Source organism: Arvicola amphibius, chromosome 5 (genome assembly GCF_903992535.2).
Source record: "Arvicola amphibius chromosome 5, mArvAmp1.2, whole genome shotgun sequence".
Lineage (NCBI taxonomy): Eukaryota > Metazoa > Chordata > Mammalia > Rodentia > Cricetidae > Arvicola > Arvicola amphibius.
Window position 1 is genome coordinate 135,983,410 of NC_052051.1, and position 135,324 is coordinate 136,118,733.

The 135,324-nt window shown below is 44.1% G+C and overlaps 2 protein-coding genes across 10 annotated transcripts; one reads left to right on the forward strand and one right to left on the reverse strand.

Annotated features, from left to right (window-relative positions):
• Window positions 1-1,003: 1,003 nt before the first annotated feature.
• Window positions 1,004-41,133, reverse strand: Arhgef37 (Rho guanine nucleotide exchange factor 37). Of its 4 annotated transcripts, none has more exons than XM_038330781.1 (14): window positions 40,995-41,133; window positions 34,973-35,084; window positions 29,254-29,450; window positions 28,197-28,320; window positions 24,652-24,799; window positions 16,760-16,959; window positions 15,237-15,367; window positions 14,678-14,782; window positions 13,559-13,669; window positions 11,722-12,051; window positions 9,648-9,776; window positions 7,203-7,398; window positions 5,577-5,737; window positions 1,004-3,996 (listed from the first exon to the last, which is right to left on the reverse strand). In XM_038330781.1, the coding sequence occupies exons 3-14, from the start codon at window positions 29,437-29,439 to the stop codon at window positions 3,787-3,789; spliced, it is 2,031 nt and encodes a 676-aa protein (XP_038186709.1). In that variant the 5' UTR covers window positions 29,440-29,450; window positions 34,973-35,084; window positions 40,995-41,133; the 3' UTR covers window positions 1,004-3,786. The 4 variants fall into 4 exon arrangements, with proteins under 4 accessions (XP_038186709.1, XP_038186708.1, XP_038186710.1 ...); XM_038330780.1 differs by lacking the exon at window positions 40,995-41,133 and adding an exon at window positions 40,783-40,916; XM_038330782.1 differs by lacking the exon at window positions 34,973-35,084 and having other exon boundaries at window positions 40,995-41,130.
• A 15,475-nt stretch (window positions 41,134-56,608) lies between these two features.
• Csnk1a1 (casein kinase 1 alpha 1) lies at window positions 56,609-91,090 on the forward strand. Of its 6 annotated transcripts, XR_005285383.1 has the most exons (12): window positions 56,609-57,184; window positions 57,814-57,920; window positions 68,535-68,661; window positions 69,528-69,626; window positions 72,023-72,106; window positions 75,600-75,739; window positions 77,327-77,405; window positions 78,071-78,145; window positions 79,608-79,714; window positions 81,479-81,627; window positions 85,037-85,330; window positions 86,048-86,467. XR_005285383.1 is itself a non-coding variant. In XM_038329831.1 (11 exons), exons 1-11 carry the CDS (start codon window positions 57,062-57,064, stop codon window positions 85,069-85,071), a joined length of 1,125 nt encoding a protein of 374 aa, XP_038185759.1. In that variant the 5' UTR covers window positions 56,609-57,061; the 3' UTR covers window positions 85,072-85,331. The 6 variants fall into 6 exon arrangements, 4 of the variants coding, with proteins under 4 accessions (XP_038185759.1, XP_038185760.1, XP_038185762.1 ...); XM_038329831.1 differs by lacking the exon at window positions 86,048-86,467 and having other exon boundaries at window positions 85,037-85,331; XM_038329832.1 differs by lacking the exons at window positions 85,037-85,330; window positions 86,048-86,467 and adding an exon at window positions 88,566-91,090 and having other exon boundaries at window positions 56,610-57,184.
• Window positions 91,091-135,324: the final 44,234 nt, after the last annotated feature.

Genomic DNA, 135,324 nt, shown 5'->3' on the forward strand with positions numbered 1-135,324 from the left:
ACTGAACTCTGCAGGGCCAGAAGGTTGTGTGACCCTAGTATGCCTCCAATTAGGAGGGGATTTCCTAAAGATGGGGTTTCAGTGTTCCTGCACCTTCTGTGATGTTTATCTATGCGATATGTATTGGAAACCTCTATCTTGGGGCTCATGACAGAGGCTTGCAAGGTTCTGAAACGAAGTAGCACACTCTGTCCTTGTAAAATGCCGTCATCTATAGGCACATCAGGCACCTAGCCAGAGCCAGGTGATTTCCCAAAAACTGCAGCCCTGAGCATAATTTCACTCCTCTCCTTTAACTGCTTCAGTGGCTCCCATAGACAATCTGAAACTCGCTACCTTGCTGGCTTGACTAACCTCCTGCCCCCTCTTATTTATTATGTAGACAGTGTTCTGTCTGGATGTTTGTCTGCACGCCAGAAGAGGGCGCCAAACTTCATTATAGATGGTTGTGCACTACCATGTGGTTGCTGGGAATTGAACTCAGGACCTCTAGAAGAGCGGTCAGTGCTCTTAACCTCTGAGGCCATCTCTCCAGGCCCCAACTAACGTGTCTCTTACTGCCTCTGCCGCATCCCTCCATCCCTGTATTCTGGCTCCACAGTATTTCAGTTTTGCTGCCACCTCTAGTTGTTGTATATGCCCTCCTGACCACCTAAGCTCAGGTGCTCATTGGGTCTGAGGTCATATATCACTTCCTTTAGGAAGCTTTCCTCAGTCACCAAGTCCAGGTCAGAGCTCAGCACCTCCCTTGGGCTCCAGCTTCTGCCCAATCCCTATCCTGACACATATACTCAGAACTGAGGGCCGACTTGTCTACTTCCCTGCCCAGACTGTGGGTTCAGAAATGACACAGTTCATCTATCTGATGTCTTGCTGTATACCCAGCAACAATGCCCAAATCTTGGAGGCACCAAGGGTGTGCAGCCAACACTCAAACACAGGAATGAACAAGACACCATTTTCATATCTAGCAAGACCAGTGAATGAACGGTATACTAGCCCATGGCAGGAGTCACAGAAAGCCCTTTATTGCCAGTAGTTCACATCATGCGCGTCACGCTAACCAAGAATTCATTCATCTCCCCTTGCATAACACAGTCTCCTTGTATCCTAAACTAAGTTGGATCTCAACGGGTTAACGGATTCTGTCTTCACTTTGAGGAACAAGGGTACCATGTGAACTCCTGGGAGTTCTGTTCCATTCTTAGGCAAGTATCTTCGTGAGTGTGCACGTGACAGCCCAAGAGTGAAATAAATAAGACACAGTGCGATGGCTCTAGGCATTGGGGGCAAAAGGCACATTACACAGAGTCCCCTGGAGAAAATCCAGGCCACGCTCCATCTTCTCAGCATGCCTTCTCTCACTCTCCAGTGACTTTTAATCTCACTGCTGCTCTGAGAAACCATAACCCACACGTACTGAATACATTTTTATTTCCCCTTCATGAGATAGCCTTGGTTCTAAGTGTATTTCATTTTTCTCCCTTATGCCTACAAGAACATCCAATTTTGTTCGGGTCCCCTTTAATGGCACTTAATAAATACATATTCTGGGACCTGACAGAACAGGCTGTCCTATTTCAAACTGCCTCTAAAGCTTCCTGCTTAGACAGCTAGCGTAAAGCCCAGCTGGGGCATAACCTAACTTACCTTTTCCTGCCTCTGTCCCCAGGTCTAGCTGTTGACCTCTGCGTGTCTAGGGCAGAGGTCCTGAAGGCAGCTGCCTGTGAGATTCACCTGGTTACCTTCCTGAAGCCCAAGGCCATGGCCATACCCAACCCGAAGACATCAGCTGTCTCTGGGTGGGCTCCTGGTTTGCTGCAGCGTAGAGCTACCCAGGTCATTGCAGCAAGCAGCCATGCTAAGAACCCCAGCTAGAGTCTCAACATACAGTGAGCTGTCAGCCAAAATGAGTGGAAGCTCCAGGTACAGGTTCTGCTTTGCCACCTGCCTGTCCACGCTTCCTCTTTTTACCAGGAGGCTGAGAAGGAAACAGAAAGAAAAAGTGAGCTGAGAACATCTTGGAGTGAACCTGAGATTGGGAAACGGACTGGGGAGTCTTGCTCTTGCGTCAGACAGGCTTCGTGCTTTAACAAGCCCAGGGGAGGCGCGTTGCAGATGGTCTGACACAGGCAAGGATGTCTTTCTCAAGAGCCCTTCAGGAGCCAGAGCTAACAAACAGGCCCTTGAGCTGTAAAACAGATGTCGTCTTGAAATCACTGAAATAGCTACCTGTTTTACACTCTGGCTCAAGAGGGTTGATCCCTAATTTGTCAGTTGTACAAAGGTCACAGTGGGTCACCGTTTTCAATCTCGGGATCTTCCAATGACTCTTGACCTAAAGAAACAGCCGAGGGACATTGTCCAGTAGTAACTATACCCGACGCTGCCCCAGTAGGTCTGTCATCCTGGAACAGGATCTATTTTTAAGGAGCTTCTGCTTCCAGATTTGAGAAATGCCTTGCTTACCAAGTACTAGGCACTGGGACTTTGGCCAGTAAGACCGTACTCCGGTCGTATGTCATGCAACCATCAGCTACGGACAATTACTGTGTGTTCATCATGGTCCCATGAGATTATATCACCTAGTGATTTCCTAACCTTGTTAGTTTGCACACTCCTTGAGGTTTATAGAAAACAACATCCCCTAACAGGGCATGTCTCAAAATGTTAATCTATGTAGACTGGACCTCAAAGCAGAGCATGGGTTTAAGAAAGGGCACTGCTGGCACAGACAAGAGAGGTGGTAACAGGACCTGCTTCACTCTGCTAACCCAGGCCAGCCAAGGACTGGGCCAGCCTGACGCCACTGACCGTATTTGCACAGGTGTCACACTTCCTGGTTGACAAGGGGGCCTCTGCATCCTCAGTCTCTTGTCCTTACTGTACCCTGTGACTTAGTTCCTTCTTGGTGGAACACTGCGGTTGTACCCATGCCTAAGACCTAACATCAGTTCTCTGCTGCTTCCAGACCCTTTGAGGCAAACCTAGACCACCTGGGTTTCCCTGGTTCTTCAATCCAGAACTGGGAATCCAAGCTATTCCTCTCCTACCGAAGCCTCCAAGCCAGCAGTCACCTATCTCTCAGAGTTTCCCCTGTGATTGACTGCCAAGTCCCTTTGTGGCCTAGTCCAAAGAAAACAGCAATAGGAAAACATTGTTGCCATCAGCCCCACACACCCTGCTAATCCACCCTCAAATCCCCATCTTCCCTGGAACTACCTCTGGGTTTGTACGCACATTCCAGAACTGTGCGTAGGTCATACCCATTCCCAGAGCCAGTGGAGAACCGCCTGGGCCCAGGGCTTTCCCTTGGGCAGGGTTCTCCACAGTTCACTGTCCGCTGTCCGCAGTAGCTCGACTCGAGGCAACAAGAAAGGAAAGGTGACTGGTGAGCAATAGTGGCTTCTGGCAGTGCTGTGGGAAGTGGACCGCTGAGCCAGGCAGCTCTTCCTCAGTGATGCCCCCACCTGCGGCTACCCGGTACTCAGGCAACATTCATCCCAGCCATGAAAGAGGCAAGAGGCACAGGTGGGACCAGCTTCAAGCTGTGGCAAGTCCTAGCTAAGTCCTAGCATGGAGGTGGCTTCTTCGTGCAGATGACTGACAATGCCGGGGCCGCCCACGTGGCCACCCACACCAGGCATGGTATTCTGTAAGGCCTCGGCACCACTTCCTCCTGCCTTCTGAATGCCCTTCGCTCCTCTCCCACCCCATTTGCTTCGCATCAAGCCTGCTAGGTCACACAGCCTTGAAGCCTCTCTCTTTCCTTAGAAATGGGGGCTCCTAAGAGGGCAGGCTCCAGCCCCAGGGAGCTGGGCCCGGGGTCCTGGCCAGGAAGTTGGAAGGCACGTATCCCCTCTGTCCATTCGCTTCCACCAGGCTCCATTCTGGGTTCCCTTTCTTGTCCTGGGTTTCTAGGATGGTTACAGGCTGGCCTGCCTGGAGACTCAGTTCGTGGGGGCTCCTGGCCACAAAAGGGTACGCTGCCACCACCTGAAACACACGGGAACAACACGGAAATGGTCAGGATGCCAGACAGCTGAACTCAGTCCACCAAGGGTGTCGTCCTCGCACACACACTAATCTCTACTGCTGGCCAGGCGTCACTTCCCATGTGTTCTCAGCCCTGAAGACGCTATGCCCGCTAGCGCTGTGGCTAGTAATTACTGTGTGACCACCATTATTCTAGTACTTTTTTAGGCTTTGGTTTTTAACAATGCCATCCCTGTAGTTACCTCATTTTTCCCCCAGAAATTGAGACTTAGAAAAGTCAGGAACTCACAATTATGACAATGACATAGCTAAACAGTCAGGTCTGCCTGATTTCAGAACAGGGGCTTTTTTGTTTTGTTTTGTTTTGTTTGTCTTGTTTTGTTTTTTGGGGTTTTTTGTTTTTGTTTTTTTGAGATAGGATTTCTGTGTGTAACAGCCCTGGCTGTCCTGGAACTCACTTTGTAAACCAGGCTGGCCTGAACTCTCAGAGATCTGCCGGCTTCTACCTCCCGAGTGCTCAGATTAAAAGTATGTACCACCACCACCTGGCAGGACAGGTGTACTTGAACCCCCTACAGCCACATTTGTGGGTAGCCTCAGCAGCCTCTCCCTTCCCAGATCTAGGGAGTTGGTTTATCTGTCCAGCCCAGTTTTTAACCTGGAATAGTGAGGCTTGGGAGGCATGGCTCCTTTTTAGGGGAAAAGAAATTGAACCTGAGAAAACAATAAGAAGGGAGAGCAATGGTGGCACACACCTTTAATCCCAACACTCAGGGAGGCAGAGGCAGGTGGATCTTTGTGAGTTCAAGGCCAGCCTGGTCTACAGGGTGAGTTCCAGGTCAGCCAGAGAAACACTGTCTCGAAGGAAGAAAGGGACGGAGCAGTAATCAAACTACTGTCTAACTTCCCTGTGCCTCATTACGATCATCACGATCATCTACAAGTGTCAATAACAACATCCTACCCTTTAGGATGTGGGATTCCCCTCTGTATGCTATGAATACCATTGGTTAATAAAGAAGCTGTTTTGAGCTTGTGATAGGGTAGAGCAGAGCTAGGTGAGGGGAGGGGGTAAACTAAACTGAATGCTGGGAGAAAGAAGGCAGCGTCAAAAGAAGCCATGTAGTCCCATCAGAGACAGATGCCAAAACTTTACCCGGTAAGCCACAGCCTCATGGAGATACACAGATAATGGAGATAGCGTATTTTTTACCAACTCCTTATTCCTGGAACTCTGGACCTTGGCACAGCAGGGAATCTTGCATCTACTCACACACTCACACTGATAACCTAATCACCATTTCCCCCAGGTTGTAAGCTTGTCCGGCACCTTCAGTCTCATTTAGTACCACACCTGGCAAATGCTGAGTGAATGGAGGCCTCCTGTTTGCCCTGGCGTATTCCTGGTATTCTCATGGGAAGTCCCTCTCTCTGGGTCCCACCCCTGGCCAGGATAAGAACTCATCACTAGTTACAGCCTGACCTTGCAAGGAGCAGGCCCTTTAATCATAGAGGAAAGATCCAAGCCCTAGTGTAAGCAGATGAGGGGTGGCAAGCCCTCAGCCCTCTCCCAGACTCACCTGGGTCACGGTTGGGACAGTGGGGACAGAGGGTTGGGTGGGCTCTGGAGTTGGAAGCCAGTAGTCTTCATGTGTGCCTGTCTGGCCTCTGAGCTCCTTCTCACTGGGAATGATATGGTGGTACAGCTGGAGCTTTCCAGCTGGCGCATATCCCCGGTGTCCTAGGAAACATGTAGAAGGTTCAATGGCGGCCAGTCAGCTTCCTAGCCTTTCAGTGGAGGGGAAAGCCAGTAAATATGAGTGCCTGGCTTCCCAGCATTAAAGGGACGGTACAAGATCATTCAGGAACCCTGAGAGCTCCCTCCACCGCCCCCACTCCATATTCACTGCTCCTAGCTGCTGCTGGCTCACCCCTCCAGGGACAGAGGCTCTCTACTGAGACATCTGGCAGACGAAGTTCATCCTTGGGCTTCCACTACTGCTCGTGTCCCTCTAGTGGCCACCCAGAGCAAGGCTGCTTCCCCAGCTCTCCTCAGCACCAGGACTGCCTTCTTCTACTGGCGATGCTGTCCTTCTGGGCTCCTTCTGGCCAGCACCTACCCTTGCGCTGCCCAGCTGCTGTCATCGTGAACATCCATCACTTCCTGCTTCCCAGGTAAAGTTACAGTCTTCACACCAATCTGAGGTCAGTCTGTGTCGCTGTCACTACCTCTGCTTATGCAACTGAGCTCAGCCTCCCTGAGATCACCCAAGCAGGAAAACCCCGGAACCTTCCTCTAATGCTCCTTATATTATTTCCCCACAGATGTGTTTTTCAAATGTACCACTTTCTATTTTATTTCTTAAATTTATTATCATTATTTTAGACAAGATCTCACTGTGTGGTCCCTAGATCTCTCTAGACAGTCAGTCTGGCCTTGAACTTGCAGTCATTCTCCTGCTTCTGCCTCCCAAATGCTGGGATTACAGGTATGCACCACCATACATTGCTCCACTCAATTTTTTAAAACTGGCTTGCTTTCTAAAGCTTGGCCTTATGCCATGGAGTAATATCAATACAATCATGAGCTTGTGGACAAGCTGCATTTTTTATAATACACATAAAAGTGCTTAAGTAGCTATTATATCACTGTGGAACAGTGAAACAACTGCCCGTGGGTCTCCAACAAGAATCCTATGCAACCCTGATGTTCACAAGACGCTGCCGGGCTATTTTGTTAGCCTGGGCTCACACTGGAGCTTCCCTTCATCCCAGTTACGCATGAACCCCAGACCTGAGCAGCACATCCAAGGCCACCGCCGGTAGAGATCTTACTGTCCCGGACCTAAGTCAGATTCTGAGAGTGCGGCTGGAATCCCATCATCCCTTCTCATCACTCATCTGTATTTTTCACGGTACTATTCAAGTTCCTTCCACACATCGTATCACCCAACAGCTTGTAAGTTCTCGAAGGCCAGTCTTGCTTGCACAGCACCCAGGAACTGGATGGGAGAGCTTATCCTGAATCTTACCAATATTTCAAGTACCACGGAGTCACTGTAAGCTGACTGAGCCACTGCATCTGTCTCTGGCTATCTCCTGAATTTGCACAGCCAGATTGGCACACAAGAGCACCCATGCCTCCCTATCAGCTCTTGGCAGCTGGCTCTCCCAAAAGGGGATGAAGAGCTTAGAGGTCCACATACCCCCTGTGTCCACCAGCCAGCGACTGCTGTTGCCTTTGGTATCCTTGTTTTGTAGAAGGGCCACAATTTGGCCCCGTGGCAGGGTCAAGTCCAGAGTCCCAGTTCCATTGATGTCGCTTGTCACCTGGTATAACTTCCCGGGGCCGTATCGGGTCAGGAGAGCCTGAAGCTGGTATTCAGAGCCTGGGAGGAGTGGCTGAGAGAGCAGAGAACAGACATAGGAGCTTGTGTTAAATGTCAAGGCTTGTGCCAACATGAGCTGAAAGCTGAGAATCTTGTTTGTTCCTACCTGTCACTGAAGGGTCCATTCTGATGGGGACAACCATACCCTCTACTACATGGCTGGCTCTCAGCTTCCAATGGCATTTTAGGAGAAACTTTCAATTAATTCAAGTGTGGACATCTGTCAGTTATAGAACTGGTAGGACTGGGCCCCAAATTCTGTGCATAACCCCCAGCTAGTCATTCCACAGGAAATGCCTTATCCAAGTCTTTGAACCATACCAGGTTGTGGGCTTCATGGTACATCAGGCCTTAGTCATCTGGCTTCTTCAGAGGCCAATACAGGACCACACTAGCCCCTGGCACACCATGGATGAAGGACAGCTAGCTGTGACCCAGAGTGTTCCCACTCCACAAGTATCGGGCACCTACTGTGTGGAGGGTACCAGAGCACGGTTTGTACAGCAAGAACACGATGTACTGGTGCAGCAAGAATATGCAACAGGGGCTAGAGAGATGGCTCAATGGTTAAGAGCACTGCCTGCTCTTCCAGAGGTCCTGAGTTCAATTCCCAACAACCACATGGTGACTCACAACCATCTACAGTGAGATCTGGTGCCCTCTTCTGGCCTGCCAGTATACATGCAGGCAGAGCACTGTATACATAATAAATAAGTACAAACCTTTAAAAAAAAACATATAGCAGAGTTTTGCTCAGACAGAAGTTACCATCTTGCTGGAGAGAGAGAGATTTAGGATCTCAGTTCCTTCCCAAACTGCCTGGCATTTCCGTTGTTTTTCCATTCACTATTTTCAGCAAAAGTTTTATCAAGATGGAGTTCAAATATGATTATATCCCCTTTTGTAAAACCAAGGGGAAGCCAAATGTGCAAATATATTACCATATTCTCTGCTTACACCGTGTGTACTCTCGGCACTATGCGTGGTTATTTTGGACTAGGGAGGTGTTGGGTAAAGAGCAGGTAGACATTCATGTCCGTCAGGGATGTCTGGACACAGACCCAGGGCCCTGGTGTTGATACCAAGTCAGCATTGAAAACCAGAACGCATACCTTTGATCCTAGCACCTGGGCTGCAGAGGCAGGCGGCTCTGAGTTCAGGGCCAGCCTCAGCTACACAGTGAGCTCTGTCTCAAAAGTCAGAAAAAAAAAAAAAGTCACTACAAATCACAAAACCAGGGACGCAAGGCCCTGTGCCTTCTTTCTCAAATCCATCCAGTCTCAACCAGTTCAGAGGAGAGCAGCACCTGGGAGTCCTCAGAGAAGGTACACATAGACCGCCAGGACTGCCCCTGTCCAGAGCCACCCTACTTCTGTTGGCTTTTATGTCTGCTGCCAGAACAGGGAAGAACTCAGAGGTCTGTGCTGCGGGGAGGAAGGATGGGAGGGGGTGTCCCTCCCCACAAACTGCAACGCAGAGGATCACCTATTTCTTTTTGCTTCGTTTTCACGTGACTTACAGCTGTCTTCTATGGTAAGAATAGATTGCTTCTCCAACAAGAAAGATTTTAAGGAGAAAGAGAAAGGAGGTTCCCAATGTGCACTTTCTGTCCCCTCCCATTCCCCCTAGCTGCAGGGTCCATCGCCTCCTTGTGAGAACTTGCTGAAGCCTGAGGGTGGAACAGAGGGCCGCAGGAGGTAGCCTCCCCCAGGTGGCTGCCCTCTGCCCTCTGCCCTCTGCCCTCTGCTCTCTGACAGTCATGGAGACCACCTTTACCTGCCCCACTTGCTTCTCTGCATCCCCGGAACCTCTGGTCCCTTCAGAGAAGTCATGTGCTGCTGGAGATTTCACATCTCATATGTGACTCAAGGCACTTTCAGTTTTCTGAAGTCCAGATGTCGCCGGATTCCTGGAGCCCTCTCTTTGCACAGCTGCCCTGGACTAAGCCCTAGCTATGTAGCAAGTTCAAGGCCAGCTTGAGGTATGTGAAAATCTATCTAAACAAACAAATAAAATCAACAGAAAGTAAAATAAAATACAATAACACAGGCTGCCTAGGTATGCTGTTCAAGTGGATTAGGAGATAGCCTCTGTGTGTGTGTGTGTGTTGGGATATGGGTTTGGTTTGGTTCCCCCCCCCCCCCACCCGCCGAAAGAGAGACAACAAGAAGAAATGTTTCCATGAGTACCTGGAAATAAGAGAAAGGAGCAAACGAAGCTCACCCCACTGCAGGAGAACAGCTGACTTCAGGAGGCACTTACCTGAGTGGTGGGGGGTGGCAGCACTTTCTCAAAGCTCTCTTTAACTAAGCGCAGCTGGCTGCTGTTCTGGCCTAGTGTGTCCTCCAGCAGCTTCCGGAAGTCTGGCTCCGAAACGTGGTAATGAGGCAGCTGGGTGGGAAGATGCTGTCAGCAGAGCCTCTGCAGAAGGGGCCCAGGGTTGCCTGTGCACCCACCCTCTAGTCCCAGATAACTGGTTGCTCTTTTTGTCTGCCCACCTATCTGTCCCCTAAGCCTCTGTGCTTCGATCAAGGGAGAGCAAGGGACTTAGGCCCGGCCCTTCTGACAGATGCGGTATGCTTAGAACACGACTATTCCCCTTCCCTTGGATTCCAAGGAGTAAGGGTACAGGCTTGGGTCTTCTCTGCCCGCCACCACACAGAAACAAAGCCTGCCTGAAAACCAGCCCATCCAGGAAGGCAAACATGCAGGAGATGGAGAGAAAGGCAGCGTCCAAACAGTGCAGGTCTATAAGTGGCTGTGCTCAAGCCCTGACCCCTCCCCGGGTCAGGTCATTCTGTTCTCTGTGCCCCACCTACTTTAGCATGGCTTATATTGCTTATAATCCAGGGTGTTCTGAGCTCTCCTGCCAACCCTGTTAAGGCTAAGGCTCTCCTGCCTTCTCATCAGACAGCTCTAGAGTGTGTGAGACCCCACAGCCAAGAGATGTGTCCAGCCCTCTGGGTTATTTCCAGACTCCCCACTTTTACTTGTGATGAACACAGGGCCTTTCTCCTGGGCTGCAGAGAGAAGACGGTTTTTGCCATGCACTACAGGAGTGAGGCCAGGTGAATGACCCACTGGATACAATTAAGGGAGGATTGGCAGCAATCCTAGGCAAGCCCTGGCCATCCACAGCACAGAACAATCAGAAGACATCCCGACTGCTTACCCCCTTCCCTACCCCTGTAATACACACACTTCCTATGGCTATAAACCTCCCTAGACTGGCATTCCTAGCCCTGCCCACCCAAACTGCAGACTGGTAGAAAAGGGAGGGAGTAGAAGACAGTCAAAGAATTAGCCAATCAAATTCACTCTTCTTTTTGCACTGGGCCTGAGGCAGAGCCCTGTACAAATACTGATGAGGGCTAGAAGAGGGACCACTCATATCCTTGCCCTCCAGCCCCCAACTGAGGGAAACGTGGATTCCCACTGCTCCAGCAGAAGGCAGGCTCTGGTAAGCGCTGAGCAGCAACGTGACTTAAATTCTGCTGGTGAGGGTAAGGAGGGGAAAGCTCCCACTCCTCCGGAGCAGCAAGCATTCTGAATGCTTCCTGAAAAGACTGGTTCATCTGTCACTGAATGGCAGACACAGAGAGGCCTGGGGGAGAGTTGAGGAGTTATTTCCAGTTGAAGAGCTTGTAGAAAGAGACACGGTAGCACTCAGGCAGTGTATTGGAGGGAGGGACACAGGGCCCTGGATTGAAGACTTGGCCTGAGTAGGGAGGTCAGGAGACAGGAAGCAGAGACCAGGGAGAGTCAGGGGTGGGGAGTCAGCTGACAGGGAAACACAGAAGGAAAGGCATGGAAATGGCTCCCAAGGCTTGATTCATGAGCCATTCAGCTCTGACACAGACATTCCAGAGCAAGATGCACGAAACCGCCGCCAATTCCCTCCTGGTACAGGATTGCCCTGAGGACTGAGGGAGACACTGCCTGGAAAGGGGGCCAAGCAGGCAGACAACAAGAGCTCACCAAGAGATGACTGCTAGCAGTACCAGGAGGAGACCCAGCTAGACACATCTACTCCTGACCAGATAGAAGAGACTCCTATCTCTGCCACCATCTCGTCATCTCCTTCAGGGATGGGTCTGCTACTGTTTTCCCAGAAAAACCTCCCTTGCTCCCGAGTCCCAAGATGACCTAAGGTGGCCTAGCATTCACCCTGGCCTGTCTCCACTAACTGAAGGAGGGAGAAAAGGCAGGAGAGACATCTCGAGGATCCCCGCCAGGTCCTAGGTCCCAGTGGCCTATTTATCCCATTTCTGCCCTGACAACAGCTAGGGCCTTGCCTGACTGTGCTCTACAGCAGCCTCAGCCCCAGCAGCCTTACCAGGGCCATGCTGCTCTCCGCCCTTCGCAGGACCTGGTCGGCAAGCTCCTTCTGCAGGACCACGAATGTGCACAGGATCTGGCCCAGCCATTGTGTGACTAGTTGGTTAAACTGTGGGAGCTCCGCCACTAGCATGGAGTTGAGTGCCTGATACGTGTGTCGGGCCGCCTCCTCCTCATAGGTCACACTGCCCACATCCAACAGTTTCTCTTCCACTCGCTCGAAGTCCAAGAGTTTGTCCAGACGCTTCTTGATCAAGTTCCGAGGGCCAACCAGGGCTCTGGCCAGGCTACACAGTGGGTCCCATACTAGGCCTTTCAGTCGCTGCTTCTGCAGGGAGAGGAGAACTTGAGAGATGGGTTAGGAGGTAGCAAAGGGTAGGGGCTTAGAGGGATGCTGGGGGCAGGGAGCTGGGCTTCCAGGCCCCCTCCACTGACAACTTATATCTTGTAACATATCCTAATCTCCACCTGCCTAAACTGTGGATCCCAATCCATGTGGAGTTGGGAATGAACATGGATGTTGAAAAAGATTTGGCAACAATAAAAGTTTGGTGTGGAACAATGGTCTGTATTCTGTCAATTATATTTTAAATAAACGCTGACCGGCAGGTAGCCAGGCAGGAAGTATAGGCAGGACAACCAGACAGGAAGTAGAGGCGGGTCATAGAGAACAGGAGAACTCTGGGAAGAGGAAAGCTTGGCCCACAGTCCTATCCCAGCACAGAAGAAGCAAGATGTGACTGCCCCGCTGAATAAGGTACTGTGCCACGTGGCCAACATAGACAAGAATAATGGGCTAATATAGGTTATAAGAGTTAATAAGAAGTCTGAGCTACTAGGTCAATTAGTTTATAACTAATGTAGATCTCTGTGTGATTTCTTTGGGACTTAAAAATTGCAGGAACCGGACAGGATAGAAGCCCCAACAATAGAAGTTTTCTGAATGTATGATAACCCAAAATCCTGAAATGTGTTTTATGTGAAGTGATGGTCTCAGCATTGATGATTATAAAATCAAAATTTTCATCAACTCTGAGACTCTTTAAAGATGTTCTGTGTTTTAAGATCTTATCCCCATATCAAGTATTAGGCCAAGATATAACCCCTTATTTAAAAATAAACAGCATATCATCTCATTAGTGCACAGATTTTACTTTTAATAAATAGTCAAATTATATGCATACCAAAGAATTGTTTTAAAATAAACTTCCTTACGATTTATTATCAGTAAATTATAATGGGTATCCGTTATATATACCTATATATCCAGGTCACATAAAAGTTCCTCAGGTAATGAGGTTGATGTGGAAAAGCTTCAGAAGCCTTGCTCTAACCTTGCCGAGTCTTGGCTTATGGTTTGATAATGCGGATGGTATGTAGTGTACACAGAGTGCAGCCCAGGGAAGGTTCTCAATTCCTGGCACATAATAACCAGTGTTGTTATTATGTAAAGCGCTTGAAACAGGTTTTGCACAGAATGCTACTTTGTAACTCAGACCTCATCTGTGTAAATGACCCAGAAGATGGCGCTCTCTGGGCCCTGAGCTCCCATTAGCAGAATGGGGCTATTAATAGTGTCTCACCCCAAAGCACATGTCGAGGGGTAAATGAGGTCAAGAATGGAAAAGGTGGGCACGGAGCCTGGTACAGGGTGCGGTTCGCTGCACATCGGTTGGGCTATTTTTATCAGTAAGTGCAGGAATAGCACTCCCTTCCCTAATGGATATGACAATTGTGTAAGTGCCTGACTTCTAAATATCACTCTTGTAGGAGCCACCACCTGCCTATCAAAGGAGCGGGGCGGGGACGAGGGGAGGGGTAGAAATCCCACTCACAAACTGCAGGAAGGCCTCCAGCTGAAGGTCCCTCGCTAGACCGCAGTACTGTTCAGCAGGACCTCCGGGAATGTCCAGACTCCATTCGTGTGGCCGGAAGCAGAGGAAAGCCTGGGACCAACGAAGACAGGTGGTTAGGTCCCACCATGGCCATCTTACTCCTGACCCCAATTCAGCAGACCTCCCAGGCAGTTTTTCGGGCCCTCTCCATAACAACCAAGCACATACACCACTCTGTTCCTGCCCACCCTAGAGGATTAGAAGGGCCACACCTATCTGTGTGCCCCCTGGGTGATTCTTTGCCAGGTCCATGTTCTACAGATTCTATTAGTGTTTTTCTGTAAGACAATGAACTGCTCCTATTCAAATCAAGGCATTAAAAAAGAAAAGGCCGGGTTGGAGAGATGGCTCAGTGGTTAAGAGCACTGGCTGTTCTTCCAGAGGTCCTGAGTTCAAGCCCCAACAACCACATGGTGATTCACAACCATCTGTAATGAGATCTCACACCCTCTTCTGGCCTGCAGGTGTACATGCAGACAGAACACTGTATGCATAATAACTAATTAAATCTTTTTAAAAGAGAGAGGGAGGGAAAAAGAGAAAGACAGAAGAAAGAAAGGAAGGAAAGAAGGAAGGGAGGGAGGGAGGGAGGGAGGGATGGAGGGAGGGAGGGAGGGACGGACGGAGGGACGGAGGGACGGAGGGAGGGAGGGAAGGAGAGAGGGAGGGAAGCAAGCAAGCAAGCAAGCAAGAAAGAAAGAAAGAAAGAAAGAAAGAAAGAAAGAAAGAAAGAAAGAAAGAAAGAAAGAAAGAAATGCCAGGGGCTGAAAAGACGGTTCAGTGATTAAGAGCACCTGCTGCCCTTGCAGAGGACCTAGGTTCGCTTCCCAGCACCCACGTGGTGGCTCACAACCATCTGTAATTCCAGTTGCAGGAGATCTTTGACCCTTACCCATGAGAACTCCAGTGGGATGAGAAGCTGTCTTTAGCCCCCAGTTTTGTGACTACGGGTCACAGTGTGCTCGCCAGCCCTCCTGGCTGACACCTCACACCAGAGTCCCTGCACTTGGTACCTCTACAGCTTGTGGGTCTGACCTTCGAACTCCGCAGGGTTCTCACCTCCAGATTATCCATGTAAGCAGTCACATTGCTCTTCAGCTCCATCACACACAGAGACACCCACTGGAATCTCTCCTCCAAGTCATCGAATTCCTTGTCCTCTGTCTGTAAGTAAAGCCATCCATGTGAGGGTCAGAAGATCCACACGGGGGCAGTGTGCAGCTGTTTCCCCGGCCTCAGGAACTCACTAGGGACAACCTCTGCACAGAGCTCACTTGCTTCCTAGCTGTGCGGCTGTGGGCAGACGTTGCATCCTCTGGGAGCCTCTGCTTCTTTGTGTGAAAATGAGATAAGGATGCCTACTTAGCCCTGTGGCTCCAACGCTACCACTGTGGAAAAAGTATGCACTCAGCCTGAGCAGCTACGAGGAACCGTTCAGACTGGTGCTCTGCCCAAGCCCAGAGCCTAGCTCTCCTATAAGCAAAGAGGTCCCCAATACTGGTGAATCAAGTGGTGTGCCTCTTTGTGGTCCCTCTCTCTCAGCTTCAGCCACCTCACTGTCCAAAGGTACCTCACCCTGCTTTCGTCCCTGTATCTTCTCCCACCAGCACGCACTCACCCTGGGTACCAGCCCCGCCTCCTGCTTCAGCAGCTGGCTCAGTCTGGTGGTCTTCTTGGAAAGAGTATGCGTGTTGATGCGGGCCAGCCGCTCCCGAAGGCTCAGTTGCTCCACCTTGGTATACTTTAAAGCTGTGACACCAAAGAAAAGGGCATTGTGGGTGACTGAGGCTGACCCAGGAAGCAAATAGCACCCCATCCTCCTGACTTGGAACTCTGCTCCACCAAGTTACATCCAGCAGAACGGTAAGTGCTGGGAAACCCAGTACTCGGGTCCTCTTTGTCCCAGAAATGAGTCCTGGGTGAAGAGTGTTCTGCCTGCTGTACTTTAACAGGTCACCTCTCCTTGGGGTCCCAGTTTCCTTTCCTGTAAGATGAGGACTCCCATCTTGCAGGGTTACTGAGAGGATCACCTAAGACAGCGGGTGTAAAGGGACTCTTTTCTGGGGTTCCCCAGACAGTTTTATTAAGGTCAACCAAACCCTCTCCTCACGGGGCACCTCTGCCCTCTCCAGCATGAGAGGAAACCTGAAGACCCCCAGGTCTTTTTGAAACCTAGTTTGAAACCTAACTCTGTTTCCTACAGTCCAGTGGCGACAAGCAAACTGTACACACTGTTTACCCCGCAAGTGGAACTAACTGGACTGACCTCAGTATATATATTTATGTATACATACATACATACACACACACACACACACACACACACACACACAGCCGGGTGGTGGTAGCACACGTCTTTAATCCCAACATTCAGGAGGCAGAGACAGTCGGATCTCTGAGTTCGAGACCAACCTGGTCCACAGAGCAAATTCCAGGACAGGCTTCAAAGCTACAGAGAAACGGTCTCAAAAATACAAAAAACAAACAAACAAACAAAAACAAAACAACAAACAAACAACCCAAACGAAACAAAGAAACAAAATCTATACTGACCACCATTCCACCTGATCATTGTACACTGTAATGTGCACGGAAGTATCACGCTCTACCCCACAGATATTTGTGAATTTGCGGTAATTATTTTAACAGTAAACCTGAGGGTTGGAGAGAAAGAGAGAAAAGAGCACTGGCTGTTCTTCCAGAGTACCTAGGTTTGGTGCCTGGCACATGCATGGTGGCTCACAACTACCTGTAACTCTACCTTCAGAGGACCCAACAGCTGCCTCAGGCCTCCAAGGCAAGTCTGTGGTGCATGGATACACATGTAGCCAAAACACCCACACACACACAAAATAAAAATTCTTTTTAAAAAGTAAACATGAGTCAAATTTCCAGTACCGTGCTCTCAGTGGGCAGCTGAGTTTCTGGATGCATGGATGCTGCTTCATTTTGCAAACCTATCTACTGCAGCAACAGAAGCGGCAGATGCACCCCACACATTTGCACACCACCTTACCTCCCAGTGGTGATGGGACTTAAACCCAGGGCCTTACACTCATTAGACAAACATGAAGGATTCTCAGGATGAGTTTTGGAACTAAAAATGCTGCCCTTGATGTACCCCAAAATGCATGTCCTTACCCACTTCCTTGCGCATCTTGTACTCATTGATATTGCTGTTCACATCCTGGAGGGCAGAGGCAGCTCTCTGAAGGACGGGGTGGGCATGGGCATCCGGGGGGGTATTCTCCAGGATTTTCTGCAGCAGGAGGGGGTACTTGGTAATCCTCTGCAGAGGAATTACAAGTAAGAAACTGAGACCCGAAGGTCCAGCTTGAGGCCTGAGGGAGAAGGTTGCTATTAGGCAGGTAAAGACCATCCTTTAGGGGACTAGGGGGCTTGCGGTAGTGGCCCAGCTCTGTCACTTAGCTCAATGTGATAACAGGAAGTCCACTCTCTCCCTGTGGGCCTTTCTGTATCTCATGGTGTCTAGATATCAGGCAGGCAGAAACCTTCCTGGGCTTTGATTCCCGGTCTGTTCAAAACCCAGTGCTCTGTCAGCTCCGAGCACCCTCTCAGCAGCAAATGTGCTGACCACATCCTCTTCCTCAGAAGGTGTTACTCAGCAGGACACAGAGAGCCTGCATCCAGTGTCTTCTCATTCCATGTGCTACTCTTTCAGCCAGATGCTAGAGCATTCTGGAGACCCCTTTCCTCCATATGCTCCCTTGGTGACCTCCGATAGCTTTTAATGTACCCCAAGCCCCCATTTCCATCTCTCTCTTCTCCCCAGGGCTCCGAACTCACATGTTCCACTGCCCTCAACTGTGACTTCATATCTCTACTCAGATAATGTCCCAAGATCAACTCTCAGAGGTCATCAAGTTCATATTTTACTTAGCAAAATAGGTCGTTGCTTTTAAGACATTGGAGAACCAGTGGGATGGCTCAGCAGGTACAGGGATTTACCACCAAGCCAGAGGACCTGAGTAAACCTCCAAAACTCACATGATGGAAGAGAGAATTGACTCCCACAAGTTGTCTTCTGACCTACACACACACACACACACACACACACACACACACAGAGAGAGAGAGAGAGAGAGAGAGAGAGAGAGAGAGAGAGAGAGAGAGAGAGAGGAGATGCTCTCACACTAAACAAATAAATGTGAAATTTGTAATCTAAAAAAATGTTTTGAAAAACCATGGGAGGGCTGGAGAGATGGCTCAGAGGTTAAGAGCACTGATTGTTCTTCCAGAGGTCCTGAGTTCAATTCCCAGCAACCACATAGGTGGCTCACAGCCATCTGTAATGAGATCTGGTGCCCTCTTCTGGCCTGCAGGCATACATGCAGACAGAACACTGTAAACAAAATAAATAAATAAATCTTAAAAAAAATATTAAAAAAAAAAAAAAGAAAAAGAAAAACCATGGGAACATAGTTTTTGGACTATATGGGGAACACTCACAGCTTCCTTTAAATAGTTTAACATAAAAGTAGATAGGATATTTGTATGTCGGCTCTTTCTCATTTAAGGCGGTAGCTATGAGAATATCCATCATGTCGTCCTCATTTTCTGCAGTTTGGAATTTTTATTTTAAAAAAAAATGGTTTTTAATAAGCACTGTGAGGAATGGTTTTGATGCCCAGGCGACCATCAGACTCCTAAGGCTGGATGTCTGGGGTTTCATCAGGATGGCCTAGGTCAAGGGCAACTTGGGAGTGGCTCCAACAGGCGTATAGGAATTCCAGCCCCTAATTGTCTCAGTGTGCCTCCTACAAAACTCAGATGTCAGGGACCAGCTATCAGCACTTTATAATGGAGCCCTCAACCCCTTCCTAAGGGAAAACCTCCAGACCAAATGTTCTGCAAAGAAACCGCTCAGAGGCTAAGAATAGACATGGCAGGTGGGAGCTCAGGATGGCAGCGGGTGGACTGTGCCTGCTCTCCCCAGGGGTGTCCTGAGCTCAGATAACTGTGGGCACGCGTTCTGGAAACTCCATTCTAGATTGACATTCCACGGGAAAAAGCCAGCTGCCTCCCAGGGACAACTGTCACCACAGTACAAACCAGAGGCCAAGGGGCTCTTAAAGAGATAACTGCATTCTTTTTTTTAAAAAAAGTCATTAAGGAGCCAGGGCAAAATGATGAAAGTTGCTGATCTCTCTCTCTCTCTCTCTCTCTCTCTCTCTCTCTCTCTCTCTCTCTCTCTCTCGTTTTGTTTTTCGAAACAAGGTTTCTCTGTATATGTCTGGCTGTCCTGGAACTCACTCTGTATACCATGCTGGCCTCGAACTCACAGAGATCCATCTGCCTCTGCCTCCCTGAGTCCTGGGTTTAAATACGTGCACCACCACTGTCCAACTCTGTATCCTTCTTAAAGTAACTTGGAGGAAAACTGCACACGCCTCTCACATAGACGATAAGAGCAGAATGATAGCCTAGAAGACTTGGGGGAGGGTGACCGAAGAGGGCTTCTTACATGCTCATAGGAGTGTCACTGGCTGAGCTCTTGGGCAGTTAGGCAATTTCAAAACACGCAAATCCTTTGCTCCACTAACCCCAGCCTAGACAACGTCTACCTATAGAAATCTTGGCTCAGGCAAACAAGGATAGAAGGAAGTTGTTCAGCAACACCATGGTTGAAAAGAAAAACCCATCAATAAAAGAATGGGTGAGTATAGTCTGTGAGACAATATTCACAGCTACAATTAAACGAAAGTTCTAGAATAACATAGGAGTCTCTTTAAGAACAACAACACCCCGTACCTGCTTCTCTACCCATCTGTCTGTAACTATACAGAAGAAAACTGAACAGAGGATGGTAATTCCTCAGCCAACGAAGAATGGACTTCATGTATTTGAATATGATTTAAATATTACTTTTACATTCAAAATAAATACGACTAGCTGATACAGGAAACCAGAGGTTGTTTTCCTTCTGCAAACACTGCCATGCCAGGCAGCCTTCTAAAACTTTGACTTCCAGGGCTGCTCCACCTCTGCTCAGCCTCCTTTCCCTCACCACCCACAAAAGGTACCCCCCCCCCCAGTACAGAGCTCCCCGCCTGGTCTGTGTTTCTGTCTTAAGGGCAGGCTACCCCGACTGCTAACCCACACAAAGGTGAAGTCGTCAGAACACATTCAGGAATCACAGGGACTCTCGAGGCACTGTCTTACTTTTCTACTTCTGTGATTAAACACCGCAACCAAGGCACCTTACTGAACAACAAATTAATTGAGGGCTCACAAGTACAGCGTGTTCAAATCCATGATGGTGGAACAATGGCACAGCAGCAGGAACAGCCCAAGAGCTCACGTCTTGATCCACAAGTTGGAGGCAAAGAAAGAACTAATTGGGAACAGCAAGGCCCTGCACACAGACCTGTGCTACAGAGAGTAGCTGGGGTCTCACCCGTCCCTCTGGACACTCAGAGCCTAAACGGGGCCTCAAAATGTACTGTGTGTTCAAGAACCAAAATGCTTGTGTGACTCTCAGACTCTGTCCAGTCACATGACACAATACTAGATTTTTTTTTTTATACACTATCTTTTAGAGATAAGATGCAGGCTATTTGCAAGGATATTACCTGTTCTCATTTGCCTACCTCCCAGGCCGTGAGCCACTATATTCTCTTTGGTGCCTCACACACGAGGAAGTCAGGACTACCAGCCCTGTGGGTTGCTGCCCTTGGGTATGCGCACCCTCTTCTCCCTCGCTTTCTTGTACTTCAGAAGCAGAACAGCCTCGGGACTTTCTTTTCTGACCTCCAAACTAACTTACTACCCAGAGAGGCGAGCTAATTTTAGAGTGCTTCCTCACAGCTTTCCGGGACTGTTGTGCCTGAGTGCACACTGAAACCCACATTACTAGAAAACGCCTTCCTTTTCTTCCTCCTTCACATCGTTGTTATACTGTTATATTGACTTTTCCCAGTTAATATATAAAGGTAGGGTCTATTTCCAGGATTTATTGCAGGATGATAAATATATTTAATATTTGTTATAAAAGGAGGCCTTGGGACTGACAAGACTGAAAGCTGCAGCGTGACACAGTTTCTGCCCGGCTGACTAGAATAGCTGGGACATATTTAGTGTCCCTTGTGCCGTGTGTCTACGCTCCACCAAGTGCCGTTAGGACTCCCATCAGACCCATAAGGAAATTGGGTTTGAGATGTGAAATCGCTCTCACAAGAAGCCAGATCCGCCACCGTGCAAGCTGGCTCCAGACCTGCAGACGCAGGACAAACGGCAGCCTCATGGTCAACTAGTTATTGCTTCTAGCATGGGTGGAGAGAACAGGACACATGGGAGGTGTCCCACCGAAGTTCCTGCTGCTTTGGAAAAATAAGCGGCTCTGGTTAGAGGGGACTCCCGTTTCTATATGCGACATATGCAGACGGTTTGCACAGGAAAATGGCTTCTGTTGCATTTCTTGTGACTTTGAAAGCCTCTTCAACCGATGCCATCCATCTCCCTAGTCCTTTCTGGACTGGCTCTAAAACTGATCCAAATGGCCGAGAAATCCGATGGTTTGCCCTTCCCCTTGCACTAGGGCCCGATCAAGTGAACAACACAGCTGTAAGAAGCACACGGCCACGTGACCGTGACACTGAGCTGGCTCTGTGTCTCCGATACTTGGAGGAGCCCAGGCAGATCAGCAAAGCTGACCTGCAGTTGACAGGGCAGACACGGGAAAATGATCAGCCAGGAGCAGAAGGCTGCACCTACCTCAACTGATAATATGCAGACGTGTATGCTAAGTAAAAGTCTTATATTTAGTATTTTGCATTTGTTTGTGAGTGTATATTTGGGCACAGGTGATCCACAGCACATGTGTGTGGTCAGAGGACGACTGGCGGGACTATTGTCTCCTTCTACTATAGTCTAGAAAGTGAATGCAGGCAGTCAGGTTTGGCAGCAGGCGAGTGCCTTATCTTAGTTAGGATTTCTATTGCTGTGGAGAGACACCCTGACCACGGCAACTCTTATAAAGGGAAAAACATTCAATTGGGGTGTCTTGCATGCATGCAGACATGGTACTGGGGTAATAGCTGAGAGTCCTACATCTTGCAGGCAACTGGAAATGGTTGTCTGAGATACTGAGCAGTATCTTGAGCATATATGAGACCTCAAAGCCTGTCTCTACAGTGACACACTCCCTGCAATAAGACCGCACCTACTCTAATAAAGCCACACCTCCTAATAAGGGCTATTTTCTTTCCAACCACAGCCTGTCTTTACTCACTGAGACACCTTAACAGCCTGGTAAATGTTGTTTTAAGGTATTGTTTGGGGTGGTTATTAACAGCTACTGACAGCAACAATCTCTTAAGGCCGTGTCATGCTTGATACAGGGTCTGTCACTTCCCTTTTCCCACAGTCTCCACTTCTCCCTTTCGTCCCACACTGGGTTCTAGCTTCCCTGACTTCTGTAATCTGCCTCTGTCCTGTAGAAACACATCTAATGGTCCTGCAAAAGCCTACATTTTTCCAGACCTATGAGAAGAAAATATTTTTCCCCTTTTTTGGGGGGATCTAGGACCTAGGACCTGGTACTTGAAAAAGAGACTTTGAAGGAGGGAGGTTGAAAAGTGAGAGAAAGACAAGGCAGGTGAGACAGGCTGGCAGGCTGCACCGGAAATGACGTCACTGCGCACACCTCCTCAGCACTCTTTCTCTTGGGCATAAGGAGCATCTGAGTTTGGCAAAGATGACTCCTCTGTTCTCCTTCTACCACTCTGGTTTCTAAAAACCGACTGTCAATTTTCACTTGGCAAACTTTTAAAATTTTGTTTGGGGGTTTGTGGTTGATTCTGGGGTTTCACTGTTGCTACCTTTTTTAGTATTTTGTTTTGTTTATAAAAAGGGTCTTGGAGCTGGAGAGATGGCTCAGCAGTCAAGAGCACTGGCTACTCTTCCAGAGGCCCTAAGTTCAATTCCTAGCAACCCACATGGTGCTTCACAACCATTTGTAATGAGATCTCGTGCCCTCTTTTGGTCTGCAGGCAGACATACAAGCAGAACACTGTATACATTATAAATAAATAAATCTTTAAATAATTTTTTAAAGGGTCTTACTACATAACCATGGCTGGCCTGAAACTCCCTGTGTAGACCAGGCTGGCCTCAAACTCATAGAGATCCTCCTGCCTCTGCATCTTGAGTGCTGGGATTAAAACATGCCCAGCCAAGTTTTGGATTTATGAGATATAGTCTTGCTATGTAGCCCAGGAGGGCCTTGAACTTGTAGCAACCCTTCTGCCTTGGCTTCTTTAACAACAACAACAAAAAAAAAAAAAGCACCGACCTCTATATGAGGAGCTAGAATTACCTAATGGCTGCCAAGAGAGGGAAAATCAAAGTTCTCCAGGTATGGGCCACCCGATAGGTTATCCAATCCCAAGATGTCAGCCCTTGTTTATACATATGATTTCAGCTCATATACATATGAGCAACACTAAATATATTCAGTATGGTATACATATGTGCATATATGCTATTGTTACACGTGTGTAGCGTATATGTAATATGTATGTGCATATGTGTGTGTAACAATAATAATTAAAGAAGAGGTCATGAGTTTGAGAGGGAGTTGAATGAGACCCAGAAGGCAGGGACAGATGGGGTGAAATGATGCAAAAACAACATTCATGCATGAATTCTCAAAAAAAGTAAAATTTTTAAAAAATGACTAGTAAATTTGTGATAGAAGGAAAAAGTAAGATGAGAACCAATAATATATCAAATAAGCAATTAGAAATCTGTTTTGCTTGGGGTTTTGTTGTTATTAAGACAAAGTAGCTCTGGGTAGCCCTGTCTGTCTTGGAACTTATCCTGTAGACCATGTTGGCCTCCAACTCGGAGATTTACCTGCCTCTGCCTCCAGAGCACCGGGATTAAAGGCCTGAGAAATCTATTTTTCACACACACACACAAATTCTTACTATAGAAAATGAAACAGAAAGATTCACAAGAAAATATCCATAAAGGACTCTTAAATGTCCAAAGAAATGGCCAACTTGCCATAAGATAAAAGGAAAAGAAAAGCCAAAGACCTCATCCTGACCTAACCCAACACAAGCATCCTAAAGTTTGGTGGCACGCTGCTCTGGAAAGGCTGTGGGAGACAGGCACCTGCTACTGACAGGAATCTAAATGGACCTGCCTTTGTAGGGGAGGTTTTAACTAACGAAATTCTCCATACATATCTCCTCTGATCTATCCATTCCACTTCTGAAAAGTGTACTTTGTGGCACAGTAAGATGACTGCAGATCCTGCAAAGAATTCTATAGCCCTACTTATAATATTGAGAGAATGAATGGAAACAAACCAATGTCTACCCTCAAACACGGGTCAAACAAATTGGCACAACCACCTGGTGGAAGAGTATGCTGAGAGTCAATCTCCAGGAAAGGGATAGATGTTCTGGCTTCTGTTTAGAAGTTTAACCAGTCATGGTGATGTGCATCTTTAATCCCAGCACTTGGGAGGCAGAGGCAGGAGAATCTCTGAGTTTGGGGCCAACCTGGTCTACGGAGCAAGTTCCAGCACAGTCAGAGCTACACAGAGAAAGAAATTCTGTCTTGAAAGACCCCCCCCCCCAAAAAAAGGAGAAGAAAGGACAGAAAATAAGATTATATATTGGTAACTACTTGTACATTTAAAACAGTACTATCCAGCCGGGCGGCGGTGGCGCACGCCTTTAATCCCAGCACTTGGGAGGCAGAGGCAGGCAGATCTCTGAGTTCAAGGCCACCCTGGTCTACAATAGCTAGATCAAGGACAGGCTCTAGAAACTACAGGGAAACCCTGTCTCGAAAAAACCAAAAAAAAAAAAAAAAAACAGTACTATCCAAACTGACAGGAAATGCACAGGGACACGGGAGACATGGAACCGTGTTTGAGACTGTGTGAACACTGCTTGGCAGTAAGGCCTTCCTGACTGATAGAGGCCTGGCTGCTGGCACAGGCCCGAAGCAGCCCGAGCAGAATCAAGACTTGAACCGTCCCTGGACATGTTACTCACACTGCTGCTTCGATGATGCCCTGGATGGCCTTCTGCAGCTCCGGCTCCTTCCGGTACGCCTTGACCAGCTGCAGGGCTTGGTCATAGTTGGCACAGTAGACTTTATAGATGTGTTCAAACTCCTCTTGGAATTCTAGGAATAAGTTACCTGATGGCGAACAAGCAGCAAGAGTTACCAGGGGCAAGAGCGCAAGTCCCTGGCTTGGAGTGGGGAGGCGGGGCCTGCTCGGTGGGGAGGCTACCAGCCTGTCACTAGTACAAGCTACCTAGCCTTCCTGTGGCTATTTTTCATGCTTCATAAAGTTGCTGCGTGGATGAGTAACAGTCCAGAGTCTTCTTTTGTTTTTGATTTTAGAGACAGGGTTTTTCTGTGGAACAGCTCTGACTATCCAGGAACTCACTCTGTAGACCAGGCTGGCCTCAAACTCAGAGATCCTTCTACCTCTGCTTTAGTGTTGGGATTGCAGGTGTGGGCCACCAGCACCTCCAGGCTGAGTCCAGGTTCTTAAACAGTAGATTACGACCCCAGATGGGGCTGCCTGCAGACCCGAAAGTGGGGTCTGGAAATGTTTGGGAAGAGTGAAAAGTTTCCCGACACAGGGCGACCTGAGATTAATTCTAAAGCAGAACCGTACTGAATCTGAGGTGTTTCTGGACACACGCACCTGTGTTGCATCATGAACCATCACCGCAGCCTTGGTTTTGAACACACAACATTTCTATGTGGCCCTGCTGGAATCAGCGTGCCACACAACTCCAGTGAACACTGCCTGCCACACTTGGGCTCAGATTAGAGACAATTGTGCCACTGGCGCTGTGTGTGGGTCTCCTCACCGTTTGAACAAAGCCTTCTGCTCTTAGACAGAATTTCGTTCTGGAAAACAAATACTTGTGCTATTTTTCTACTGTCCCTCCCATGTGTACCAAATTAGTGTGCCTTTGGATTGCAGTGGGTTAGAGTGCCTGACTTTTCTGCTTGAGAGGGCTAGAGAAATGGCTTAGTAATTTATAGCGCTTGTCATTCTTTTGGAGGGCCTGAGCTAGGATCCCAGCACCCATACTGGGTGGCTCACAACCACCTGCAACCCCAGCACCAGAGACTCTCCAGTCCCTCTCCTGGACTCTGGGGGTACCTGAGCACATGTGACATACACACAGAGAGACACACATACACACACATAGATAAAAACAAAATAAGTGAATAGAATTAGCTGCTTGACTTGAGTTTCATTTTTAAAAACTGGGTTTCATTTAAAATTTTGGCTTTGAATTAGGACAGAACTTCCAACAATTTTTTAAATGACCCTGAATACTTCTGCCAACCTTAGATGCGTTTTGCCTGTGCCTCCTGAATGTTGAGGCATCTTAACAATTGCTTTGGCCTGTTGTAGTTTCAACATTCATTTCCTGATGACTGGCAGGTTGAACAGCCTCACAAATTAATAAAACATTTCCATGCCCTTTCTAGTTAAAAAGCTATTTTCATCATTAAAAAAAAAAATTCTTCTGTCCTACAGGTAAATTGCATCAAACATTTCTTTAAAGAAAAAGACTGTCTGTATTGAACACGTGAGGACTTTTTTTCTTGACGTCATCATTCCCTGAATAATACGATATAACAACCTTCTGTATGTCACCTACACGGTGCTAAATGTCGTGACTGGTCTAGAGATGATTTCAAGTATATAGAGCTTCAGAAGGCTTACGTTAATACTATGTCATTTTATACTAGGGACTTACTTGAGGGGGCAGGGGTGTCATGGAAAACCATCTCTTACAGAAACCACAAGATGATTATATATTCCAGGGGTCAAAGTAAAAGCGAATAAACATCAAAGAGTGGGTGGTGGTGGTGGAGGAGGGTGTCTATCTGAAGAAGGCTTGCACAGATAATGTGACCATCTGCCAGAGAGCAGAAGTAGCCAGCCCCAGACACCAGCGGAGGGGCAGCTCCCAAGCTTGTGGATGGCAATGGCAAGGGTGACCCTGGCCCGAGGACAGCCATGGACCCTGGTATGTCTGGAGCAGAGTGGGCCAGGCACAAAGGGAGGGAAACAGACGGACACTAAAGCCAAGCTGCATGGGGCATCACAGTAAGTGGGGTGGCAGGCACTCAGTTTTGTATTCCAGTGGTGGTAGGAAGCCATGGGAGAGGTTAGAGCTGGGGTTTCACCTAAGTCTCATTCAGTAGCGGCTACAATAAAGCTGGACTGGCACAGAGAAGATGAAATAGACCCAGGGTCATAGCCTAAAGTGTTTTGTGTCTTTAAATATGAAACCAGTTACGTATAGGGAGCAGGTGGAATGGGTGGGAAGAATAAAGGAATAGGAGTGGTACTCTAAGGATAAGAGACTGAGAAGATGACTTTATCAAAATTAAGGTTAGGGGGGCTGGAGAGTTGGCTCAGTGGTTAAGAACAATGGTTGCTTTTCCAGAGGACCCAAGTTCAATTCCCAGCATCCACATGGCAGCTCACACCTGTTTGTAACTCCAGTTTCAGGGACCCAACACTTTCACAAAGACATACATGCAGGCAAAACACAGATTTACATAAAATAAAAATAAATTATAATATACTTATATAAGTAATAACGTTTGGGATAATTCTGATTCTTGGCACCGTGGTTGTTTTTTCTATAAGCTTAACAGTGTTCTAAAAAATAAAATCTATTGGTTGCTGGGGAGATGGCTCAGTGGTTAAGAGCACCTGGCTGTTCTTCCAGTAGAACCCAGGTTCAATACGCAGCACCCACATGGCAGCTCACAACTGTCTGTAACTCCAGTTCCAGGGGATCTGACACCCCCATATAGACACATGCACATGAAATAAAAATAAATATTTAAAAAATAAAAATAAAATCTATTAATTAAGAAAAATTAGGGATTAAAGAGATGGTTCAGCAATCAAGAGTACTCACTACTTCTAGAGAACTGGGTTAAATTCTCGGCACCCACATGGGGGCTCACAACCCTCTGTAACTTCAGTTCCAGGAGTTTCGATGCCTTCTGGCTCCCTGCAGGCACCAGGCACATAAGTGGTGCACAGACATGCATGCAGGCAAAATATTCATCCTTATAAAAAAAAGTAAGTTGGGTGGTGGGTGGTGCATGCCTTTAATCCCAGTACTCAGGAAGCAGAAGCAGGTGGATCTCTGTGAGTTCAAAACCAGCCTGGTGGTCTACATACCACATTCCAGAATAGCCAGGACTGTTTCACAGAGAAGCCCTGTCTCAAAAAACCATAAATAAATAAATAAATAAATAAATAAATAAATAAATAAATCAGTACCATGTTGAGACTAAACTAGGAGGCACTGTGGTTTCAACACATCTTCCCAAATTCATGTGTTAAAAGCTTAATCTTGAGGAAGAGGAAAGTAGGCTTTGAGGATCAGACACCCTACAGGGCCCTGCTGCCTCTGATTTGCCCCGACTCCCCCTTCACTGCTTTTCCCTGAGGCTTTGGAGCCAGTTCTGGTGGAAGCACAAGCTAAGAGCAGAGCCCAGGGAAAGCAAGGCAGTGAGCACCAGGTCTTTTGCTTACCAATCAGGTTAGCCTGTTCCTCTTCCCTGCAGGCTGTCTCCTGCAGCCCGTGAAGGAATCTGCTGCTCACTTGGATGATGTCATCAATGTTCGAGAACAGGACATCCAGATCTCCAGGTGGCAGCTGGAAGCAACAAAATCGCTGTGGGCAAAGACTGGGTGGGGAACAGTCCTGAGCACTCGCGTAATCTGGGGTCTTACTGTTCTTGGGAAGACTGACTTGCCCAAGGCAATGTTTGGAAAGATTTGGGAATCTTATAAGTCAGGCCTCCTCGTTTGTCTATAATGAAAGGAGACATCAAGTCCAGCTCAGGAGGAAAGCTGGTGGTGCTGGGAATGGAGTGAGGGGAGGGAGGATTGTAGGGAGGCAGAGGTTAGTGTTGTGATTTGAATGTGGAATGTTCCCGGCTCATGAGTTTAAACACTTCCTCCCCAGCTGGGAGCATTATTTGAAAAGTCTATATTACCTTTAGGAGGTTTACCTTACCGGAAGAAATAGGTTATTGGAGGTGGACTTGAAGGTTTTATGGCCTGGCTCCTGCTCCTTTTTTGCCTAGCTGATAGCTCATTTAATTCTGCATTTTCTGTTCTTGAAGAGGACCCAGGTTCCTAGCACCCACATGGTGGCTCCCAACTGTCTGTAACTCTGGCTCCTGGGGATCCCACATCCTTTCTGGCTTCCTTGGGCACCAGGCACACACAGGGAATACACGAACATAGCAAACACTCTTACGCATAAAAATAAATCCTATAAAATTTAATTACAAAAGAATACAATGATATTTTTATACTGTTTTAAGTAATTTTACTATTTTATGTTGGCTAGGTTCACAGCTATCCTCAAATAGCCAATAGGCTACAAGTTGGACACATCTGAGTCATTCAAGGTCTTGCTGAAGGTTGCGTGCCAGTAAAGCCCTGGGGCTTATATCCAGACTTGTCAGGCTCCTATCCACCAAGGGTCCTTTCCAACAAGCCAGCCCAGGAGTAAGGAGCAATCTTAGAGGCAGCCCGCACCTGCTCCTAGAAAGATAAGTGGTCGGGTCTGCATCAGTACCTGGTGCAGACGGTTCCTGATGTCAGAGGCACAGAGTCGGAGCATGTGCAAGTAGGAGACCTCTGTGTCAATGAGCTCTCTGATGGCCAGCCTCTGATGGAGCAGTGACCGGTCCTCAGAGCTCCTGCCCTCCGGCTCAGGACTCCCTGACCTGGAGGAGAGCTCATCTGCCCCGATATCAGCCATGTCCACAGGTTCTGGGAAAAACAAAGCAAAACATCCACTTGTAAGGTAGGTCTCCTCATGACGTCGCCTGGAAAACGCTGTCCCTAGCTTGAAGATTACTCATCCAGTCATCTGGAACATCATTAGCTGCAAACAGAGCCAACTGTTTATTAAACAGTCAATAAACTGGTGGCATTTGTGGTCAGTGTCTCTAAATATGAGAGGACAAACAGCCCGGGTCACCACTGATATTTGAAATTCATTGGCCTCAGACAACGTGCTTTCCTGACATTTCCTTTATTCCCCCGACCCAGTTTGACCCAGAATAATTTATTCATTCATTCATCTTGAAAATATATTATGGGCAGGGCAATGGTGGTGCAGCCTTTAATCCCAGCACTCGGGAGGCAGATACTACATGTATTATGCTGGGATCACAAGACCATCCCCATGTAGATCGATACGTGTATTCTGAGCCCAGTTCCTCCTCATTCAACCCTTCCCTTTCATGTCCTCCCTTTTGTACCTATATGGAACTGAGACCCACAGAACATGATAGCCCCAGGTGCATCTGTTTTCTTACAGGTGACACAATTCCATTCTTCTTTAGGGCTAAAAGAAAGCCTCCTGTATCTAAGCCCTGCCATCCCTTGGTTGGTGGACATGTAGCTTGTTTCCAACTTAGCTACCGTGAAAAGCACTGGAGTAAACACGCGCATATCTGTGGGCGGTGTGGACTAGGAGTATTATGGTGAATGCCCAGGGGTGGCGTAGCTGTTGATGTAGATTTTTTTTTTTTTTTTTGATCAGCTAAGTCCTCTCCCCTTATCTCCTCATAGTTCCTGGCTCCCACCTCGATTACAACACAGAGCTTATGGCCAGGTGATTTTCTTTCTTTTTCTGGTTTTTCAAGACAGGGTCTCTCTGTGTAGTTCTGGTTGTCCTAGAACACACTATGAATATCAGGACGGCCTCAAACTCAAGAGATCCGCCTGCCTCTGCCCCCCAAATGTTAGGATAAAAGGCGTGTGCCACCATGCCCAGCTTTGCTAGGTGATTTCCAAAAGTTCTAGGACCATCTTTCTGAACAAAGACCTCTCTCCAGTGCTGCCACCCGTTCACATTTGTCCAGGATGTGCTTCCGGGTTAAACTTCCTGAAGCAAGCTGTGATCCTGGCTCATTCCCTGACACCCACGCATTCATAGCTCCCTCCGGCTCAACCTCATTCTCCCCTCCAGCTAGACTGGGGGGGGGGGGATTGTCTCTACACCCCTGTGCTCTGCACCTGCTGTGCCCCTCCCAGCCTCCAGCCGTCAGGATTCCTCCTTTCTAAGCACATTCCCGATCCTCTCTGGTTAGTCTCTGAAACTCCTAGATTTTTAAAACTATATAGATAGGGAAGTCATATGAACAAAAAGACCTAAAAAAATCTTTCTACTACCAAACACTTAGAGGTGCCAAAACGGATGTGACTTTAACTGCAGGGTTGGGCTTACAAAAGCATGAGCAAAATCTCCAGGGAACGGAATCAGAGTGGGGTGAGAGGGAGCTGGTGCCATTGTGGCCCACAGTGGAGAGGGACAAGGAAATGATCAGAAGCCAATCTCAGCCAGCCGGGAACTTACCAGAAAACAAGGTCCTTCTGTGAAATGATGAGTCAGGGGGGAAACATTCACCCACCAAAGAAATAAGTCAAGAATGAGAAAGATGAAGAATATTGATAGACATGCTGGAGAGGAGTCAGAGGAATCCTCAGGGAAGGGGAGGGGATACTAGAATTGACAGCTGGCTCCAGGCAAATGGAAGAGAGTCAGGGCTAGAGAAGGTTCAAAAATATCTTGAGAACAGAGTTACTAAAGTAGTATAGAATATGGTCTTTAATTGGGGGCATTTACACAGACAATTCATAGAAAACTAAGAAACCAATAAAACCAAAAAATTTTTATATCAATTTTTGTGCAGAAAAGACAAAAGAATCTTGTCCCATCTCTGGAGGAAGAAATATTGTGCACAAAGTGCCAGTCCCCGAACAGGCCTCCTGGGGCCTCCCTTCGGTATGTTCTCACTGGCTCACGCCTCGTTCTTTCCAGTCATATCTCGACATGTGGATCAAAGTCAGATAGCTTCCCAGTCTGGAGCCTCCATATCGAACTAAAACTATGACCAAATACACCTGTGGTGATCTTCTCCTGTTGATCTATTGGCAGTTTATTTCAGAGGACTCAAATAGCAAACCTTCAGAGGGAAAGCGTGGAAGTTGTGAGGTCTGGGGACAAAAATGCCTTTTACCCACTGAGCCAACTTGTCAGCCCAAGTTACATTTTTTATAAGCTTGCTGCAAACCGAAAATTAACTGGAATGAGATTTTCTTCAATTTTTCTGTAAATTAATAATGACAACTTATGAGCTGGATATGTAGCTCAAATTCATACATAGCAATAAGAAGCAGAGGCCAGTGAGGTGCTCAGTGGTAAAGGCTTTTGTTGCCAAGTCTGAAGATGAAAGTTCTAGTCCCAGGATACACATCACGAAAGAAGGGAACCAGCTCTTACAAGACATCCTCTGACCTCCACATGCACACAATAAATAAACGTAATTTTTAAATTATAAAAAGAAACACAAAGAGAAGTTACATGGGCCCTTTATGCAATGTCTCACATGATCAGTTGCAAAACTATATACAGTACAACTACTGATCTGCTGACATTGATAGAGCCAAGATCTAGAACATTCCACGACAATTACCCTTAATCTGCCTTTTCCTCATGGCTCCAACTCCTCCTGCGTACAATACCCTAAAAAATAACGTTTCAGTTTCTTTTAAGATGAGACATCAACGGGAACTGGAGAGATGGCTCAGAGGTTAAAAGCATTGCCTGTTCTTCCAAAGGTCCTGAGTTCAATTCCCAGCAACCACATGGTGGCTTACAACCATCCATAATGGGGTCTGTTGTATACATAATAAATAAATAAATAAATAAATAAATAAATAAATAAATAAAAGATGAGACATCAAATCATGCGGTGGTGGTGCACACCTTTAATCCCAGCACTCAGGAGGCAGAGGCAGGCAGATCTCTGAGTTTGAAGTCAGCCTGGACTACAGAGAGTTCCAGGACAGCCAAGGCTGTTACACAGAGGAACACTGTCTTGAAAAACCAAAAACCAAAACAAAACGACATTGATTTATCACTACCGTGAAATACTTTCGTACTTATGAGAGACTGGGAAGAAAGGGGGAGGAGTCACCAGGAGACACGGGAGCTGCCAGCCAGATGCAGAGGGAGCAGGACTTAGAGAAAATAAGGTAACAAGGCTTCATATACATGTATTACGAAAATGCCCATTTCCTGACTTGAGTATTTCACAGTGTTCAAACAAGATATAGCCATTAGACAAGCAGAGGGAGGGAGGGCAAGGTACTTGCCATTAAGCCTAATGACCTGAGTTCAGTTTCCAAGAAAAAAGAAAAAGCATGAGACCTACAGTCTGAGATTTGGGGATGGTTCATGGAAGGTTGTCCAAGGTGAAGGTCAGGAGCCATGACAGTAAAAGACCCTGTTGAGGAATAAGGGGAGAGGGCACTGTGGAGACGACAGTGGCCGGGTTGGGGGGACCCTGGCTAACGGGCCTGGTTGATGAGATCCCTACAGCATCAGGAGATACAGCCCTATACACAGAGCTTCCAGCTCTCAAACTCAGAAGAGTCTGAGACTGGAAAAACTATACTAATCACCTCCTAAACTCTGTCCCTATTATGACTACTAAGTGTATCCATGTGGGTATGTGTCTGTCTGTCTGTGTTTGCATACAGGCACACTCAGGTAGAGAGGTCAGAGGACAGCCCTGGCTGTCAGTCCTTGCTGTCCACCTCATTTCAGACAGGGTCTTTGTTGTTTGATGCTAGGCCTCGTACACCAGGCTAGCTGACCTTTGACTTTCCAGAGAGTCCCGTCTCCACCCTTCCATCTACCACAGAAGTGCCGGCATTCCCAATGAGTGCTGTTCCAGCTTCTGAGTGGGTTCCGGGGATCAAACTGAGGCCACCGGGCTTGCGAAGCCAGGGCCTTTACCTGCCATTTCTCAAACCCCACTGCTAAGTGGAATCTTAAGACTCATGCTCTGTGCCCAGCAGTAGACTGCTAACAGAGAAACCCAACAGCATCTTCAGAGGTTCCTTGTCTCAGAATGCCAAGGCTTTTTTCTTTTTTAAAATTTTATTTATTTTTTTATTTTAGTTCTATTTTATTTACAAATTATTTTCTTCTCTCTTCTACAGGTCCTTTGTGTATATATTATGGCTTCCAGTTTAATGTTTTTATGGGACTCCTGAGTGTGTGAAGAGCTCTCTTCCTTCTGCTTTCTTGTTTTATCCTATTCCAATGTATTGGTAGAGTTTTTTTTCTTATTATTATATTTTATTTTATTGTAGTATATTTTATTATTATTCCTTAGAAGCTTGTTTGTTTTATAAAGAGAGACAGGAAGGGGGTGGATCCTAATGGGAGGGGAGGTGGAGAGGAACTAGGAGGAGTAGAGGGAGGGGAAATTGTAATCAAGATACATTATGTGAGAGAAAATAAAATCTATTTTCAATAAAAGGGGAAAATATTGATATTCCCAAACAGGCATATGACTTCTTGCTCCTGCTCTGTCTTCTTGGTCCTAAAAGTGACTGTGTGAGAGGGGACTGTGACGGCTCAGAGTCCAGGCCTGGAGCCAAGAAAACCTAACTTCAAATTGTTTTTTGTTTTCTGCTTTGTTTTTAGACTTTTTGAGTCAGGGTCTCATGTGGCCCAAACTGACTTGAGTTCTCACATAGCCACTCTTGGCCTTGACTTCTTGATCCTTCTGTTTCCACCTCCCAAGCATCAGGGTTACAGGCAATGTTCCACCAAGCCCAGCAACTGGTTGGAAATTTTGATTCTGTGATCAATTTGCTGGCTTTCCCAGCATGCTCATCTAGCTGTCCTTATTGGGATCTTAGAAGATTTCATTAGCAGATGTCTAACACAGTGCCTGGAACACAATAAGATCTCGCTGTTTATTTGCTATTTTTTAATAAGCTAGAAAGCTAGTTATTATCAGTGGCCAGGAGGATGAAAAGTTACCTGTGAATACTTGCTGACTGATCTAGGTCCAACCAATCAAATTCAGTTAAATGGATTCAGAACTGCTAATCATGACTAAAATAATTATCATCATCATCATCATCATCACTGGTCATAAGAACTATGAGTTATAACCTGAAATTGCAACTATTGCCCCAAAAATAGAACTGAGAGACTGACAGAGACTGAGTGCTGAGGCTGCAACTCAACCCAGTCATAATGGAGATTGATTCTTTTGGGGTTTTATTTTCACAAGAGCTAACATATTTTTCTTCTCTCCCTCCACTTTGGCTTACGGCACTCTGGATTGGATTTCTGCCACTTGATTAAAACAAATGATTTTTTAGCCCTTGGAAGGAAATAGGTCACTGGGAGTCAGCACAGACTAATAAAAGGGTTTTAAAAACAAAACAAAATAAAATCCACAGAAGACAGGCCATACCAGACTGTCCTCATTCCCTTCCTGACAGTCAGCAGCAGCAGTAGATCAAAGGAATGCTGTAGGCTATGTAGTCCAGCAAGCAAGGGAGATCTTGTGATTCTCTCAGGACACCCTTAAAAAGAAGAAACAAAAGATGTGATTGTGGAAGCTGGGGGACTATGCACTGAAAGGCAGTCATGCACACTAAAAAAACTGATAAAGCTTGCCAAGCAAGCTGTACCCCCGGTACAATAATGGCACAGCTGTTAGAGTGAGTAACCAACTGATTTTTGATCGCATTTGAGGTCTGCCCGGGAGGAACTAATGCCTGGCACTGTAATCCCATCAAAGGCCATATGCACTAGTGGGGAACCTACTACTTTGGTTTTATTGAATAGACAAGTTGTCAAACTGCCTTCTAAATATTTGTGTTTATACCCATACCTTAGTGTTGTTCTCAACCTTAGCAAGAGAGGCTTCTTTTTACAGTGGACCAAAGTGAATGCCAGCTGAGGACAAGCAACTGTTGAGTCCTATGTTTTGCAGAGATCAGGGAACGTGGCAGAAGAAAGGATGGAAAGAGCTGGAGGGGGCGGGGGATGCTGTGAAAGGTGTCTTTCGGACATGACGTGCCTTAGTGACACTCACTCACAAACTCACAGCTGGGGGTTACCTGCCCAAGAGCAAGACAGTCAACCCTGCAGTGTGGGTTGGGGAGGGGATCATGAGGCTCCACCCTTAGCTAAAGGATTGTGGCCTGGGGAGGGGTGTTTTATTTCCGGGGGTATGGCTACAAATCTATGCACACACAGGCAGAACTAACTGAACTCCGTGGAGTATTAAAAACGGGGAGACATGAGGTAGGAAAGGGGTCTGGGGTCTAGAGAGAGTGGAATGGGGAGTTAGGTGTGTATATGATCAAAATACATTGTATGCACATATGAGATTGTGAAATCAATTTTTTAATTCTTAAAGAAAAAACTGGTTAAAAAAAAAACCTTTTTATTTTTATCCTATTTACCAATATCCACTAATCTCTCCAGTGTTTCCTATTTCAGAGACCATCTGAGTTCAAATTCCACCTTCCTCTTGGAGAAACAAGGCAGGCTCCTGACAGGACACCTGGCAGCAGCATGCCATGGTCTTTAAAATGTGACAGCTAGGACTCACCTTTGAGAAATATCTTTAGTAGGGACTGGAGGGATAGATGAGTGGTTAAGAGCACTGGCTGCTCTTCCAGGGTACTGGTTTCAATTCCCAGAACACACAGGGCAGCTCACAGCTGTCTGTAACTCTAATCCCAGGAGATAAATGCCACCTCTCCTCAGGCACAAAGCACACATGTGGTGTACAGGCACACATACAGGAAAAACACTCATACAAGTAAAAATAAATAAAATTTTTTTGTTGTTTTTTTGTTTTTCAAGACAGGGTTTCTCTGTAGCTTTGGAGCCTGTCCTGGAACTAGCTCTTATAGACCAGGCTGGTCTCGTACTCACAGAGATCCGCCTGCCTCTGCCTCCCGAGTGCTGGGATTAAAGGCGTGCGCCATCACCGCCCGGCATAAATAAAATTTAAAAATAGATATATTTTTAATAAAAATCTTAAGAGGGGAGTGAGGGTTGGGCTGTATGCTCAGAAGTAGGTTTTATGCTTAGCCTGTACAAGGCCCTGAGTTTGATGCCCAGCACACACACAGAGGCATGCACAAAACAAACATTTTAATACATGTGAATGTGCACGTGCACAATAATAAATATTAAAAACATGGACCAGTCTTCCGTGACTCCGATGCCCTTTCTGAAGAATCACACCTGTCCTGAGTAATAAACTTATTTGTTTTATTATATGGTGATTCATTCAACAAAACACAAATGTCGCCAGGTCAGGGGATCGTGTCTTTTTTTGTTCACTAGCATGTTCTTACTGTCTGCTCTGATAATAAACTGAATGAATGAAACAGATGAACACAAAGAACCGTGACTCAGTTGCTAGGGATACCGCTGCCTGCAGAGTTGGACTAATATGACCTTCTGAAAAATCTTTGGTTCTTCTTGGAAAATAGTGAAGAATCTGAGGTCAGAAAAGAAATAGCAATTCCCCTTGAACTGTATACAAAGGGAACCAGATGTTATGTACTCTCTATGGTTGTCTCTTTCTCTCAGAAAACTTATGCTGCGATCTGACCAAGCAGCAGCATGTAGTATTACCTCACTGCCCTTCACAGCTGCATAATATTCTGCTATGGACATACATACGTTGCTATGGAGTTACGGGTATATGCTTGTCTGTACAATATGATCACCAACATACTGGATGAACAACTGGTTGTTTCCTGGTACCTAATTTTTTTCCTCTGTTACTACAGAGTTAAACTTGGTAGTGGAAGGTTTGGGTCACATGGTAGGGCTCCTTAACTTACATGGAAATGTTCAGCGCTTTGTAAAGTGGTCTTCCGGTTGACATCCCCGGCCGGGCGGTGGTGGCGCACGCCTTTAATCCCAGCACAGGCAGGCAGATTTCTGAGTTCGAGGCCAGCCTGGTCTACAAAAGCTAGTTCCAGGACAGGCTCTAGAAACTACAGGGAAACCCTATCTTGAAAGAAAACCAAAAAAAAAAAAAAACAACAAACAAACAAACAAAAAAAACCGGTTGACATCCCCGTTAGCAGTGTGAGCTCATCTACTCTGCTTCCTGGTCACCACTGACACATGGTCAGTCTTTCTCATTTCTCTGAGGTTGATAACCGTGAGTACCCACTCAAGCACTTAACTGCCACCCATATATTTTCTTGAACAACATCTTTAAATTTAAATTATATAATAATTAAATTTATAAAATTATAAAATAAAACTAAAATAATTTAAATTTGTGCTATTTAAATTCTTAATATTTAAATTACAAATGAGGCTCTTGCTCATCATAGAAGTGTAAACAAGAGGGCACAGTCCTCCACGCTAACCACCTAACCACTGCCTGCAGCACACAGGTAACCACAGGGAATGAGAATCTTCAGAAACACACACATATGTTAGGCATAGAACTTCCCCTAAAAGGTTTGGATTCAGTGGCCTGGGCTGAAGCATTTTAGTACACGTCCAGGAGTTTTTGATGCAAATATTCTACAGACCATTTCTTGAGAAATTCTGTTCTGCTGGGAATGTAGTAAGTGGGCCTTAGGGAGGAATAGGGGACACATCACTGTCATCAGATGAGGAGGAGCCTTTTGCTATAGATTGTCCTCTATGGAGGACCTAAAGCTTGAAGTCTAAAGGTCTAATTTAAAAGAGAAAATTCAAACTGTTAGAAACAGCTGTGGGCTGGAGCAATAGTTCAGCTATTTAGAGAGCACTGAGCGCTCTTCCAGAGGACCTGGATTCAATCACCAGCACCCATGTGTCAGTTCAAAACTGGCTTTAAAGCTAGTTCTAGGGAATCTGGTGCTCTTTTCTGACTTCTGGGGACACTACTTTGCATGTGGTACACAGACATACTTGCAGGCCATATACACAAAATAACAAAAATAAAAGAAACAACTGTGAAACAAAACCATAGTACAAGTTACCAAAATAATCATGTCGAAGAAAAAGGACCCCTGTGAGTTAAGAAAACAGGGATACCGAGGTGGGAAAGAGCAAAGATGTCATATGCATGCAGTGCATGCACACGTGCGCGTGCGTGCGTGCGTGCACGCGCACACACAAACACACACAAACTTCCTTCTCATTGTAAATGCATGGGCAGACAGGTGGTATGTGTCTTAACCCAAATTAAACAGCAACAGCTATTTGCCCTTCTCCGGCTCTCCTTGAAAGGCTGAAAGGTAGAGAAAGGAGGCCATGCAGTATTATTTTTAAAAAACAGGTCTTTTTATAGACCTGTGGGTCTGCCCAGACGATGACTTCACAATTCCAGGTCCACAGATTCAAAGTTCTTCAGCCCATCAATAAACAAATGCCAGGCTGTGGCTCGTCAAGCTTGATAAATGCCATGCTGCTTTGGGAATAGCACTAGGACACACCCCCCCTCCTCTGTAGTTAAATAAAAAGCCATTGATTTGAGCTGGAGCAGAATCAACCGAGGCACTGTTTACCACAGTAATCCGCTGAGCCAAGGGAGATGCGAGCCAGCTGTTGGTGAATCCTGTGCCCTGGCAGAAATTCAATGAGCCCGTGTGTCTGAACAAGAATGGTGCTGCCAGGTCCCAGTTCATGTCCTCTTTCCCTCACTTAAAAACACACCATAAGTTTCTGGCCCCATTTGAAAGAGGCAAGCAATGCTTAAGAACCATCCTTGTTAGAACATTTGGTGGTTTCCATTTTCAGTTTTGACTTTCGGTCATATAGTGAACTGAGGGGCTGGAGAGAGGGCTCAGTGATTGAGAATGCTTGCCGCTCTTCCAGAGGACCCGAGTTCAATTCCCCTTGGCAGTGTCATGCAGCTCCTGACCACCTGTAGCCATGGGGACAGGAGGCATCTGACCTGAGAGATTACCTGCACTAACATGCTCATACCCACACACAGGCACACACATATATAATTAAAATAAATACAAGTATTTAAAAAATAATGAATGGAGCCAGACAGTAGTGGTGCATGCCTTTAATCCCAGCAGAGGCAGAGGCAGGCGGATATCTGAGTTCAAGGCCAGCCTGATCTACAGAGCAAGTTCCAGGACAGCCTCCAAACCTACAGAGAAACCTTGCCTCGTAAAAAAATCAATAAGCAAATAGTGAATGGAGTACAGCACTGTACCCTTATTTAAGGTACTCTCGCCAAGGTACATGCTGGGTTTTCCTGGTCACTATATCGTTGATTTTATTCTAATTTCATGGGTACATTTTTGTCTTTGGGGTGGTGCATGTGAGTGGGGGCCAGAGGTCCTGGCACGATATCTTCCTTGGTCTTTCTACACCTTATTGTTTGGCAATCTCCCACTGAACCTGAAGCTCACCTCTTTGGTTAGGGTGGCTGGCCAGCAAGCCTCAAGGAACTCTTTATCTCTGCCTGCCTCCAGCCCTTGGGCTGGAGTTACAGACTCCCCCAGAAGAGTGGGGCTTTTAAGTGTGTGTCGGGGATCCGATGTCAAGCCTTCGTGCTTACCAGGCTTTACCTGTTGCGCGGTCTCCACCACTCCGCCATGTACATACGTTTTAAAGTTTTCATCTTAGTTTGCTTTGTATACAGTCCAATTCCTTCCAGGTCGTCCCTAGCTGGCACAACCGTGTTTGACTGGATTATCAGCATCAGCCCTTCTGTTGAGCACGAACTGCGTGCCAAGCAACCAGGCTTTCCACTCAAAACAACGTGGAGGACAAGGCACTGGGCCTGGAAAAAGGCGAACTGGTCTTCCCAGTTCACATAGGAGTTCAGAAGGTTGCCTACCCTGGCACCGGCTCCCTCTCTGCTATGGAACGAACTGTTTGCAGAAGTTCTGCCCGAATGTTCAGTGGACAGTTATTCCTCGGGATCACTGACCCCCAGAGGGCCAAGAGTCCGCACCTGCGCCAGGGGCGCACTTTTCCACCTCAAATTGGCCAGCACTCAGGAGCCTCAGTTCGCCTCCTGGACCCAGTTCTGATAGCACTTCTCTACCGGGCCAATACTCCCTTCAGTTCATCTCGGATTTCTGATCTTTTCGTCCGCGGCCTTGCCGATCTACTCAAAAGTATAGTTTTTACCCTGGATTCCTTACCGTCGTTTGAATCTTTCCTTTGTCTTAATGAATGGCTTCTTATGAAAAGCCGCCTCACATTCGACACAGGCAACGAGATTTTTTTAAAAAAAAAATAAATAAATACAGAACAGTAATTTGCTCTAGCCCAGCTTACCTTCCTGTACCTGTTTCCCACCCAGAAAGGGGCGCGGTGGAGCCACCTGGATCGGGTGGATTGAGCTCTTAAGAGGCTGGAGACCCAGCACCTTGGGGCCTGGGATCCGGCCGCACCCCGCCTCTCTGCCCCCCACCTCGCGCTCCTCATCTGTCCGGCAGCTGTTTCCCCGCAGCCCTCCTGGCGGCATCCTGTCGCCGGGCTGGACTCACCGCGCACGCGCCGCTTGCCCTCCGGTGTCACTCGCACCCGCTGGGCTCCGGGAGGCTCCGCTGCCTGCTGTGCACGCGCAGAGCGCGCCCCCGCCTTTGTCAGTTGCCACTCTGGGGCCAGGTTGTTTACCGCGCGCTCCCTGAGTCACCCAGAGGCCGAGGGCGTTCCCAGGCCTCGCCTCCCCGGGTTGAGGGCGGGGCAGCGCCCCACCTGCCAACTCACCTGCCGGACTGCTCAAACCCCCACTCCCACCGCACTAGGTGACGAGCCTGCTCGCGGGCCCTCCTCCTAGGAAAGGGTCTCTGTGCTGGGACCCGAATCACTGAGCTCGAGGGCCGTGTCTTTTTTTTTCTATTGCTGTTTTTAACACCATGACCAAAATCAATTTGGGGAGAGGACTTCAGTATCATGGTCACAGTACACAAGGCAGGAACTCAAGCAGGGCAGGAAGCTGGTGGCAGGAACTGAAGCAACGACCATAGAGGAATGCTATTGGCTTGCCTTCTTCCCCACCTGCTTTCTTCTACAACCCAGGTCTTCAAGTGTGTCACCACCCACAAGGCTGGGCTCTCCCCCCTCCCACAGCAATCGTTAATCAAGAAAATATCCCCACAGACTTAACTATAGGTCAATCTGACGATGCATTTTCTCAACTGAGGTTCCCTCTTCCCAGACGACCTTAGCTGGTGTCAAGTCAACCAAAACCTAAGGAGCTGGGACTTGTGAATTCTATCCGTGGAGCACACAAAGCTGCTGGTGGTTTCTTCTTGGACATGCTGATATTTTATTTCATATTACAGTAAGAAAGGTCCCTTTTGGGTGCCAAAGACTCAGAAGTTAATTCTACAGACGAGTCCCCAGTAGCCGTAGCCTCCTGTGCTAGACATTTGAACTCATAGTTGGAAGTGCAAATTACTGTGAAATTGACAAAACATTTTTTAGCCAGATAACCCAAGCTGGTTTGTGTGGGGATGGCTCTATCTAGTAGACCAGCCTGGTCCCAGACTCACAGAAACCTGCCTGCCTCTCCCAAGTGCTGGGATTAAAGGCATGCACACTACACCCGGCCTGGGTTTTTGTTTTTTAAATAATGATTTCTTGAACATTTACAAAGACATAAACATCACTTCCCCCCTCATACCAAGATAAAACCCAAAGATAAAAAGGATTCTCCTGTACTTCTTTCTCCAAGAGCAATCAATCTTTAAACTTTACCTACTGAAAAAATACATTTGTCTCCTTTAAAATTCAAAAGCATATTCTCAAGATTGTTTCTCATTGATCTCTGGATTTCTCCAGTAGCTGGCATACTGCCATAGATACAGTTCGCGCTGAACTAGTGTTTGTTGAGTGGGTGGATAAGAGTACAAACTAAGAATTGTGAAAGTCAGGGAGAGATGCGATTTGGATTGGGACAACACGTCTTTTGAGAATCAAAGGACAGTTACCCTATCTGCTGCTGTTTCTCCTTTTTCCTGAGGCCCGCAAGACAGAAACGGAACCCAGACAGAACTCCCAAACCAGTTGCAAAACTAATCATGGATTTATTTAGAGATACTATACACTGCAAGATCATACTCTTTAAGGTTAAGTATATCTAGAAATGATGGACTAGTTAGGCTGCTATGGTCTTCAGCAGTAGCAAATACTGGTACTGGTTAACAGAAGCAGATATGGAATACATTAAAAAAAAAAAAAACTCCTTGGGGAGCTCACTGAATCGCTAGAAAAGTCTAGAGAAGGCTTGAGATACGACTCAGCAGTTAAGAGTGCACGCGACTCTTCCAGTTCCCAGAGCCCACATCGGCAGCTTATAACCATCTATAACTCCAGCTCCAGGTAGATCTGCTGCCCTCTTCTGGCACCCATGTGCTACTGAATACAGGGTCAGAGGCATACAGGTAGGTGATTATGCACACATACATTCTTGTGCACGCACGCGCGCGCACACATACACACACACAGGGTTTTAAAATAATAATGCATCTTAAACAAAGGAAAGGGTAAAGAATCAAGTTAGAAACATAGGCAGGCCATAAAAGCAGGCTAGATCAGTGGTTCTCAAACTGTGGGCCGTGACCCCATTTGGGGAATCCCATATGAGATATACTGTATATCAGATATTTACCTTATGAGTCATAACAGTAGCAAAATTACAGTTATGAATTAGCAATGAAACAATTTTATGGTTGGGCATCACCATAACACAAGAAATTGTATGAAAAGGTTGTAGCATTAGGAAGGTTGAGAACCACGAGGCTAGAGGATCAGATCCACGAAGAAACCCCACCACAGAGAGGATGCTTCTGCTCTTCTGCTGAACTCTGGCAGTGTGGCTCTCCCATGGCCAGTCTCAGGCTCTGATGAGGAGCTGTCAGAGCTGACCCAGTCGTCATCCTGTGAACAACGCCGAATTCACTACAGTCGACTGATACTTCTATGAATATGCCGCCTCTCTTCACTGCCCCCTCTCTTTTGCATCACGATCTAAGATAAACTGGGTGTTAGGTTTTGTTGTTGTTGATGATGCTGTGACAAAAAGCTCAAGAGAGGAAATCGGATTTGCTTATGGTCTCATAGGCCTAAATCAATGGCTGTCCAGTGCATTATTTTTAGGCCCATGGCAAGGCGGACACGTCATGGAGGAAGTTCATGGTAAAGGAAAGCTGCTTACCTCCAAGAAACCAGTAGGGAGAGTAAAGGGAGTCAGAGAGGGGGAGGGGGAGGGAGAGAGGAAGGAAGAAGGGGAGGGAGAGAACAGAGACCCATCCCTCCAGCTAGACCCCACCCCGATAGCCCCTTCTCTGAACTCAGTGTATTAATTCACAGAGGAGATCAGAGTTCTAGGTATCCATTGCCTCCCTAATAAAAACAAAAGTGTGGTTTCATGATGTATTTACAGTTGCTATGGTAAAATAGTCTGACAAGAGCAACTCGTGGGGGAAAGGGTTTTGTTTGTTTTGGGCCTACAGTTTTGGAGAGATACAGTCCATCTTGTCTGAAAAGGCATGGCAGTAGGCAGGGAAGCAAGGTGACACTCAGAGACCAAAGTGAGAACAGGAAGTGGGACCAGGCTAAGAAGCCTCAAGGTCCACCATAACTCCCCAGCCCTCCAACAAGGCTTCACTTCCTAAAAGTTCTATACCTTCCTAAACAGCACCACGGATGGTGGGGGATGCTGCAAGGGTTCAAACAGGAGCCCCTATGGTAGGGGAGTGTTTCACATCGGAACCACAGCACACACTGTTATACGGCAGCTGTCCACTTCCAGGCGGTGCCTGCATAGTGTTCAGGACCATCTATAGACCAGGCCCAGTCTTCTCTTCCTCAGTAATCGACACCGCATATCTCTTGAGGATGAAGGCACATGCTTGGGGGTAGAAGATGCTATAGCAGGAAGAGGAACAGTAAGCATCTGGGCCACTTCATGGAACTCGCTCATGCCTGCAGCATGTTCTTGAGCCTGATCATGTATACAACACATCCCTTTAATGATAGGTTGTTTCTTTGTACACAATGATAGCTTTGTACACAAAGCTGGGTGTCTCAGAAGTCCCGATCTAGGGTTAAACGCCTGAAAGTACCCTAGAGAGGCGCTGGCAACAAACCCACTTCGGAAGGCTGACAATGGTGGATTCGGATGTTAGCAGAGGAAGGTGGCAGCAAAGACAGAGAGGCAGGCTCGCACTGCTCTTTCCTTAGACTTCTTTATATCTGGGCCACATCTTAAAGGGTGCCACTCACAAGGAGGGTAGGTCTTCCCCTGTCAACTATTCATCTTTAGAAACACTCAAAGACACACCTAAAAGGTGTGCCTCCTAGGTGACTGGGAACCTGTCCAACTAAGGATCAAGTCCAAGCATCATATTAGGGAGAGTGTTTCTAAGGAGAAAACATTTTATCAGTGACCTGCAAGAGATAAAAAGAAAGCTGGGCGGTGGTGGCACACGCCTTTAATCCTAGCACTTGGGAACTTACTCTGTGAGTTTGAGGCCAGCCTGGTCTACAGAGCAAGTTCCAGGGCAGCCAGAGCTACACAGAAAAAAAAAAACCCTGTTTAGAAAAAAAAAAAGAAAATGAAAAAGAATTTATTAGTCATAGTCCCCTTCATCTGGGCTGGAATTCTGTAGACCAGGCTGACCTTGAACTAGTAGATGTTAGCCTCCTTCCCTATCTCCAGAGTTCAGGGAAAAAGCCTAAGTCTTGAACAGGGCTTCTCCAATTTCCCCATTTGCAGCCCTCTCCTCCTAAAATACCAGATATACAGATATATAAAATAATTCTACAAGCCGAACTTGTATTGGTTAATAAACCAGGAAGAAATGTACTTCCCCCACCCCAGAAACCAGAAAGACCCTGAATAGCTGGTACAGGCTACTTTTAAAGCAAAAGGCCACAGAAACAAGGGGGGAGTCTGGGGGTTGTTCTTCAACTATTATGATTGGCTTATTCAAAGGGCTATTACCAATAATTGGCTGGAGAGCGGTTGCCAGATCAGATGAGGTAAGAGGAAACATTTGAGGGTTACTTAGCCCCTTTCCCAGGGACTGAGTCAAAACACCAGGAACTGAGTCAACACCTAAGAGTTATCTTACCCCTATTCAATAACTGAGTTTTATTTGGAGAACATTCACAAGGACTCGGGGAGATGGAAAGTTCCCAACATTCCAGTACGTGCATGTATAGTTGTTAGGTCCTTGGTTCCCGGGGGAGGGGGGAGCACTACTGCTGAGAAGCCTCAGCTTAAAGTTCTACAGTTTTTATTGATAAAAAACTTTTTTAAAAAGAAGGGAGGGAAGGTTTCTTCTGTCTTATACTTCCAAGCGGAACATGCCATCATGGTGAGGAAGGCAGGGCGGCAGGAGCCCTGACTAGTCGCTCTACAAACACAGTCAGAAATCAAATGCTATCCATTTCAGTAGTATAAACTTCATACCACTTACTAATGACAAAAACAAATTCATTTTGTGATAAGATGGATACTCTTAATCCTAGTACTGGGGAGGCAGAGGCGGGTGGATCTCTGTGAGTTCAAAGCCAGCCTGGTCCAGGACAGGCTCTAAAGCTGCAGAGAAACCCTGTCTCGGAAAAAAAAAAAAAAAAAAAAGCCAGCCTGGTCTACAAGAGCTAGTTCCAGGACAGGCTCCAAAGCTACAGAGAAACAAAAAAAAAAAAAAAAAAAAAAAAGGATACTCTTATTACTCTTATACATAAGGAAGTCAATGTGAGGGACTAGAGAGATGGCCACAAAGATTAAGAGTACCAGAGTACTAGCTGCTCTTCGGAGGACCCCAGTCTATTCCCAGCACCGACAGGGAAGCTCACAACCATCTGTAACTCCAGCTTCTGGCACCTGGTGACCTCTTCTGACCTCCTCAGGTACTGAGTATGTGCATGATGCACAGCCATACATACATGCAGGCAAAACACACAGACATCCAATAAAATAAACAGATCTTTATTTTTTTTTTTTTTTTTTTTTTTTGGTTTTTCGAGACAGGGTTTCCCTGTAGCTTTGGAGCCTGTCCTGGAACTAGCTCTTGTAGACCAGGCTGGCCTCGAACTCAGAGATCCGCCTGCCTCTGCCTCCCAAGTGCTGGGATTAAAGGCGTGCGCCACCACCACCGCCCGAACAGATCTTTAAAAAACATTTTCAATAAATACTAATCAGTAGGTTTGTTTTTCTCAGTAGTATAAATTAACAGTTCTGAAACTACTCTATGAGCATTTAATCATTGAGCAAACAACTGAATACACTAAGGATGAAGAGGAACCAAACTTCTTTTTGTTTTTGTTTTCTTGAGACAAGGTTTCTCTGTGTAGACCTGGCTGTCCTGGAACTCACTTTGTAGACCAGGCTGACCTCGAACTCAGAGATCTGCCTGCTTCTGCCTTGTGAATGCTAGGATTAGAGGCATATGTCATCACTGCCTGGCCAAACTTCTGACTGTTAAGAAGGAATATCCATTGAGGAGGGAGAGAAAGGAAAAAAAGAAAAGATGTTGTTTAAACTCATAGAAATAGAGACAAACCAGGAACAATGAGCACACCCAGCAGCTAGCTCTTGGCTTCTAAAAAGAGACACAGCTCTTTGAAGAAGGGGCTGGTAAACCTGAAACAGCTTGTTCTAGTTTGCTGTCCTATTGTTGCAATAAAACAGTGGTCAAACCAGGCAGGGGTTAAGAGCATTTTCTGTTCTTCCAGAGGACACTATTTGGTTCTCTGCTTCTGGTCAGGTGATTGACAGCTCCCTTTAACTGCAGCTCTGGTGATTTCCTCTGACCCCTTGGGCCCCTGTACACATGTGACATATATTCACTTAAACACAAAAACAGACAGATCAACAGACAGACAAACTCTCTCTCTCTCTCTCTCTCTCTCTCTCTCTCTCTCTCTCTCTCTCTCTCTCTCTCTCTCTCTGTCTCCCCACCCCAAATAAAAACAAATCTTAAGGGCTGGAGAAATGGCTCAGCGGTTAAGAGCACTGGCTGCTCTTTCCGAGGTCATGAGTTCAATTCCCAGCACCCACATGGTGTCTCACAACCATCTGTAATGACATTTGGCACCTTCTTCCAGCCTGCAGGCATACATACAAATGGAACACTGTTTGCATGATGAATTAAAAAAATCTTTAAAAAACTAGTGTTATTTGGGGCTGAAGAGCACTGATTGCTCTTCCAGAGAACCCAGGTTCAATTCTCAGTACCCACATGGTGGCTCACAGCTGTCTATAGCTCCAGCTCTAGGGGCCCAGACACCCTCACACAGACATACATGCAGCCAAAACACACACACACACACACACACACACACACACACACCAACTTAGAGTTATAAAAAGATGTCACTGTAATTAGAAAATACATTAGATGCAGGCACGTGGTTATACATAATTGGAAGATATGTATATGTATACATATACTCATAAAAGAAGTAGAATGCTATGCCATTCTCAGCAAATAATAGTCCTGTTGGAACCTAGTAGTGAGTAAAGTGGCCCTTGCCGTGTGACAGGGCAGCAGATCTAAAAATGTTATCAATTGGCCCCTTTAATAATCTCTGTGATTATGGACATATTCACTAGTATTTCTGGGACTCAGTTTCTTGTAGAAACTCAGTTAGCTCAATTCGGGAAATAACCAGGCTAGCTAAAAGATAAAGCAACTATATTTTTATTTATTGTAAGAGGAAAACTCACGAAACAGGAACGAGAAGTCCAAGCTCAGCTGTGCTGTGAGGGAACCACACAGAGAGCGGGCACCTGGGCCCAGAAAGCCACACCCTAACTTAGTTGCACCTCTTAAAGATAATTGGTTGGCAAAGATTCCCCATCAGTTTCTTTGTGTGAATCCAGTATAAAACATATTTTTTTGATATAGGGTCTCGCTATGTAGCCTTGACTTGTCCAGAACTCACTATATAGACCAGGCTGGCATCAAACTCAGAGATCCACCAGCCTGCTTCCCGAATGCTGGTATTAATGTGTGCAGCACTATACCCTGCTAAATCTGTCTTTCCTGATTGACCAAAAAAAAAATGAAATAATGTATAAGAAAAATATAAACTTCAGAATGCTGCAGAGTGGAGTGATCATGTAGCTGCCTCATAGTATTTTTGTGGAATTCCTTGGGTTTAATATTTATTTATTTATTTATTTATTTATTTATTTATTTATTCCAAAGCCCGCAGACAAAATGACATGTCTTATTCAGGCCTTATCCTGGGATAAGATGTCCTCATGAAATAATGAAAGCCTCCATTTAGTTGGTAGTAGAGTCTAAGTCTAGACTGGAAACCTCCTAAATGCAGGGAGATTAGAGCTTTATCACTTGGTATCATGGCTGGCCCGGAGTGGTACTCAGTAAACCCAATGCTTGACGCCACATGCACACGCCCACAGCCTACCCTTCTGAGTGGACGCCGAGAAGTCCGAGTATGTATTAGCTTCTCTTAGTCACCAATATGCTTTTGTTACTCACGAGTAGCTGTAGTGGAGTGGGAAGAGTACTGGCTGGTCTGGGATCCTAGAAAACTGGCTCAGCTGTGACTTTGACTTGGTCCTCTGCTCTCTGTCCATCCATTTAAGTCACACAACACAAACAAACTTGATAGCCATTCTCATCGATCATGGTGTCCTGAGAGACAGAATGCACTTCACAGTGATTATGGTACAGTGGAATAGCATTGCCTTAAGAGGAAGAGAGGGTTTTTTGGAGTAGGCGCTGCCCTGTATAGTGTTTAATTGTGCTCTCATGTATTTTTCATCCTCCCTGTTTTATAAACATTGGGTTTTTTTTTATCCAAAGTGAGTTCAACACTGTGTAGATAGATCCTCAGTGGTTATTTTCTTCACTGTGACTGTAAATGGCCGTATCTGTGCATTTAATATTTGACTTCAGATAAAGCTAGGCAATTTAATTGTGCATGTCCTAGAAGGCTGGCTATATGAAATAGCCACAAGATGGCAGTATTGTATAATGTTGAAAACCAAGACGGTGCGTGGGTTCTTGATTCCCTTTTGTATTTATTTCGAGACTCTCTTTAGATGTCTATTTTTGTAGTTTCTCTCAATTATTGCATAATTTGCAGTTTCCTTCCTTTGTATGTTCTTCAGGCCTTTGTATGTTCTGAAATGGAGGTGCTTGAGTAATGAAAAGCATATTCTTTGATGTGAAAAAAATAATTGAGTTTAAATAGAAGATGAGCCTCAGCAGTCTTATCAGAACATTTGATACACTGAAAAAATTGCATATTTTCCTATGCAATTTTAGGGCATAGGATAATGTGTATGAGAATAACAATAGCACCATAAAAATATGCTGTTTAAAATAATATGCAATATTTATGGCATAAGATAATATGTATAAAAATAATATTATACATAGATTGGATGCAGTGGCAAATGCCTTTAATCCTAGCACTCCAGAGGCAAAGGCAAGAGCATCTCTGTGAGTATGAGGCCAGCCTGACCTACATAGTAAATTCCAAGTCAGCCACTACCTAGTGAGACCTTGCCAAAAAAAAAAAAAGAAAAAAAATATATAGTATGAAGTTCTGTAAATATTACAAAAAATGAATGCAGTAAGTATTGCAAGTAATGGTTTACTTTGCCTTAGCATGGACAAAAAAAAAAACAGTCCAGGCATATGCTGTGTGAACACCCAGTATTATCACATTGAGTAGAAGAAAGGCTGAGAGGCCTTTAGAAGAGCCTGGAAAAGTCTTATTTTCTCTTTCCTGTGACACACTTAAGCACCTACAAGAACCCTGGCAACAGGAATTGTCTACATGAAAAATGAGTTGTGGAAATGTGGCCTTTTCTCCCTTCAGACATCAAACGATAATTGCACATTCCTTTTTGAGCTGGCAGCCTATCTCCTCCCACTAGGAGGTTAGAGAATGTCACCTTTGGTTTGCTGAATTGTCTAATAATAGCCACAACAGCATGTATTTCTGTGAGGTTTATGGCTGAGACATAGTGCTCTCACATCTCCTAGTTCAGCAAATGCAGAGGGATGTGGTCCATGACACAATGGGGGGAGGGAGACCCAATAATAAAATAAGAAAGAATGATAATAGAACTTGGAGTTCTGAGTAACCTTTAATAAATACTAAAACGTGAGTTCCCTATGGGCTAAACAATCTTACCAGGTAAGTAGAAAGTCATTTGACCACAGAGACAGCATAGGTAAGAATCACTTTTAGGAATTATGAGCAAGGTCAAAGCACAACAGGAAGTAAGGAGTTAGTAAACTACAAACCACTCTTAAGTGTAAAGAACTAGTTCAACATAATTGGATATTTTATCTTGGTGGATCAGGGTCCTACAACCCAAACCACCACACACACACACACATTACCATGTTGGCTCTGATCACTGCACAAAGTCTAATGGTAGCCCTGTTGATCTTTGCTGGCACCAAATAGAGCCATTATTCAATTTCCTGTGATAAACATCAATGTCTCCTGACTAGCAGGGAGAGTTGAGAGTTAACAGGATGTGGCTTTAGGACCAGCTCTTCCCAGGAATGGTAACACAAGTCTCCAAATGTGGTCTCACTAAGAGGAGTGGATTGCTAGAGTTAACTGTGAGTCACAGGAGCACAGCTTCATGCCCTTACTGGTGAACAATGCAGCGGAAGAAAACAGGGACTGAGAAAAGAAAGGCACCTAAAAATTGCAGAAACTCTAGAATATAGAATAGTCTTGCCGATAAGAAATAGCTAGCAAACATCCCAAAGTGCCGGGCAGTACATTTTCAGGGATTAATGGCCCTTATATATTGAGTAAAACTATTAAAATATAATTTGATAATCTAAATGTTGCCAGGTTGGTGTAAGCAAAGTTATGGGAATAGGGTAGAGAAAGTTAGCTAATGACAGCACATTGTCTTACTACCTGAGGCTCAAGTCCTGGCTTTAGTCAGTGGGGATGGAGAGCGGCTCACCTTCTTGTCAGCGTGTATTTCCAGCTTTTGTGTATTATACTGCGGGACATTCATTTCAGACAAAGACAAAGCCTCTGGCATTGTTCCAGAATAATCCTGAGAAGGAAGGGAGAGACTTGACTGGACCTTCATTGTTGAATTTTATTATTTCATTGTGTTGAGCAATATAAGTCATTTTCTCCCTTCCCTCTATATTAAGCAATATTATAGGCAAAAAAAATGGATTTTTAGAGGTCCCTCTTCTACATCCAGAGAAAACTATACAGAAAACTAAGTTATAATTGCCGTCTTAAATATCCTGAAAGAAGCATATTTCTTTATCCCTTCTAATTTCTACTTGCTGCTGAAGCTCCTTAAGGAGGATCCGGTTTCCCAACGGTTTAGGGTTGAAGATCATGGATGAGGATCTAGACACCTGAATTTTTTTGTCTTTGTTTTTTGAGACAGGGTTTCTCTAGCCCTAGCTGTCCTGTAACTAGCTAGCTCTGTAGATCAGGCTGGCCTCGAACTCATAGAGATCTGCCTCCCAAATGCAGGGATTAAAGTCATGCACCACCACCGCCTGCCTTTCTACTTTTATTTCCTGAGGCAGGGTCACTTGCAACCAAAGCTTGCCAATTTGAGTAGTTCAATTTGCCATCTTGCCTCAGAGATCCTGTCTCCCTGCCTCCAAAGCACTGGGATTACAGATGCCTGTTATCCCTGCCTGGCTTTTACAGAAGTTTTGAACTATGAGTTTGAACTCTGCTCCTCATACTACTATCTCTCTATATATTTACTGAACTAGCTATACATTTATTTTTTTTAATATTTATTTACTTATTATATATACAATATTCTGTCTGTGTGTATGCCTGCAGGCGAGAAGAGGGCACCAGACCCCATTACAGATGGTTGTGAGCCACCATGTGGTTGCTGGGAATTGAACTCAGGACCTTTGGTAGAGCAGGCAGTGCTCTTAACCTCTGAGCCATCTCTCCAGCCCCTATACATTTATTTTTGCAGTAAAATGAACTCACGCAAAATATGAGAGATTACATGAGTGTATTCTTTTTTACAATTAAATATATATACTTAGATAGGGCCTTGTTATGTTTCCCACATCTTAAACTTGCAGCATCTTTGCCTCAACTCCTGAATGTGTCCATCACAAGTAAATGCCATCATTATAAGTCTTTTCTGAGGTTCTTTTGTTTGGTTGGTTTTGTTTTTAATAGTCAGAGTTGAGCTGGGCCGAGGTGGAACACGCCTTTAATACTGGCACTTGGGAGGCAGAGGCAGGCAGATCTCTGAGTTCGAGGTCAGCCAGATCTACAGAGCTAGTTCCAGGACAGCTAGGTCTGTGACACACACGCACACGCACACAAAAGAGTCAGAGTTGGTTTCTCTGTATATCCCTAGCTATCCTGGAACTGGAACACTCTAGATAGAGCAGGCTGGCCTTGAACTCAGTGATCTGCCTGCCTCGGGGATAAAAGGTGTGCATCACAGCAGCCACCGTCCTCGGCCTTTACTGAGGTTCTTTGATCTGCATTCCTTCCCAGCAAACTCATTTTCCTGTCTATTCAAGTGAACCAAAATCATTGTAGAACCCAGTTGCTTCTCAAATGGAGAGCAAATGCCTTCTTATCCCTCTCATGTGTGTTAAAGGGGACATTTATTTACACTAGCACACTCGTAAACCAGGTGAAGAAATAAAGAGGTTACAAAATTAAAATCCGTTAGGTTTTTCTACCAACACGTTAGTCAGAAAAAAAGACCTAACATCCCCTTTCGGATATAAAATGAAAAGATTTGAATTTAAATATGTGACTATAAATTTAAGTGAGCAGCTAGAATACCTCTTGAGTGAACTGAATCACTGCAGATGGTATCAACACAATCAGTTTGCTGAACCTGTTTGATTATGCTACTAAGGGTTTTTAGGCCAGCAGTATTTCTAGAAATATGTTCTCACCAATTGATGTTGCGTGATAACAAATACTTAGCTACAGTAATATTTATTATAGCATTGTTTGTACAAAAGTCAGGAAATAGCAGAATGCTCAACCAGGGCATTTCTCTCACAAAGCTGCTGTCAATTTAAAGAATAAGAAATGATTGGTGAGTTTAAATAACAGCCCCCCAAATAAAGTCAAGTCTTCAGTAACTTAGGGTGAAAGTTTCTGCAGAATGATATAGGAGTTAAAAAATAGATTGAGTCACACCTAAAAAAAAACAGTTTCCACACTAGATACAAACACAACCAGCCTCTCAGTGGTGGCACATGCCTTTAATCCCAGCACTTGGGTGGCAGAATAAGGTGGGTCTCTGAGTTTGAGGCCAGACAGGTCTATAGAGTTTCAGGACAGCCGGGGCTACATAGAGAAACCTTGTCTCGTAAAACCAAACCAAAACAAAACCTCACCAAATGTGCCCTTTCTGTGTCTTATAAATGAAAATGATTAGATACAATAGAAATCCCAGCTGCAAAAGTTGTGGCCACTCGTTCATTTCACAATACTTAGTACCTAGTCAGTCCTGGAATAGTGGCTACAATATTCTGGAAACAAATAACACATGCTAAATTACATATCTATGCTTTATTTTACACGTGTCTGTGTGAAAATCATAGAGCCTCAGAAGCATTTCTAAAAGTTATTTAGACTAGCAGGTCCAGAAGTGAGTTTTTTTTTTAAGGCGGGGGATAGGCTTATAACAATTCCTTTTTTGAAAAAAGATATATATGTTGACTTAAAAAAAAAACTTTTTCAAATAAAGATTTTAAAGATCAAAATCAAAAAATGGTGGGTGTCATCAGGACCATTTCTAAAGATTTACTTTGACTTTATGTGTATGGGTATTTTGACTGCATGTATACCTGTGCACCCTGTGGATATCTGTGTGTATGCAGCACCCAGAGCCCAGAGGACATCTGATTCTCTGGAACTGGAGTTATGGATGGTTGTGAGCCACTATATGGATGCTGGGAGCCAAACCTGGGTCTGCTGAAACAGCTGCAAGAGCTCGAGCCACCTCTCCAACCCCCATCAGCATCATTTTATAAAAATGTATGCTAATGACACAAATGTAGGAAGAATTTGTGTGTGTGTGTGTGTGTGTGTGTGTGTGTGTGTGTGTGTGGTTTTTCAAGACAGGGTTTCTTTGTAGCTTGTCCCGGAACTTGCTCTTGTAGAGCAGGCCGGCCTCGAACTCACAGAGATCCGCCTGCCCCCGCCTCCCGAGTGTCCACCACTCCACCACTGCCCGGGCAGGAAGAACTTCAATAAAGTACAATGTGAAATTAGATTAGGAAATGGAAAACACATTATACTGAACTTCTGTAAGTTCACACAACGCTTTGCTAGACTTGCACCTATCCACACACATACCTTAAAAGAATCACTAACTTGGGCCACTTTGTCCTCTCCCTATTACACCAACTGAGCATTTATATACCTCCACTAAGACTCCTTTTTGCTCAACTTCCATGGAAGCTTTAACCAACCGAACTTCTTGTTAAATCCTAGATGGACTCTGTTTCTCACTACTGTACCAGTTTTCAACGTGGCATTTAAGGCTTTTTTTTTTTTTCCCGTTTTCCCTTGGTATGGAATGACAGCTCAGTGGTTTAGAGCACTTACTACTCTTGCAGAGGACCCGGAGATCAGTTTTTGTCACCCATATCAGGTGGCTTTCAGGCACATGTGAGTCCAGTTCAAGCGATCCAGTTCTCTCTGGCACCCATGTATGTAGTGCACATAAACATGCAAACACACACATAAACAAAATAAAAAAATACATCTTTTTTTTTCATTTTGATGAGTTCATTTTAGGGTTTACTTAAAATTTTTTACAACCTAGGGCTATAATCATGCTTTGTTGCACCCGACAGTGCTTTTGTAAACTTTATAATTTCGTGTTCAATTTTCAGTCAAATTTTGTAATTGAAAATAAGGTCAAGTCCTGATTGTCTTATCAGTTTTTACTTAAAAAAATACCTTGTTAAATTTATATACCGCCACTTATATTTTGTTTTTCCTTTTCAGATTTATTTATGTTTTATGTACGTGAGCGCCCTACTTGCATGTATGCCTGCATGGCAGAAGAGGGCTTTGGATCACATTATAGGTGGTTGTGAACCACCACCATGTTGTTACTGGGAATTGGACTCAGGTCCTCTGGAAGAGGAGTCAGGGCTCTTAACCTCTGAGCCATCTCTCCAGGCCCCACTTTTATTTTGTAAGTTATCTGTGCCGTTTACATCAATATTGAACTAAAACGCGACTGTTTCTTTTGGGGATGGGTACAACAACTTTTACTGTGCGCAGTTTTCTTTTCTTTTCTTTTTTAAGAGGAGGAGTTCGAGACAGAGTTTCTTTGCGTATCCATGGCTTTCCTGGAACTAGCTTGTAAACCAGGCTGGCCTCAAACTCAGATTCACCTGCTTCTGCCTCCCAAGTACTGGGATTAAAGGCATGTGCACCACTACCGCCCGGCTTGTTATTGTTTTTTTTTTTCTCACTATATGTTAGTAATATTATGAAGCTACTAGATTTGTTCCTTTCAGATCAAGTGTATTCATAGGGTGAGACCAATTCCAGGTTCTTTCTAAGCAGGGAAGGGGAGTTCGCAACATTCCACGGAGCCCCGAACTCTATTAGTAATCAACTAGGCCACATAAAAACCTGAGCCACTTCCTGAACCCAGCTCGCCCAGCGCAGCTTTTTTCTTTCCAAGCAGAAGCTAGGCTGGAAAAGGACGGCCCCAGAGAGGGACAACCTGAAGAAGGATCAAAGGTTGTAAACCGCCTCAAACGCGGAATAATGGTCAACACTCAACTCCCAAGCAGATCAGAAGCTTCCATTGGCCACATTTGAAATTTAAAAAAAAGAAAAAGAAAAAAGGTGACTCCCTAACGCTCTCCCCAGACGCACAGCCCGAGACAGGCCTCGGGGCCTGAAGTGACTAACAGGTAGCAAGAGTGGACCCGCAGACGGCCGGAAGTGGAAGTGAGCCCGGGCTGGGGAAAGACGGCAGGCCGTACTGGGCCTGCGCGGTCCACAGGCATCGCGGGGCGCAGGCGCAGCTGGGCGGCGCCGGGGTGACGCTTGGAGCGTGGGCTGCGACTCTCGCGGATCCGGTTCCGCCCTCCGTCTCGCCGCCCACCCTACCGAAAGAGCGCCCGAGCTCCCTTTCCCAGAGTGCTCTGCGCCGTGAAGAAGCGGCTCCCAGGGACTGGGGGCATTTTGTGTTGGCTGGAGCTGGAGGAACAAGATGGCGGCATCGGCGGAGTGACGGGGTCCCTCCGGGCCGGAGCCGGCGGCAGTGGTGGCATCGGTACCGCCGCCCTAACTCACCGCGCCACTTTCCCAGCCCGCAACGTCGCCGCGGACGCGAGACAGCGGCGGCCGCCCCAAAGCAACCGGCCGAGCGTCAGCCGCCGCGACCATCCTTCACGAACCGGCCCTCAGCGAGCGGCGGCGATCCGACTCCGCGCCCCTGTAACGCCAACAAAGCCTCGCTTTTCGCTTGCCCGCCGCGCTCCGCAGTTGTACCGGGCGGAACAGACCCGGAGGCCTCCATCCTCTCCCCAGAGGTGTCGGGGCTTCGCCCCCGCCTCCATCTTCGCGTCTCAGGATGGCGAGCAGCAGCGGCTCTAAGGCCGAATTTATCGTCGGAGGGAAATACAAACTGGTGCGGAAGATCGGATCTGGCTCCTTCGGGGACATTTATCTGGCGATCAACATCACCAATGGCGAGGTAATCACCCGGTTGGGGGGGGGGAGACGATAACGCTGGGCTGTTGTTTTTTTTCCCCCCACCCCAACCCCCCTAAGTACTCCAAGCCTCATCCCACTGCACGCACGCACGCACGCACTGGGGAGTCTAGAGCGAGCCAGCTTTCCTGGCTTAGCAACCTCCCCCACTGTTTCCCTAAAAAGGAAAAACGCGATAGAAAGGCTGGATAAACTCTGAGGTTTCCCAACTTGTCCAGAATGTCTCTTTTTAATGTTAATTAAGATAAGAAGTAGGGCGAAGTCGTGTAATCGCCATGGTAGTCTTTGTATTTCTTTAGTTTGGGATTCTTGTTCCAGTTAGAACAGTTTCCTTCTTAAAAAAATCTCGCCTTACGTTTCAAGGTTGCCTGTTTTCTGGACGAATCCTTTCATTCACTTTAGATTGAGAGGACATGGAGGGTTCGCCATTGTCCCCAGGAAAAAGCCTTTGAAGCTGGTTGGCTTGTTTCGTAATTGCAAAGGTAGCTTTCCCCATCCTCTCACGTCCTTGTAGTGGCGACTAGAAGCAAACATTGCTAATGTCTCTTCTCGTTTCCCAAGTGAGTTTGAATCCGTAGGGATGTTGATGCCATCATCCCCTTTCCTCTGCAGGAAGTGGCAGTGAAGCTAGAATCCCAGAAGGCCAGGCATCCCCAGTTGCTGTACGAGAGCAAACTGTATAAGATTCTTCAAGGTGGGGTTGGCATCCCTCACATACGGTAAGCACCCTTGAGCGCAGTTGATCACGGAGGGAATTGCGAAATGGTGAAAGGGGTTGAGGCTGATAATGAAACCGGCTGAATCGGTTGTGGTGCTGAGTTCCCCAGGTTCCGCAGTTAACCGTAATCGTTGAATAAATTTTAGTTCTCCAACTTAGTTGAAATTTTGTGTGCTGCTGCATTTAGTTTCTGTTATTTTTCCGCTTCCCGTGGCTTTCATTTGCAGCTAACTATGCAGGTCATCTTTGATCCCTACGCGGAAGGGATCTTGCTGTCTTTACGGCGACACTTTAGTTATTCGTACGTTTGTCCACTGAAGTGGTTTTGAAGGTGCGGATGTGACCGAGTTTCGTCTGTTGGGGTTGCTATCGGAACTGGTTTGGGAAATGGCTGCTCTTTTGTTGTGTTTTTGTTCCAACATGTCTTCCTCCTCCGCTTAGAAAATGGCGGAACGACGTGACTCAACCCCCATATTCCTGCTTTTTTCTCCGCTTGGATTCACATATTAAGCTTCCTTGATTTCCCTTTAGCAGCCTTAAATGGATTAACCCTTGAAAAGCCAAGAATTAAGTTCCATAAGGCCTTGAGAGTCTGGGGAGAAGATGTCATAACAGAGTATGATCTCTAGTAGATGCGACATAACTTGTTAAATTATACTGACCTAGTATTCTTAATATCCCTGCCAGTGTGTTCTTTGGTTTTTGCTTTTGTGAATGGTAATGTCTGAAATTTTTCGGTTCCTACAAACTTTATGGGCTATGGCAAAAGCAGTTCAGAACAGCACCAACTGTTGAAATCTGGTCAGCTTTATGAAAGAAAGCTTCACTTAGTAGCAGTTTGAGTAGCTTCAACCTGTTGAGTTATTTTGTCTGTAACATTTAAGGGAAATTGGGGAGGGGGGTGACTGGCAAATAGAAATGATAAAGACTGCTCTTTCAAGTATTTAATTTTAAAATTAAACCTCACTGTTTCCAGCAGTGGTCAAAGATAACATTTACAGAAAGAGTCATAGTTGAGGATTAAGTGGACTGCTACATAATGTTTTCTCTCTTTCATTCCTCCCTTCCTCTTCCCTGTCTCTGCCTAGTATGGTTTAAATAGACCAGCCTGGGCCTTGAATGCAGAGATCTGCCTGCCTCTTCCCAAATGCGGAGAATAAATGAGTACACTGTCATACCCAGCTTTTTCCTAAATCCTGAATTAAGTGATGAATTACCTTCAATCTAAATAACAATACATTTAAGGGACAGACATTTTTAATATAGATGCTGTGTGAGAAATACTCCACTGGTCATTTGTAAATGAGCTCTTTCAAAGAAAATTCCAGATTTATGGCAAAGATTAAAGTGAAATTGGAGGAGGTTTGAGTTTTTGAATGGTTTTTGTCCCTAAATACATTATCATGGGAGGAAATAGGGCCCTTGCCCTCCACTGATTTGCTTCCATTACTATTATTTTTCCTGTTTTTTTGTTTTTTTTTTTTTTAACAAGTAGAATCAGTCTGTGTCAGGTTTATTTGTGTTTGGCTCATTTCACATATTGGTCATGCTTTTAAGATAACCCTGTGCTGGGAAGTTCATAAGTTTCAAAAATTCATCATTGCATTTTCAATGCTAAACCAGTGCTAATGTGTTCTTTAGTCAGGTAGCCTAAAGACCATCATTAAGGGCAATGAGTAGTTTACTAAATAAGCAGATGAATAAATTAACAGGGGAGCAGACTAGTAGGTGCCCATTATACAATGGTGAATGCAGAGAGAGTTGGGGCCTTTGTAAGCTTTCTGTGGGTGGGGCTAAATAGATTAACCTGGCTTTTAAATTAAGGTTTCCTGGGAAAGGAGATGATTTCAGGAAGCAAGCTTGGTGGACTGGTTGGGGAGGGCATCCAAGAATAGAGTGGCTTCTGGGAGTGGTTCCTAAGACAGAATGTAATTAGGGAGGGGTGGGGAAAGTGTACACTTGTTTAGCAGTGGTAGGAACAGGTACATAGAAACACAGTGTGTTGTAGTTTTTCCTTTTTGAGATGGATCTTACTGTATATTTCTGGCTGGTATCAAGAACTCAGATTCTTCTGTCATTCCTAAAGATAAAGATTTCCAAAGTACTTTTTTTTTGTACTAACATTTTCCCATTCTTGTATATTTGTCAGTATTTCTGTGTCACTTCTGCATAGAATGTTTTAGCATATTTACTTGGAAAATATTCAGGCAAGTTGGCTGGCTAGTTTTAGGTAACTAGAATAATGTTTTGTCCATTAGTTAATAGTAATTTAAAAGCTCAAATTTTTACCTGTCATACACATCCCCCTTTCATACTTAAGAGTTTATGTATACACAATACTGTTTATAAGATTAGCTTTAAGATATTCTGGTATATCTTAAAAGACAGAATCAAAATTACTGGGCCTCCACAGGTGGGTGGTTTCCCTCTTCCTGTGTAGTTTGAGGGTCTTACAGCTGCCTAGAAAGAGATGTAACCAAGAATGAAGTATGTCATCTGGTTGTATGGTGTAAGAAACTTAATCCTTTTGGCTTCCAGGACATCTGGAAGCTCACCTAGAATTACCATGGCCTTTACATTCCTTTTCTATGTGCAGCTCCGAGTTGAATTAACTCTGCAAAGGAAAAACAATTTCTATAAACTAGAGCTCTTCAGCGGAACAAGTAGATTGAATGCTGGAGTACTTGAACCTAGGGTGATCTACAGTTGTTGTTTTTTTTTTAACCTCTTTGAGGCTCATCAACTTCCCGTCTATACAGTTGAAAAAATGAGACTAATGTTTTAGTTTTGTTGGGGTTGGAAGAATGTTGAATAGAAATGTTGGGGGGGGGCTAGAGAGCTGGACAGTTCAGTTTCCACCACCCACCAGGGGTTTCCACAGCTGCCTCTGACTCCAGCTCAGGGAATCTGTTGCCCTCTTTGTTGTCCAGGCATTTGCACTCCTATGTGACATACATTCACACAGATCTACACTCCTCTCCTCCTCCCCCCGAAGAAATTTTTGAAATTTATTCTGTTGGGAAAAGAATTTGTTGCCACCTGCTTTTTAGGGCAGAACTTTTGGTGTGAACAGGATTCTTCTAAAGTCTTTTGCTTAGTTATTCTTAGACCTTTCAGGTTTGGACTTTTAAGACCTGTATCCAGATGATAGTTGCAAAGCATTTCCCCTGCCCCCAGAGTTTGGTGCCTATGTCCAAGTCTTACATTTACGTGTTATTTTATGAAACAGTACCTCACAAAACCTACACATCTGTCTCTGGCAACTTTTAGATTAACTATTTAGAAAGACATACAATGGTAAGAAGGTAGTTGGGTATGGGAAAATGTTCTTACCTCTTATGTTTAGTCCCCTCCCTTTGGTTTTTCAAGACAGGGTTTCTCTGTAGCTTAGGAGCTTGTCCTCAAGCTCACTCCGTAGACCAGACTGGCCTTGAACATTCAGAGATCCACCTGCCTCTGCTTCCAGAGTGCTGGGACTAAAAGCACGTGCCACCGGGCTTTGCCTTTGTTTTTAACCACACCTTTGTGCCTTCGGGTATTTTAGAAAGTATTTACAAAGTATTAGTTAATCCTTTTCACAGCTGAAGTCTTTGTGAATAAGGTTGTGATGTTGTAAAGGAAAACAACTGTTGCCTTAGCTTCCTTAAGAGTGTAAATTTACCAATGTTCTAGAAATGCTTTGTATTGTGCATTTATGGGATAGTAGGTGGTGTTTTTGAGCTGAACAAGATCTGAGGGATGAATAAGGAACATTTACTCATATAAGTTAAACCTTGGGTCTCCAAAGAGTTCTCCCAGGAGCCATTATCACCTTGATGTCAAGGTCATATCCTGCCTACTCATACTCACCACACCTTTCTAGTTGATACTGAGAAAGCCATACTTAGCTTCATTCACTATCCACAGTTCTCCTGTCTCCATCCACATAGCGTTTAGCAAAAAACAAAAATTGGCTTGGAGGTGTAGGTCATTGATGAAACACATGCTTAACATATGGGAGACTAAATTTAATTAAGTACAAGCATCCCAAAGAACAATACAGCTAGGCTTGGTGGCTCATACCAGTAATCTAAGCACTTTAACATTATCTGAGGCCAGCCTGGGTAACATAGCAAGACCTGTCTGGATAGAAAAAAAAAAATAAAGAGAAATCTAGAATTTGTTGTAACTAAAATGAGTTGACCCTGAATTGAATCTTTTTGAGACAGCATCTCACCTTGTAACTGTCTGGCCTGGAAATCACTTTATATACTAGGCTGGCCTTGAACTCATATCCTTCTGTCTTCTGAGTCTTTAATGATAGACTGTTGAAAACAAAGTAATAGCAAAGCCTTCAGGTTGGTAGATACCCTGTAGAAGTTACCTAAACAGCATAGTTAATGTAGTTGTGACAGCTGCTGGTTGACATCTCTAGCTTGTTTTCTCTCATTGAGGACCCAGAATATATCGCCATTCCCTAGTCTTAGTGACTAGTGAATGAGATGTGTTGTGGCTGTTTGTTTTTCTGTGTAGCCCTGGCTGCCTTGGAACTCGTTTTGTGGACCAGGCTGGCCACAAACTCAAGAGATCTGTCTGTCTCTGCCTTCCAAGTACTGGAATTAAAGGCATGCAACAAATTTTAGATTTCTGTTTCTAAATTTCTGTTGTGGCTGTTTTAATAAGGACTTTGAAAGTACTGTACGTAAAGGATTGGTTGAAGAGTGGTAGTTTCTAAAGAAAATGGAAAAGGCAAAAAACAAACTGTATCTGAACCTAGAATTCCATAATTTTTAATGTTAGCTGCTTTTCAGAGAAAAGATTTTGTTAGACCAAATAGTTTTATCCTGTTTTTGATACAGAATTCCATGTAGTCCTGGCTGGCAAAACCTGGCTTCTGCTTGGCAGCTAATTTGAAAGGCCACGGCCACTCCTGGCTTCCAAATGGGTTCCAGCTTTAAATGTTTTATATAAGTTGATAGGATTATGATAAATGATACTGCTTCCCACCTCTGATGTGTATGGTCCAGTGATTTGTTTTGAGGTATAATTCCCTTTTATTTATAGCATTGATAAGCACTGTTGAAATAGGGAATATGGTGCTGGAGAGATGGCTCAGAGGTTAAAAGCACTGGCTGCTCTTCCAGAGGTCATGAGTTCAATTCCCAGCAACCACAGTGGCTCACAGCCATCTATAATGAGATCTGGTGCCCTCTTCTGGACTGTAGGCACACATGGAAGGACTGTTTTATACATAATAAATATTTAAAAGAAAAGAAATAAGGAAATAGTTGATTAACTTCAGTGTGGCTACATATTTTTCCTTTTATGTGCAAGAAGTAAAAGAACCAAGCATGGTAGCACATGCTTGTAATTTCAATACTTGGAAGGTTTGGGACAGGAGGTTCAAAAGACAACCTGAGCTATATGAAAGCCCCCCCTCCCCAAATTGCTGAGTGGTTAAGACTGACTTTTGTAAAAAATCTGAATTATATTCCCAGCACATATGTTTGATGGCTGATAACTAATTCTAGCTCCAGGGAGTGCAACCCCTCCTCTCTGGTCCCTAGCACTCACTACATATATGAACATAATGGAGAAGTAAATAATAAAAAGAACAAGAGTCAAACACTATCCCACTATCCAGGCGTTATATACTCATCTCTTTTAATCATTACAACAATCCTGTAAGTTGGGAGTTTCATATGAAAATAACACCTGGCCTTCTAGGGTGATTCTGGTGTCAAAATACAGGAACAACCCTACTATACTGTGTAGGGTTTTAACAGCTCCTGCCTCTCTGCTCAGCTAATTTATCCCCATGTTTTCTGGACCTGTATCTATGGGTCTCTTGTAATGGCTCATTCCTTTAATCTCAGCACCTGGGAGGCTGTGGCAGGTGGATCTCTGGGTTTGAGGCTAGCCTGATCTTCAGAACCAGTTCCAGGACAAACAGCTACACAGAGAAACCCTGTCTCACAAAAACAATGGATTCTTTAAATTTATGTGCTCACAAGATGTAGTATCAGTCAGTGAGGTGCTAGAAACTACACTGTAACCTCATGCAACCAAATCGTTTGGAGGGGCTCGATGGGGGAAAGTATCTAAAACATGTAAAAAAAAAAAAAAACACTGTTGTGCATTCCTACAGTGCTGTGAGGGAAAGAACTAGGTCTTAACATAATAGGTTTTTAGCATGGTTTGTGACTATAAAGGTACTTATACTCTGGCTTCATTGTATGTGTTAACTTTTAATCCAGCTTTAGAAATAAATGATGTGTACAGTGCATCTTAGAAGTATTTGACGTGTGTGCAGTTAAGTTCTTGAGTTTTTCTTAATGGTCTTCAGTTCCGATACTCGTATTAGACTAAGACTGGGCGAAAGCTAATTGCTGATTTACAAAGTAAAATGTAGCTGTGCTCTTCGCTTTGAATACAGTTAGAAAGAATCCATTGTCTCATTGAAATTTAGTTTTCTAGAGCCAGGTGTGGTGGCATGCACATGTAATATCAGAATTCAGAACTCCAGGCCATATGTAGTGAGACCTTGTCTTTAAAACTAAAGGTTCTTTAACTTAAGCACAAGCTTTTACTACTATGTTGGGCATTTTAATTTTCTAGGTTAACACCAAGAGTGTTTGCTGCTTTCAGTATTAGTGTAGTGCGTGCTTTTATTGTTTTTGTTTTTGGAGATGGGGCCCAGACTGGTCTTAAACTCACAGAAATCCGCCTGTCTCTGCTTCCCGAGTGCTAGGATTGAAGGTGTGTGCCATTACTACCTATTGATTTTTTTTTTCTTTAAGATAAGAAAATGTCGACAGTGGATGAAGTAGAGGTAGTATAAATTAGCTCCATGTTTGTGTTAAATTTAAATGTACAAGAAAAAAGTTTGCAGGAGAACTTCTAAGATGGCGTCTTGTCAGCTCTTACCTGAAATTGAAAAACTTGCAGTTATATTACAAGTGTCTCATACATTGTACTTGGTAAAAAATGTAGGAAGAACCTGGAGTGGAGTGCATGCTTTTATATGACTATCTCTCCATTCTATGTTCTTCACATTCACTGAAAACAAGAATCATGTAGTATAGGGTATTGGACTCAAGGAACTTTCCTAGTTCTGGAATTAAAGGTGTGTGCTGCTATGCTAGACTTCTCTTTTCTGTTCTTTTTATGCCTTTTCGTATTTATTGATTGGGTTGTTTTTGTGTGGGATTTTGTCATATGTACAGTTATTACCATAATTAAGTTTTGGGATATTTTTGTCACGTTCCACAAAGATACCATAGTCATTCTCTTACTTTCTTGCTAGTGCTAGTAAAAGAGCAATTTTACTTTCTGTATGTGTATAGTTACCTATTAGGAAATGTTGATCGAGGGCTTGGATAAATAGCTTAGTATTATCCAAGGTAGGGTGTTTGCTTGGCTTCTGGGAGTCCCAGGGTTTGACCTACAGCACCAACAAGGTGATTATTAATCACTTTTTTTTTTTTTTTTTTGGTTTTTCGGTATGCAGAGGATTGCTAGATTTTCCACTTCCTAATGAAGATGTGTATTTTTTTGCTTTGTTTTGAATACTTGCTTGAATTTTCTTGATGTTCAGTTGTCTACACTGTCCCATAGTAACACTGTTAGCAATATTTAAAGTAATGACAAAGAACTGGCAAATATTCAGTGATTGTCATTTTTGACAAACTAAGTAGTATGGTTAGAATCCATTATTCCAGCCAAGAAACAAAAATGGGAAAAGTAGCCGGTATAAAATGGGTTTTCAGTGAATTAACCTGTGAAGAAGAAAATGAGGTAGCTGCTTTTAATTTGTATACCAACCACACTGGTTACTTACAGTTTATTATAATCTTTCATCCTTTCACCAGACTCTCTGACTATGGTTTAATGATCACCTTATTTCTAAAGTTTGGAGTTTTGAAATTTTTGCTCTCTTAAACATGTGTTTCTTATTTGACATTCATGTTGCATAGTAAACAGATGATCATGAAAGAAGATATTGATTGTCTTGTTAGCGACTATAAAAGTCAGATTAATAACTGCAGTAGCTTGAGTGGTGTACAGACTTTATGCTGATAGTCACAACTAATGAGAATTTGAGGGTACAGTAGACACATTAGGCCCAGAAGAAAATGTTCCACAACACTCTGCCCTTCTAACCTTTTCCTCCAGCTCTCCCATTCTTTTGGGATGCTCCCCGAGCCTTGCAGAGCAGGATATAGAAATCCCAGTTAAGGCTTGCCTTTCAACAGTTCTGTTATCTCAGCGCTTTGACCGTTAGAGGTTTCTGTAGTAAGCACATAATCTACTGCCAAAAGAATCCTCTAACCACAGCTGACAGCAGCGCTGGTGCATGGACATAAACAAAAATATTTAGAAGGCGTTAGGTAGGCACAGTCTCCAGTTAGCAATATAATCATGGAAGCTTCCCCACTAGGGCCTGTGCCTTCCCAAGCCACAGACTTTTACCCAAGCTTACAGTATACCAAATGTGAATTCTTTACTGTGGAGTTAACTTCAAATCTAGACAGGAATAATTAGCCCCTTAACAGACCTGCCACTACTGGATCTCATTTTCATACAAGTGTATACTGTATGTTTAATGCCCTTTTACTTAGATTTACTAAGGTAACTGAATATGGACTCTTGTTAGTAAAGGTCCGAAATTAGAGCCAGCTAATTTGAGGTTTTATCTATATTTCTCTTGAATGTCACTTTTGGAATCCCCTGCAGTTCTGATGGATGGCATTAAAGGGATAATAGCATTGAATATTGGGACCACTAGTTAAGCAACTTTTTTTTAAAGGAAAGGAAAGATTCCAGCTGGGCAGCTGTAGTGCACACCTTTAATCTCAGTCAGAAAGTGGATCTTCAAGGCCAGCCAGGGCTACAAAGAGAAACCTTATCTCCAAAACAGGACAAACACGTATAGTAAACTGTATTTTCTAGGAAAAAGTTCATGTTCGTTAATACTAATGTTTTAAAACCAATGCTATTGCTTGGCAGTGGTGGAGCATGCCTTTCTTTAATCCCAGCACTTGGGAGGCAGAGGTAGGTGGATCTCTGCAAGTTTGAGGCTAGCCTGCTCTACAAGAGCTTATTTCAGGACAGGCTCCAAAGCCACAGAGAAACCCTGTCTTGAAAAGCAAAAACAAAAACAAAATGCTTTTTATCAGTAGAACAACATAATAGAGCAAAATTGTAGAGAAGAAATAGCATTAAGACACAAGTAGTTTTCTAGGGATTGGCATTTAATGTTCTTTTTTGGTCTTTTGAGACAGGCTCTCAACTCACCCTGTAGTTTAGGCTGACCTTAAACTTTGCCTCAGGCTCCTGAACACTAAGGTTACAGGCTTGGCCAACCTTCTGATATGTTATACCTTTAACACAGATATTTTTTTTAAAAGCCTTTTCTCTCCTTTTGAGTATTTTCAATACATATTTCCAAATATGGTAACCTCTTGGCTTTAGCTTCTATTGGTGTTAACGAATAAACTAAGCCGGTTTAGGCTTTTAAGTAATTTACTCCAGTTTTGGTTGTTCTGGAAACAGACTTGCTGTATATAGCCAGGTTGGCCCCGTATTGTTTGGGAAGAATTTTATAGACATCAAAATGTGAAAAAATTTATGGTGATTATTTCTAGTCCTCACAAGAAGAGAAATTAAGTAAATATTTTGAGTTATTGGGGAAAATTTTTATATATGTACAGTATAACAAAATAGTTAAGGTAATTTTTCTCTAACAGATAAATATAATCGTGTGTCTATGCTAAACTAAGGAAAACGTGATTCCTTTTCAAAGGACAAATAATTGAAGTGGAGTTTGGTGTGGACGGAGGTGGGAGGTAATGACATGACAAGAGGCCTTTCTGAGGTGTGGTACAGCTGGTGGAGTCAGTTCTTCCATTACAAAATTAGTCCAAGGTCAGGACATGATGCAGACGACTCAAAATTGCTGTGATGGTGAGAGTAGCTATGGCGTGGCCACTCAGGAGGGAAAGGGTCTTGTTACTCTGAAGCAGTATATTTAACCACTGGATTTGTCTTGTAGTATAAAGGCTCCCTTCTTAAAAAATGTAAATTTCCTTGTTGGAGCCAGAATCTCCCTAAGCTAACTATGGCTTAAAATTTAGCAGCCTTAGCCGGGCGGTGGTGGCACACGCCTTTAATCCCAGCACTCGGGAGGCAGAGACGGGCGGATCTCTGTGAGTTTGAGGCCAGCCTGGTCTACAAGAGCTAGTTCCAGGACAGGCTCTAAAAAAGCTGCAGAGAAACCCTGTCTCGAAACAAAAAAAAAAAAATTAGCAGCCTTTAATGTCCCAAACTCTGAGATTATAGGTGTGTGCTTCCGTGCCTAAGGAGTACGTTGTAATCTTAAAAGTATTAAAGTGGGGCTGGAGAGGTGGCTCAGTGGTTAAGAGCACTGACTGCTCTTCCAGAGGTCCTGAGTTCAATTCCCAGCAACCACATGGTGGCTCACAACCATCTGTAATGAGGTCTGGTGCCCTCTTCTGGCCTTCAGACATACACACAGACAGAATATTGTATACATAAAAAATAAATAAATATTTAAAAAAAAGTATTAAAGTGATAATGTTTTTGCATTGACTCTCCCATTTCTTGTTTTTATTAGGTGGTATGGACAAGAAAAAGACTATAACGTGCTAGTCATGGATCTTCTGGGGCCCAGCCTTGAAGATCTCTTCAATTTCTGTTCAAGAAGGTTCACTATGAAGACTGTACTTATGTTAGCTGACCAGGTGTGTGTGAACTTTTGACAGAAATAAAAAATAACTGCAAAGTTATTTGTATGATGGTCAGCATTTCACAGACCACATTGTTGTAAGCCCATGTGTTACTATTCTCTTAAAAAATTATAAAAGGCTGGGCGGTGGTGGCGCACGCCTTTAATCCCAGCACTCGGGAGGCAGAGGCAGGCGGATCTCTGAGTTCGAGGCCAGCCTGGTCTACAAGAGCTCGTTCCAGGACAGGCTCTAGAAACTACAGGGAAACCCTGTCTCGAAAAACCAAAAAAAAAAAAAAATTATAAAAGAAGCCAGGCGGTGGTGGAGCACGCCTTTAATCCCAGCACTCAGGAGGCAGAGGCAGGCGGATCTCTGAGTTCGAGGTTTGTCTTTGTTTTGTGGCCCAACCTGGCTTCAAACTCCCTAGGTTTACCACTGAGAAAAATAAAGTAGAATAGTCCTTTCTAGGAACTGAAAGTCAAAAAGAAAAAGATAAAATATCTAGTCGAGGTTCTGTGGTATCACGAGCAAACTATTACTGAGGACTATAAGGCTTTCTTGCGACATAGCAATTACTCTTTTTCACTATGGAGAACAGGCTGGTCTTGATCCCATAGAGATCTACCTGCCTTTGCCCCCTGAGTGCTGGGCTTAAAGGTGAGTATCACCACATTCAGCAGCCTGTTTTAAATCATTAAATACTAACAGAATAAGTCAAACACCACAAAAGTTTAGGCCTCGATAGCCAGCATGCTTGAAATAAAGGGCTTTGTTCTTTTATTGTTTTCCTAGTGCTGTCATTAATTGAAAGACTGGAGTACTTGAGAAATTGAGTTGCTGCTTTTGTCACTTAACTGTTTTTAATCCCTTTTCTTTTCCAGATGATCAGTAGGATTGAATATGTGCACACAAAGAATTTTATACACAGAGACATTAAACCAGATAACTTCCTAATGGGTATTGGGCGTCACTGTAATAAGGTTAGTTAACTACTCTTGGCATGAAAGAACAAAGAGTAAAATACTGATATGAATTACTTTGATAAATTTTTGAATCTTTAAAAAGCCATAGTAATTGTATTTGCTGTAATCTGCTTAAGAGATTGTGCTAGAAGGATAATCAGCTAACTCTATTAACTTAGTAACTTGAAATATAGTCTCTCCAACTTAGCCCACTAAGGTTAGCTTATTATTTGAAAACATGAAATTCCAAGGGCTTTAATCATCTGTACTTAACTTGAACAATTGTATCTAGTTTTCATTCACTTAAATAGTGAAAACATTTACCTTTGATCCTTCTTGAGTGGTATAAATCAGATTCTAATTTTATAAACTCTATAAAGTGTGAGTTTGTAATATATGTGCTTGTGCCAGTATGGGAACCATTGACCCATCTGTCACTATGGCGTTAATCCTTGCTGGCTGAGCATGGTTGATGCTGAGAATTCTTTAGTCCTTGGATTGGGGTATTTAAAAGAATAACTTTTGAGCCTGCTTCAAAAGTAGCTTACAGTTTGGGTTCCCAATTGGGTGAGTTCTCCACCCTCCATGCTGTTACAGGAAAATACTGACCAGTGATTGAATATTCATATAGCAAAATGAGAGCTTATTGGGGGTTTCTGACAATGGTTCCATATTCGGGGTGATTAGGTTGTAGTGACGCATGATTGCAGTTAGAAACTAATGATATTGAACTTTTGTCTGCAATGCTTAGTTTTATTGAGTGAATTGCTTTCTTTATTCATTCAATGTTGAGCTCGGGCAGACAGGCAGCATTGGCAATGCACGAAGCATGTTCCAATCTGATGATCTCAGAAATTCTCAACTTCAGGACAACTGTGGGGAGGGAGGGGGGCTTTTTTTGTTTTTGTTTTTGTTTTCTTTTTTTTTTTTTTTGTGGTTTTGTTTTTTTTTTGTTTTTTTTTTTGGAAGGAAACTTTCCATTTGTTAACCAGTTAGGGAATGTGGTGTTTTAGGTCCAGCTGTAAATGTTTACCTTTGTTTGCCTGTATGAATGCCAACTTGGAGCCATTATATTAGAACTGGTGTTGCTTGTTAATGTGAGATTAATGTTGGTCTGACCAAGTTTTAGATTTTTCACTGAACTTCATATATTGAAGGGTTTTACAGCCATGTAATTTGTCTTGCATTCCCAGATTTCATTTAAAGAAATGTGGCTTCTCTCTTTGAAGCAGCCAGGTTCTTAGTTATTATTCTAAAACCTGGTAATTGGTTAGAAGAAAAATTTGGCCTTACATTTTTCTCCTACAGTTTTGGCAGTTTGACTCTTCTTTTAGCCATTTCCCAGCCCTCTCCTTCCTGTTTTCTTACCCTTAAACACCCATTATCCCTACGTGGTCCCTGTTCTGCTTAGTGACAGAGCAGTAAGTACATGGTTTTTGCCTTCACTTTAAACAGTGGCCTAGGTAGTAACACTTCACGCTCTTCCTCTCCCCCCTTATGAATAGTTGTCTTAATCACATACATGTCTTGGATTCCATGTTCCTTTTTTAGAATCTGTGTACTCCATACAGTTAGTCAAATGATTTTTGTGGCGCTGCTTATCTGGAGCTGTTCTCAGAGAGATTATTGGACAGAAGTGAAGTGTTTTATTTAAGATTCAAATATAAATGCTTCTCTTGAACACTTTAGTGTTATGTTTCTGTAGTTGGTTTTTTTGTTTTGTTTTGGTTTGGTTTTTTTTTTTTTTTGTTTTGGTTTTTTTGGTGTTTTCTGTACTGTAGTTTGAATTGCCCATTATGTAACACTGGTTCCTTCAGTCAGCTTGTGCCAGTAGTTTATACCCACGGGGGATCAGGCTTGATGGGGTGTGAGCAGCTTCCGAGTTTGGCTTTTGAAGTTAAAATTTCTTACTTGAAAATTGTTCTGAATTTGATATTTAGGAGTAGCCACTCCAATCTTAGTGAATTTGCTCATCTCGTCCAGTAATCGGCCCTGCATGCTTTTAAAAATAAATTTTAAGGTGACTAAATGCCTTCTACCTCTTCCTTACTGAAGATTTTTCCCCCATTCATTCTTTTTTGGGGGAAGGGCAGATTGTGATATCAAAGATTGCAGATCCAAATTCCCCATTTTTTTATTTAAAAAAGAAAAAGCCAAATGTCACCATTGCTATCCCTGTTTCAGGCAGTGACACAATCATAGTGGCATTAAAAACATAAGTATTCTAGAATTCAATGTTGTTGAGCTCATGATTTTTATTTGGAAACTGAGAAGCTACAGTGCTTGGTGGAAGAAGGATGGCATTTGGCTACCCTGTTCTTTCTCTAATGCCTCGGTGTTGCCTGTCTGCGCCGGCCATTGTTGCAATGTACGCAATACTGTTTGATGCACTGCCACCTCTATTGTCTGTTCAGTGTTTAGAATCTCCAGTGGGGAAGAGGAAAAGAAGCATGACTGTTAGTCCTTCTCAGGACCCATCTTTCTCAGGATTAAACCAGGTCTGAAACTGTCTCCTATTCCAACCTCAACCCCAAAGTCATGTGCTTTTCTTTCTTATTGTTTCGTTTTAATTTTATTTAATTCTGGAGAATATAGATCTTGCTCAAGCACCTCTTACGTTGGCATTATTCAGACATACTTGGCAAACATGTAACATTACTAAGATATTTTTGTGGCTTTTGCTTAAAACTTTAAAAAGCTTAGAGAAAACTTAAATGAAAATAAGATTATTTTAGATCAACAGCATTGATATGAGGAAATGCTGTTAGTTTAGTATTGGAACCTTTACTTTAAAAATAGACTTGAGATAGACTAGTTTTAAAAATGTATTTGGAGTTGGAGAGCTTACTACACAGTTAAGTCTCATGTGCTATATTGACTGCTCTGCTGTACTTTCCTCTCCTTCCTTAAGAGTCTCAGGTAAGTAGAAGTCAGTTCACATCTAGGATTTCTCAGTGGTTGCTTAAAGAGGATTATACGCTCTAGACTAGAAGACATTGTATTTATAACAGAATAGTGACAGTTGAAGAAAAAACAAACTACCTGAATATATAACCCAATTTAGATTTGGGCAGGCTAAACCACCCAATAATTTAATCACTTTACATTTTCTTTTACTTTTCTAGAAATTGTAGCTGTGCCCTCCATGTGAATTTGTTTTTGGTTTTTTTTTTGTTTGTTTGTTTGTTTGTTTTGTTTTTTTGTTTTTTTGAGGCCTGGTCTCCAGCCCTAGGTTGGCCTGAAACTTGATAAGTAGATCAGGTTGGTCTCAAACTCAGAGACATCCTACCTCTGCCTCCAATTAAAAGTGTATGCTGCCACGCTTGATCCAATATGAATTTTTATAGGCAAAGGAACATTTACTTTAGGATGTGAATTTTGGTGCTTCTGGAACCCACAAGTCCATAATTTGATGCCACCTACCTTGAGAATACAATATTGGCATAAATAACCAAAATTGAAGAAATAAGCAATCTGGCTTAATACTGGCTTAATCACCTAAGTTACCTTTCATTTATTTTCTGCACTGCCTCTGTTTTGGTTTTGCATTTAGTTGTTTTCAGTACTCTCCAGGGGGCAAGCTCCTCCTGCACAAAGGGTTTCAAGTACTCAAGAGTTACCTTATCCCAGAAAAGAAATGCCAACTATTGGATTGAGTGTGGTGGCACATGCCTATAATTTGGTAGGAGGAGGAGGATCACAGCAAATTCAAGGCCAGGACTAGTTACATAGGGAGTTCCAGGTAACCCAGGCATACTGAGACCTTCTCAAAAAATAACTCCAAAAAGAGCTTACTGCTATGGCTAAATAAATCTTGCTGGAATAAGAGTACATAAGTTAAATTGGTCGTTACAGAAAGAAACAAATTTTAAAAACTTAATAGCCTGCAAGGCCAGCCTGGTCTACAAGAGCTAGTTCCAGGACAGGCTCTAAAAACTACAGGGAAATCCTGTCTCGAAAAACCAAAAAAAAAAAAAAAAAAAAAAACTTAATAGCCTGTTTTACTTACCCGTTTATCTGTACATTTTGCTTACATTTTGTAGCATAACAGTTTGATAATCTAAATAAATGCTTTACTATTTTGTTTATATTATATAAGCTAGTTAGGTTGCAAATAATTAATGCAAGTTCTCAGAAAGGTAGTTTGTCCCAGTCACGAAAATTGCCCGAGTCTCTGCAGATGCAACCCTTATACTTAACTGGCACTTACTTTCCTTATTTGGTTCTTTTTCTTTCTGTAGTTTCTTTAAAGATTGGAGCATTTGAGGAGTTAGTATTTGGCTTAGGTTTTGGGTTTTTTCTTTTTGCTTTTTTTGTTTGTTTTTTAATACTGTTTCCTCATTTTTGAGTACTGAGCTGCTTGAGTCTGGTTGTTTACACAGTATCCACTTACTGAGTTGTGAATGGAGATTTAGCTTTGAGTAGCAGCTGCCAGATATAATCCACATTAGCACACTTCCCCTTCTCTTTGAAGAACTGAATGGAGTAATCCAATTCCATGACCTAGGAATTGTTTTCAGTGCCTTCACACTTAATATTCTTTGTTGTTACTCTGTTTTCAGTGTCATTCTGCAGAACTGTGTGCTCGTTTACTGATACTGGTTTTCGTATTAAGAGGAATGTGAGCTAAATGCATTAAAATGCTTTCCCATATTCCTAAATAACTTGATTGCTAGAGAGTTTAATATTAGATTTACAGGGCTTTTGTTGTCCGCTTATATTAATTTATTTATCACTAGTAATTGTTTTATAGTAAACCAAATAAAAGTATAGGCATAATAGCTGGCAGAAACAGGGTTTGTTTTGTTTGTTGAAACAGGCTTTTTATTTATTAATGTATCCCTGGCTAGCCTGGAACTTTCCTTGTAGACCAGGCTGGCCTTGAAAGAAGAGATCTGCCTGCCTTTGTCTCCCAAATGCTGGGATTAAAGGCATGTGCTACCAGGCCTCACTGATCTTAACATGAATAGATGATTTGTTTACTTGTAATAAGAGTTTAAAAAGATTACGATAGCAGTTTCTATATTGGTAAAAGAGACCAATATAGTGGTTTAACGAAAATAATAAAATGTAGGTGTAATTAGAAGAGACACAGTAGTCTCGTTGTATATAGTATCACTTGCACACAGATATGTCAAGCTTGATAATGTTGATGATAGGATTTTATTATAGTATGGCAAGTAGGGCTTGTATAAAAGTTAAAATTTCAAATAAATTGGTAAAAATTAATTTTGTTGCCTTTCATCAAAAAATAATTTTTCTTTTTAAAAATACAGTTTTGTAGATCAAATTTGAATTACCTAGGAAAAAATGTGCTGTTCTTTATTCCCTGGCTGCCATATAGATGGTGTACAACTAAACATTTTTTTCTAAAATGTTAATGTGGCTTTGGGTTAGCTTGTTTAAACAGATAATTTGAAAGCCACCTTAAATGCTTTAAATTTCAATTTTTGGTTGAACATTTTATATTTTTTAGATATCTTATGAAACAATGTAGTGCATGCTCTTGTTTTTTATTATCTTAAATGGTTTATTTTGATCAGACTTTGAGGATTATGTTATTTAAATAATTAGCCTTTTATTAGCATACTGAAGAGTGACCTGGGAGGAAAAGAGTCCAGAAAGCTTGTACATAAATTTTGGAACATGCTTGTTTTACCCATTAAAAACGGGCTTTCAAATTTCATGTGGTTAAACAGCATTCTTGACAACTCTGCCTTGGGACATGTGTGTGTATGCATATATACACACGCACACACATACTCACTGTGTGAAGATAGGCTACTTACTATGTGTATAAGAACTGGGCACGTCAAGTTACATAAATAAGGATAATGGTTGGGGGTTACTTATGAAGAATAGTAAAAAGTCTTATTGGGATGCTAAATCTATTATCTGTTCATTTTATATTTCATTTTGATATTTGGATATATACTTGTTTAATTGAAAAAAAGGCTAGAGGCCTAATTTCTCTTTGTTTTTCTTTTAAAGTTATTCCTTATTGATTTTGGTTTGGCCAAAAAGTACAGAGACAACAGGACAAGGCAACACATACCATACAGAGAAGATAAAAATCTCACTGGCACTGCCCGATACGCTAGCATCAATGCACATCTTGGTATTGAACAGAGGTGAGTCTTATCAAATCCATAATGGAAGCAAGCAATTGATGGGTTTTCTTGAGTTTATATTAAAGTTTCTTGGTGTCTTAAGGGTGCTTCTTGGCTGAGGATTAAGAAATTGCTTATTGTTGTACCTTTTCCTTTTAACTAGTGCAGAAAAGCCAGCTAAATTAATGGCACTTTTTATTTTCTTTCTTGAAAGTTGTCTCTGGGCTAGAAAGTTAAATGTCTAATATGGTGACACATGCCTGCCGTCTCTTAGCTGTAGGAGGCTGAAGCAGGATGATCAGAATTCAAGGCCATTCTTGGCTATATGACAGGTACTAGCTAAGCAGGGTCCATATTGTGAGACCTTATCTAAAAAAAGAAATGAAAAAACAAAAGCCTATTAAACATGGATGTTGGAAACATAATTAGTATTAACATCTCTTTGCAGTTTAACATACCTACTTTTTAAGTACTGATCTTCGGCATTGTGTATTTTAGTGTTGTGACTTGTGCTTATCAATGGAGTTGGCAGTGTGAACCTGGGAGAATGGAGCCTAAAAATGGGGTAGACTAAATTTTCATGCAATAGCTAGCTTTATTCAGAGCATTGGACAATTTATAATCTTGAGGGTTAAGATAAGTCACATAAATGTCCAGTCACAGCGACAAACTGCACAAACGGCACATGGCAAAAAATGTTTTTCCGTGGAGGCATATAAACAAACAATAGCCAGTTGTTATGAATAATCTGAATGAACTCCTATCCCCTACCACCTGGGAGGGGCGCGAAAGCGCATTCCAAGAACAATTCCATGTTTTTGGAGAAAACTGAGATTGCAGTACTCTTATTTACTTAAAAACACTTTGAATTCTTCTTACATGACTTCATTCTTCTGCTGGGTTCCAATAACTTGGGTTCCAGAATTTGAGTTCCAAGGGGTGGTGAGGATTCATGGGTCACTTTTACAAGGAAAGTAGTGTAACAGGCTCATGCCTGTAATCTCAGCGCTTTGGTAGTCTGTGACAGGATTAGGTCTCAGTTTGAAGTCAATCTCAGGATAAATAAAAATTATGAGATTTGTAATAAACCAAAATGTGATTGGAAGACCATGATCTGTTTTCCTGTTTTTTTGTTTGTTTTGTGATGGTGGTGGCGGTGGTGGTGTTTTTGAGTTCCTTTTGATTTTTGGTTAGTGTTCCCTCACTAACAAACAAAGGAAAAAGTGCTGTCTTTAGGTTGAAATGTGGGAAGAGAAATAGTAAATTTCTGAATACTCTGAGATGTATACTGTGATTGCATTCACTTTGTGGATGCTTTTTTTGTTTGTTTCAACATCTGTAGAAGATCTTTAGGAGTTGAACTTTAAGATATCTAATACTACTTGTTTTTCATTATTAGCTTTTAGAGAGTTAGCTAGCTATATTGTCGTTCTTTAAGTTCTGATAACCTTGTGTAGTTAACCAATCCATTTAGAACTTTAATACTCTAATTACCGAATTTTGTAAGACACCCAATAGTCTTTGTCATTTTTGAACATTGTTTTTTATATGTACTTAGTTTTTATATTTTTCACTATCTGGTTCATAAAATAACATTCTCTTTTCTAGTCGCCGAGATGACATGGAATCTTTAGGATATGTTTTGATGTATTTTAATAGAACCAGTCTGCCCTGGCAAGGGCTAAAGGTAAATCAGACTCAAATTACTGGGGATTGTTTTTGTGTATCTTATCTGAAGGAAAAATATGAGACAGGTGATCCCAGAACTTGGGGAGTGGTATTGGCCCAGAAGATTAAGAGCAACCCTAGACGGCATACATAAGTAAGGAACCAACCCTTCCGTCTCAGGAGAAGGAGCATTGAAAGGGGAGAGTAAAAAGAAAGTAGATACTGTGGAGGTGTCCTTTAAAGTGTTTTCCAGATTTGAGTTTCAGCCAAAGTTAATTTGCTGTTGCCTTTAATTTGGGGGAATAAATTAACCATTTCAGTAAGAAATTAGTTAAAAGCAGTTGTTAAACCTGAAGGCTAGTGTTCTTGTGCTGGTACTAATTGGTGACAGCCCGCCTTATCTAGATAGAAGCATCATAAGCACAGGGCTTGTGATGTTGGAGTGTGCTTTTGAGAGTATGTAGAATAAATGTAGAATTTGTAATAGCTGTTTTAAACCTTTAAAGGAAAATAGTACAATGCTTAGTTCTTAGTGAGCAGCTTTATCCGATAGACTTGATTCCAGGTGTTCTTTTCTTAGCTCTCACATGCTGAATCTCTATATATTCTGTCTAGTGCTTTTAAGTATTAAAACTGCTGCCTTTCTTTTAAGTATTAAATCAATCTTTGAACAACCTTTTATAGGCTGCAACAAAGAAACAGAAATATGAAAAGATTAGTGAAAAGAAGATGTCCACTCCTGTTGAAGTTTTGTGTAAGGTAAGTGTACATGATGAGTATTCAAAAATAATTCACATGGCCAGGTGTGGTGGTACACACCTTTAATCACAGCACCTGGGAGGCAAAGCCAATCTGATCTATCTAGGCAGCCAGAATTTGAGTAGTAAGACTTTTCTAAGTAAATAAAAACTGGAGAGATACCCCTTCATGATCAAAGGCACGTGCCATGCTAGGTGTGGTGTCATAGTTGTGCCTTTCTTTAATCCTGGCATTCCAGACTCAAGAATCGGGGGTTCGGGGCTGTGTAGAGAGATCCCAAAAAACAAAAGTAGTATTTGCTGCTCTTACAGGAGGTACAAGTTCAGTTGCCAGCGCCCATATTGAGTGGTTTGTAACCACTAGTAACTCAGGCTCCACTTTTCTTGCTTTTATCCTCTTTGGGCACCAAGCACACATAAAGCGGGTACAGTGTACATATATAAATCTTTTTTTTCCATCTTTACGTGGCTTTATTTTAACCTCTATTTCTTTTATTTTAACTTTTGACCTTTTAAAAAAAATTTTTTTTTTATTAAAAATTTCCATCTCCTCCCCTCCTCCCACTTCCCTCCCCTAAATAAGTCTTTTAAAAATAATTCAATATAAAGTTCAGTGGGATGGCACAGTGAGAAGATACCTGCCATCGAGCCCGATAGCCTCAGTTTGATATTTGAGATAAGTGGTGGAAGGAAAGAACCAACTCCCACAAGTTGTTCTGTTCCACGTGCATGCTATAGCACATGTATCCATACACATACGGAATAAGTAAAAAGTAATCACTTTAATAAATAAATTTTTTAAAAAGGCAGGGTTTCTCAGTAGTGATGGAGCCAGTCCTACAATTCAGTCTGTAGACCAGGCTGGCCTTGAACTCGCAGAGACCCACCTGCCTCTGCCTCCCTAGTGCTGGAATTAAAGGCGTGTACCACCGCCTGGCAAAAGAAGCAAATCTTACATTAACAGACATCCTATCTCAGCGTAGGGAAAAATCATCCTAGTAATTTTCTTAGTAAGACAAAAAAAAAAATCAGTTGTTTTTGTTATTATCTGCAGAAAAAAATTCTGAATTGTGCTATAGAAAAAGGTGGTTTCTTTCACAGTTGTTTTAGGGTTTCTATTGCTGTTATGTAACAAACACTGTGACCAAAAGCAACTTGGGGAGAAGGCTTTTGTTTCATTTTAGAACTCTCAGGCCGTACTCATCTCTGAGGGAAGTCAGCAGGAGTTTAAGTCTGGAACCTGGAACTAAGGAGCGAAAGCAGCCAGTGGAGGGCTGCTGCTCAATGGCTTACTCCCCAGTGAGAAAGGGCCCTCCTACATCAATCATTCAATCAAGAAAATGATTCAATCTGGTGGGGGCATTTTCTCAAGTTAAACTAGCCAGGACAACATATATTTTCCTAACTTGGTGTTTTTGCTTTTCACTTTTTTTTTTTTTTTTTTTTTAATGTTGACTCAATAGGGGTTTCCTGCAGAATTTGCCATGTACTTAAATTACTGTCGTGGGCTGCGCTTTGAGGAAGCTCCGGATTACATGTATCTGAGGCAGCTATTCCGCATCCTTTTCAGGTCAGTTGTTAATCCCTAGTGGTTGCAGAGGCTGAAAGATGGCTTATGGAGACCATACTGATCTTGTTGGCAACTCAGATTTGGTTCCCACCACTCACATTGGGCAGCTCATAACCACTTACCTGTAGCTTCACAGGATCACATAACCTCTAGCCTTCGTGGGTGTTTGCTCGTGTACAATTGCCCCTCCTCCCACCCTCAGTGTATGTTTTACATATACATAATTAGGAATAATTTTTGCCCCATCCTAGTGGCTGCATATACAGAATAACAAATCCCCTAATCTAAGGCTCAGTGGTCACAGGCTATTAGATTGTATAACCTCGGCACATCAGAAGCTGCACCCATAAAATCTCACCAACATGACAGCTTAAATTAGGTAAGGATTGCTGAGAGCAGGAGAAATTGTCTTCCTCAGGGAAGAGTACACAAGGTGGTTATGCGATACCAAGTAGTCAGCCCTGAAAACATACATAACGTTACACATACTGAGCAGGTTGTACTCATGGATGAGAGAGAGACAGAGAGAGAAAGACAGAGACAGACTGACTAACAACAGTTTATGAAAAATGGTTATGGTTTCTTTTTTCTTCAAAACAGGGTTTATTTTTGGTGCCCTGGAACTCACTCTGTAGATCAGGCTGGCCACTCACAAGAGATCCGCCTGTGTCTCCCAAGTACTGGGATTAAAGGCGTGGCCTGGCTGTTTGTTTTTATTTATTTGTTTGTTTGAAGGTAGGTTATATAGACATTTTTGGAGAGAGGAAGGGAAGGGGAGACGTTATGTAATTACATTAATCTCAAAATAATTTTAGAAGTAAATGATTTTTTAAAAATCGTTAAATTGTAATTTGAATCGTACAGAAATCTATTCTGTGCATGTATTTAATCCCAGCTTTTAGGCAGAGTTCCAGGCCAGCCAGGGCTACACAGAAAAACCTTGTCTTGAAATTATGTGTTCCTTCTCCCAAGAAAAAGAAAGGGGCATTAAAATACAGATTCTGCCAGAGGGCTACAGAGACTCCAGCACTTAGAAGATAGAGGTAGGAGGATTGGGAGTTCAGGGTCATCATTAGTTCTAGAAATGATGTCCCAAGATACTAACACCACCTCCCGCACAAAGCTGCCAGTTGTGTGCATGCTCCCTAGGAGGTGCTAAATAAATCTTTCTAGGTAATTGACAGCTTGACTCACTGTAGTTGCTTATTCTGGGTTTTTTGTTCTTATTGTTAGCTTGTTTTGTTTTTCCATTTCTAGTATGCCCCTATGGAAGTTTCTGTTTTGATTTTGTTTTGTTTTTTAAGGCAGGGTCTCACTATGTAGACCAGGCTGACTTTGAACTCAGTAGATCTGTCTTACTGAACACTGGGGTTAAAGGCTTGTGTCACTGAAAATTTAAAAGGCAGTTTCTTTTTGAAAAGTTTTTTTTTTTAATCTAATTCACCAGACCAGAGTGGCTAACATTTTCCTTTCAGTTGTGACATGTAAGAAGTAAATAATTATTTAAAGTCACTTACAAGAAGAAAAATCTTACTTACCATGCTTATGACAAAATACTCTAAAGAGGCTCCTTGGAGCTGGACACAGTGATGCTTTCCTTTAATCTCAGCCTTCTGGAAATAGGCAAGCAGATCTGAGCTTGGAGAGTTCTAGGCCAACTGGGGCTACATAATAGGAAAAGAAATGCCCTCAACTGTCTTGAGAGGTGAGTAGGCTTTTTAGCTGGACGGTATTAAAAGGTTAACATGGCATTTTATTTTTCAGGACCCTGAACCACCAATACGACTATACATTTGATTGGACGATGTTAAAGCAGAAAGCAGCACAGCAGGCAGCCTCTTCCAGTGGGCAGGGTCAGCAGGCCCAAACCCCCACAGGCAAGCAAACTGACAAAACCAAGAGTAACATGAAAGGTTAGTAGCCAAGAACCAAGAGACGTTACAGGGAAAAAAAATTAAATACAAATTGGGTAATTCATTCATTTCTAACAGTGTTAGATCAAGGAGGTGGTTTTAAAACACATAAAATTTGGCTTGTATTTAAAAAAAAGACGTCCTTGGAAAATTTGACTACTAACTTTAAACCCAAATGTCCTTGTTCATATATATGTATATGTATTTGTATATACATATATGTGTGTATTATATCATTTCTCTTGGGATTTTGGGTCATTTTTAACAACTGCATCTTTTTTACTCATTCATTAACCCTTTTCCAAAATAAACATTTGGTGTTGGGAATATGGTATTGCCAATCAATCCAAAATCCTAGACCTAACACTTGTTGATTTTTAATACAGAATCTGGTTAGCCATGGTATTTTGACTTACTTTCAAGACTAACAGTGTTAAGATATTTATACATTGTTTGTTTGCATGCTAATGCTTTATTTAGCATTTAATGGGAAAATGTGAACATGATCTAATTTTAAGAGGTGAGTCTTGGCATTGCCTTCAGCATTTCTATCTTCTCAATTGAAGAGCACCTTGTTAACTGCAAAGCTCGGCATATCTTCCTAAATCAGAAATTCTCTCTCTGCTAATGAACTATGGCAGATCTTAATTTCATGATGATTCTTTAAAGGAGTGCTTTATTGAAATGCGGAGGAACTTTAGGCACTAGGGTTCATTCAATGGGAATTGAAGCCTGCAGTTAGACCTTGTCAATTGAAGATAACTGAGGCAAATGCCATTAAACTGCTAGTCTGTCTCTGTCTCTGTCTCTTTCTGGCACTTTTAGTGCTTCTAAGGAGTAGAACTGTCAGAGCACAACATCACTCCCTATTCCCGGTGCCTTAGAGTTCAACTCCTGCTTCCATGTTGTCTCCCCTTCTGGGGCTTACCTATTGATGCCTGCCTGCTTTGTGCAACTGGTGGGCAGGTAAGCTTTGGTTTTTGGTTTCTAGTTACTTTATTTCTGAAAGACTGCTCTAGTCTGAATGTGGTTTCCAAATATTAGTATTTGTTAGTGTTAGTAATATTCTGTATTTTTAGTGTTGCATTTAAATAATTTTTAAACTTACAAATAGATTGTAGGCCGGGTGTGGTTGCAAATGCTAATACAAGCATTTGGGAGGCAAAGGCACGCGGATCTCATGAGTTCAAGGCCTGCCTGGTCTACAGAGTGAATTTCAGGACATCCAGGGCTACATAAGACCCTGTCTTTGTTAAGAACAGCTTCTAGTATCTGAGGAACATTTGAAGAAATGGAATGAACTGATGTCCATCCTTGTCCCAGCAGCTCAGTAAAGTTGAGGGGCTTCCTTTCTGTGTTTCTGTATTTGGGAAGGATCGAGTTCAAGATTTGGTGGAGGAGGGGTTTCTATGATGAGGCCTGAGCCTAAGCGGTTGCTCAGGGTGTTCAGCCTCTGTACCTTAGTTGGGACTTGGATATCTCCTTTGTCTCTTAATACTGTGTAAGTGATCTTCTGATGAAGTAGGTGACAAGTATTTGTGAGAAGTGGAGAGAGTCTCTTAACTAAGATATTAAGCAATGCCTATGTTTTTGCCTTTTTCATGAAATGAAGCCTTTTTTTTTTTTTTCTCCAAAAGCTGGCTGGGATAATAGGATCCATCACAAATTGCAGCTTCTAGAACATTTTTTTTTCAGGCATTCAGCAGCCTTCAGAAAGAAGTATTTTCATTTTGACCTAGTTTCTTTGTTCTAATTTCCTATGTGTTTGTTACTCAGTATAAAAGCAGAATTTTTGTCCTGCTTTATCCAGGTATTAAAGACGAGAAGTTGGATCCACTGAGTTAGTATGTTTCCTTGGAAAAGAAAAGTGATTAAACTTAAGTTTAAGCCACCTTCTCTGTATTGTAACTTTTTCATAAAAGTAACTTAAAATCATAAAACAGTTACAACACCAATAGACACAGTGGTCGTGCAAATTATTACATGTATATGAACCTACAGTGTTCTGAAATATGAAAATTTCAGTAAATACCTTAATGACTGCTTTCAAAAGGTGCATTTCTAAGACCAGGTTCAGTGACATGAATGCTTATAGTCTTAGCTACTGGGAGATTGAGACGAGGATTGCTTGAGCTCAAGAGTTATTGGCCAGTGTTCCTTTTCAAAGGGAGGGCAGGAGGGTGGAATGGGTTACCAAGAGGGTTTTTGTTGGTTTTTTTGGGGGGGGGTTGTTTGTTCTTGTTTTTATTTATTTTTTACCTTGAGCAAAATACTGCTTGCCACTAAAATATACGTCAGTCTGGGGCTAGAAAGTGCTAAGTTGGAAAGTGCTTGCCTTGTATGAATGTGGGCCTGAGTTCAGTTCTCTAGAACCTCCATTTTAAAAGCCAGCAAGGACTGGGAAGTGTTTGGCACACACCCTAAATCCCAGCACTTGGGCATAGAGCAAGCAGATTTCTGTGAGCTTGAGGCCAACCTCAAAATGGTGAGACAGAGACCCTGTCTCAGCAACTAAGCTAGCAAACTGTAATGAGGTTTGCTTGTACGCCCAGCCCCAGCTAGCAGGGTGGAGACAGGCAAAACCTTGGGACTTCCTGGCTGGCCCTATAAAGCCTAATAATAAGCTGTGCCACTATCCAGAATATGCAGTAAAAGAGGACTTTCGACTCCTTAACATTCGTGAAATTAGTGTTCGCACAGAAAGCTAAGAAAAGTGCACCTGCCGTAAGGGTGCTATGAAATAAGCATGAGAAAATTAGTCTTAGACCCTCTGCCACTCACATTATATAGGTGATTCCAAAATAATAGGATGTATAAAACAATACTTAGTGTTTATATATATGTGCTCACTTAGCTAGTGTACGCTTCTTATGTCATGGGTGGATCTCTGATCTCTGCTCTGATAACTTTGCATTAGGCCTTTCAGTTACTGCATTCTAAAGCCAATCAAGACCAAGAGAAAGGATTTCCCTTAATGTCTCTTAGATTTTTTCCTGCAGTGCTGAAGTGCCCCTAAGATTGAATTTTTTTGCTTCTATTTGTGTAGCAAAGAGAAGATGAAAAACTTCTCCCTCTGAACACTTAACAATCCATTTAATAAGTGTTCTTCTACTGTTTATGATTGTCAGAAAGGTACTTGTTTATGATCTAGAAGAGGCAAAGAAATATTTTATGAACATTTAAATACTTCAGTTAATTTTGATATACCCACAAGTAGCTGATGCAGTAGAACAAGTTTGAGAGTGGCCTTGACCTTCTAAGACTTAAGTGTTTTCCCTCACACTAACCTAACTCTGTCAGTGATCCTCAGAAGCCTAAAGGGCTTTACCATGTGTAGTTTAACCTTTTCCAACTTCACCAACTGCTGCCAGGAACACAGCTGATAATTCAGCAACTTAACCCAAAACAGGAAAGGGAAGACCTAGCGATGCCTGGAGAAACTGACTTACCCTGAATACACTCAGTCCAAAGAAGACCTGGGAACTGAATCTTTGCTGAAACCTGGGATTTTCGTCAGCTTCTCTCATTGTGGACAGAAAAACTGGAAAGAGCAACAAAAGAAATGAAGAAAATGCGAGACCTTCAAGGCTCCCTGGGCCTGTTAACTCTCTCAGCTCAGGTTCTGTGATGGCTGTCAGAAGGCCTGGGAGAGCACTGTGTAATGCCCACCATCTGCCAGTTGGGACAGATTCCTTTGTAACAGGTATGTTCAGTTTAGCAACTATGGAAACTATTAGAAAATGAGTCTGAGTAGAGAAGTCAGTCATTCAGATCGTTTTTAGTCTGTTGGTCCAATTTAAGGAGGAATTGAACCTGTCGCACATAAATTGCCGGTGTGCAATCAAAAATACTTTCATAGTGTTCATTTTGTAGAGCAGAGTTGTTTAGTTTCATACATACTGGCAGCTTAATTCAAAATTACCTGGCTTAATCATGTATAACCAGAAGACCATAGGAGAATATTGTAGGAAAAGTTACTTAATACAACAAATGATACTGTATGTTGATTGAGTTGAAAATAACTTTAAATGGTTTTGTTCTTATTATACTGTGGAAGGAGCCTAAATTTCAAACACCCACCACAAATATATAAACCTTATCACTGCATGAACATCCTTTAACTGGATGATAGACCTTAATTATAATATCATTAATACAGAGGTATGCAGAGACAGGAGGAACTGTCAAAACATAACTATATCTGTTTAAAATGGATTCTAGCTATCTTTTTAAAAATTAAGACATGTTTGCAGTGAATTCCTGAATAAAGGTATTTCTTGTAGATTTCTTTTTGAGGGGATAAAGTATGATTGTTACATAAAATAAGCACTTTTTTCCTGTTTAAAGAGTAGCTTAATTCCTGGATCGTCACAGTAACCTTGCAACTTTGGTAATAGTCTTTACTCTCCCTCTCTTTCAGGAAAAGAAGAGTTTCATCCCCCATTTTAACTGATGTCACAGTGAAGATTTACTCTGGAACCAGAAGTGCTACCCAGGCTGCAAGATTTTTAAAACAAAAACTAAAGCTCACTGGAAGAGACTATGCTTAGTGGAAGAGACTGAATATTGGAGGCCTGCTACTGTGTTTTTCCTTCTTGATTACTACCTAAGAACTGCTCATTTGAGGGATGTCACCTGGGTAGAAAGAACATCCTACCATTGACCCGTCTAGCTAAAGAACTAAAACTGGATTTGACTACTTTATTCTACCAGGAATATTGTTAGGCTAATCTTCAACCAAGCCCTAAACAGTTGTAACCAGAGACTGAACTAGCTGTTCCACAAAGAAAGACTTTTTGACCTAGAACTTCCCTGTTATTAAAAACTAAGTTGTTTTGTATTTGGCTTATAGTTTGTTAGTGACTGGTTTTCCACTTCAGACCTGATTGTGTGGAGGGATACTGAGTGTAACAAAATACTAAAATATAATCACATGATTACAGCAAATTATTATAAAGGGGAGGAGCCCTAATTTTTGTAGCCAGGAAAATCATGCTTATTTTTACAATTTATGAATAACTTTCATAGTTAAAGCCAAATACTGATGGGGGTAAAGGTCATTTCTATTTAGCTAGTCCATAGTTTCTAGATTTTAAATAACTTTTAACTTATTACTTTATGAAATTGGAATTAGATTGCGGTCTGGTCAGTTTACAGATGGAATTAGGGTTTGGTTAATAGCCTTTTAAAGTAGGCCTTATTGTGCCTGGGGAGGTGGCCCAATAGATAAAGCACTTAGCACAAAATATGAGGACCAGACTTCAGATCCTCCAAAACTCTTAAGTTGGGTAGATATGGTTATCCACTTGGAATCCCAACACCTGGAAGTAAGAGACAGTGTCCTCAAAGAAAGCTGGCCCAATTGTGAGCTCCAGCTTCAGCAAAAGGCCCTGGGTTGGTATATTCAAGGTGAAGAACCATCGGGAGAGACACCACCTGATTTCAACCTCTAGCCTGAATACAAGTGTGCCTACACTCAAGTATATATACACACACACAAGAGTGCATGTGCACAACAGATTTTTTTGTTTTAAGTTTGCCAGTGCTATTTCATAATCTTAGTGTTTGTTTTCTATGCTCTTAGGATGATGGAATTGGGTTTGTTAAATAGCTGCTCCTGGTTGACAGTGGGAAGGAGGGGTAAAGCACATCATTGCCTTCAAAGCTTAATTGTATTTATTAAGTACATGAGGATGTCTGGTTTTCCTCCCAAATGAAAAGTTCCTAGTTAACTGGTCAAGAAATGCTTATTTAAAAAAAATGATTATAAATGTCTGATACTGACTTTCCCGTTTTAGTCTTAAAAACCTCTGTAATAAAGAGTAAGCAGTAGGGTTATATTCTAAATCCCACCAAACCCAAAGGAAATCTCACCAATGTTGGCTGGGGGAGAAATACATTACTGGCCAAAGCATGGTTTTTCTGTAATGTGGTAGGTTTGGTTTTGATTTTTGTTGAAGTTAAATGGTCGGAAATGTAATTCAGTCATCTGGGGGTTTAGAAGGGAATAGACAAAAATGGCTCTTGCTTATTTGATGTCCAGCTTATTAAGGGTATCAATAGGTGGGCATGTTTATTCTGTCTCTAGCCATAAAGAACCATTTAAAACCAGCATCCTTAATGCAGAAGCCCTGGCATCCACTGTGGGAGAAGGAACTGTACAACAGATTAGGACAGGAAGTAAACAATGCCAAAGCATTGCGTTGCTCATTTCTAGTTCACAAGTCACTGAGTAGAGTGGGATTTTTTGTTTGGTTGGTTGGTTTTTCAAGACAGGGTTTCTCTGTAGCTTTGAGCCTGTCCTGGAACTAGCTCTTGATCAGACTGACCTCGAACTCACAGAGATCTGCCTGGGTCTGCCTCCCGAGCGCTGGGATTAAAGGCGTGTGCCACCACTGCCCCGTGACACTTTTCTTTTTAATGCAACAGTGGAAGTTAAACAAGTATGAAGATCAGTGTAAAGTTTTTGTATGCAGGTTACATATTTCTTAGAGGTATAACAACAAAGTTGTGCTTTAAAAAAAAAGTGAAATAACTGTTACTGTTGTGAGAATTCTGCCAGAAATGGTGTACACAAAAGTTGGCTTCTGATCTAGTTAGAACCATCCTCTAGTTGTTGCGGTAATGTCACTTGCTTCTCATTTCAGTTGGGTTTCTGAAATAACTGTGTTCTGGGTCCAGAAAAGTGGGCATCCTCTTGGATAGCCAGCCATTCGCGGTAGCTGAGAGAGAGTTGGGCGCTGAGGCTGTAACTACCGGTAGACTTCTTCCTGGCCGTTCAGGTCAGGGGAGATGGCTTTAATTAGAGTCAGGCTTGATGAGTTTCACGTTAAGAACAACAGCCACTAAAATGTGATTATTGTCCTGGTTCTCTAATTTGGGGAGTTTGTAAAAATTTAAAACTTGTAACAACCTTTTTCTGTTTTGTTTTTTAATAGGTTTCTAGGCATGAATTGAGGAAGAGAAGCAGCAGAGCAGATGGTTGGAGCAGCGTTTGTTTCTCCCCAAACTAGACTTTTAGTTCATATGTACACTAGCCAGTGGCTGTGGACAACCATTTACTTGGTGTAAAGAACTTCATTTCAGTGTAAACTGGCCCTGGGCAGCACTGCTGGTGCTGACCCTGAGCTGCAGCCGCCGTCATTGTGAATATTACTGAGGTAGTGGAACATGGTGTCTGGTTTTCTGTTGCATTTTCTTTTCAAGTGGAAAAGTTAACTAAATGGTTGACACACGAATTGGTGGAGAAATTGTGCATATGCCAATTTTTTTTGTTTAAAACCTTTTATTTTGAACTATACTGCTTTTGAGATCTCTTTTCAGAAGAACGGCATGAACAGTCTTCAGCCACAGTTGTGATGGTTGTGAATGTTCACAATTGTGTGTTCTTAGGGCTTTCCATCCCTGGGGTTTGCAAGTTGTTAACTTAAAACATTCTTTAAAAGGCTGGCTTCTTGTTTGCAAGCCAGCTGATATGGTAGCAACCAAAGATTCCAGTGTTTGAGCATTTGAAAGACTCTGCCTGCTTACCTGTGCTAGAAATAACAGCATCTAAAGTGAAGACTTAAGAAAAAAAAACCATAGCGACTACTAGATTATCCTTAGGACTCTGCATTAACTCTATAATGTTCTTGCTATTATAAAAGCATATTTGTCACAAATTTAGTTACTGTCTTACAACTGAACATGTATGTGTGTTGCTTAGATAAATGTAATCACTGTAAACATCTATATGATCTGGGATTTTGTTTTTATTTTGAAATGGGAGCTTTTTGTTTACAAGTTCATTAAAAACTAAAAACTGTTTCTGTAAGGAAGTGAAATTTTTTAAACAAAATGCCTTGCTGACTCAACATGAAGTATATCTCAATTTTTTGTTTTATGTTTTGAGACAGGGTCTCATTTTGTGGCTCTGGCTAGCCTGGAAGTCACTATATAGACCAGGCTGGCCCTAAACTCTCAGAGATCTTCCCCTCTCTGTCTCCCTAGAGTCCTGGGACTAAAAACGTGAGCCACCATGCCCAGCTTTCCCTAATTTTTTTGATAGATTACTGCAAGTCATTGTTATATTCCTCTGCTGTGAAAGATTTTTTTTTTGGTCTTAAAGAGAAGATCATCCTTTCCATTATTTTTTTCCAATGACTCACAGACACAATACCCAGTACTGCAGCTGCCATAACTTTGGCGTTGGCTCCTGTGGCCACTGACTAGCAAGCAGATGGACTGATTATGAATAAGAGTGGAAGTGTTAAAGGGTTTAATAACTATATTACAAGATATTTTTCTTAAAAATCCTTGTGAAATGGCTCTAAGAGTATCACACAGTGTGAAGTTAGTGATCTTGACCCTCTAGCCCCGCTTCTGTAGGTACCTCTGCACGCTTCATCATGGTCTCTTTTGGCCGCTTTTCTTTTTCCCTTTAATCCAAATGAAGGGGAAACTTACTGACCATAATTTTTCAAATGGTGTAATTTATTCATTACAGCATGTCAGGATAAATTAAAAGATCATTTGTCTAAAAATGCTGCCAGGAGCCTATTGTGTAAAATACTCTGAATTGTAAATTGACACGTGTTTGAGAAGATTGTTGGGATTGATTTGTTGTGTTTTTTTATTTGAACAGCAATAACTAATTCCATGATTGCCACATTCTGTTATGAAGAGATGTATTAGTACCATAAAGCTAAAGAAGGCTTAGTGAGTTGGGACTGGTGGGTGGCAGCTTCTGTTTCTTTTCTAACCATGCTTGTCAGTTAAGGTGTTTGTTTCTTGACTAATAAACCCTTTGATACTTTTAGCCAGAAATCAGTCTCATAAAGCTATTTTTGAGTATAGTTTGTGTAAGATAAAACTGTTCAGCTTTGGTTATAAATTTCCAGGCTGAACTCCCTCTCTAGCAAGATATTTTTCAGTGCTTTTATTTACTATGCACTTAGACTATGCACTTTTTCTGAAATATTTTTGTAACACTTTTTTGTATTTTTGCCATTTGAAAAGGTGTGTCATTGGTCTGTAACTAAGTTGCAGGTTTGAAACTGCTGTCAGTTTTGTGAATCAGCAGAACTGTTTTGTTTCTGGTGTTGTCCGTCTCAGCTGGAGCTGGAATCCCACTCATCTTCTAGCTGCCTTTCATTTTCCTCAGTTCACCGAGAAGAGCAGAAGTTCAGTGAACGCTGTTACTAATCCTGTCTGGAAATGAATCTCATTTCACCAAAATTAATTATGTTTTTCCACTAAAATGATGGTATATGTTGAAGACACATCACTTTGAAGTTGGAAGACCTCACCACTAAAGGCTCCACAGTGGCTGACTCGGCTGAACTCTAGGTTGCCACTCTTTTCTTTGTTCACCCACTGGGTGATGCAGCTTTTTTAAATGTTGGGAGATGGCCATTCTAACTACTGTTGAATGTCTCTGTTTGGGGAAGGTATAATAAGAAAATAAAAAAAGAATATATATGAAGGGGAGGCTGGTTGTCTCCCATGTGGTTGTGCATATGCTCTTAGAACACGTAAGTGACATAGTCTGCCTTTGCTGTGATCTCTTCTGTGACAGGGCACGGATTGTTCTAAGTTATGAACCACAAAGACAGCGGAGTCTAAGCTGGCAGGCTATTTTCCCTGAAAATTGCTGGGATAATAAAGAACAGTTTATTGTAACTAGAATGAACCATGAGGATTGCAGAAGGGGCCATCAAAGCATCTTTAGCTCACATGAAGATTTGCAACATCCAATATAGGTGTTCAGAAAGTGATCCCTCTTCCAACTAGTCTTTGTGGTTTTGTTTTTTGTTTGTCTCTCTGACAAATCTGTTTGTATGGTGATGACCAAGATGTGAGTGTGTGACGTGCCAAATATCAGAAGTATGATCCAATGTGCAGTTTCATTGCATGTGTGCAATGTGGGTGTCCAGGGCTCATTTTTTTTTCTTTTTCAAGACAGGGTTTCTCTGTTGCTTAGGAACCTGTCCTGGAACTCTCTCTCACTCTGTAGACCAGGCTGGCCTCAAACTCAGAGATCTGCTTGCTTCTGCCTCCCAAGTGTTGGGACTAAAAGCGTCTACCACCACCACCTGGCTGCTTCTCAGATTCTTTTTTTTTTTCTTTTTTTTTTTTTTTTTTTTTTTTTTTTTTTTTTTTTTGGTTTTTCGAGACAGGGTTTCTCTGCAGCTTTTTTAGAGCCTGTCCTAGAACTAGCTCTTGTAGACCAGGCTGGCCTCGAACTCACAGAGATCCGCCTGCCTCTGCCTCCCGAGTGCTGGGATTAAAGGCGTGCGCCACCACCGCCCGGCCTGCTTCTCAGATTCTTAATACCTTTCTTTGATTTTGGTTTATTTGGGCTGGTTTTGACCTCTTAGGCTCAGCAATCCTCCCCTGCACACTTGCACATTGTAGACATGAGCTTGTCTACTATATCTTTTGCATCTTTTTTTTTTTTTTTTTTTGGTGCAGGCAGGGTCTCCACTTTCCCAACATTGACAACTGCTTTTCTCACATGGGTGCTGGGGGTGCTTTGGTGCAAGTTTTGAGCTAATATGGTTGGTTGAAGCATTTGTGTGCACATTGTTAGAGAGCATGGGGTGGGGGGTTTTGTTTGTTTTTTGAGGCAGGGCTTTTCCTGTAGCTTTGTAGCCTGTCCTCTAGCTCTGTAGACCAGGCGGCCTTGAATTCAGGAGATCAGTGCTGGAATTAAAGGCCAGTGCCACCACTAACCAGCTGTATGTTTGCTCCACTCATTGAAGTAAAGAGGATGGGACTGGAGCAGAAGACTTTGAGGTCCAAGTATGTCTAATGTGAAATGGTTGCAAGTTCTAAACAGTTAACTAGCGTTGATGTTTTGCAGGATGCATAGGCATGTGCCATCTAAGCAGAGATCCACAAGAGGTGCATTCAAGTTGGTTTTTCTTTTAAAATATGATGACCATGTTTGTTCCTGTTGTGACTAAAACTAAGTAAGTACACGGGTGCTCAAGATCACCTGTCACAACTACAAGCAAAAAACCACACATTTTTGTCAAGGCAAGCTGTCTCATGTAGATGACATTGACTGAGCTCACAGAGATCCTGTGGGATTAAAGGCTTGCACTATTATGCCTGGTGAAATGGTACTTGTTTTCTTCGAGACTATTTCTCTGTAGCTTTGGAGCCTGTCCTGGATCTCGGTGTCGGCGAGGCTGGCCTCGAACTCAAGAGATCTGATTGCTTCTATCTCCCAAGTGCTAGGATTAAAGGCGAGCACCACCATTTTTCTTGGTTTGAGACAGTCCCTCTGTGTAGCCTTGTCTGTTCTCAAAACTGTCGACCAGGCTTGCCTTCATTCAGAGATCTGCCTGCGTCTGCCTCCCGAGGTTAAAGGTGCGTGCCCAGCTAGGATTAGAAAAATAGGAAGGTTAGTGCTATTGACAAAGTAGTTGGTACTGGGTAGATTTAAGATACAGTACTCTAGTCAGGAATACTGTGAATTCTGTTACGTGTAACAAGTTTGTTTTTTTGTTTTGATTGTGGATATAAATATACAATTGGAACATTTCTGTATGCCCAGGTGAGTATCATTTGGTCTGATACAGACTAGTATATAAACAGGATTTTTATTCTCCCTCTTACTTTAAAATACAGTACTTCTAGAGCCTGTCATGGAGCGCAATGTCTTGGGTATAAAAGTGCAGGCCCTTTATTGATGTATATTAGATGATAGTTTGATTATGACATTTCATACATGTGCATATATTTTGATCATGGGCAACCAATTTAATTTCTTCCCATATTTCCCAAACAGTCCCCTTTAATGTCTTTTTGTGTGCGCTACTTAATTATTCACCAGAGTATTCCCAAGCAGCTTTCTTTCAGAAGCCATTAACTGCCTAGAAAAGTGGTTCTCAACCTGTGGGTCACAACTCTTGCAGGGGGATCACCTAAAACCATTGGGAAATACATTTTCTGTGGTCTTAGGAACTGTGACACCTCTGCTCTTTCCATCTCCAGGCATGTCCAGCCACATATATGTCAAGTTTACTGAGCTCTTGGCCCTAGAGGCAGTTTCCAGCCCTTCCTGGTTACTCATCCAGTTTGCCTATGACTGCCACCATTTCATTACTCAGTCGCAGTGAGAGCTGGACACTCGTTTTCTACAAGTGGGGCTCTCTGGTGATTGAGAGCTTTTCTTCCCACTTTTGTTAGGATGCAAATCCTGGTCCCTGGACCTCAGTGTGTGGCTTTAGTGGGTTTTAAACAAGGTGATTGACCCCGGGCGGTGGTGGCACATGCCTTTAATTCCAACGCTTGGGAGGCAATGGCAGGCAGATCTGAGTTCAAGGCCACCCTGGTCTACAAGAGCCAGTTCCAGGACAGAAATCCTGTTTCGAAAAATCAAAATGAAAAGTAAGGGGTCCTCCCTGTCGCCCTAGGGTTACTCTGTGTAGCCCTGGCTGTCCTGGAATTCTCTTTAGACCAGGCTGGCCTCAAAGCTCACAGATCCACCTGTCTCTGCTTCTGGAGTGCTGGGGTAAAAGGCGTGGGTCACCATTGTGCAGCTCAACTGCTGAGAGCAAGTACAGCTCTTGGATAGGATCCAAGTGCAGCTCAGCACCAATGGCAAGCTGCTCAGAGGAGCCTGCAGCTCAGCCTCCGAGGGTTCGATGCCTTTTTGGGCACCTGCACTTGTGTGTACACATGCACGAACTTAAAAAGAGACCAAGACGCTATCCATAGGTCACCAGCACATGACCAGATGACAGGTGTTCTAGAACACAGAGACAAGTACCAGGAAAGGAACAGAAATGGGCCGATCTTTTTCCAATCTCTGCTCCCGTCCCTTTTTTGACTTCTCATTCCACCCATAACAAAAAGCAGAAACTGGAGCGGGGAGTGGGAAATGAAACCCAGGGCTGCCCCCATTGACTCTCTGGAATAAAATGGAATCTGTCTGGTTTTTTGAGACATGGTCTGTGTATCTCTTGCTGTCCTGGAATTTGCTCTGTAGATCAGACTGGCACCACCATGCCTGGCTGTCTTTTGTAACGATATTAAAGCCGTTGTTACATATCATTTCCTTTGGAAAACCATCCCATGATAGTGGATCATGTAGAGAAGACCATTAAAAGAAAATAGGTTTTATGTGAGTATGGCTTTACCTCAATAATTACAGTAGGAATTGAGAAAACATGTTATTTTGAAGTTCTATCAGCTGGATCTATGAAGGCAAACAAACTAAAAATGCCATTTTGGTAACAAGCATCTAAGCTTGCTGACAAGTATACCAGTTGTCTTAGAAGCAAAGCTGATGGGCTCAAGAAAGCCAGACCTGACATGGGTGGCAAGTATTACAAACAAAACGTAGCAGCTATTAAAGCTTCATATTTGGTGGCACTTGGAATCAGAGCTATGAAACTTCAACACCTTTGCCAAGGATTTTCAGTTGCTAGTGGCCCTGCAGTGTTCTGAGTTGTGATCGGAGGTGAATTTGTTACGCAGTAATGCGGTTTCTTTATCTAATGACCCTGCAGAAGAGTAGATGGCTTGTCAGCTGATACTCTTGACCATGTAATCCAGGAAATTAAATCTGCTCTACTCCAATGTTTAGTATCCAGCCTGATGAATTCACAGATGTTGCAAACTGTTCACAGTTACTAGTTTGCGTAAGGTATATTAATGATGGTGACTTTAAAGTTGAGTTTTTGCAAACCTTGAAACAGCAACTGCTGCATGTGATGCATTTGACATGTGACGTTTCTTAAAGAGCATAAGATCTGTGGGAAAAGGTTTGTGATATTTGCACAGATGGTGCTCCAGCTACGCTAGCTTGTCAATCTGGATGTCAACGCTTGGTACTGAATGAGTCACCAAAAGGCATTGGAACTCACTGTGTGACTAATCAGCAATTATTGGCAATGAAGACGCTGCCAGATGAGGATGTTCCCAAGACAGCACAAGAGTTCATGGAACAGCCATGCAGTGATGCCAAGTATAAAATTTGGAAGCAAATGTTTGTGGTCCTGTGCTGCATCTTCTTCCATTTCCAAACGTATCTTTGTGAAGCAGGGTTTTCCAGCTGATTGGTTATCAAGTCTCAAATACAGAAGTAGACTTGTGGAAGGTGAGCTTCATTGTGCTCTCGTAAAGGCTGCCCCCAGAATTCCTGATCTGTTGAGAAAATGCAGTCACACACTGATTAGTTTTTGCATACAGCCACAAAATGTAGCCATGTAGTTAAATTAAGACTGTTAGCCATGCTACACCATGCTTCAAGACAAAATTTCATATATTTGTAATCATTACTAAATATTTCACAATATATGACTACATATTTATGTGATTAATCACTGTTTTAGTTATGTTCAATTTTTAACAATGAAAATACATTCTGCATGTCAGATTTTATATTACAATTCATAATAGCAATTTACAGTTATGAAGTAGCAATGAAAATAATTTTATGGTTGGGGGTCACCATGACATGAGGAACTAAGCCTGCTGGTGGAGGCACACACCTTTAATCCCAGCACTTGGGAGGCAGAGGCAGACGGAGTTCAAAGCCAGCCTGGTCTACAGAGTGAGTTCCAGGACAGGTTCCTAAGCTACAGAGAAACCCTGTCTCAAAACAAAAAACTTATTAAAATGGTGTAGCAGTAGGAAGGTTGGGAACCACAGGCCTAGAGAGCCTCCGTGATCCCTGCCTTCCTCTGCTATAACTAATCCACTGTCAATCCTCAGGGAGCGGTGGGGCTCCCTCCAGAATGTAGTCTTTACATTACCATATTAAGCCTGAAACATTACTGGCTCAAGGAAGGAAAACAGATTGAACAATTTCTGTGGATGTCAGGCCGCCAGCCACTGGTTCTGCATACCACTGGATGTGACACAGTGGAGTTACTGTGTCTGTAAGCTATTTAGAATTAGGAGGCGGCAGGTGGCTTTTCATTGCAAAGTGACTTGCTTAGCTAACATGCATGACTGAGAGTAAAGTTGTAGTCTGGACTTAGTAAAACTGATGAATTTGGCCTCTGGCTTTGGTAGATCAACCGCCGGTAAGGGGGACATCATCTGATGTCCTGGTCTCAGTGGGCATATGCACATACATTCAGCTAAATCAATTTTTTTATTATATTGGATCCCTTGCCCTTTTTGTCTGAAATGGTGATGGAAGGGATAAACAGAACAAAATGCCAAGAAAAGAGTAAACAAGATGCATACTACATATGCAGGCCCTTTAGGTCAGGTCGCTGGGTGCTGAAACGGCTTCATCGATATGCAAACACTACTGCTAAGTCACATCCATAAGGATTCATTGCCTATGAAAAAGAGGGAGAAGAGAACTCTGCTGTAGGCACAGAGGCGTAGATTCCCCCCATCCTCTGTTTACAGTGTGGGAGGTTTGAACCAGACTGGGTTTGAACCCTCTCTCTCTGCCTCAGTGCTGAGATTTTAGGTATGCATAGCTTCAAGCCCTACCTAGACCCATACAATGGTGCAGTCCAGCAATTTCACATATATCACTTAAGAGTAAAATCCTGGCAAAAGAGAGACCAAGTAGAAGGCAGGATAAGATTGGGCTTATCCTGGTAGGGCACGCCTTTAATTCCAACACTAGGGAGGCAGGTGGGTCTGAGTTTGAGGCCAGCTTACAGAGAGCAAGTTCCAGGGCAGCCATCTTGAAAAACAAACAGGACAGGATAAATTGGGACCTGATGCATTACTAGTTTGTCTGCTACCTATCTGAGCTGGTTATGAATGGAATGAAGTCAGATTAAGGACTTGCTCAAAATGTTGATGGCATCCACTTTGGTCGTCTTAGCTATCATTTCATATATACATACACATTTACGGTCACACACACACACACTATTGTACATTAATGAAATATAGATGGGCAGTTGTGGGAGCTGGTTCTCTCCTTCCACTATGTGTGTTCAGGCTCAGACTTGGCAGCAAGCACCTTTACCCACTGAGCCAGCTTGCCAGCCCATCCATAGTCAACCTAGAACTCTTTGACCTAGACCTGTGTGCTCTGGGTAGAACCCCAGCTCTGGAGTTGCATGTGCACACCTGACTTTTTAATAATTTATTTAACTTTATGTGTGTTGGTATGAAGGTGTCAGATCTCCTGGAACTGGAGTTAGAATCAGTTGGGAGTTGCCATGCAAGTGCTGGGAATTGAACCCAGGTCCTCTGGGAAAGCAGCTATTGCTCTTTCTGAGCCATCGCTCCAGCCCCCGTACCTCCTGACTTCTATGGGTGCTAAGGGTCTGAATTCAGGCCCTCGTTCGTTCTTGCACAGCAGGAACCTTACCCGTTAAGCCAGCACCCTGTCCATCCCTTACCTATCACTTCTACCAAAGCTAAAGCTGCACAAATTTCGTGAAGCCACTGAAGACAATGTGGGGCAGCAACATGGCTTCGGTAGTGACAGGCAGAGCAAGGTGAATTCTACACTGGAAACTTTGATCTAACACCGAAGAGTCAAACATGGCTCCAGGGATACAAGGATAGGGAATGACAAACTTACTGGCAAAAGGCATTGGCAAGGATACCCCGAGGATGTAGTGGACCAATATGGGGAGGTCAAAGGAGACGTCATTGTTTAGCCAGCATACCTAATGTGAATTCTGTAATGGACGAGGACAAGGCGGATTTCTCCTTCATGGGAGCCATGTGGTGAGCTTCCCAGGTGGGTGCACCAGGGACAGCCAGTGGAGGCTTACCAGCACCAGTTGTCTCGCCTGGGGTATGACAGCCCGTTTGGCAGTGACCAGCATAGGTATTTGGTTCTAAAGTTCTGTGTCACAGGCTGATGTCAAGTGCTAGTGTAGAGAAAGTTGGGAGTGCCGAGCTCTTGAGAGGCAGAGGCAGGCAGATCTTTGAATTCAAGGCCAGCCTGGTCTACAGAGTTCCAGGACACCCTGCACTACAGAGAAACCCTGTCTCGGAAAGTGTGTGTGTGTTGGGGATGGGGGCAGGCACTTAAGAGGCAGTTTCTGTCTGTATCCTCAGAGTCTGAGCTAGGTTTTCCTTCCAGGAAGGAGAGCCCAGGCCTGGTAAACTCATGGCTTTTGTCCTGGCTCCTTGCCTCTCTTTCAGAGTTTGTCACATAGGAAAACAAGCTGTGCAACTCCCTCTGTTGCTAGGAGACGGACAAACATAGCCAGAGAAGATCTACTGAGGGTTTAGTGTTGCAGCTTTCCCATAAATGACAAACAGCTGTTTGGGAAAGCAGGGGGAGGTAGCGGCCAATCTCTGTTGGTGGCATAGGAGGACGGAAAAAAAATTTCTACTGTAGCGGTTTCTTGTGCTCAAATTCTAGAACAAGCATGCCAATTAAAACCTATTTAGAAGAGTGTTAGCTTTTCAGTAATATTGTGCCATTGCCTCATTGGACTTGTGCTTTATGAAAAATAAGGGTGGGAACTTTTTACTTGTATATAAATTTTAAAATCAGAAGAGGCCCCACCTTTAATCAATGAAAGTTCTCTAGATTCAGGAGCTGCACTATGCTATTTCCGAAACTGTAAAAGGAATTTGTTTTGTCAAACAGGGTCTCGGCTGTGTAGCCCTGGCTGGCCCGGAACTCTAGATCAGGCTTGAACATGAAGAAATCTACCTGCCTCAACCTCTAGAGGCCTGGGATAAAGGCAGAAGCCACCACACCCAACTGTAAAAGGAATTTTTTTTTTTTTTTGAGACAGGGGTTTCCCTGTCGCTTTGGAGCCTGTCCTGGAACTAGCTCTTGTAGATTAGGTTGGCCTCGAACTCAGAGATCCGCCTGCCTCTGCCTCCCGAGTGCTGGGATTAAAGGCGTGCGCCACCACAAGAGACTTATTCTTAGTTATGAATGCCTGACCTTAGCTTAACTAGCTTCTTGCTAGCTTTTCTTAAATTATCCCAGCTACACCTTTTGCCTCTGGACTAATTACTTTTCTTTCTGATCTTACCTTCCCTCCTACACAACCCTGGCTGAGTGGCTGACCCTGACGGCCTCCTCCCCTTCCTTGGGTCTCCTATCTACACTCTCTGCCTGCCAGCCCCGCCTATCCTTGCTCCTGCCTCGCTATTGGCCGTTCAGCTCTTTATTAGGATCATCAGGTGTTTTAGACAGGCAAAGAATCACAGTTCCACAGAGTTAAACAAATGCAGCATAAACAAAAGCAACACATCTTTATGTCGTTAAACAAATGTCCCACAGCATACGCAAAAGCAACACACCTTAAAAATAATACTCCCCAGCACAGGTGTGTGCCATCACCCTGTTCCCATGACATCTGCCATCCCTCCCTAGTTCCAACCCCTGCTTACCATCTCCCCAGCCCTATGTCTTGGCCTCTCTCCCAGCACCCCACACTTCACACCTACTGCTTCTCACAGGACTCACTGTGCATCCAGCCTCCCTCAGAAAATGCTTCCACTTTACCCACCCGACTTGCACGTCTCTGGGATGCATCCCACGCTCAGGGAAGCTGCTCCCTTACCCTTGCGTTAACTCCTTCCTAACTGTGATCATATCCCAGTGACTGTTCAGACTGAGCTCCTGGGGTGTCAGAACCCAGCCATGTCTCCCCATCCCCCGTCTTCAAAGAGGAGCATATTAGAGCCGATGTGTAATTCGGTGATGGGCTCACGAAACACTGCGAGCTCAGTCAGTGATGTGGGGGAGGTAAAATCTGGAGGACACGGGGTCTCAAACAGTGTGTATGTCACTCAAAGATGTATTCATTCTTCTTCGGGAGGGGCGTAGACCAGAGAAGGTGGAAAATGCAAGATTTTGTGATTTAAATAGTAACATGAGCTGTCAAATGGCTCAGTGGATAGGGGAAGGTTCCCTCTGGGCTTGGCAGCCTGAGTTCAATCTTTGGACCTATAGGGTAGAAGGAGAGAGTTGATTCCTATAACTGTCCTCTGACCTCCACAGGTGTGCCGTGCATGGGACACTCGGGGATACACAAACACGAAGCTTTTAATTCAGCAGGAATCTGAAAATATCATTGCTAGACAGTCAAGACTATCAACCTTAAATATAGGATTAATCTTTTTACATGTAGATTTCCAACTGTGAAACGGAGTTCACAAGGTCCTGCCCCTCTCCAAAGGTCATAGGCAGTAAACAATGGCTGAGAGGTTTTTCTTTCCAGAGGTGTAGCCACTAGGAAGTTGTCCATATTCCTGTAAGCAACTCTAATGTCCTTAGATTGGCAGGGGAGGGGGCTAGTTGGGAAGAGTAAGGGGTCAGCAGAAGTGTGCAGCACACAACTCCTGTCTGCACTCTATGTGCTACCATACAGTTCACGAGCTTCGGGCAAGGGGCTGGAAGTTGAAACATACAGAGAGACACGGACCTCTAGTCACTGGTAATAAGCCCTTTATTTAATAACACCGCGGAGGCTTATATACCCAGCACAGTCAGGTGGGCCAACAGGTGTCCTCTTATCCTTATCCTCTGATCCTCAAGGCCAACGCAACACGTGCTCATGAAGCAGAGCTGGTAAACAACTTTGACACAGCTTTCGGTAACTCAAATCAGAAGGAAAGTAAAGATCTCTAGCAGGGAAGAGCAGCTGGAGGCCAGGACTCCAAATGGTCCCAACAGAAGTAGGACAAGGAAGGGTAGTGGGGGGCTGGCTTTATTAGAATGAACAGTTATAATCAGCGTATGCCACTTTAGATCTCTCAAACTATGAAAACAGGGAGTGAGTTCATGGGTCGAGCTGTTTGCGGGGCTGTGCTGGTTCCTGGATCACGAGGTGACTGAGGTCTTCCAGTGTCATCTGCTCCTTCTCTGGACACATTTGTTGTATACCATTTCTTGTATCTTTGCGTCTTCAGCCTGGAAGGGGGCTCAGCAAGCCCCCACGGCTGTTAGACAATCCATGACTGGTCAGTACATCCACACTTAGAGGAAAAGAAGCAGCCTGAGTTCTAAGATAAAGACAGGTACAGAACGAAGGCAGGGACGGTCGCCTTGTGTCCTACTTTTAGTTACTTTGTAGGCCCGAGGGGTCAAATTTCCGTGTGTCTGCTGTGGCTAATGGTCCTAGGGACACCTGGCTGACACTGTCTTGGAGTTGAGAGCTGTAGGACCTTGTCCCAGGACCCCCCCTTTCTTTTCCTGTCCAACGTCGGGAAACGTCTAACATCCCTTGGTCACTAGAGTTCTGTGTATCACATGCAATAAAATAAAAATAAGCCTGGAAGATCTTTTACCAAAAAAATAGCTAATCAAGGGATGTTCACCAGGCAGAATAGTTGTGTAGCATACGTGAAGCCCTACCGTAGCCTACCTCACCACATAAAACAGGCGCAGTGGTGAGCCCCTGTAATCTCAGCGATCAGGAGGTAAGGACAGAGGGGTCAGAAGTTTAAGGTCATCCTCTGCTACACAGCGAGTTCAAGGCCAACCTGGAATACATGTCCACTGAATAAGCCAAACATAGTGCGTATGCCTGTAACCCCAGCAACTGGGAAGCAAAGACAAAAGGACCAGTCCACATTTCGGTCCATCCCAAGCTATATAGTGAGGCCAGGTCAAAAAAAAAAAAAAATCCTCCATCTCATACCATGAGCTCTTCTCAAAAGTTGTTCTAAAGTAGCTTCTGAAACAATAGCACTGGGGAGGCAGAGGCAGGCAGATCTCTGAGTTTGAGGCCAGCCTGGTCTACAAGTGCTAGGTCCAGGACAGGCTCCAAAGCTACAAAGAGAAACTCTGTCTTGAAAAAAAACAACAAAAAATAATTTCATGGTTGGGGTCACCACACCATGAGGTGCTGTATTAAAGGGTCGCAGCATTAGGAAGGTTGAGAACCGCTGTTCTAGAACAAGGCAGGAGGTGCAAGTTTGCCATCTGCTCGCTGGCCTGACTTCTCAGGCTGGTCTGCCCCCGGGCCTCAGGTCCCGAACAAGGGGTGGAAACCCCTTTAGCTCTGCCTCTTTTTCGCCAGGTTTGAATTGCCCCGTCCGGTTCCTGAAACTCCTCTGGGCTGAAAATTAGGGATGCTTTCTGCCCCTCTCCGTGGCAACCTAGCTGACTCTCTGTGTCGGCCCTCAGCCCTTGTAACTAACAGATCAATCCATTGATGTGCTTTTCAAAGCCCAATTTGCTGGAAGCTTTCGGTGTCAGCTGTTTGGGCTCTTTAGGACTGGCGCTGACACAAGGCGCTCTGGGAAATTTCGAGAGGCTGGTGCCCGGCTCCTGACTCGCTGCCCTCAGCATTTTCGCTCAGGCCATTAGCTTGCTTTTGTATCTGAATCTGCTTGGATTCCTACCTCTTTTGGGCCACATCCATCATCTCGGTTTCCATTAGGGCTCTCTTTGGCTCCATCCCAGGTCTAATAAAGGTAAAGCCACAACATCAAAGCTGCTGCAGTGGTAACATTCTTTTGCATTAGCCTTTGCTCTAAACAAAGGCGGGCGTCCTCTTTCTGGGGCAGCTCAGTCCCTTGGAGATGGTGCTGAGGTCGGTGGGGATGAAACCCAGTTACTAGACAGACTGTGTGTGTGTGGTGGGGGGGGGGGGTGCACACATGTCTGCCTGTCTGAACCCAAGGCCCCTGACCCTCAGCATATACACTACCGCTGAGTCATGCCCCTAACCCCCTGGCTTCCATTCTGACTCTGTAACTGGCCTGCTAAATGAAGATAATTTCAGACTATTGAAACAATGAAGCCCAAAGAAATGGGAATTTCCCCAGGAATCTCATGCCGGGAGAAGGAAAACGCACCAGCTGGGTGGAAAACATTTAAGGGATTTTACACAGGTTTAATAACTTATCAGGCCATCTCACAGGATGAGGCTAAAGCCCAAGACAATGCTGTGTCTGTGGGTGGTGAGTGAACCACACCTTGACCTGTACTGAATAGATGGGCTATACTTGGCTTTCTAAACTTTGATCTCACTTCAGGAGCCTGGAAGATAGACTTAGAGAATTCGCGGGATCTTTGTCCCTCTTCCCAATAACGCCACATTGAATAAATCTTCCTTTTTCTGCTTTCCACTTAACTAAAAAAAAAAAAAAAAAAATTATATTTATATGTATGGGTGTTTGGCCAGCATGTATGTATGTGTACCACATACACGCCTGGTGCCCATGGAGGTCAGAAGAAGGCATCAGATCAGATCCCCCAGAACTGGAGTTACAAAGCAGGGAGCCACCATGTCACTAGGAATCAAACCTAGATCCTCTCGCAAGGCAACCAGTGCTCTTAGCTGATGAGCCATCTCTCCAGCCCCTGTGCTTTCCACTTTTAGTTGGCTTATTGGGGATGGTGGCTGGACTTGACTTTGGGCACAGGCTGTGAACCAGGCTGACTCCTTCCTTTGTCCTGATAGAGTTCTTATGTTAAGGGGAGTAGCGATGCGCCAGCGCTTGAGATGCAGAGACAGAAGATCAGTCATCCTCAGCTTTACAGTGAGTTAGATACCAGTCTGGGCCACATGAGCTCTCATAAAGCAAAGCGAGTTCGATAGTTCTTGTGTGTAAACGACTGTGCACATAATTTTTACTCTAATCTGGGACTGGGGTTCAATTTCAGAGTACTCTAGCGTGTGCCCTGTCCTGGATTCCATCCCCACAACCAAAACCAAAATACTTAGCCAGGCAGTGGTGGCACATGCCTTTCATCCCAGTACTTGGGAGGCAGAGGCAGGCAGATCTCTGTGAGTTCGAGGCCAGCCTGGTCTATAGAGCTAATTCCAGGACAGGCTCCAAAGCTACAGAGAAACCCTGCCTCAAAACAAAAACAAAAAACAAGCAAACAAAAACCTTAACAAAATCAAAAAAGCAAGTAAAACATGAATTTCTGCTCTGTCTTATTCTCTATTAGATCAAGGTAAAAATTTTATTGTGTTTACAACAGAATATCATGAAATCTATAGGGGGTTTCATGGCATTGCTTCAGTTTTTGGGTGTTTTGCTTTGTTTTGTTTTTTCAAAACAGGGTTTCTCTGTTTCTCTCTGCTAGCATTGGAGCCTGTCCTGGAACTTGTTCTGTAGACCAGGCTGGCCTCGAACTCACAGAGATCCTCCAGCCTCTGTCTCCCGAGTGCTGGGATTAAAGGCATGCACCACCGCCTGGCTTGCTTCAGTTCTGAGACATGGTCTTGCTGTATAGCCCAGAATGGCTTTCAGGGCTCGGTCCTCTTACTTCACTGTCCAAGTGCTAAGACTACAGTCCTTGCCCACTGAAGCAGTCAGAAAGGTAGTGATTTTCTGTTGTTTTGTATTTGTTTTGAGACAGTGGTGGGGAGGGTGTCTCTCACAGACAGGTCTGTGCTAACCTCAAAGTTACTACGTCTCAGAGACAACCTTGAACTCTTGATCCTCCTGCCTCCACCTTCTAGGTCACTTCTGGAATCCCATGCACCACTATTGCCTAATTTCGGGTGCTTACAGAGTCAAGGGCAGGGTCTTGTGTGTGCTAAGCAAGCACTTGTGAATTGAGCTACATCTACTCCCGTTTTTATTGCATTCGTTTACTTATCCTGTGTGTCTGTGAGTGTCTGTTATCTTTGTGGCTACTCTTTCACAGCTGAGCTCTGCTGCTGCACTCTGTGGTCCTGGTGGTGTTCCCACCTTCCCTAGAGGTCTGTCTTAGCTACTTTTCTATTGCTGTGATAAGACACCGTGACCAAGGAAAGAGTTGATTGGGGAACTTACATGTTGGGAGCTGTGAACCCCCAGATCCTGAATTTCTTGTAAACAACTTGTTTTCCTCTGCTCTGAGACAGCCTGCAGCTGCTCTGAGCACGAGACCCTCAGGAGTTCCTGATGGCAGGGGAGTGATTACTGGTAGGTTTGGCTGGGGCGTGGCTATCAGTTAAGGATCCCTATATAAGCTGCCCCTGGACTCAATAAAGGGGTCATTCCTGTTTCAAGGATGACCCGTCTCTGTGTGTTTAAATCTCCAGGCCCGTGCCCGGCTAGCAAATGGTCCTGTAGAGCAGACGCCGCAATACAGGAGAAGTTCCGAACTGTCACATAGTACAGATGGGCAGTATGCTTACAGGTTCTGAGGGATAGACTCTGACCAACAAGATAGGGAGCATGGCAGCAGGCAGGCAGCAATGGAGCTGAAACAGTGTCTGAGAGCTCACATCTTTTTCTTGTTTTAGGGCAGGGTTTCTCTGTGTAACCCTGGCTTTCCTGGAACTCACTTTGTAGACCAGACTGGCCTCGAACTCACAGAGATCCACCTGCCTCTGCCTCCTGAGTGCTGGGTGTAAAAGCATGAGCCATCACTACGATCCAGTGAGAGCTCACCTCTTGATCCACAGCATGAGGCAAAGAGTGGGCTTTTGAAACCTCAGTCTTCCCCCACTCCCATTGACATACCTCCAACAAGGCCACACCTCCTAATTCTTCCCAAACAGTTCTACCAGCTGGAGACCAAGTATTCAAATATATGAGCCTATAGGGGTCATTCTCATTCAAATTCAAACCACCCCAAGGTCCATTCAGGAATTTTTTTAAAGGTGTGTCTGTGTGTGGTGTGCATTTAGGTGTATAGGTGTGCACGTGCCATGGCACATTTATGGAGGTCAGAGGAGAACTTGCAGTAGTCGGTTCCTACTACCTGAGGCCTAGGAATTGTACTCTGGTCTTCAGGGTTGGTGGCATCTTTGAAGCCCTGTTTTAGAGACGGTCAGTCGTCCTAGATTGACCTCAAACTCACTGAACAAAAACTGCTCTTGAACTCCTAATCCCGCCTTCCACAGGATAAGCCCCCACAGCTGATAAATTGATGGCTTTCGTTTTTAATTTTCACTTTATGATCTGTGTGCACATACATGTGTGTATGTGCATGGCGTGTGAGAGGAGGGGCATGCACATGTCCTGGTGCTTGTGGAAGTCAGGACAACTGTACGGAGCCAGTTCTTTCCTTCCTGCATTCTGGGGATCAAATTAAGGTGGCCAAGCTTGCCCAGCAGGTGCTCCCACTGGTTAAGCCATGCCCCTGGCCTAGGGTTTTGTCGTTATCCAAATTACTTTTTGAAAAAAAAAAATCAAATTACATGTGTATGTGATGTGTTTGCAGGTGCCTCTGAAGGCCAGAGCTGTTAGATTTCCCAGAGCTGGACTTGGAAGTCTTTATGAATCCCCTGGTGTGGGTGCTCAGAACTGAACACCTGCAAGAGTAGTATATACTCTCTCCTTTGTTTTTTTTTTTGAAACAGTTTCTCTGTGTAACAACACTGGCTGGCCTGGAACTTGCTTTGTAGACCAGGCTGGCCTCGAACTCACAGAGATCCACCTGCCTCTGCCTCCCGAGTGCTTGGATTAAAGTGTGCGCCACCACTGCCTGGCTGTAGTATAAATTCTTAACCACTGAACCCTTTCTCTAGCTCCCTTTCATTTCTGAGATAGGGTCTCATATAACCTAAGCTGGCTTCAAATTTAATCTGTAGGCTGACCTATGAACTCACAGTCCCCCTACTTTTACCTCCCAGTTGTTGGGATTATAGGTGTGTATCCTCAGGCCTGGTGAAATCATGGATTTTGATGAAGGGAGTTGGCTCTGACTGGTGGGCAAATCTAGAGAGTTAAGGCCTTCTTTCTTGAAATATTTTGTCCAAATGGGGAAAAGAAGGGCCACCGCCGAGGATTGCCAGAGCAGGGAAAGCGGATGGACCGGCTGCTTGGCCGACTCACGCCAAACTCTAACTGGTTTCCACCGCTCTGCTCCAGTCAGGCAAGCAGTACCCAGCCTGCCCGTGAGTCACAGCTGCGCTTGTTTGAGCAGTAGCCAGCCTTTGCACAGGAAATACAGGGCCACCTGGCCAAGAAAGGCCTGTGCTGAGTGACGCTTAGAGGAGCCTGTCCTTCCCAGCCCCGAGGTGACACTGGGCTATAGTCTAATGGAGCAGCGTAAAGAGCAGACCAGGGACAAAGATGAGCCATAGTGGGGAGCAGGGAGAGGTTCAGACACCTATCCTTGAACAATAGTCACAGGGCCAGAGAAGAGAAACCCTCAGCTCCAGCTGGGAGAGGCAGCTGCGTGGTTTGGGGGCTGAGGCATAAATTCCGCGTGTTGTGATCCTAGACCCATCTTTAGCTTTTCAGCATTCCCGGGATCCCACCAAATCCAGTGTTTCATAGCTTACAGTCTGGTCATCGGTGGGCAGGAGGCAGCCCAGTCCCTTTTCAGAGACCTCTACTAGGTAAAGCCAGATCCTTGACTTCGCTTCAGGATTTCAGGGTAAATCAGTACCAAACAGGGTTTATTTAAAAACACGAGGGGTACTCTGGGAAAGAGCAAGGCATGTCCAGGGCTCTGTACGCTTCTCAAAGGAGAGTCACCCTTAAGTGTCTTTACAATGGCCGTATGTAAGATTTTGACAGTTTCCCAAGTTCCATCTCAAGTAGTTGCTACAGAACCTGTTTTTATTCCGTGGATGAGATCGTGGGGGTGACTCCTGAGGTGGACTGGGTAGAATTACAGCCAGTAAGGCAAGTTCCCCAGGTAACAAGGCTTAACGGAAAAAGCTCAAATGCTACCATAAACAAATGTTTGTGCTTGTCTGTTGGACTAGCAGAACATATCTGGGAATGAACTAAGGTCACCTCAAGGCCTCACATGCTCAAGTTATTTGGAAATAACTGTGCACATGGAAGGTTGTTCCTGTGTAGGCAGCCTTAAAAGCAACCGTGGCCTTTCATTGCTGAAATCCTCCACTCTCAGCTGCTGAGAGACTTCAGTTAAGACTCTGGGCTCTGAATGTGTACAGGGGTGATGCACTGTATTAAATAGCTAAGGTTTATCTCTGTGGGTTTAGTAACATTCCCTAAATGTGACCAGACAGGACTCTCAGTGGTAAGGGGCTCCTTTCCCTTCCCATGTCCCCTCTGTTTCCTGTCTTTATATCCTGCCTCAAGATGACAGAAAAACTCTACAATGTCTGGTGGAACATAGGACAAAAGAGCAATCCAGACCGAGTAGTCAAAAGTCTGTGGTTCAGAGGGATCTGGGGAGGCCCGGAGTCACCCAGGCTTCTGGAAAGCAGCCTGGGATCCATTGGAGGAACTGTAGATTGTTGGAATTATGAAAGCTACATACAGAGAAATCAGCCCAGAATGGCCTTCAGCTCTTAGTCTTTTTGCTTGGCCAACCAAATGCTAAGATGGCAGTGTTGGGTCACCAAACCTGCCAAGTCTGTCGTGTGGTTTGTTTGGTTTTAATTTTTTGAGACAAGGTTTCCTGTAGCCCATGCTTGTCTCAAACTTACTATGGATGGAGAATGGATTCAAAGGTTACCTTGAACTCCTGATCCCCCTGCCTCTGCTTTCTAGGTCACTGCTGTGATTACATATCCCACCATGCCTACTTTATGGGGTTCTGGGGGTCAAACTTGGCTTTGTGCATGTTAAACAAGCACTTTACCAACTGGGGGGCTATCTTCTCTTTTTGTTATCTAACGTTTGTGTGTTATGTCTGTGGGTGTGTTTGTGAGCATGTTTGTTTGTTTGTGTTTGTAGGTGTGTGTACATGAGTGGCTACTTTTCCTGCCTGTGGCCTGCTGTTGCACTCCATGACTCACCCGTCTCTGCCCCCCAGGGCTGGGGTTATAGACTCACACAGACTCCTGCTCTTATGTGGGAGCAGGAACTTGGGACTGGGACGCTCATACTCAGCATACAAGCACGTCTGCCTCTCAGCCTTCTTCTTGTCTCCAATAGCCTTTTTGATGCTGGGGATTGAACTTGGGGTTTGTGAAAGTTACGAAATCTTGCTACCACTGAGCGACTACCCCCTCCAGTCTTTCCTCTTCCCCCTTTTCAGGCAGTGTTTGCTATACAGTTTAGGATGGTCTGCCCTACATAACCCAACCTGGCCTCAATTCGGAGTCTCTGGCTCAGCTTCCTGAGTGCCAGACTTGAAGTTGTGGGGCATTCTACATCTCCAACTTTTCTTGTTGACATTTTTTTTTTGAGAGAAGGTCTCCTGTACTCCAGTCTGGCTTCAAGCTCACTATGTAGCTGAGGATGTCTTTGAACATGTTTTGTGTCTCTCCTTTCCCAGTGCTGGGATTACAGGCATGCACCATCAGGCCAAGTTTATGCTGTGATGCACTGGATTGAACTCAGGGCTCTGCGCATGCTAGAGACAGGCACTCTACTAACCTAGCTATATGCCTGGTCCTTCTGTAACCTGCAAATGCCTTTATAAACGGTCATGGGGAGCAACAAACCCAGAAGAAACACGAGGAAGTACACATCTATCTGGATCATTTTTACAATCACTGTAATCAAAGCCGTGTACCTCACTTGGGTCAGATATTCATTATCAGGTCTCTCATTCAGGACTTTAAACTTGAACTCCACAAAGTGCTGAATGAGCAGGTCCAGAAGGCAGGCAACAATTTGAGATCCAGTCGGGGCTCCCTGATGAGAAGTGAGTCAGCACACGCCCACGCAGGGTCATCATCTGGGTCATCATCTGCTCTTCCATCAGAAGCTGCTGTCGGGCTGTGGAAATGCCACCACACCAAGGGACTCTGACACATTGGCAGATTCCCATCTCGCTACATGACTCAGCCCCACCACGACACTGGACACACACGGTGCTTATGCCAAGGGTGTTCTGGAAGCTATTTGGTCACCCTCCAGGGATGACCATCATTTCCCCCGTTTAGACATCAAAGCGGTGACAACAGCCGTGTTTAACACAGGTCAGGCACCCAGCAATTTCTTGGTCACACATTAAACGAGTCATTTGCAAAGTCATTGATGTCTCTGGTACATGACCTGAGACCACAGAGCCATCAGTGACCCCTCCCAACCTTCCCTAGCTCTACTTCGGCTAAGCCACCATCCCAGCTCTCCCTCCACAGCCAGGGCAGAGTCCAGCTGCAGTTTCCTGGTCTCCGGGGTTGATAGCAACAGCATCCACTTGGGTGTGTGTGCGCTGGGCCTGTTACAGCCGAGTTTCATGAAACAGGTGTCTTAAAGAATAGACTCACGCTGGCCCCTTGTCTAGAGGCCTGAAAACTGAGAGCATGATGTTAGTGGGCTTGCTTCCCTTTTCTGTTTTCATACTGGGAATTAAACCCAGGCCTTGCTCATGCTGGGCAAGTGCTCTACCCCTGAGCTACATGCCTAGCTTTTTTGTTCTGTTTTGTTTTGTTTTGATTTGTTTTGTTTCTGTTTTTGACATGAGAGAGACCTGGTCAGTCTTCCTCATAAGATTAGACCATGAAACCCAATATGGACAAGTTCAACAGAATTGCCATATATGGGCTGCCCATACATGCTTCAGCATTGCCAGTGCATAAATTTCAATTTCATTCGTATTACATGCTGTTATATAGACCTAACTGGCCTTGAACTCACAGAAATGCACTTGCTTCTGCCTCCAGAGTGCTGGGGTTGAAGGCGTGCGCCATCATCCTCAGCCTAGCCCATGATTTGGAGAGTCTTGTTACATAGCTGTGGCTGGATTTCCTCTGTAGTCTAAGCTGTCTCCAACCTTTGCCCCAGCTACTCAAACTTTGGGATTACTGGTATACTACCACACTGGGCAAGCTAGGTAGGGCTGAGCAGAAAACTCTACTCCAGGCCTTATCTCTGCCTCTCTCTCTCTCTCTCTCTCTCTCTCTCTCTCTCTCTCTCTCTCTCTCTCTCTTTCTCTCTCTCTCCTGTTTGAGATAGGGTCTTGCTATATATAGCCTTGACTAGCCTGGAACTCTCTATATAGACCAGGCTAGCCTCAAACTCACAAAGATCCATCTGCATCTGTCCCCTGAGTGTTGGGATCAAAGGTGTGTGCCACCACACATGGCCTTTTGTTTTGTTTGTTTCGTTGTTAGAATTATTTAATTTTATGTGCATTGTATTGTATTTATTTTATAAATAAATACATTTTTTTTGCCTGCATGTTTGTATGTGCACCTCATGAGTGCCCGATGCTCATGGATTTTAGAAGGCATCGGATCCCCTAGAATTAGAATTAAAGATGGTTCCCAGCGCTCAAAACCATTTGAGCGCTGGGAACCGAACCTGGGTCCTACACAAGCACAAGTACTTCTCTCTGCTGAGTCGTCTCTCCAGCCCCTGCCTTCACTCTTGCATTGTGTCTTGCTCTGTGAAGACAAGAGTGTACTGAGTTCAGGCTCACCCTACCGATCTCAGCTTAACTTGGTTTTCTATGATAACCCTATTTCCAAATAAGGTCACCATCACCAGAACTGGGGATTCAGACTATAGGTCTTTAGCGTGTGGCCACAGCTCAACCATAATTTCATCTCAGTGAGCTAATGAGAGGATTAAAGGAACTCATGCGTGGAGCACCTGGTATAGCAAAAGTCACTCGATGAGCCTGGCATGGTGGCCCATGCCTTTAATCCCAGCATTTGGGAGGCAGAAGCATTTGGGAGTTCCAGGGCAACTTAATCTACAAAGTGAGTTTCAAGCCAGCTAAGGATGTACAGGGAGACCCTACCTAGAAAACAAACCAGTCTCAAAAAACCAAAACTAAACCAACCAAACAAACCAAAAAAGCAAATTTCTCAATGAATATAATTGTGGTTTTTTTTTTCATTTATTACTGGGAGTCAACCCATAGCCTTGTGCCTACTAGGCAGTGCTCCCCGCCCCCAAGCCTGTCCTGTTATTTCTATACATGGTAGCTGTAGGCATTACCATATGTTATATGTAGTTACCCCAGGGAGTGAGTGCGAGTTCACCCCTGGCAAGTGGCTGGCGATGGTTCTGAATTTCACAGTGAGGAGGCATCTGTCACTATTCGTACACCTTAGAAGACAATGCTTTCTTTCCTTTCTACCTTGCTAAGGATGACCTTGAACTTCTGACCCCTTCTGCCTCTACCTTCCAAGTGTTGGGAGTATAGGCCTACTCCACTATGTAAAGTTTAAGCGCTACTACTGGCATTGAACTGGGGCATTATGCATGCTAGGCAAGCACTCTACCTACTGAAATCTGCTTGCAATCCACTTGCCGGTCTCTCGACCTTCTCCAAACCTATGCTCACATCTAGCAGTGCCGCTGCCCAGCACAGTGAACTTGCTGGTTTTGCCTTGTGGTACTATGACCCACCTGTCTGCAGGAGCAAATATATTCTGTTTCTTTTTTGTTGTTGTTGTTGTTTTTGCTTTTTTTTTTTTTTTTTCGGTTTTTCGAGGCAGGGTTTCTCTGTAGCTTTGGAACCTGGCCTGGAACTAGCTCTTGTAGACCAGGCTGGTCTGGAACTCACAGACCAGCCTCTGCCTCCCAAGTACTGGGATTAAAGGCGTGCGCCACCACCGCCCGGCTGTTGTTTTTGCTTTTGAGACAGCATCTCACTTTTTAGTCCTGACAGGTCTAGAACTCTATAGTAGACCAGACTGGCTTGAAATTCAGAGACCTGCATGCTTTTCCTTCTGTCTTCTGAGTACTGGAATTAAAGGTATATGCCACCATGATGAGGCTGAACCCCATTTTTAACAGGCAAAGTGGCCCCCCAGCCTTCATAGCCTTGGGTCCTAGCTACCCAGCTCCCAGCTGTAAGTTCTGGTCCCAGCTGGTGGCTCTGAGAGGCACTGATAGGGAGCAGGGAGACTGAGAAACAGTGAGCAAGGCTAAATAAAGGCTAGTAGCAACTGACAGCCGCAAGACAGGCTCTGAGGTTTCCCTCTGTAACAGTTCTGGCTGTCCTGGAACTCACTCTGTAGACCAGGCTGGCCTCGAACTCACAAAGATCCACCTGCCTCTGCCTCCCAAGTGCTGGGAGAAAAGGTGTGCGCCACCACACAAAAATACATTAAAAAAATTCTTGTTCAGGAATAAAATGTAGACTTTGTTTTTTTTTGTTTTTTGTTTTTTGTTTTTTTTTCCTGGTACTAGTTGGAGAAATATTGTTGGTTGTCTGTTCCTTTGTTTCCTGTCAAGGTGGCTAGTCCGCCAAGGGCCAGTATTTCATGAGTCTTCCCAGCTTGGAAAGCTGTTACGTAAACCCTTTTAATCTCCTCGACCTGGTAAAACCTCCTTGATTGAAGGGCCCTGCTGCAGTCCCAGAAACTGACCCAGAGCAGCCAACTCCTTCTGCCTTTTCCTTCATTTCCTTTGTACCAATTTTTAAATTATCCGTCAAGAGTAGACTGTGAGCTTGACTCCCAGCCAAGCACCCGCTTCCCAAACGGAAATTGCCTTGCAGGGTTTCTTTCCCTTTGCCTGAATCCAGGACGTCACTCAGGCTAAGCAAGTGTTCTACCACCCAGCTTTGTCACCTGCCCGCTTTTTATTTTGAGACATGCTTGAGCTTGGCAATTCTCTTGCCTCAGCCTCTCAAATAGCTGGGATTACGGGATTTTGTCACCAAGCCCAGATTTTGTTTTGTTTTGTTTTGTTTTGTTTGTTTGTTGTTTTTGTTTGGAAACAAGGTCTCACTTTGTTGCCCTGGCTGGCCTGGAACTTTCTCTGTAGAGGAGTCTAGTCTCAAAATTGTGGTTATCCTCCTGCCTCTGACTCCCGCATGCTAGGATTGTGGTTGTCGGTCATCAAGTCCAATCTAGATTTCAGGCGGGTGGTATTGACTCATTTATTGAGACAAGGCCATGATATATGGTCCAGGCTGGCCTGGAACTCATCAAGTTGTCCAGGTTGGCCTCAAACTTGAGATTCTCCTGCCTCAGGCATTTGAGGCTGGGATGACAAGTAAGTAATCCTTTTCCTGTTTTAAGCAGTTTTGTTGAGTCATTCTGGGGTGGGGGAGGGTGAAAGCGTCCTTATCCTTTATCAATGTAATCCTAACCTTCTAGGAAGTGACCAGGAAAGGCAAGCAATTCCCCAAGGCTGCACAGCTGGCTAGCGGCCACAAAGGTGGATTTTAACTTTCATAAGCTCTGCCTATGAAAACTGTAGCCCACTCAGACCCTAAGAGGAACTGGCTTCAACTGGTTTTTAAATATGGCATTAAGAGCAAGATGAAAGGCAGTTAAACCAAAGCCAGAGGGGGCTGAGAAGAATGCCATTTTATTTTGTGCCCGCCTCTACACCTCACCCAGCTTTGGCCTCGCAGTGCCCCAGAGCCTGGCCAAATCAATCTGGGAAGACTGAGTGGAGAGAGCTGGGCCAACTGTGACTCGGTCCAGTGTCCAGAGCTTACTTCCCAAGCCTTGTTTCTAGGCCACCAGGGGACAGTTCTGATACCTATCTGATACCTACCTATCCTCCATGTTCTCTAGGCTATCCCTGGACTTTCTTGGGAACCTCTTGCATGGGCTTTCTTGAAGAGCCTGCCTAGCTGGGATTGAGCCTTTCTTGTAGCCCAGTGCCATGTATGAGGCCCTGGTTAGTCTCAGCATAGAAGGGGGTGGGAGAAGACATTCAACAATCTGGGCACTGGTCCTATCTTCCCTTGCTACCTCCTGAAAACACCATCACAGGCATCCTAGATGGTCCCTCAAGATCATGCAGAGTTCCACAAAAAGAGAAGCAACACTTCATGCTAGCTAGGGCTGCCAGACTTCGGTCGCAGGCAGGTGAACTGGTGAGCGTGAGAGCCCAGGAGCATGATGGGTGGTTAAACACAGTGGGTCACATGTCCCACCCTGCATGTCTCACAGGTCTGTAGGAGGGCACCAATGCCCACTCTTCGGCCCTCATCATGGAGGGCAGTTCTTGCAGAACACCTGAGCCCAGGCTTCTTCCTCCAAAAGTCGAAAACAATGGTTCTCAACCTCCCTAATGTGACAACCCCTTAATACATCCTCATGGTGTGGTGGCCCCCATGCGTAAAATTATTATTTCTGCTTCATAACCGTAGTATTCCTGCTGCTAAGAATCATAATGTAAATATCTGTTATGTAGATGGTCTCAGGTGACCTCTGTCAAAGGGTTTGCCACTCACAGGCTGAGAACCACCTGTCTAAAATATCAATAAAATGTCCCCAGTGTTCTGAATAGTTGCCAAAATTCAAGAGTAAAAATAATTCACATAAAAAAAACCCTGAATTTTGCCAGACGGTGGTGTTGCACACCTTTAATCCCAGCACTTGGGAGGCAGAGGCAGGCAGATCTCTGTGAGTTTGAGGCCAGCCTGGTCTACGTAGAGAGTTGAGGACAGCCAGAGCTACATAGTGAGACCCTGTCTCAAAAAAAGAAAAGAACTCGGGAGGCAGAGGCAGGCGGATCTCTGTGAGTTCGAGACCAGCCTGGTCTACAAGAGCTAGTTCCAGGACAGGCTCCAAAGCCACAGAGAAACCCTGTCTCGAAAAACCAAAAAAAAAAAGAAAAGAAAACCTGAAAAATGCCAGTTGTAGGTTAGCTTGACCTACATATTGAGTTCCAGGCCGGGGCTACACAGTAAGATCCTGTCAAAGAAGGAAGGAAGGAAGGAAGGAAGGAAGGAAGGAAGGAAGGAAGGAAGGAAGGGGAACTGGAAAAAATCTGGTACATGGAACTTGTGAGCCTATGGGAAGGCTGGTAAGGTTAAAGTCATGGTTCTTGGTTCTCTCTCTCTCTCTCTCTCTCTCTCTCTCTCTCTCTCTCTCTCAAATGTGGTTTTGCTCCTGTGTAAAATTTTACTCATATGTCAAAATAAGTAAATAGAAGGAAGACACACGCACGCACACACACGCACATGTGTGCACAAACACACAAACACACACTGACCTCTGCTGACTGTGCATGCAAGCACAGCTGAGAAGTCTTACGATTTCTCAGAGCACAGTGGTCCCCATTGGATACAGTGGCGTTGCCCTAGCCAGACATCCTGGTTGTTTCCTTAGGGTCTCCTCAAGTGTTGAACAGGTCTCTATCTGTTGGCTTAGGCTCTCCTGTGTGAGGTGCTGAGGAACTTCAAACTCGGAGCTAGTGAGTCAGCACTTCACCTTAGCCCTGCCCTTGGCGAAGGTGTTGTTCACAAGCTGGCTGATGTCAAGATCCCCAGGATCACAGGTAACCTCTCCCCAGAGACACTGACCCGCTGCTCCACACCCTTCCCCTGCTCAGGTAAAGGTGTGCTGACTCACATCCTGACTGCGCCAGTGCCCAAGGCAACTACGAGATCATCCAATCTCATTTTAGTTCTCGCGTGTTGGCCAGCCTTCCTCGAGATGGCATCTTGGAATATACTGTAGACAATGAGTTGGCTTCTGGGCTTAGTCAATGGGAGGGAGAGATAGGATTGATTGATCTTGCCTGCCCCAGGTGGGAAAGGAGGGCGTGGTGGTCTACAACACTGTATATGGTATGTGTATATTATGGCTGCCTGTATCTAGACTGTGGGTCATGGGCTTCACAGCTGTAGAGGGAGGGGAGGGAGGCATGGAGACAGTGGAAGGCATGACCTTCAGGCGGTCAGCTTCAGTGTAACTGTCCTGCCACAGTGTCCTCAGGCGCTGGTTGGACCTAGATGGGGGTCCAGTCTACTAGCAAGCTTGCAAGATTGTGAGGGAGCCTGGCTGGAAGATGGAAGAAGGACACTCTGAGTATTCTTTGGGGGGAAGATAAGAACTCAAGGCAGCGCAGGGCAGGTAGCCAGGAAGAGGTATACACTGGAGAAGATGTCAGAGGCAGGGAGGGAGAGAGGAGACAGGAGCGGGAGTAATGATTCATCCTGAAGTTGATGTAATCGGCTCCCAAAGCCTTTGTGGGCCAAGGGTGGGAAGGCGAAAGAAACGCATGCGGGGCTATCGATGTAGGCATCTGCATTCCACACCATATCTTTTTCTGGCTACAGGAGACTGGAGCTGTCTGTACTCTCTAGGCTTGTTAAAGCCTCCGCCTTGTGGTGTGGAGTCAGGCCCATGTGGGTGCCCTAGAACTGGCAGATGAAATAGATTCAGGTGGTGCTGTTAGAACTCATGACCTAGCTGGGTATGGCGACTCACACCTGGAGTCCCAGCACTCGGGAGGCAGAAGCAGGCCGATCTCTGTGAGTTTGAGGCCAGCTTGGTCTACAGAGTTCCAAGGCAGGCTCCAGAGAAACCCTGTCTCAAAAAAAAGAGAAAGGAATAAAGGAAGAGAGAGAGGGGAGGGAAAAGAGAGAAAGAATAGAAAGAGGAGAGAGAGGGAAAGAGAAAGAAAAACAAAACACTCAGCCTGTACATTTCCTAGGCTATGGAATGCTGGGAGCTGAACTCTGGGCAGAGTGTGCCACACTCCTGTGCTCCTATCCTTGTTCATGAGGCTTAGTGACAGATCCTGGCCTTGGGTGGCCCTGTGACCTAGGGAAAACCTGTGGCTGTCTCAGCAGATGCTTGGTGTTCCCCTCCTTCCTGTGGTAAGAACTGACTACGTGAAGACAGAAGCCTGGCCTCAAGGCCAGATCCTGATCCAAATCCAGCTCTATATCCAGGAAGTAGCTACTTTTTGGTCCTGTTTTTTTTTTTTCCTCTGTTTCTCATCTCCAAATAGACCAGCTGCCTGGAAAGGATAAACAAAAGAACAGCCCAAAGGTGACGGAGCGCCCTGGCCACTCTCAGCTTTCACTGTTCTTGGCAGTCATCCCGTGTCTAATTTCCTAGGTGGGAGAGCCATGGCCCGAGAGTGGGGGCATGGCTATGGGTCAGGAGGACCCTGTGCCTTAAGAGGAGGTAGCGGGTCAGCTCCAGTAGCAGCAGCAACCAGAAGTGTGCCAGGCACCTTACAGACATCCTTGCCTTCATTCGTCACCTAGAGCTGCCATCACAAGCCATGTCAAGGCACTGGGGAGATGGCTTAGTTGGTAAAGCACTTGCTGCAGTAATGTAAGAGCCTAGTTCAGTTCCTCGGTATCCACATAAAAGGCCTGGCTGTAACCACAGTGCTGGGATGGAGAGACAAGAGAATCCCAATGGCTCACTGGACACTCTGTCCTAACCAGCTGTCAAGCTCCAGCTTCAGTGAGAGACCCTGTCCCAAAAAAATAAGGTGATCCCAGCACTCAGGAAACAGAAGCAGGTGGATCTCTGAGTTCAAGACCAACCTGATCTGCATAGTGAGTTGCGGGCCAACCAGAACTACATAGTGAGATCATATCTCAAAAACAAAACTAAGAAGTGAAGACCAGTACAAGAGGACACCTGACATCAACTTCTGGCTCTAGTCACATCACACACACACACACACACACACACGCACGCACGCACGCACACACACATGTACACATGCACACATGTTCATGCACACACACACAGGCATTCATATGCAAACACACATACACACATGCATATACCTATACACATATTACAGCATGTACCCCGCCCCCCCCACACACACCTTGGACTGGGAAGATGGCCCAGCAGTTAAAGTGCTTGCTTCGCATGCACAAGGCTCAGAGTTCAGATCCTCAGAATCTATGTAGATGCCAGGTGGGAGTGGTCTAATTCCAGTCTTGGGAGGCAAAAACAGGGGGATGCTCAAAGCAAGCTGGTTAGTGAGACTTAGCATATCAGTGATCTTAGGGTTCAACTGAGAGACCCCACCTTAAAGAATTAGGTGGAAAAGCTATGGGGCTAAGTATGTTGGTACAGGGTTTTAATCCTAGCACTCAGGAGGCAGAGGCAGAGATTGAAGCCAGCCTTGTCTACATACTGTGTTACAGGTCAGTCGGGGCTTCATAGTGAGATCCTTTCACAAAAATAAAATGAAATATCATCTTAAGCTGAAGAGATGGTTCAGTGGGTAAGGACACTTATTGCCAAGCCTGCGTTCAATACCCAGGCTCCATATAGTGGAAGAAGAGAAAACTCTTACAAATTGTCCCCTGACCTACATGTGAGCTGTGTCGTACATATGCATACACGTTTGTCTGCTTTTTTTTTTTTTTTTTTGAGGCAAGGTCTCTCTACTTAGTCCTGGTTGTCCTGGAAATTACTTTGTAGACCAGGCTGGCCCTGAACTCAGAGATTCCCCTGCCTCTGCCTCATAGGTGCTATGATTAAAGGTGTGTGTCACTAAGCCTGATCCACATGTAATTTTACAACTAAGTAGCCGGATGGTGCACACCTTTAATCTCAGCACTTGGGAGGCTAAGGCAGGCGATTCTCTTTGAGTTCTAGGCCAGCCTGGTCTATAGAGCAACTTCCAGGACAGCCAAGACTACATAGAGAAACCCTGTCTTGAAAAACCAAATAAAATAAAGGGGAAGAGCCATCAAGGCAGATTGCTGATATCAGCCTCAGGCCTCCACATGGACACATGCCCACATATATGGAAATGCACATACATGCAGTTACCCTCACCATGCACACATACAGACACTTGAAAAAGGAAAAACCCCACCAAACAAAGAACATGTTCAGAGACCAGAAAGAGAGAGATGGGTCCGTCCAGTGTTGAGTGCCTGCTGTTCTTCTTTTCTTCCTTTTTTTTTTTTATGATTTTTCAAGATAGGGTTTCTCTGGGTAGCTTTGTAACATGTCCTGGAACTTGCTCTGTAGACCAGGCTGGCCTCAAACTCACAGAGACCCACCCTGCCTCTGCCTCCTGAGTGCTGGGATTAAACGTGTGCACCACTGTTGGGAGCTGTGAATACCCAGATCCTGAATTTCTTGTAAACAACATGTTATGCTTGCAGCTGCTCTGAGCACGAGACCCTCAGGAGTTTCTGATAGCAGGGGAGTGGTTTTTGGTGGGTTTGGCTGGGGCGTGGATATTGGTTAAGGATCCCTATATAAGCTGCCCATGGACTCAATAAAGGGGGCAATCCTGTTTCAAGAATGACCCGTGTCTCTGTCTGTGTATTTGTGTGTTTAAATCTCCAGGCCCTTGCCCAGCTTGCAAATGGTCCTGTAGTGCAGGCTCCATGCTACAGGCATAGTAACGTAGTACACGTAGTAGTACGGGTGCTGCACACCACCACCGCCTGGCCTCTTTTAAAAACATGACATCATTTAAAAACACAGTAACTCTTTATTAATTTATTATTGTCAATTTTCTATGTGTATGAATTGTTTTGCCTGCACGTGTGTGTGTGTGTGTGTGTGTGTGTGTGTGTGTATGCACGCGCGCACCACATACATGCCTGGTGCCCAGGGTGTCAGATCCTCTGCAATGGGAGTTACAGACAGTTATAAACCGCATAGAGATGTTGGGAATTAAAGCCTGATCCTCTGGAAGAGCAGCAAGCGCTCCTCACCTCTGAGCCAAATCTCCAGCCTTTTTCTTTCTTTCTTTCTTTTTTTTAACCTTTTAAAGACTTATTTTATATAACTGTTCTGCCATATGAGATGTGTGTGTACCAGATGCCTGAGGAGGTCAGAAGACGGTGTTGGATCCCCTGGGACAGAATTTATGGACAGTGTGAGCCGCCATGTGGGTGCTGGGAATTGGATCTGGATCCCCTGTAAGAGCAGTCAGTGCTCTTAACCAGCAAGTCACCCCTCCAGTTCTGCTTTTGCTGCTCTTGCAGAGGATCTGAGTTCAGTTCCCAGCACCCTTCTGTGGCAGTTCACATCTGCCTGTTAACGCCAGTTCCAGGGGATCTGACACCTTCTTCTGGCCTCCGTGGTCACCTGCACATACATGGAATGTGCTCACACAGCCACATAAATAAAAATAAATCATTTTTACAAGTTATAAAAGCCCCTGCCTCAAACAGGGTAGCTTGGGTTGAAATGCTTATGTCTAACAACCTCAGAGGCCACAGTTGAAAACTGCGTGGCCAAGCGGTAATGTGCCCACCCAGGGTTCCGTGCCTCTCCAGCTCCTGGTAGCTTCTGACCTTCCTAGTGACAGCCTGCCACCAATCTGCCTCGGTCCTGAAGTTCTTTCTGTGCAAATCTAGGTTTTTGTCCCTGTCTCTGTGTTTTCCATCCCACCTTAATTTTGTAAGAAATCAGTTTAAACTGACTATATCTCTACTACCAGCACTCAAGAGGTGGAGGCAGGGGGATAAGAAGTTCTAGCATGTGGTTGGCTAAGGGCCCTTGCTGCTCTTGCAGAGGACCTGAGTTCAGTTTCCAGCATCCATGTCAGGTATCTCAAAAGCATCTGTAACTCCAGCTCCGGGGGATCTGATGCCTCTGGTCTCTGCCAGCATTCCTGAACATGTTCACACAGACACACAAACTACACATAATTGAATATAACAATAAAGGGCTGGGTATGGTGACACATGCCTTTGATCCCAGCACTTGAGGCAGAAGCAAGTTGATCTCTGAGTTTGAGGCCAGCTTGGTCTACATAGAGAGCTCCGGGACAGCTAGGACTACATAGGTAGACCCTGTTTCAAAAAAACAAAACAAACCTTAAATAATAAAAACAAAATCTCCCCCACCCCCCCGTCTCTCTCAAAGGAGGTTCTGGTTCACTCTCTAAGCTCCAAGCCAAAAAGGCCAGGTAGGCCAAAGACCCTAGAAATCAAAACAAACCTTCTACCCAAAGCACAAACTAATAACTAAATGTCTAATCTGTTGGGCAAAATGACGAATGCCTTTTAGCCCAGCATGAGGGAGACAGAGGCAGGAGATCTCTGAGTTTGAGGCCAGCCTGGTTTACATAGTGAGTTCTAGAACAGCCAGAGCCATACATATAACTGAGACCCTGTCTCAAGCCCCTCAAAAAACCTCCACCTAAATATTTAATTATATCTTTTGTCTAAATAAGGTCTTAGGAACTGAGGCTGTAACTCACTCAGATGCTAGAGTGCTTGCCTAGCACACAGGCATGCACAAAACGGCAGGTTCAGTCTCCACATTACAAACCAGGCCTGGTGGGACATGCTTGTAATCCCAGAACTCTGGAGGTGAATATAGGAGGCTCTGGGGTACATAGTGTTTGGTTTAATCCTAAGAAAGCCTTTCCACCTATGCAAATGAACTCCCAAACCAGATTAGACTGAATTAAAATGCCCATGTTTAATAAATATTGGTCGGGTTGGCCAAGACCATATGACGGGTAGAGGAGGCCACGCAAACCCAAAACCATGTTCCCCCCCCTCCCCTGTGTGAGCCTAAATAGCCTGTGTGAGTGGTCCTGACCCTCCCTGTGAATAGGGGTCAGCGCTTGGCAGGCTGGGACGTGGAGTCTGGATCAGGGCAACTCCCAGGCCAGGGGCTTTCAATCACCCAAGACTTCTTGGATAGAGGGGTGTTAGAGGGCTGGGGTGACACTCCCAACTTATTACACATAACAAATTCAAAGCCAGCCTAAGATATCACAAGACTGTGTCAAAACAGAGAGAGAGAGAGAGAGAGAGAGAGAGAGAGAGAGAGAGAGAGAGAGAGAGAGAGAGAAGAAAGGAGGAAAGAGAAAAAAAAGGAAAAAGAACACACACATCAGAGCTCAAGAAATGGCTCAGGGATTAAGAACACTTAGAGACGGCCTAAGTTTAGTTCCCAGCATCTATACTGGGTAGCTCCCAACCAACTATAATTTAGCTCCAGGGGATTGACACCCTCTTCTGATCTCTGCATACACGTAAATAAAAGCAAACCTTTTTTAAAAAATTAAATAAGTTTTTATTTACAGGTTCCAGTGAACAAGAATTGGTGTCTTTAACTTCTGCCTTTGGAAGGCAAGAAAACAGGCAAGGAAGGAGAGGCTCACAGTCACTCAGCAGACAGGGCTGCAGATCAGCTTTCTGACCTACAAAAAAGTTCAGTGTGCCAGACTACAGCCAGACACGGTGGCGCTCCCCCGGAAGGAGGAAGTCTCAACAGGAAATTCCTTGGGAGCAATGTCCTAGGCTGCTTATCAGCTCAGGGACTGGACTTCAGCCTCCCAAATTTTCCCTGTTTCTTCAGCCCTACCACCTCCTGCCCTCCTTAAAACAGACAGGAAAAGGCAAACTAGTAACTGCCCAAGCCTGTTCCAAGCCGGTCTGGCCAGGCTGAGCTGCTGGCAGCAGCAGCAACGGCGGTAGCAATTCCAGAGAACCAATGGCTGGACCAGCTGGCAAAAAAGATTCTCCAGGATCCCACAGAGAGAAGAGAGCTGGGCCTGCACAGCTAGGGGCCACTTGTCTGAAAAGGACATTTGTCTCCCCAGAGGCCATGTCTGTGTGTGTAGTTCAATAGGCTCCAAGGGGAAGGAGGGTTCAGGCCCAGCCAAGAGCTGTTGATTCTCATCACAGGAATAAATTCATTCTGGCAACCAGGCACCCAGGAACCATGATAGGGTGGACTATGAAACAATTGACCAGTCTGCTGTTGTCTCCTTCCTCCTCCCCAGCCCAGCTCTGCAATTAGCAACGTCAGTCAGTTGGAAAAGATCGCGGGTTAAAAGTCACTCTCAGGCAGGCTGTTAGAGGCCTGGAATCGGGAAGCAGAGGCGAGAGGACAATAGCTGGAGGCCATCTTGGGCGATACAAGACGCTGTCTCAAAAACCAACCAAACAACCAGCCACAGCAAACAAACGAAATTTACCCTTTGGTTGTAACCCCATCCCCAGAACCCTGGTGACATCTTTGGGCTTAGTGAAGCCAGAGGAGAGAGGCAGAGCAGGGCGGGGTCTCCGAGTCAAATCCCAGGCACTTTCTCCTGGTGCCAGCTGCATGGGCCACACCCAAACCTTCCTTTGGACACACCCCGTGACTCATCCCTGGCTGTCAGGCAGGTTTTGCCATGCTGCAGCTGGCACACGGGGACAGCAGCCCGCTCCAGCCCTGGCTCAGCAGCTCTGTGAGGGGAGAGTGTTCTAGCCAGGGCAATTGATCCCAAGACCTCTAGACTCACAGAACCCAAGATGATCAACTTGTCCGTCTTCTCCTTCTTCCTCTTTGTAGAAATCGTCTCGTGTAACCCAAAGGTGACTTTGAACGTTTGAATTTCTGATCCTCCTGCCTCTGGGAGGTTTTATAGGGAGGAGATGAGATTATAGGAATGAGCCACCAAGCCCAGTTTATGCAGGGATTGGGATCAGACCCAGGGCTTTGCCTACTAGGCGGGCACTCAACCAACTGAGGTATATCCCCAGTCCCTCAAGTTCCTTTATAAAACGATGGGGCATTTGTGTGTAACTTGTGTTGTGGGAGAATTGTTCCTACAGCCATTCCACCATGCCAGTAAAGTCGCCTTGAAACAAAGGACGAGTCAGCGATTAGCTGACTGGGGATTAGCCATAGAGTTCTTGGAGGACTGAGGAGGTTGCTAGAAGGACAGGAAGAAAGAAGAGAGGATTTTCAGGGTGTTTTCAGGACTGATGATTCAGGAAAAACATGGAGGGTCAGACAATTGACTCTGCTTTCCTTGGATTCATCAAGTCTTTATCTCAATTTCTGACTCCCGAGTTTTTACTATACTGGAACAGTTTAGGTATTTGTTACATACCTAAAAGCATCCAACACGTGGCATTATTAAACCATGCCAAGGCGGTGAACCCACCACACTACCGTCCCTTCCCATAGGCCCTCCCTGCCTGTTTTTCCACTGCCATCTTTCTGCTGGCCTTAAAAATGCTGCTGGGGTCATTGCCGTCCCTTCCCACCACTCGGGCCTCCCTCAGACCCCTTCCTTGGACGGCCAACCCAGACCAGCTCGACCGACCGCCTTGAGACCCGCTGGGGCTCTGGCTTTTACTGCTGCCACCACCAATGCAAGCTGCTGAGGGACCCAGCCATTCACTGCCAGCGTCCTCTAGCCAGTCCTGCTGAGAAGCGACAGCTAACCCCGCTGCTGCAAGAGTGGGTGTCTTCGGCCTTGCGGTGCAGCAATAATTCAGTACACTCCGGGTCAGCCACCCCACCGCCGCTTCTGGAAGGCACCTTGGTTTCCTCCCGCACTGTGTCCTGCCCTCCACAGTGGCAGGCGGGCCGTCCTATCCCACGCAGCATCCCAACCCCATGGATTTCACTTTCAGTTTGCTTATATTAGCTCTTCAGACAGCTCACCCCTCTCCTCAAAAGTCTTGTGAGCAGCCACAGTGGCCCCCGCTGCACCTGCCCTCCGAGCTAGCATAGTCAAACTTTATCACGGCAACTGATTACCCCCGCATCGCTGCCTATGTAGTTGGCATCATCAGATCTAGTAAGATACTCGGGAATTTTTAAATGGGGAATTAGAGGATTTTTTTTTTAGGGGGAGTTTTCCCATGTTAAGATTTGGAAAATATTACAACACAGGGAGTTAGGACCCTGTTTCGTGCTATTATGGATGGCTTGGAAATGGAAAAATAAATGAGGGGATAATCAACTTAGCTGGGATTGCCGTGTCAATCATAATCAGTTTGGGAATTCTTATTTTATCCTTTTAAGGGTGGTTTGATAACTGTGCAAAATATAATTTGACTGATAGATACAAGTCTTAGACTTACTAATGAAAGTCAGAAAAATACTCAGACACAAACAGTAAAATTTAGAGGAGTACCTACCTTATCATTGCAATATGAAACTGAAAAAGAGTGGCCCAGAGTTTTTAGACAACCAGCCTTCATCTATCCAGTTATCATACAAGAATGAGCACCAGATGATAGGTACCCCAAAGGCTATGCGGAAGTTACCTGGGATCCTGTAGAAATGTTAGAGTTGAAGAGATTTAAGGAAGCAGGTGTCTCATAGGGTAAGCAGCAGATGTTAAATTCACGGGCAGCTATGAATAAAATTATTTCACAAGACTGAAAAGCGTTAGCTGTGGCAAATATTGGGAGCTGGTCCTCAGTTGCAATGGAAAACAGGGTGGAGAGAGGAAGCTAAGGCCATAGAACAGCAAAATATGGCTAGAGGTATCGAAATCTCCCAAGATTAGCCCTCCTTGAGAACGAATATGCTGACTTGCAAAGACAGGTTAGATTTGGTGATCATACCTTGGTGCAATGTCGTATAGCCGCTTTGAATGCGTTGGACAGGGTTGGAGAATCAGGAAAGAAGACTGAGTCATTTACTAAAATTATACAAGCCCAAAAGAAACCTTTATTGATTTTTTTTAACAGAGATTGACTTCAGTTGTAAATAGAATGATTTCAGATCTAGAATTTAGACAAATATTAATGGAATCTTTGGCTTTTGAGAGTGCTAATTCAGATTTTAAAAGGGTTATTAGGCCTTTAAAGGCAAGATCAATACCCATAGATAAATGGATCCAAAATACAGCTGATATTGAATCTCATGCTTATGATGCTGCTTTGATAGAAGTAATTTCTAGAAATTAAAGAAAAATCAAAATATTAGATGTTTTAATTATGGTAAACAAGGTTATTTGAAAAGGATGTAGGCACTGGGTGATGGTGGCACATACCTTTAATTCCAGCATTTGGGAGGCAGAGGCAGGAGTCTCTGTGAGTTTGAATCATCCTGGTCTACAGAGTGAGACAGGCTCCAAAGCTACACAGAAAAACCCTGTCTTAAAAGAAATGCTTCTGAGAGAAACATTAAAATGTATTAGTAAAAATGGCCACAGACTGTTCAGGTTGTACATAGGCAGGACACAGCAGCTGCTGATCTTTCAAAGGTACCAAGAACCCTACCTTTAAAATGGTTAACTGATAAATCTTTCTGGGTGGAACAGTCACCTTTGACAACAGAAAAATCACAGGCATTAACACAGTTGCTAAATGATCAACATATTGATGAATTGACCAGTTCTTGTAATTCTCCTATTTGTCATTAAAAAGAAATCTGGAGCTGGGTGGTGGTGGCACGCCTTTAATCCCAGCACTCGGGAGGCAGATGCAGGCAGATCTCTGTGAGTTCGAGGCAAGCCTAGTCTACAAGAGCTAGTTCCAGGACAGGCTCCAAAGCAACACAGAGAAACCCTGTCTTGAAAAACAAAACAAAACAAAAAAAAAAAAAAAAAAAAAAAAAAAAAAAGAAAGAAAGAAAAAGAAAAAGAAAAGAAATCTGGAAAATGGAGAAGGTTAACAGATTTTAAAGTCATAAACAAGGTGATTCAGCCAGTGGGCTCTTTACAGCTTGGAATTCCCTTGCCTTCTCTATTACCCAATGGTCTATTATAGTGATTGATTTTAAAAACTGCTTTTTTTTTTTTTTTTTACTATACCTTTACATAGAGGAAAATTTGCTTTCACAGTGCTTACTTATAATAATTCACAGCCTGTTAAAAGATATCAGTGGGCCGGGCGGTGGTGGTGCACGCCTTTAATCCCAGCACTCGGGAGGCAGAGGCAGGCGGATCTCTGTGAGTTCGAGGCTAGCCTGGTCTACAAGAGCTAGCTCCAGGACAGGCTCTAAAGCTGCAGAGAAACCCTGTCTCAAAAAACAAAACAAAAAAAAAAAATATCAGTGGAAAATTCTTCCACAAGGGATGTTAAACAGCCCCACATTTTGTCAATATTTTGTTCAACAGCCCTTGTAAATAATTCATAGTTTTTTCAGTCTATAATTTAACCATAATATGGATGATATCTTACTAGCTGATTTAGATGCAGATACCTTAGAAAAATATATTTGAAGAAACAAAGAACATTTGCCTTGTTGGGGATTACAAATTGCTCCTTAAAATAGACAAAAAGGAGATTCTGTTAATTACCTAGGATATAAGATAGGTTTGCAAAAATAATTCAACCACAGAAAGCACAAATCAGGAGAGATCAATTACAAACTCTTAATGATTTTCAAAAATTGCTGAAAGATATTAACTGGCTATGGCCCACAATTGGATTAAAACTCAAGAGCTAAGTCATTGATTTCAAACCTTACATGGTGATAAAGACCTGAATCATCCAAGAGAATTATCAGCTGAGGCTGAGAGAGAATTGGCTTTGGCAGAAAAGAAACTACAGGATACACACATCAATCGCTTGGATCCACAGCTTGATTGTATTCTGGTCATACTACCTTCTACACATTCTCCTACAGGAATTCTTATGCAGAGAAAAGATCATATTTTAGAATGGATATTTTTTGCCACACAAGTAGAGTAAAAAATTAAACACTTATGTAGAAAAGGGTTCTGAATTGAGTCTAAAAGGAAAATTGAGACTTTGTTTTTTTTTTTTATATTATTTATTTATTATGTATACAATATTCTGTCTGTATGTTGGCAGGCCAGAAGAGGGCACCAGGACGTCATACAGATGGTGTGAGCCACCATGTGGTTTGCGGGAATTGAACTCAGGACCTCTGGAAGAGCAGGACAGTGCTCTTTAACCACTGAGCCATCTCTCCAGCCCAAGAGACTTTGTTTTTTTTAATAGGAATAGACCTGCCAGAAATTATACTATCTTTACCAGTGCCAAATTTCCTCATTGTAGGCAAAAAGTGAAGATTAGCAAAGAGCTTGCAGTAATTTTTTTCTGCAATAATTTCATGAGAGAGATTAACAACAAATATCTCAAAAGCAAGAGACCTTAGTTTATAAAAGAGCTAATTGGATTTTTTCCTCACATTGTGCAAGGAACACCAATTTTTGGAGCTCCTGCATTCTATTCTGATGCAAATAAATCAGAAAAGGCAGGTTATAATTCAGGAAATTTAAGAAAAATGTCTCGAAGTCCTTATGATTCTGTTCAAAAGTCAGAATTATATGCTATGCTCATGGTATTATTAGATTTTCCAGAACCTCTTAGCATAGTTATTGGCTCTCAATATGCAGAAGGAGTTGTTTTACATATTGAAACCACTGAACTTATTCCAGAATTAACTTTACTATCTATTACAATAAATAATCAGAAATAGAAATCATCCCTTATATATATAACACATACCAGATTCCATAGGGTCTATCAGGTCCTCAAGCACAAGTAATGATGAAATTGATCAGCTATTGGTAAAAAATGTGTTAGAAGCCTCAGAATTTCATACAAAATACCATGGTAATAGCAAGGGTGAAAAAAAAGATTTTTCTATGACTTAGCAACAAGTCAAGGAAATTATAAGGAAATAGCCTTTATATAATCAAACTATAAGAAAGTGATTATATAATATAATTATAAGGAAATGTTCTTTATATAACCAAACTTACTACCTGCAGGAAGTAATCCAAAGGGTACTCAAAGAAATGAAATTTTGACTGATAGATGTGTTTCATTTTGTGGCATTCAGAAAATTAAAATGTGTGTACCATAGATACATGTTTAGGATTTCTTTCTTTTCATTTTTTTCTTTCTTTCTTTTTTTTTTTTTTTTTTTTTTTGGTTTTTCGAGACAGGGTTTCTCTGTAGCTTTTGGAGCCATGTTCAGGATTTCAATGGGCAACTGCTTTGAATTCTAAAAAGGCTGATTCTGTAATCACACATTTGTTAGAAGTTATGGCCATTATGGGAATACCTGTATAAATTAAGACTGACAATGATCCAGCATATGTCTCTAGTAAAATGAAAGTTTTTTTGCATATTGCAACATAAAACATATTATAGGTATACCAGACAATTCTTCAAGACAACAGTTATAGAAAGATCTAACTGTAATTTAAAATATATGTTTAATAAACAGAAAGGTATAATAAAGTCCCCAGAGATAGATTATACTTTATTAACTTTAATTTTTGTAAACACTAATGAGAAAGTAAGAACTGAAGAGAAATACTGGATAATAGAAAAAAATGCTGAACTAAATCAGAATGTATACTTTAAGGATGTGTTGACCTCAGACTGGAAACCAGGATATGTTTTAAATTGAGGAAGAGGTTGTAAGTCCTGGTCCCTGGCCTCCATCTTTGGAGGTCCATCCCTGTGCCTGCCAAAACCTTGGTCAAGGCAGCCAAAATCTTGACCACTCCCCAAGTCTATTTAAACTGCTCCCCCGGAAAGTCCCTCATGGTCCATCTCCCCCCTTGGGGCCACTCGATGGTGCAGGAATCCCATTAAACCTGGATATCTTTCAATTTGGCTTGTTGTGATTTGGCTTGATTAGGATTTTTGCATCAGCAGAGAGCTTGTATTAGAAAATACTCCCCCCCCCTTTTTTTTTTGAGACAGGGTTTCGCCGTAGTTTTAGAGCCTGTCCTGGAACTAGCTCTTTTAGACTAGCCTGGCCTCAAACACAGAGATCTACCTGCCTCTGCCTCCCAAGTGCTGGGATTAAAGGCGTGCGCCACCACCCTGTCAGAAAATATTCTTAACAGAGGTTTTGCTTTTGTTTCCATAGGAAAAGATGGATATCATCAAAATTGATAAGGATTGGATTCAAACAGAAGAGACCTCTTATTTAGAAGAGGTGATAGTTCATCAAACAGTGTGGCCATTCAACCTGCTGAAAAGGGGAAACTCCCCAAATTTAAAGTTGGGGGAGAGATTTGTTTTTGTCTTCCCAGGAGAATAAAAGCATCCAACTAAGGAATCGGAGTAAGTACTGCTAGACAAATGTGACATCTGAAAAAGGACGAATTATCCAGAGAAAATGTACAAGAAAAGAGTATATTGGCCTACTGGTATAACACACTTCCAATAGGCTAGAATCTCTATATCTTCCTAAATGTTTATCTCTACTGCTCTCTATAGACATATAAGGAAAGTGGTCCTTTTTTTTTTTCAGTCCCAATTCAATTAAAAATTAAAACTGGCTTTGGAGTTGGAGCATGGCTCTCTCCTTATCTAAACACAAGCAGGCTTGTTAAAGGGAAATCTAAAATCTTTGTCCCATGTCAGAAGAGTCACCTGGTATAAGACAAAAGAGAAACCAAATTTAAGGGACTATTCTATTGTCACTAATCTCATATTGGTTTTATTTTAACTCCTTAAAATTTAAGGTATAAGCCGGGCGGTGGTGGCGCACGCCTTTAATCCCAGCACTCGGGAGGCAGAGGCAGGCGGATCTCTGTGAGTTCGAGACCAGCCTGGTCTACAAGAGCTAGTTCCAGGACAGGCTCCAAAGCTACAGAGAAACCCTTGTCTCGAAAAAACAAAAACAAAAACAAACAAAAAAAACACTTTAAGGTATAAATATTATCTCAAAATTTATAAGATTAATATATAAGCCTTCTGCCATGACATTAATGGTAACAGAGAACCAACTGATTCTAGGAGTAAGCTTCATCTAGCTTCCTGTATGTGATTTTAGACTTGAGTCTGAAGCCGGTAATTAGGAACTAAGTTTGTGTACCCTGGATGTATTGTGGTCCTTTAACCTCTCTGACATCTGCTGCGTATGACTTTTTAAATGTTTTCGCTTTCTGAAGTGAATCATGACCATTCCTAACAGTGACCTTTGAAATCTCCAAAAGGATGTTGGGTCCCCACAATGATGAATCCACCTGGATTGTGGTAATGCCACTAAGCTGACAAACACCACCCAAAGATCAACTTTGGACTATAAACTGCTCAGGATAATTTCAAAGCAGTTAGCTAAGATGGTCCAGCCTCATAGACAACTCCAGTTAGGACTTCAGGTACGCCATGCACTTTCCCGTCACACTAACTGGACAACAGTTAGTTTCCCAGAACTTAATCTTTATCTCAATTTTTTCAGGGTCTCCTAAAGGTGCCATTACCCCCAGACAACAGGAAGTAATTTTAAGAACACAATGACTACATTCCCAAGAGGTGGTGTGGGTGGTTTTTCGTTGTTCAGTGGATGTTTGCCATTGTTTGTGGGGGTTGGTCACCAAGTTGTTTTTATTGGTCATGGTCAGGGAAGAAACTAAGTTATGGAAATTAAATTTAGGGATCTCATTCTGAAAAGAAAGGGGGGGGAATATAGAAATTATAGGATAAACAGGTAGATTATTGAATCTACTTTCAAACTAAAAAAGCAACTACTACTCTCAAATATTTTACATTGGTATGAAATTTTGTATATTGATACAAATTTAAGGTTATTTTTGTTATACTGTATATGTTTCTACTCTTGTTTAAGATATTTTTATACACTGATGAAATTTAAGGGTTATTTTTTGTTAGATCAATATGTTTCTACTCTTAAAATTTTTTGTATATTGATACAAATTTAAGGTTATTTTGTTATCCTGTATTATACGTTTCTATTTCTACTTCAGAGACTTACAGGATATGGCATTTTAATGTTCTAATAACATAAAGCTTTTCATGACACTGAGACAGGCCTGTTCCTGGCAGCACCAAATTACTCCCAAAAGAGGATGACAGGCATTGAGGAACCTCCATATAGAGTTTGCATTCTTATGTCAAAGTTAGCCACTGGGCAAAGAAACTGCCCCTTGCCTTTACTGCTGATGGTATGCTGTCCAAATTGGACAAACAGGACACAAAATAAGGCAACTGTCAAACTTTGCCAAGACAAGGTATGACAGTCCTTCAAAGTTCCTGCTTCACAGAAGAGTCTGTCAGATATTTTAGGCTTGAAGTCAAAGGATGGATGCTCCAATGTTGCAGAGGAAACCTGGGTGGGTGACTGTCCAGGCAGCCAGATGTCTTTGTCATTTCTTAGTTTTGGAAGTTTCTTGCTCTGCACTTCCTGTTTAATCAGGTAATGTTAAATCCTTTCTTGGGTCTCTGATAAGGTTGAAGATTAGAAACTTCTAGTTTTCTTTTGTTATGATAGAAAGTAATTAGGTAAAAACATTGTACTCATGGAGATAATATAGATAATAGAATATTTTCTCTGAATTGGCCAAATACTAATGGACTGGACATCCATGAATGTATTTCTTACTTGATAACTGTTTTTATTGTATTTAGTTTCACAATGTTAGAGTGAATCTTCCCTTTTTATAATACAAAAGGGGGAATGTTTGTGGGAGATTGTGTATATAACCATTGCACTGTGTTAATAAAGCCACCCTGAATCCAAGGACAGAGTCAGCTATTAGCTGACCCAAATTAGCCATAGTTCTTGGAGGACTGAGGAGGTCTACTAGAAAGAAGAGGGGGTTTGGGGGGTATTTCCAGGATTGGTAGTTCAAGAAAAACATGGAGAGAGTTCTGCCAACCTACTCTTCTGTCCTTGGATTTATCAGGTCTTTATCTCAATTTCTGACTCCCCAGTTTTCTCCCACCCCCACAGGCATATAAACAATTTATTAACAGCCAAGGCCCAGCGGACTCATTTCTTCTTGGACACACCCCATAGGATGGTGCCGGTGGCCAGTGTTCTTGGTATGGTGACCTCAGACACGAAGGCCCAAAAGTGGGCGCAGCCCTATGGGCTCTTATCTTCTTCAGTGGCTCCAGATCCTCACGTAGCTTGTTGTCTAGGACCATCGGCTGTACTTTCTGTCCTCTGTCCTTCACCTCCTTATGTCCATTCAAGAACCAGTCTGGGATCTTGTATTGTCGTGGATTTCAGCATGAGAGTGTCACACAGTCCACCTCATCCTCCCTGAGCTCTCCAAGCCCTCTTGGTGAGATCAGTGTCTGCTTCCTTTGGTGAGGAGCATATTCTTGCCCCCACACACCCTTAATGGCAGTGATGGCAAAGCTATTTTCTGTCGCCCATCGATGTTGGTGTTGAGTGCTCTGAAATGTGCCCTAACGTCTCAGGGATCACTAGAGACAATGGTTGGCGGCACAATCGGCGGTTGTGTAGGCCTGTGGAAGAGCCAAGTTTTTTATTTGTTTGTTTTGTTTTCTTCAAGACAGGGTTTCTTGGTAGCTTTGGAGCCTGTCCTGGAACTAGCTCTTGTAGACCAGGCTGGCCTCGAACTCAGAGATCCACCTACCTCTGCCTCCCGAGTGCTGTTTTTTTTTTTTTTTTTTTTTTTTTTAAATGCTGGAACAGTTTAGATATTCGTTAAAAACCTGTACATGGCCTCCTGTTTAACTTGTTCATCTCCAGACCACCAATAGACCAAAGGCTCTAAGTTCTGTGTATACTTGTGGTCAACCATATCCCGTAGGGAAGATGGATGGAGTACACGATCTGTAGAGTGCGAGGGATTACTCGGGTAAGAATGTTTACAGGGGAGATCGGGACAGGAGGATGGGCAAGAGCAGGGAAAGACAAAACTGAAGGGAAAGGGAGCTGGAGTGGAGCCGAAGGGATCAGGAAGAAGCAGCTCCCACCCCCACCCCCCACCCTGAGAAGCACTACTCACAAGGTCTAGGTACCAGTCTCAGGCAAGAGTTCAGGCAGAGCTTCCTTTTGTGACTGCTACCTTTTGTGTTCGGTACCTTCTGTTTGTAATATGTAAATCTTAGCCGAGTTTCCTAAGGGTTCAAAGCTTATGCAAAACCAGGTCCCAGGGGGGACTCAGGCAAACTGAGGTGTTCCAGGGATTTGGAAACTGTATTGGTATTGTCTCTTTGGGGAGCTTAGAGGAGACGTTTTGGTAGATGGAAATTGACTTGCTAAAGGTGTGACCTGTATAACAATTTAAAAAAAAATCCTTTGCTTAGCTACAGGGAGTCCGTTCACCAGGGTGCTGACCACCCTGAAGCTGGAAAGGCTAAAAGAAAAAAATCGTTAGAGCTCCTGTCTTCATTCAGTGGCACCTGCGTGTGAACCCACCCGGGAATTACACCACCACCAATCCCAGCTTAGCCAGGGGCTGCCGGGAGCCTGGAACAGTAGTCTCTGGCCCTGGGCCTTGGGGTTCCCCTTGGAACAGGAGGAAGGCAGGGGCCAAGCTTTCACTAGCTGCCTTTCCTGTTTTGTGTTATTCTCACTACCCTCCTGTCCTCCTCCCGGCTGGTAGCGGGCTCAGACTGACTGGGAGCAGGCCTATCTCTGGCCCTTTGCAGCCTCCAGCTCTGGAGTTGTGTGAAGGACACACTGCTGTCTCTAGATGCACTAGGACAAGAGGGTCACTGGCTCTGTGACCTTGAGTGAGTCAGGTCCCCTCCCTTCTCCTCTCACCCCTCCTCCTCTTTCCCCAGCAGCTGCCTGCCCTCCTTTCTGTAGGCCAGCTGCCTTGGCCACTGGCCAGGATTGAGGCCCGAGAGTGGTTGGGGTGGCCAGAGGCAGGAATGTCTGCAGAGTCGAGGAATGTCTTTCCTGCCCACTCCACTGAAAGGAAAGCAGCAAGGCCCCCGGGGTTTCTTCCCAGCTGGGG

Bases quoted from the DNA above. Each gene is read 5' to 3' on its own strand.
- Csnk1a1 (XM_038329831.1), top strand. From the start codon at position 57,062: ATGGCGAGCAGCAGCGGCTCTAAGGCCGAATTTATCGTCGGAGGGAAA. The intron at 72,107-75,599 runs GTCTGAAACTGT...TTTCTTTTAAAG, and splicing joins CTTTCTCAGGATTAAACCAG to TTATTCCTTATTGATTTTGG. The intron at 78,146-79,607 runs GTAAGTGTACAT...TTGACTCAATAG, and splicing joins CTGTTGAAGTTTTGTGTAAG to GGGTTTCCTGCAGAATTTGC.
- Arhgef37 (XM_038330779.1), bottom strand. From the start codon at position 40,972: ATGCCGCCAGGAGGGCTGCGGGGAAACAGCTGCCGGACAGATGAGGAG. The intron at 12,052-13,558 runs GTGAGTGGGATT...CTCTCCCTGCAG, and splicing joins TGGAGGCCTTCCTGCAGTTT to AAGCAGCGACTGAAAGGCCT. The intron at 5,738-7,202 runs GTATGTGGACCT...CATGTTTCCTAG, and splicing joins CTGGCTGGTGGACACAGGGG to GACACCGGGGATATGCGCCA.